General features: G+C 45.3%; 4 protein-coding genes and 1 pseudogene across 7 annotated transcripts; 4 read left to right on the top strand and 1 right to left on the bottom strand.

Moving 5' to 3' along the window:
* Nucleotides 1–14,722: 14,722 nt before the first annotated feature.
* LOC130889963 (40S ribosomal protein SA-like) lies at nt 14,723–15,401 on the top strand (annotated as a pseudogene).
* Nucleotides 15,402–35,410: 20,009 nt separating this feature from the next.
* Nucleotides 35,411–46,320, top strand: LOC130889558 (methanethiol oxidase-like). Its single transcript, XM_057793372.1, has 12 exons — nt 35,411–35,493; nt 38,557–38,613; nt 38,752–38,864; nt 39,084–39,269; nt 39,866–39,986; nt 41,158–41,340; nt 41,586–41,764; nt 44,362–44,440; nt 44,522–44,643; nt 45,384–45,476; nt 45,602–45,720; nt 45,928–46,320. The coding sequence occupies exons 1-12, from the start codon at nt 35,490–35,492 to the stop codon at nt 46,088–46,090; spliced, it is 1,419 nt and encodes a 472-aa protein (XP_057649355.1). The 5' UTR covers nt 35,411–35,489; the 3' UTR covers nt 46,091–46,320.
* Nucleotides 46,321–52,566: 6,246 nt separating this feature from the next.
* Nucleotides 52,567–53,106, top strand: LOC130889962 (lysosomal enzyme trafficking factor-like). Its single transcript, XM_057793867.1, has one exon. The coding sequence runs from the start codon at nt 52,567–52,569 to the stop codon at nt 53,104–53,106; it is 540 nt and encodes a 179-aa protein (XP_057649850.1).
* Nucleotides 53,107–83,695: 30,589 nt separating this feature from the next.
* Nucleotides 83,696–92,501, top strand: Znf687 (zinc finger protein 687). 3 transcript variants are annotated; one of them, XM_057794268.1, is made up of 10 exons: nt 83,708–83,831; nt 85,179–85,274; nt 86,619–88,747; nt 88,889–89,067; nt 89,562–89,738; nt 89,850–90,012; nt 90,171–90,497; nt 90,588–90,700; nt 90,887–91,031; nt 91,142–92,501. In XM_057794268.1, the coding sequence occupies exons 3-10, from the start codon at nt 86,636–86,638 to the stop codon at nt 91,634–91,636; spliced, it is 3,711 nt and encodes a 1,236-aa protein (XP_057650251.1). In that variant the 5' UTR covers nt 83,708–83,831; nt 85,179–85,274; nt 86,619–86,635; the 3' UTR covers nt 91,637–92,501. The 3 variants fall into 3 exon arrangements, with proteins under 3 accessions (XP_057650250.1, XP_057650251.1, XP_057650249.1); XM_057794266.1 differs by lacking the exon at nt 83,708–83,831 and adding an exon at nt 84,003–84,036; XM_057794267.1 differs by lacking the exon at nt 85,179–85,274 and having other exon boundaries at nt 83,696–83,831.
* Pi4kb (phosphatidylinositol 4-kinase beta) lies at nt 92,471–129,861 on the bottom strand. 2 transcript variants are annotated; one of them, XM_057794269.1, is made up of 12 exons: nt 129,485–129,861; nt 116,785–117,721; nt 112,287–112,331; nt 108,302–108,529; nt 107,311–107,538; nt 104,968–105,077; nt 104,203–104,307; nt 103,906–104,029; nt 101,300–101,565; nt 94,667–94,799; nt 94,303–94,423; nt 92,471–93,334 (listed from the first exon to the last, which is right to left on the bottom strand). In XM_057794269.1, exons 2-12 carry the CDS (start codon nt 117,691–117,693, stop codon nt 93,153–93,155), a joined length of 2,451 nt encoding a protein of 816 aa, XP_057650252.1. In that variant the 5' UTR covers nt 117,694–117,721; nt 129,485–129,861; the 3' UTR covers nt 92,471–93,152. The 2 variants fall into 2 exon arrangements, with proteins under 2 accessions (XP_057650252.1, XP_057650253.1); XM_057794270.1 differs by lacking the exon at nt 112,287–112,331.
* Nucleotides 129,862–143,178: the final 13,317 nt, after the last annotated feature.

Below are 143,178 nucleotides of genomic sequence, written 5' to 3'. Positions count from 1 at the left end.
ACCAAGTCACGTGTCAAGGCATAGATAAGGGGGGCTGGAGAGATGGCTCAGTGGTTAAGAGCATTGCCTGCTCTTCCAAAGGTCCTGAGTTCAATTCCCGGCAACCACATGGTGGCTCACAACCATCTGTAAAGAGGTCTGGTGCCCTCTTCTGGCCTGCAGACACGCACACAGACAGAATATTGTATACATAATAAATAAATAAATATTTTTTTAAAAAGGCATAGTTAAGAAATATGGGTTACCTGAGCTATTGGCTGGACATTTATAGTTAATATTTTTTTATTATTATTTTTATTCTTTTTTAATTAAAATTTCCACCTGCTCTTATAGTTAATATTAAGACTCTGTGTTGGTTATTTGGGTACTAGAAGGTGGAAAAGAAAAGTCTGCCTACATATGGCATTTCAGTGTGAGGCCGGAATTTTTCACAAAAGACCCGAGAAAGCTTAAAAAAAGGATCCTAAGCACACAAAAACCGGAATCAGATGCAGTTTCTTGATCACTGCCTTTTCTTGGATATACTCTTGGCTCCTTTAAGAGGCAGCTTGCTGGCTTGGTGTCAGTGGCAAACGCAGGCACAGAATTTTTAAGAGGCCCTGCCACTGAGCACTCAAATGCTGTTTACAAGCATCAGGTGTTGCCCTGCTCAGTAGCAACATGGATCCAGCCACTTCCTCCAGCTGGGGCAGTAAACATGGCTCCCATTGCTCCACCCACCATGGTGCTGGTACCATTCACTAGGCTAAGCTGCACAGGTGGCAGCTGACACACAATTTAAGATTGGCCTCATGTCTTGGGAGGCAGAGGCAGGCGGATCTCTGTGAGTTCGAGACCAGCCTGGTCTACAAGAGCTAGTTCCAGGACAGGCTCCAAAGCCACAGAGAAACCCTGTCTCGAAAAACCAAAAAAAAAAAAAAAAAAAGATTGGCCTCATGTGATCAAAGGACAATACTGATGCTCAGTAAAGACAGATTCTGGGGGGAAAAAAGCAAACAAATCTCTAAATGGGTTACAGTGTGTTTAAAATTATACACAGGTTTAGGAGAGAGAAGAGAAAGAGTATATATAGTCATAGATTAGAAATTACAGTTTTCAAATAATAAAGTCCTTTAATAGGGAATAGTGTAAGATAAAAGAAAAAAGTTATGTCAAGATGGAAAATACAAGGAGCTGTGATGGAGCAAGGTCATTGGTTAATTAATAAAGAAACTGCTTGGCCTGATAGGTTAGAACATAGGTTGGTGGAGTAAACAGAACAGAATGCTAGGAGGAAGTGAGGTAGACGCCATGCCTCTGCTCTCCAGGCCAGATGCGATGAAGCTCCAACCCAGGATGGACATAGGCTAGAATCTTCCTGGTAAGCACACCTCGTGGTGCTACACACATTAATAGAAATGGGCTAAGCAGTGTTTATATGAATACAGTTTGTGTGTTGTTATTTTGGGGCATAAGCTAGCCAGGCGACCTGGAGCTGGGTGGCAGGAACGCAGCCTGCAGCTCCTACTACAGAATGGCCCCCAACGTGGACAACTGCTTCCACACAAAGCCTGAGACAGCTTGGGAAGTAGTTCTAGAACAAAATGACAGCGTTGTGCATGGTTTCTTGGTAGCAGCACTCTCTAGGGGCTACTCTGCTTGCTAGAGGCAAGCAAGTGCACTCATTTAAGAGAGGCTTCCTGACTCAGCTTTAGCTGCAAAGCTTGCAGCTCTCTTAAGAAGTCCTGCCACAAAACAGTTAATCGGTGTTGATGAAAAGCTGAACACATGCTTTTCGGTTTTCAGCCGTAGAAGGAAAAAAGCTGAGCCATTTAAAAATGCCGGCTTTCTGGGCTGTCCTGCCAGGGCAAACTCTGACTCTTTGAGGCAGGAGGTCAGCTACAGAAAGAACATTTGAGTGTTGTAGCTTGTTTGCTGGCAGGGACCTTGAAATGCCATAGAGTTGTGGCAATAAAAATGGCTACAGCCAGTACCTCTGCCATGAGACTGGAAAGCTAAGGAATGGGCTGGATCCAGCTGTCAAAGCCACGGCTTTAATCCTACCCATATTGATCAGTAATTTAAAGGCTTGTGTGGTCAGAAAAAGAGAGAGAGATACAGTAAAGAGAGATTCAAAAACAAAGAAAACCTCCAAATGATTTACAGTGTGTTAGGAGTATATGCAGGCTAAAAGTTAAAGTTCTTAAAGTAAAAAACAAAAAGAAAAAAGAAAGAGAGTAGTTGGGTTGTGGTGGTCCACACCTTTAATCCCAGTGCCTGGGAGGCAGAGACAGACAGATCTCTGTGAGTTCAAGGTGTGGTAGCATACACCTTTAATCCCAGCATTGAGGAGGTTGAGACAGACGGATCTCTGAGAGTTCAAGGACAGCCTGGTCTACAGAGTTATTCCAGGACAAAGATATACAAAGAGCCTGTCTCAAAAAGTAAAAATAAATGAAATAGAGTTAAAATAAAGCTGCACAAAGATGGAAAATACACAGAGAATCTTGATACTGTATGCTATTATGCTCTCTTTGAATTGTTTGAATGGTGAGGAAGGAGCAACAGCTGCTAAAAGATATTTGTTTATAAATACTGCTGAACTAAGCCAAGATAGATATTTTGAAAATACTTTGACTTTAAAATTTGGATCTAAGGACATGATGCTTTGGAAAGGAGTTTCTTCTTTTGTTTTCACAGAGGATGAGACCCTGTGGATTGCTTCTATCCCAATATGGTATGATGGACCACGCCCTCCTGAAGGGTTGCTGTGAACACTTTCAAAAAATTACTTCACTCGACTGCTGACTGAGATGAATCTAGCACACAGGTTATACCATGAGAGACCTGAATAACAGCGCCCCCATTCAGCACAAAGCAGTTTGGAGAGAAATAACTGTGCCCTTATTCCCAAATATTGTTTATAAATGTTCTTTTACATTTAAAGGGGGATATGATATAGATATGAATAATTTGCATTGGTATGGATTTTAAGGTCAATTTTGTTATATGTATATGTATTTATGATCTTGATTAAGGTATTGTGATTGTGTAGTTCATTTAAAAATGTAATGTATATAGGTTGTTAATGGATGGTCATCAATAATAGTCAAGCTTGTAGTCATGTTAGTTAGATTTTCTAGATGTGCATAGATATATTTTAGATAGACATTCTTCATATCTTTCAAAGACTACAGAATATGACATTTAAATGTTTTAATAACTTAGGACTTTTCATGACAATGAGACACTCTGCTCCTGGCAGCACCAATCTACTTCAAGAAAAAAATGGGCATCGAAGAGGGTCCTTATGGAGTTTAATAGGCATTTGGGCAAGAAACTGCTCTTGCCTGGACTGTTGCATAAACTGGACACAGAGAACCCGCAGAGAGAGGACTGCTGAACTTGCCTAAAGGTGAGATGATCTTTCGGGGTTCCTGATTCATAAGAGAGTCTACGAGACATTCTGCAGGACACAGAAGATAGTGACTGAACTGCCTTTGAAATTTCATGCTTCGTGGAAATGTCTGCTGGAAACTATGGGCCTGTAGGCTGAAGATGGATGCCCCAATGGTACAAAAGAACTTTGGGTGACTGTCCAGGCAGCGAGATGTCTCTGTTATTTCTAGAGTTTTGGATTTCTTGTTTGCTTAGGTAATATTATATCCTTCTGGAGTCTTTGATGGAGTTGAAGCATAGATAGTTATAGTTGTTTTCCTTTGTTATGATAAAAGATAAAGTAGATGTAAATATTGTAACTGTAATTCTTGCTTGATAACTGTTTTGTTATATGTAATTTTGCTATGTTAAAGTTAAAGCCTTCCCTTTTTTTTTGTTTAAACAGAAAAAGGGGAAATGATGGAGGAAGGTCATTGGTTAATTAATAAAGAAACTGCTTGGCCTGATAGGTTAGAACATAGGTGGGTGGAGTAAACAGAACAGAATGCTGGGAGGAAGTGAGGCAGACACCATGCTTCTGCTCTCCAGGCCAGATGCGATGAAGCTCCAACCCAGGATGGATGTAGGCTAGAATCTTCCTGGTAAGCACATCTCGTGGTGCTACACACATTAATAGAAATGGGCCAAGCAGTGTTTATATGAATACAGTTTGTGTGTCGTTATTTTGGGGCATAAGCTAGCCAGGCGACTGGGAGCTGGGTGGCAGGAACACAGCCTGCAGTTCCTTCAACAGGGCTGGAGAGATGGCTCAGAGGTTAAGAGCACTGGCTGCTCTTCCAGAGGTCCTGAGTTCAATTCCCAGCACCCACACGGTTGCTCATGATCATCTGTAATGAGATCTGGTGTCCCTTTGTGGTCTGCAGGCAGAACACTTGTATATATAATAAATAAATCTTTAAAAAAAGATGAAAAATGCAGAGTGTGGATCCTGTGTGTTGTTTTGTTGTCTTTACATTGTTAGACTACTGATGAAGGAATGATAGCTGCTAAGAGATGTTGTATTATGAAAGCTGCCAGGTCAAACCGACATGTATGTATTTTAAAAAATATCTTGACTTTGAAATGGAAAATAGAGGATATGTTGTTTTGAGGGAGAGTTTTATGCTTTTATTCCCATAAAAAACTAAAGGCTATGGATTTGTTCAAGGTTTAAGATAGTCAGATTTGATCACGGAAGATCCCTGAAAATCCTGACTACAAACACAAAGAAATAAACCTAGAAGAACTATAAGGCACGTGACATATATTTTACTTGATCAAACATAAAACAAAAAATCATCTTAATTGATTTGTGCAACCACACATTCCATACTTGTAATGTATGTTATCTTTACAAGTTTATGTATTTTCAGAACAAGGGGACCAGACACCAGGTGATCCAGCATCTCAAAATGATGCAGTTACAAGTCTTCTCCACATTCTGCATCCAACACAGCTTCAAGACTACTGGCTGAGATGACCCAGACTCACAGACTACTCCAGTCAAGACTTAATTGTTATAACAATTATCTCAAGGTTCCCCCAAATATACTAGTGCCCTCAGATAACAGGAAGTAGTCTAGAGAATGACACCCACATTTCCAAAATATTGGTTATGGATGGTTATTATCATTTAAGGAGGATTGGTTACAAATTGTTATTGGTCATAGAAAAAGGCTAAACAAAGGAATTAAATTCAAAGATCTCTTTCTGGAAGAAAAAATGTATATAATATAGAAATGATGAGATAAAAGGTTATATTATTGAATCTACTTTAATTCAAGAAACAACTATTAATCTCAAAAATACTTTACATTAGTATGGATTCTGGTTTATTGATAGAAATTTAAAGTTATTTTTACTATACTATATGCATGTTTTTACTCTTGTTTGGGATATTGTGCCTATGTAAGTCATTTCAAAATGTATAATTAAGAAATATAGATTAAGCTGGGTGGTGGTGCACACCTTTAACTTCAGCACTTGGAAGACAGAGCAGGAGGATCCCTGTGAGTTCAAGGGCAGCTTGGTCTACAAAGCAAGTTCCAGGACAGGCTCCAAAGATACATAGAGAAACCCTTTCTCAAAAAACAAACAAACAAAAAAGAAAAAATGAAAAGAAAACAAAAAAACAAAAAAGAAATACAGATTAATAATCATCTATAATGCTCAAACTTACAGTCATCTAAAGTATGTTTTCTAGGTTAAACAGATATATTTAGATGGATAGATGGTCTCCAAACACCTGATGAATATGGTGTTTAATATGTTTAATAACCTAAGCCTTTTCCTGACAATGAGATACATATGCTCCCAATTGCACCAATCTACTTCAGAGAAGACAATGGGCATTGAAGAAATTCTATGTATTTTGGTTTTTTTTTTTTATGTCAAAAGCTAGCCATTTGGCAAAGAAATGTCCTTGCCTCAACTGCTGACAGTATACTGTCCAAATTAGATTAGCAGGAGGCTAAAGAGAGTGACTACCAGACTGCCAAGACAAGGGATGACAGTCTTTCAGAATTCTCTGCTTCTCAAAAATGTATGTCAGATATATTAGGCCTGCAGGCAAAACATGGATTCTCCAGTGTCACAGAAGACCCTAGGGACTTCTGGCTGCCCTGTCATTAGGTAACATTTCACCCTTCTGGGGTCTTTGATGGAGTTGAAGACTAAATAGTCATAAAGTTTTCCTTAGTGATGATAAAAATTAAATTAGATATAAAACTTTGGAGTTACAAAGATAAATAATAGAGTATTTTCTCTAAATTTGCTAAATACAAATGAACTAGATATTGTAACTAATTCTTACATGACAACTGTTTTTTGTTGTATATAATTTTACTATGTTAAAGTTAAAACCTTTTTTAATTAGACAAAAAGGGGGAAATGTGGAATATTCATTTACACTGTGTGAATATATGTCACCATGATTAGTTTAATAAAGAAACTGACTGGCCAATAGCTGGGCAGAATAAGGTAAGGTGAGAGAGCCAACCTGAGAAAGGTAGGAGAAGGGTGGAGTCTGAGAGTTATGAGCAGATGCAGAGAGAAGCAAGATGAGCATGCCATACTGAGAAAAGGTACGAAGTCACATGGCAAGGCATAGATAAGAATAGGAACTAATTTAAAATGTAAGACTTAGCTAGTAACAAGCCTGAGCTATTGACCAAGCAGTTGTAATTAGTATTAAGCCTCTGGGTGGTTACTTGGGAGCAGTTTGTAGGACAGAAACTTCTGTCTATACAGCAGTTCCTCACTATGCTTCCTTTTGGAGCAGTAATGTATATACCATGTCTTGTATATTGGAAGTATGCGATCTCTTCAATTTTAATTTTACAGGGGTTTCAGTTAAGAGATTTTCATGAGTTTTTGAAGAAGCTTTGAACCTTTTTTTCTCCCTGCGACAGGGTTTCTCTGAGTAGCCCTAACTGCCCTGGAACTCACGCTGTAGATCAGGCTGGCCTTGAACTTAGAGATCCACCTGTCTCTGTCTTCTGAGTGCTGAGATTAAAGGTGTGCACCACCACTGCCTGGCTCTTCCTTTTTCAATTTACTCAGTTGCTAGGAACAACTAATCAGCAGTGTCACTTTCCTTATTTCTTCACAAATGTCAAAAGTTTTATTTAGAGTTGCCAAAATGCATTGCCTCTCACAGCTGGTGAATCAGGATTACCAAAAGCATTTGTCTTCACGTTGTAAAATAGTTCACATCATAGGGACTCTTCGGTGTCCACACCACAGGCACTCAGTGTTCACACTACAGGAATTCAGTTCACACCACAGGAGTTTGGTGTTCGCACCACAGGCATTCAGTTCACACCATAGGCCTTCAGGACTCTCTGAGCTTCTAGGAGAGACTTCAGTAACTGTAGGTACAAATTGGGCATCCTATTCCAGATATTTAAAAGATTCATTCTTATATTTCTGTTGTCTAGACACTTGGGCATTTAGTGAATGTTCTTATGGATGGCGGTTCAACATGGGTTTGCCTTAGGTTTGTATAATTCCCCCTGCCCCATGCACGGTGACCTTGTGGGACCAGCTGCTGGGCTCACAATGCCCATTCTGAACCACCTCAGTCTCCAGCCACCAGCTCTTCCCATAGTTCTACCTTACCTGAGGTTAAAGGAGCTTGAGACCTGAGCTAAAATGGTCTTTGTAAACAACAGGATGTTGTGTTCTTGGCTTGCTGGATTTTCAAATTCTTTTCTTTAAAAAAAAAAGATTTACTTTTATCACGCGCGCGTGTGTGTGTGTATGTATGTGCACCTGTATATGCATATGCCATGTGTGCGGATGCCCAGAGAGGCCAGAAGAGGGTGTGTGATCCCCTAGAGCTGCAGTTACAGGCAACTGTGAGCTGCCTGATGGGGGTGCAGACAACCAAACTCTGGTTCTCTGGAAGAGCAGGGAGTGCTCTTAACCTCTGGGCCATCTCTGCAGCCCACTCCCCGACCCCAAGCTTTCTTTCTTTTTAAATTCTATGTGTCTGTTGCCTACAGCATGTCTGTCACCATGTGTGTGCCCATGCACAGAAGAGAGTGTTGCATTCCCTGGGTTGTAGATACAGACAGTGGTTAGTTGTCATATGTGTGCTGAGAAGCAAACCCTCGTCTTCTGGAAGAGCAGCCAGAGCTCTTAAACACTGAGCCATCTCTCCAGTCCTGCCCCAAGCTTTCTCGATAGGAACAATGGCCTTCAGGAAACAGGCATGGTTAAAACATTCCATTCTCCACAGGGCTTTGCTGCCACTCACAGAGCCACTTTAGCACTCTGAAGAGTGGGCACAGGAGGACACAGTTTCCCTATAACCATGGGCCCACCTATCCCCTTCTGAGTCCCTCACCTGCTAAGAAGCCAGAGTCAGTGCCCAGAGGAAAACAATCTGTGTATCCATTCATTCAGTCCCCTGTGTTCTGCCAACATCACAGCTTCAAATGTTCTTGAATCTCAGGAACAGGCTTTGGAAGGGTTGGGCCAACTCCACACTCAACCATGACATCTTTTTCAGATCCAGGTACCTACCTGATTTGTTAACATATTTCCCCCTAATGCCTCCTGAATCAAACAAAGTTGAGATTAGAGATGAGAAGATTCCTGTCCTGAGGCTGGAGAGAAGGCTCAGCCGTTAAGAGCACTTGTTGCTCTTGAAGAGGATGAAAATTTAATTCCAAGGGGCTGGAGAGATGGCTCAGAGGTTAAGAGCACTGGCTACTCTCCCAGAGGTCCTGAGTTCAATTCCCAGCAACCACATGGTGGCTCACAACCACCTGTAATGAGATCTGGCACCCTCTTCTGGTGTGCGGGCATACATGAAGACAGAATATTGTATGCATAATAAATAAATAAATAAATAAATAAATAAATAAATCTTTAAAAAAATTCAATTTCAAGCAACCACAGTGAAAAATATCCCTTTACAATGTGTGAATATATGTCACCCTGCGACCCATCCATCAGGTCCAGTTATTCAAGGACTGAAGAGGTTCTACCAGTATGAATCATGGGCGAGAGAAAAGAAGGAGACCATGCAGAATTCAATTGTCAAGGTCTACGTTTATTAGGGTAATGACTACAGCTTATATAGCCCTTGAATGAGGAACTTGGCTTGGAGTGGGGGGTAGGGGGTAGCAAAGGTCACCAGTCAGCACACCTGGTGTAAGCGGAAACATTCTTTTTGTGGTTTTGTTAACAAACAGTTCTCAAGATAGTTGGGATGTGGGGCTCTCTGCAAACATCCTTAGGACAATGGTCCCTGCTATCATCTTTAGGACAATGGTCCCTGACAACCCTAATTGATTTAATAAAGAAGCTGACTGGTCAATAGTTGAACAGAATACATTTAGCCAGAACAGCCAAACTGAGAATCCTGGGGGAAGAGGGGCGGAGTCTGAGGAGTCTTGAGAGACACAAAGAGAAGCAAGGTGGACGTGCCACACTGAGAAAGATACCAAACCACATGGCAAAGCATAGAGAAGAAATATGGGTTAATTTAAATGTCAACGTTAGGCAGTAACAAGCCTGAGGTATTGACTAAGCATTTATAATTCATACTAAGTCTCTGTGTTGGTTATTTGGGAACTGGTGGGTAGAAAAGAAATATCCACTTACATATGGTGTCTCAATGTGGCTGGGACCCACATAAGACCTAACAAAGCACTTTGTAAAAAAGATTTATTTGTATTTATTATGTATATAGTGTTCTGTCTGCGTGTATGTATGCCTGCAGGCCAGAGGATGCACACACCTATCTGCTACTAGCAAGCAAGTGGAGCCTACCCAAGAAAAGGTAGTTACCAAGAAGCCAAATTTGATTGGTTCTGGTTTTGTGTCCTGAGAGTTTTTTTGTTGTTGTTTTTGTTTGTTTGGTTGTTTTTTTTTTTTTTTTTTTTTTTTTTTTTTTTTTTTTTTTTTTTTTTTTTTTTTGAGACAGGGTTTCTCTGTGTAACAGCCCTGACTGTCCTGGAACCCTCTTTGTAAACCAGGTTGACCTTGAACTGACAAGAGATCCACCTGCCTCTTCCTCCCAAGTGTTGGGTTTAAAGGTGTGTACTACCACTGCCCAGCAAAATATTTTTTTTTTTTTTAAAAAAAAGCTTTGTTAGGGGGCTGGAATGCTGATTCAGAGGTTAAGAGTACTAACTGTTCTTCCAGAGGTCCTGAATTCAATTCAGGGAGGACTGAGGAGAGCGCTCCTTCTCAGGGAGGACTGAGGAGACCGCTCCTTCTCAGGGAGGACTGAGGAGAGCGCTCCTTCTCAGGGAGGACTGAGGAGACCGCTCCTTCTCAGGGAGGACTGAGGAGACCGCTCCTTCTCAGGGAGGACTGAGGAGACCGCTCCTTCTCAGGGAGGACTGAGGAGACCGCTCCTTCTCAGGGAGGACTGAGGAGACCGCTCCTTCTCAGGGAGGAGGACTGAGGAGAGCGCTCCTTCTCAGGGAGGACTGAGGAGAGCGCTCCTTCTCAGGGAGGACTGAGGAGAGCGCTCCTTCTCAGGGAGGACTGAGGAGACCGCTCCTTCTCAGGGAGGACTGAGGAGACCGCTCCTTCTCAGGGAGGACTGAGGAGACTGCTCCTTCTCAGGGAGGAGGACTGAGGAGACCGCTCCTTCTCAGGGAGGACTGAGGAGACCGCTCCTTCTCAGGGAGGACTGAGAAGGGCTGCAGGGCTAACTGCACATTTAACAAAAAAGGAAAAAGGAAACTTCTCTGTAGAGAGAAGGGAAAGAAAGGAAATAAAAAAGGTAATCTTCCCAATAGAGAAGAGGGATGGAAAGGAAATAAAAGAAAATTTCTCCATGGAAAAAGGAGAAATGTTTAATCAAGAAAAAGGATTTTCCTGGTAAAAAAGGGGAAAATATTTAATCACAGTCTAAATATGAAAAGGCCCAGTAAAAGAAAAATAAGAAAAGAAAAAAGCCTATTCCCAGTAAAAATAGAGGGAAAAAAAGAAAAAATCTCTTTCTGATATAAGAAATTTATAATAGCTAAAACTCAGGTCTCTTTGCCTGTGTTATGCCCAAACCTGTGAAGTTCCCCAAAAACCAATAAAGAGACTGAGTCCTGTATGTAAAAGCAAAGAGCCTTTATTTTATCCAAGTTTGCAAACTCAATCTTTCTATGCGTCTAATGTATTAGAATAAATGGAGAGCCCCGAGCTCAGTTAGAGTTGGCTTCTTATAGTAGTAAAGGTGTGGGGGGTGGTGAGGGAAATTACCTGGTGTGAGTGAGAAGGAAACACAGAGCACACAACACACAACAAACCCACTTAGGAGTTTATTAGAAGGAGTGTGCACAGGTCTGGGAAGTCAATGTGCAGAGAGAGAGAGAGGAAGATGGTGCATCCAGCTTTCAAAAGCTGCCTAGTGCATGTGCACAGGGGGTTGATGTGGCCACCCAGACATGGTGTCCACCAAAACCAGGAGATATTTAACTCATCTGACTGTGGGAATATGAGTAAAATCCAGCTGACAGTCAGTTCCTGGAAGGGAGCCCCTGGCCTGGGGGTGGGAAAAGGGAGGCTACCATACTTGGACTTGGAATCTGACTTTTGACAGATTTTACAAGAGGCAGTGATAGCTTTTAAGAACTCTAAGTCCTCAGGGGTGGGTTGGAGGTGAGCCTTGACAAAAAGGAAATAGAGCTTTGTTATTAGGATGAAAGAGCTGATGTAGGTAGAACAGAATTTGTTTGATGGAGGTGGGTCATCTTTCTATCTGTTGTTTCATTGGTTAAGTAATAAAGAAACTGCCTTGGCCCCTTTAATAGGACAGAAAATTAGGTAGGCGGAGTAGACAGAACAGAATGCTGGGAGAAAGAAGCCGAGTCAGTGAGTCGCCATGATTCTCCCACTCCAGACAGACGCAGGTTAAGATCTTTCCTGGTAAGCCAGCTCGTGGTGCTACACAGAATTTTAGAAATGGGTTAGATCAATATGTAAGAGCTAGCCAATAAGAGACTGGAACGAATGGGCCAGGCAGTGTTCAAAAGAATACAGTTTCCATGTAATTATTTGGGGGCATAAGCTAGCCATGCGGGCAGCCGGGTGCCAGGGACACAGCCCACCGCTTATATTACAACATTTGTTGGGTGTCAGGGGGTGTCTGTGAGAATGTGGGCTGTACTGTATGAACCCCCTGAGCTGACTGAGGTAGGTTTGGGCTCTGGAAGGCTGCTGTTCTAGCTGCTTGGTCAGCCCAGGTATTTCCCTTGGAAATAATGGAGCTGTTCGTCTGGTGAGACCAACTGTGAATAATTCCTATAGCTTTGGGGAGATGGGGGAGTCTTTTAACAAGTCCATAATGGATTTAAGTAAAATGCTGCAGATCCCCACGTGGCTACAGCGACAGAAATGCTGCAGGTCTTCAAGCAGCAGCAGTGAGCAGCAGTTCCCGAGATGGTGCAGTTCCCAGGTGGGCCATGAGGGGCAGCAAATCCCATGAGGAGAGTCAGATGGGCAGGTCCAGGGGGCAGTGGCGAGAGACAGAGACATGGATAGGCACGCCATGCAGAGTGAAGTTGGATATTTGTTTAGTGGGTTATGGAAGGGAAGGGGAGAGGGGGTAAGGGGAGAAGGAGGAAGAGCAGAGAGAAACAGAGACAGAGAGAGAGACAGGGAGGGGGTAAGGGGAGAAGTGGGAGAATGGAGCTAGGCAGACTGCTTCTTCTGGGGAGAGACAGAAAAGGGGAGGGACTTAGGCTGGAAGCTGAAGATCAGCTTGCCTGGTGGAGGTGGGGAGGGGTAAAGGGGTAGAGGGAGTGGGCGTGGCTTGTCTCTTATAGAGACAGAGCAGACCATTACAGTGAAAGATTTCTAAGGTTCAGGACCCCTGATTGGCTGACATTTGTCTAGGGGTGTCCAGGTGAATGTGTGCTGGCAGGTGATCCTATCTACAATTCTGTTGGACGGTCTGCTCCTGGGTGGTGTCTGGGTGGTCTCAGTTTGTGGTCTTTCTTGGAACCAGGTGTTACCTCAGGGTGAACTGCTGAGACTCAGGCCTCTGTTGAGCTTGTCCTGGCTGGGTCCTACACTGGCGGGTGACAATGGTTAGAACTTTATTAGGTGCTCTGTTCCTATCAAGCTTAGCGTGGTTGGGTCCCACGCCTGTCAGCTCTTGCAGAGACCGCCAGCACAGAGCGGACCTCACTGCTGCAGCCTGAACAAGCACAGCAAGTCCAGAGCTTAGGATGTTGTAGTCTGTTTGCTTAACTTTGATTTAAATGATTCTTATTTTTTCCCTCCCTCAGAGCAGGAATAACTCAGTATTAAAGGTCCCTTTTTGGGAAATGTCTTTTGTTTTTCCCTAATCATGAGAACTCATTGTTGGTAGTCTCTTCATAAGAGACAGAGGGAGTTTATGAATATTTTGCCTGTGTGCAAGTTGGATCCCCTGGAACTGGGGCCACAAATGGTTATGAATTACCACGTGGTGTAGGCAGATGTTTCTTCCCTGCCTGCCAGTTCCCAAAGAGCAAACATGGAGACTTAATATGAATTAAAAATCATTCGTCAATAGCACATGCTTGTTACTAGCTAAATCGTGCATCTAAACTTACCCACATGTCTTATCTCTGCTTTGCCACGTGGCTTGGTACCTTTTCTCAGTACGGCACGTCCATCTTGCTTCTCTCTGCCCCAGAAATAGGTGCCCTTTTTACAACTGATCTCTTCTAATCTGTACCTCTTGTGGCTGAATTCTCTGTTTATTCAATTTAAAATCCTAAATAACTAAGAGAATCTCCTCTTTGTATTTTTTTCAGGAGAAATTTGCAATCCCCAGCAGGGTAGAATTTTCTGTACCACATAAGTATTTTTTTTCCTAAGGTATCTGTATCAGAAGCAACCAATAAAATATCATCCGCATCATGATATATAATATATTGAAGAAATTATTTACATACTACTTCCAGTGTTGATTTACAAAATATTGGCATAAAGTTGGGCTACCTAACTTTTTTTGTGGGAGAACATTCCAGTGATATCATCTCCTTGGCTGGGCAGAAACTGTAAAAGCAAATTTTTCTCTATCCTGTTCTTGTAAAGGAACAGTAAACAGCAAACCTGCAAATCAGTAACTACACTAGGCCAATCTTTAGGTAATAAAGAAGGTAAAGGAATCCCAGGCCACAAAGATCCCATAGGTTGAATTATCTTATTAATAGCTCTCAAATCAGCCAACATTCTCCATTTTCAGATCTTCTTTATTACAAACACAGGAGAATTCCAAGGCTAGTAGTTTCCTCTCTGTGCTTAGCACCTAACTATTTTGTACCAGTTGCTCAAGCACCCATAATTTTTCTTTAGTTAAAGGCCATTGCTCCAGAAACACAGGCTTCCTACTCACCATTTTAAATCCAGCCTTGATGTGAGGGTCTGTGCGTAGTTCTATTGGAACTTGTTGTGCCATGCTTGGTTGGTATCCCTGGGAGGCCTGCTCTTTTCTGAAAGGGAACAGAGGAGGAGTAGATCTGGGGGAGAGGGGAAGATAGGGGAAGGGACTGGGAGGAGAGGAGGGAGGGAAAACTATGTTCAGAATGTAATATATGAAAGAAGAATAAATAAGTTTAGAGAGAGATGGCTGGCAGTGGTTGCAGGCACCTGTAATCCCAGCACTCAGGACGCAGAGGCAGGTGGATCACTGTGTTCAAGGCCAGTCTGGTCTACAGAGTGAGTTCCAGGACAGCCAGGGCTACACAGAGAAACACTGTCTTGAAAAACCAAAGGGACTTTCCGTGCTGCCCCGGGACGGGTCGTACGGCGTTGTTCTTTGTTCCCGATGTAACTTAAAGGGAAACTTAACACCATGTCCGGAGCCCTTGATGTCCTGCAGATGAAGGAGGAAGATGTCCTCAAATTCCCCGCTGCAGGAACTCACTTAGGTGGCACCAACCTGGACTTTGAGATGGAGCAGTTCATCTACAAAAGGAAAAGCGACGGCATCCACATCATCAATCTGAAGAGGACCTGGGAGAAGCTGCTGCTTGCAGCTCGGGCTGTTGTTGCCGTTGAGAACGTCAGCGTCAGCGTCATCTCCTCCAGGAGCACTGGGCAGCGAGCCCTGCTGAAGTTTGCTGCCATCACTGGAGCCACTCTGATTGCTGGCCGTCACCCCAGCGACCTTCACTAACCAGATCCAGGAAGCCTTCAGGGAGCCACAGCTTCTAGTCGTGACCGATCCCGGCCTGACCACCAGCCTCTCACAGAGGCGTCTTACGTGAGCCTGCCCACCATTGCTCGGTATAACACAGACTCACCTCTGCGCCACGTGGACATAGCCATCCCATGCAACAACAAGGGAGCTCAGTGGGTCTGCTGTGGATGCTGGCCCGGGAAGTACTCCGCATGCGTTGCACTATCTCCCGTGCGCACCCATGGGAGGTTATGCTTGATCTTTACTTCTATAGGAACCCAGAGGAGACTGAGAAGGAAGAGCAGACTGCTGCTGAAAGGCTGTGACCAAGGAGGAGTTTCAGGGCTCCTGAGTTCACTGCTGCTCAGCTAGAGGTGGCTGACTGGTCTGAGGGCGTGCAGGTGCCCTCGGTACCCATCTGGCAGTTCCCTACTGACTGGAGCGCCCAGCCAGCCACTGAGGATTGGTCGGCAGCTCCCGCAGCACAGGCCACCGAGTAGGTTGGAGCCACCACTGTGGATCCTGAGCTCCTCTGCAGACACCCGAGCAAAGGGAAAAAGAGTGGAAGGAAAATAAAGTTCCTACAAGTTGTCAAAAAAAGAAAGAAAGAAAGAAAGAAAGAAAGAAAGAAAGAAAGAAAGAAAGAAAGAAAAAAAGAAAGAAAGAAGAAAGAAAGGAAGGAAGGAAGAAAGGAAGGAAGGAAGGAAGAAAGAAAGAAAGAAAGAAAGAAAGAAGAAAGAAAGAAAAGAAAAAGAAAAACCAAAGGGGGGAGAGAGGAACAGATTATATAATTATTTCAGTGGAAGCAGAAGTAAACTGTAATAACATTTAATAACCATTTATGAGCAGATTATTTAAAAGATTAATGCTGGAGAGGTGGCCCCTTGGCTTAGAGCACTTATTCTTGCAGGGGACTTGAGTTTGGTTCCCAGCACCCACGTGGTGATCACAGCCGTGTGTGACTCCGGCTCAGGAGCTGTGATCTGGCGCCCTCTGCTGGGGGATTTGTACACCCTCGGAAGGTGTATTGCTGAGATTGGTGTAATAAAATGTTGAGCCAAGGAATAGCTAGGAGGGAGGTATAGGCAGGACTTCTAGGCAGAGAGAGGAAAGGAAGGAGGAGATGAATGTAGGCCTGTGAAAGAGGCCACAGAGTCATGGAGAGGAAACAGAAGGCGGAAGGCAGAAGAAGGGTAACGCCATGTGACTGAATGTAGATTAATATAAACGATTACTTCAAGTTATAAGAGCTAGTTGGGTACAAACCTAAGATAAAGGCCAAGCTCTCATAATTAATAAGAAGTCTCCATGTCTTCATTTGGGAGATGGCTGGTGGGACAGAAAAAGACTCATTACTGCCCCCTTCTGGAGCACCAAGGACACAAGGGTTACATAAACATTCATATGGGCAAAATACCCATACACACAAAATAAAAATAAGGTTTAAAAATCATTTTAATTAGTAGAACACATGCTTAGCATGCACAACACTTGGGGTTCAAGCTGAGGAGTCCCCAAAATATGCATAGTTAATATGACTGCTCACAAGGAAAAATCCTAAAAGACGTCATACACACATTAAAACTAAGGGCATAGCTAGGTGTGGTGGCACCCACCTTTAATTCTAGCGCCAGGGAGGCAAAGGAAAATGAATCTCTGTGAATTCCAGTCAACCTGGTTGGTCTAGGACAGCCAGAGTTACATAATAGAGAGACCATGTCTCCAAAAATAAGACAGTGAAATATGGAATACTATTCAGAAAAACATACAATACTGAGGAATAAAATGATTATGAAAAGTAAATACTTAAGCCGGTGTTAAAATAAAAGAAACCACAAATATAGATTAGAAAACATCTTAAAACACTCACACCTATGACCTCTCGAGATAAGGGTTTTTAACCAGGGTTAAAGTACCCGGCATGAATTCACTCCTGTGGCGCAGGCCTCACATCCAATCAAAGAGCGGCTGGTTAACCCAGACCAGCCGCACCACTATCGTGCCTGTGGGTGCATCTGGCCAGGCAGCTTGGTACTGCGGCTATGACATTCACCACTGGACGAGTCCACCCTTGAGTCTTCTCCCCCGGGGGACTGCGCGGTACCTTTTGGCTACAAAAGCTAGCCACTAGGAAAGAAATTTCCAGGCCAGTTCCAACTTGGTTTCTCTATGTCGTACAACCAAAGCGTGACACACTACAGATCCCCCTGCCTCTGCCTCCAGAGCTCTGAGGTCACAAGCATGCACCGCCATACTGTTTGAGTAGTGCTGAGGGTCAAAGCCAGGACTCTGGACCTGCCAGCCAAGGAGTCTGTCACCCGAGCTACACCTTCACCTTGTACCCCACCCATTCTGAAGGGGTCAGAGTACTGAGTATTGAATCAAGTACTCATACATAATTGACTTTACCACTCAGCTAAACTCCTGCCATCCCCCGCACCCTGATACGGGGTCTCACTATGCAGCCCTGGCTGGCCTGGAACTCACTATGTAGAGCAGGCCAGCCTCAAACTCCCAGAGATCTGCTTGCCTCTGCCTGCCAGGCGCCAGGATTGCAGGCGTGTGCCACCACACCTGGGTACCATATTTTAATTAAACTTTGTTCATTGTTGTAACCATAGTTGTGAGAAACAAGACAGCAGCAGGTCCCCTTCTCACACCTCCTCAATAGCAACACCCGCAGAGTTCTAGCACAATACTACAGCCAGGGAGGAGACATCGATACCGCCAATATGAAGAAGAAGATTTTTCTTTTCGTCATCCCCCGCCCTATGCTGGCTTCAAACTCACCATCATCCTCCTGCCTCAAGCTCCCAAGTGCTGGATGACAGTCATGTGCCACCATGTAAACATAGCGAATGTTCTGTACACGGCCAGGCCCTGTGTAACCTTTTACAACTGGCTTTTGTCACTGGGCGTGGTTTTCTGGAGACTCCCTCGGGTTGTCATGGGCACCAAGAGTTCTGTTTACTGCTGAGTAGTACACACGCGGTGCTGTGGATTGCTACAGCTTGTGTAACCGTCCATTAGCTTCAAGGGCATCTGTGTTTGTTTCCTTTCCAGTTTTTTCCTATTCCAGATAAAACTCATAAGCATCTCTGCACAGAATTTTGTGTGCGCTGGTCTCAGTTTTACACGTGATCCCGAGGCTAAGATGGTATTTATGGCTGCCTTTTTGTGTCTTACTCCTTTACTTTGTTAGTCGCCCACATTTATGGTGTCTGTTACATGCCGGGCCCTGTTCTAAGGACTTTACAGACCTCATTTAATTCTCACAATTACTATGGCAGGTATGCGTTACTGTCTTCCCCACAGCGCAGATGTGGGAATCACGATGAGAGAGGCACACAGTCAGCGCGCATGAGTGGTCGGCTTTGAGCCGGGGTTACCACCTCACCGTCTGTTCCACAGCCAGACTACAGTCGGCCCAGGCTCTTTGCTATGGAGGATCCTGGAGGATCTACACTTGTAGATGTTTGTCTCTGCTGCTGTGGCTTCTGTTAACTTTAACTACTGGACACAGTGGTCCAAGGTGCCCTGAGCGTTGCCCTGCACAGTATCCGCTCTCCTCCCTGACCCATTACGTAATGGCAACACCACTTCCTCAGAGTCTTAAGTCCCTTCATTTAGCATCTGTTCCTTTTCTACCTGGTAATCCAATGGCTTAAAGAGCTCACTAAGCCAGGCAGCTGTCCCACTGAGACACTGATACGAAGCCAGTCTTTTTGGAGGGCTGTTCTCGTCTGCTTTCTATTGCTGTGATCAACACCATGGCCAGAAGCAACTTGGGAAGGATCCAGTCAGATCATGGTCCAGCACTGAGGGAAGCCAAGGCCAGAGCTTAAGCAGGGCTGGAGTGTGGAGAGAGGAACTCAAGCAGAGACCATGGGGGATGCTGCTCCCTGACCTGCTCTCCAGACTCACATTCGGCTAACTTATTCCTCCCAGGATAGCTTGCCCAAGGGTGGAGCTGCCCACAGTGATCTGAGCCTTTCCACGTCAATCATTATCAAGAAAATGCCCACAGGCCCATATGATGAAGGCATTTTCTCAGCTGAGGCTCCCTCTTCCCAGATGACTTGACCAAGAAAACTCCCCATGGCAGTCACCAACCAGTAGGCTCCTGAGTCATGGCGCACAAACCAGGCTGTCATCAACGTAATAACAGGAGGCTCCACTCCAGGCTCCCCTCCTCCATCTGAGGGCCTGGCCTCATCAGAGAGATAGAAGGATCATGGTTCAGGCCCTGTGTTCTGTGACAGGCACTCCAGCCTCGGAAGGTTTGCTGTAGCCGGTTTCTACAAGGCCAGCCTCTTCTGAGTCTTGAATCCACCCTATGGATCTTCATAGACTAGTTACAATGTATCCCAGAGCCTAAACGGCTGGGTTTGAAAAATGGTTATCACTATTCACTTACCTGCCATTGCCTTTGGACAACTTAGGAAAGCCTGTCTGTGACTCAAGTCTGTCTCTGAAATGCAGCGTATAGCTCTGACTGTCGCTGTGAGCACAGAAGAGCCACACTTGCAGAGCGCTCTGTGCGCTGGACGTCTGTCCTGACTGGTTTGTTTGTCAACTTGAGACCAGCTAGAGCTGTCTGGGAAGAGGAACCCCAAGTGAGAAAAAGCTTCTACAGGCGATCAGAGCAGCACTTTCTTGATGGATGATTGATGTGGGGGACCCACTGTGGGCGGTGTCACCGCCTTCAGCCCCCAGTGGTCCTGGGTGGTGTAAGAAAGCAGACTGAGCAACCAGCAGTCAGCACTCCTCCATGGCCTCTGCTTCACTTCCTGTCTTCACTTGCCCTGAAGATGGACTGGAACCTGCAAGCCAAATAAACCCTTTCCTCCCCAGGCTGCTTTCGGTAATACGGTTTTACCACAGCAATAGAAAATCAAACTAAGCCAGCATCTGAACGAGAACCTCTCTCGAGTGTGGGCACCATAGTTGCGTGTGAAATACCTCAGATGCCCGCAGGTGGTAGCGGTGGCAGGTGCATGGAGCAAGCAAAGAAACCAAACCCTTGAATTCCTTGTAGAGAGAACACATTTCTGCACCCTCCCTGCTGGAAGAGGGCCAGTGTAAGCAGCCCTTCAGAGGTGGCAAGCTGGTTTGATGGTTTCTGTGTGCCAAGGGGACCTTCAGCCCCGGCCGGGTCTGACTTGGTACGGGGTGGTCCATGCCGTAAAGGGGGTATCTGCGGCGTGGAAGTCTGGGAAGGAAACGAAAGGCATCCTTGAGAGGCTGTGCCTGGCCTGCACATCAGCAGTCACTTCTGGGAGAAGGGCTGATGGGAATAGGCTCCCTAGCCTGGGATTTCCCGGGAGTCCATTTAGAGGCCCTTCCCAGACCCTCTTCCCCGCCCCTCTGATCTTGCCTACCCAGTCTTTGGACCTGGCTGAAGCCTTTGCTCTGCCTGGGGCACCCGCAGGGCCCACAGCCCCGGTGAAGACTCTCAGACCTCAGACTTCCGTTTGCCCCCTGAGGGTTTTCCTTCTCCACTAACTTCCCAGACCATCCCTCAGAGAATGTATCTATTTTATTTTTGTCTATGTGTCTCTGTGTGTGTGCATGCGCCAGAGGAGGACATCAGATTCTCTAGAGCGCGATCACAGGTGAGCTATAAACCACTCAGTAAGGATTCTGGGAGCTGAACCCAGGTCCTCTACGAGAAAGAACAGCAAGTACTCCTAACCCGGAGCCATCCCTCTCGTCCCCTATTTATTTATTTTTTTAGTAAAGGGGCACTTACTCATTATTTGCAATTTAATGAAAAGACCACTGATTTTCTAGGTGTGAAAATACCTTTTAAATTACCTTAAGTTACATTCTGTTTATTGTGTTCCTGTATGTGTATATGTGAGACCTTGTGCAAATCACGCACGCACGTGTATGTGTGTGTGTAGGCCAAGGGTACTAATTCTTTTTTTTTTTTTTTTTTTTGGTTTTTCGAGACAGGGTTTCTCTGTGGCTTTGGAGCCTGTCCTGGAACTAGCTCTTGTAGACCAGGCTGGTCTCGAACTCACAGAGATCCGCCTACCTCTGCCTCCCAAGTGCTGGGATTAAAGGCGTGTGCCACCACCGCCCGGCAAGGGTACTAATTCTTGAAAGTGAATATCTGAATTATAAATTTTATGTACGTGGCTGGCAGAATGATTCTGCAGGTAAAGGCAACACCAAGCTCAGTCCCCAGAACCCACATAGTAGAAGGAGAGAACCCCTCCCAAAAGTTGTCCTGTGACTTCTTCATGCACACCATGAGACACACATGGCCCCCACATGCACACAAAAATAAGTAAAAAAAAAATGTAAATTAAAAAAATTAAATCTGTTTAAAATTAAATGTTTTATAACATTTTTGTTATGGTTAAAGAGCTAAATGTGTATCACCAGCCTTCTGGGCTTTTTGTTGTGTGTGTGTCTTGCGCGCGCGCGCGCGCGCGTGTGTGTGTGTGTGTGTGTGTGTCTGTGGACCACGTGCATGCAGTGTCACTTGGACCCCTGGGACTGGAGTTACAGGTGGTGCTGGGAACTGAACCTGGACCCTCTGGAAAAACAGCCAGTGTCTTAACTGCTGAGCCACCTCGCTGGCCCCGTCATTGGCATCTCAAGCTCAGTGAAGCTAAGCACAGACCCAGGGCTGTGACCACACATAGGTCTCCAGTAAGCAATCTCAAAGGACGCAGGTCTTTAACCCCAGCACTCAGGTGGATGAGTATCTCTGTGAGTTCAAGGCCAGCCTTGTCTACACATTGAGCCCAGGCTAGCCAGAGCTGCACAATGAGACCCTGTCTCAGACGTAAGTGTGTATGGATGGGGAGTGGGGGGGTGGAGAGGGGAAGGGTGGAGTGGGGAGGGGAGGGCTGGTGGTGTGTGGTGAGGAACCTCCCCCTCCTGCCTCCACCAGGTTATGCAACTTTGAGAATCCTTTGGCTCTCTGGGTTAAGCCTTTAATCCCTGGTTTGGGAGGAGGGATGAATCATTGGGGTTTGTTGATACCAGAAGCCCCCAAGTGATTGGCTATTTCTCAAGGGAAGAGCTAGTGCTTGCAGAACAGGGCTAGGACTCTGGACCCTCCAGGTTGCCAGAGCAACTGCCCTGGGCTTGCTGCCTGGGCTGGGTTTGCTAAACACTGGATTTGCTGAGTCACGGCCCAGGCAGCAGATGGGACTGAACTTCCGGAAGCAGCCAGAGAGCTTTTCCCGTGCCACCCAGAGGTCACTGCCTCTGCCCCTCAAGTTCTTGGTGGAACCCTGGCAGCTTTGGACCTCGGGGGCTTCTGCAGGGCAATGTCTGTCCCCTACCCCCATCTGCCTTTCCTGTGGCTTCTCCACCCAGAGCCCTCGCGTGCACTTGTTCCTGGCTGCAAGGACACTGGAGACGCTGACCTCCGCTTCTCTCCAAACACTATTAACAGAAAGGACCGAATGCACGGACCTGCCCTCCAAACGATTTGACTACGCAGACCCCAGAGTCAAAGGCTACAGCGGGACTGGGTGACTTAGCGCCAGTGGTGTAGAGAACAGGTACAAGAGTCTGAAGCCAAACCAGGAATCAAACCCTGGGCTCTGCTATGTGCCCCTTTTCAGCGGTCACTTCCTTATTTGTAAATTGGACCTAATGGCTTTATGGAATTGTTGGCGATTAAGATGGACCACATAAAGAGCTTAGAGAAGTTAGAGTCAGCCTGTCGGTGAGTGGGTGTGGCTCATCCTTCTGTACCACAGGGCTTAGACCAGTGCCTGGGAGGCATTAAATGTTTAACAAATGATAACTGTTATTACTTCCTAAGTTTTGTCTGCTTGTCCAGGTAGGTCTGTGAAGCTGGAATTCCCACGTTGCTCAGCACGGCACTTTTCCTTTTGAAGGGCATTGGTGAAAGCATCTCCATAGGGCTCCCATTAACCCGTTCACCCGTCCTGAAGAGAGTGCCCTTCCCAACTATTCTCACCAATGCTGAAGTTTGTTTTGAAGATTTATTTCTTTTTTAAATTATGTGTGCTTGTGTGTGTCCCTTTGTGGGTGTGTGTAGATGCCCACAGAGGCCGGAGGCATCTGATTTCTGGAACTAGAATTAGAAATAGTTGTGAGCTGCCTGGGGACCAAACTCGGGTCCTCTGGAAGAGCAATTATACGCTCATAACTGCAGAGCCATTTCTCCAGCTCTACTGGGCTTTACTATTAAAAAATTTTGTTCATGTTTAAAAGCATAAATAAAAAGAAAGACCAGATGGGTACCTTTTGGCATGCCCTGCCAAGGTATTCCACTAAGCAAAAGGCCATGTGCAGCCGAGTTAGGGCCACAGTTCATTGGGGGAGGGGAGAGCAAAAAAGAGTGGAAGGCTGTGTCATAGCAGGGAATTGAGAGAGGCAGACGAGGAATAAGAGAAGCAAGGGAGGAGAGAAGAGGCAAGAGAGACAGAGAGGAGAACGAGCTGTGCTCCGGTGGGCACAGCTGCTGGTGAGGGGCACCTGCAGGCAGCAGAGGCAGGCTGCTGCTGTGGCGGAAACTATGGCATCTAATGGGCAACCTCGTTATCATATTCTTTCACTACTTCAGTTCTTAAGTGATATATATATATATATATATATATATATATATATATATATATAAATAATTTGGTGTTTCAAGACAGGGTTTCTCTGTGGCTTTGGAGTCTGTCCTGGAACTAGCTCTGTAGACCAGGCTGGCCTCGAACTCACAGAGATCCACCTGCCAAGTGCTGGGATTAAAGGTGTGCACCACCACTGCCTGGCTATACATATATTTTTGAGAGAGCCGAGCAGACACTGTAACAGTCTGCTCTGTCTTCTGTCAGAGTTCAGGTCTCAGTTTCAGTTTCCTGAGACTGAACAACCTGTTTCTGATAGAACCAGGAACAACGGTCAAGCATCTTCAAGGCCCCTGACATCAGGGAGGAGGGAGATCGCATGTGCCAAGCCCAGAGCATCTCCAATAGGAGCTCAAGGCAATGACCAAATAGGGGCAGACCTTGGGAATTGACCAAACAGGCCCAAAGAGGGAGGAACTCTAGCCCTAGCCAGCCCCTGCCAACCCCAGCCAATTAGAAACGTACTAATATAACTGATGCTTGCTTAACCAATTACGTTTAAGATGACCTAACTGCTTCTGAAATGCCCCTTGGCGGTTCTGAAGAGGAACCTGTGGTGATATTTTGCTTGTGTTCTAACAAATAAAGCTTGCCTGAAGATCAGTTAACCATAGAGGTCTGGTGGTTTATACAGACAGGCAGGAGTGATATGGCCAACCAGAGGGAGGATTATAAGGCAGGAGGAGACAGGAGCTGGCCCTTTTTTCTGTCCGAGGATTTCACAGAGCTAAGAAGTGGCTGTGGCTAGTTCCTTTGTCAATGCCCAATGTGGTGCACGAATTCACAAAAAAAGCTGTTTGATTATGGCTTTGCAGCCACCAGCACAGGCCAGATCTGCATGCAGGGCTCATGTGAGAGTGGCTGCCTTGCTGGCTAGGTCTTCCTCTCTTTTTTTCCTTAAGCCTTTAAGTGAATTTGAAATTTGTTGTTGTTGTTGTTGTTGCAGTCCTCTTTGCAGCAAACTCCACAGGCCCCGAACTCCAGAGGCACCAGGACTCCAAAGGCCAGACTTGCTGGCTCTGCCTTCAGACAGCTCCTGCCACACACTCCCACACAATCCCCTGTGTGTGTTTTTCAGACAGCTGACTCCGTCTCCCCTGTGGGTTGTGGGCTCCCCTGAACCCCCTCCTCAAGCCTTGACACCCACTTGGGCTTCTAGTGTTGCTGCCACTGCCACACACTCTCAGCTCATGGCTGTAAGCTAGCAGCTGCAACTGTCCCCAGCAGCCTGTACACTGCCTGTGTTCTCTGATCAGAGGTGCTACACAGCCTTAGGCTCCACTGTCATGGTCAGCAGATTTGGTGAGACAATTGGGAATTCTTTGTTTTTTTTTTTTTGGTTTTTTTTTTTTTTGGTTTTTTTGAGACAGGGTTTCTCTGTGGTTTTGGAGCCTGTCCTGGAACTAGCTCTGTAGACCAGGCTGGTCTCAAACTCATAGAGATCCGCCTGCCTCTGCCTCCCAAGTGCTGGGATTAAAGGCGTGTGCCACCACCGCAGCGGCCGGGAATTCTTAAAGAAGGGAGTTAGTCTAAAAAGAGGGAGAGAGGGGGACTGGAGAGATGGCTCAGAGGTTAAGAGCACTGACTGCTCTTCCAGAGGTCCTGAGTTCAATTCCCAGCAACCACATGGTGGCTCACAGCCATCTATAATGAGATCTGGTGCCCTCTTCTGGCATACAAGCATACATAGAAGGAATGCTGTATACATAATAAATAAATTAAAAAAAAAAGAAGGAGAGAGGGAGTTTTTTCCCTAAGGTAAAAAAAAAAAAAAAAAAAAAAAAGAGGAAGCACTATTACAATGGAGGGAGCTAGGTCTCTGTATGATAACGTACTGGACAGTTTGGAAATGGAGCAATCAAATGAGAGGATGACTAATTTAGATGGGATTTATGTGATGTCAGTTGTAAACATCAGCATTATCTATCATTTTTGTTTCATCACTAAAATGCTGCTTAATCTGAGTGCTATTATACAAGTTTGGAAAAAAACTTATTTAAGCAAATCATGGAGATATTCATATCTAGGTAGAGGAATTAAAAGGGAGAACCAATCTCAGCACTATATTGTAAAGTTAGAGAGGAATAGCCTAAGGTTTTCAAACAACCAACTTTAATTTATCCAGTAACCTTACAGGAACAACTGCCAAGTGATAGATATCACCAAGGCTGTGTAAGAGCTGACAGGAATCCTGTGGAAATGTTAGATTTCAGGAGATTCAAGAAAGTGACAGTCTCATATGCATGCATTCACCTTATGTGAAGCAGATGTTAAACTCATGGCCAACTAGTAACAGAATTGTCCCACAAGACTGGAGAGACTTGGTTACAGCAGTCTTGGAGCCCGGTCCTCAATTACAATGGAGGACCTGGTGAAAAGATGAGGCTAAGACCACTGAACAACAACGTAGGGCTCGAGGTATGAAAATATCCCAAGACCAACTTCCTGGACAGTGCCTTTATGCCATGCAGCAGCTTTGAATGCTTGGGACAGAATTGAAGTAGGAAAGAAAATTGAGTCATCTGCTAAAGTTGTACAGAGCCCAAAGGAAACCTTCATGGATTTCTTACAAAGACTGACTTCAGCAGTAAATAGAATGATACCAAATTCAGAAGCTAGACAAATAATAATTGAACTTTTGGCTTTTGAAAATGCTAATGCACAATGCAAAAGGGTTATTAGACTGTTAAGGCAAGACCAGTACCCTTGGAGAAATGGATCTGAGGTACAATCAATATTGATTCTCATGACCATGATTGATGCTTGGAGAGGAGAGGTGACTTCCAGAGATTTGTAGAAAAATCAAAATGTCAAGTGTTTCAATTGCAGTAAACAAGGTCACCTAAAAAGGGATTGTAAACAGGACATTCCTAGAAACAATGTTTTTTCTAAGCATAATTCAAACAGAGTGCCCCTGTTTCTGGATTATGCAGGTGTGGCAAGGGCAGGCATTGGGCTAATGAATGCAGATCAACAAGGGACAGCCAAGGTAACCCTTTACCTTTGGGAAACACCTTGATGGGCCTCTCACAGGCTCCCATACCAAATCTGGTTCAGTCGTTTCCTGCCATGGTAGAAGAAACTCATTCCCAGAGCAATTAAAGCACCTAGTGCCTTTGTAAGAAACCATACTGCTCTGGATGATAGTACAGCTATATAAGAGAGAACAAAGAAGTCAGGAAAACTATAAAGCAGTTATTTTGGCAAGTTTCTATAAAGAACAAAGACCAAACTTAAAAATATGAATAAATAACTTTATAATTGAAGGTCTTGTAGACAAAGGTGCAGATGTAACAATAATTTGATCAGAATCTTGGCATCCAAATTTGCCACTTTGGAAGGTAAATGTTCACCTTTTAGGGACTGGAACTTTATCTCAGGTACAGCAGAGCACGAGATGGGTTGAGTTTATAGGGCCAGAGGACAGAGAGGAAAATTAAAGCCATACGTGGCTAATATAGAAATAAATTTATGGGACTGTGATTTAATTACAGCAATAGGACCCTCAGATTAACCCTCCTCCTATCTTAGAAACAAGCCATAAATTAATGTATGCTTCTGGGGAAAATATTAGAAGGCATTATAAAGAACAATCACCGACCATTCAGATTGAAGGGTACAACAGCTGCTGATTTTTCAAAGGCACCGACAGCCCCACCTTTAAAATGATTGACAGACAAGCCTGTATGGGTTGAGCAATGGCCTTTTACCAACAGAGAAATTGAAGGTCTTAAAACGTCTGGTACAGGAGCAGTTAAATGCTCAGCATATTGAAGAATCAACCAGTCCTTGGAATTCTCCTATATTTGTTGTTAAAAGGAAATCTGGAAAATGGAGAATGGTAATAGATCTAAGAGCTGTTAATAAGGTGATTAAGCCAATGGGCTCTCTACAGTCTGGAATTCCTTTGCCTTCTCTATTACCTAAGGGATTACCTCTTTTTTTTTTTTTTAAAGATTTATTTATTTATTATGTATACAACATTCTGCCTCCATGTATGTCTGCACGTCAGAGGAGGGTGCCAGATCTCATTATAGATGGTTGTGAGCCACCATGTGGTTGCTGGGAATTGAACTCAGGACCTCTGGAAGAGCAGCCAGTGTTCTTAACCTCTGAGCCATCTCTCTAGCCCCCAAGGGATGGCCTCTTATAGTTACTGACTTAAAAGATTACCCAAATCTTAGAAACAAACCATAAATTAGTGTATGTTTCTGGGAAAAATATTATAAGTTATTATCAAGAACAGTTAGGAGAACTGAAATTGACATGTAAAATTAAAAAACAAAAAATAATGTATAAATGTTTAAAATTAAAAAAAGAAAGAACAGCCATCAACCTTTCGGGTTGTACAAAAACAGGGCAAAACAGGTGCTGATCTTTCCAAGGCACCAACAGCCCTATCTTTAAAATGGTTAACTGACAAACCTATCTGGGTGGATCAATGGCCACTGACATCAGAAAATTACAAGCATTAGAACAGCTGTTATGGGAGTAGCTAAATGCTCAACATATTGGAGAATTAAATTGGAATTTTCCTATATTTGTCATTAAAAAGAAATCTGTAAAATGGAGAATGATAACAGATCTAAGAGCTATTAGTAAGGTTATTCAGCCAATGGGCTCTTTACAGCCTGGAATTTTCTTACCTTTTCTATTATCTAAAGGATGGTCTATTATAGTGACTGATTTAAAGACTGTCTTTCACTACCCTTTTTCAAGAATAGAATAGAGAAAAAATTGCCTTCACAGTTCCCACTTAAAATAATTCCCAGCCTGTTAAAAGATATCAATGGAAAATTCTTCCACAAGGAATGTTAAACAGCCCTACTTTGTATCAATATTTTGTTCAACAGTCATTGAAAATAATTTGTGATGTTTCCTCAATATATAATTTACCAGTATATGAATGATATCTTACTAGCTGATTCAGATGTGGATACTGATGTGGGAAGTCCTGCTGTATGTGTTGCCTTTATTGGTTAATGAATAAAGAAACTGCTTTGGCCCACAGCAAGGCAGAACAGAGCTAGGCAGGGATAATAAACTGAATGCTGGGAAAAAGAAGGCAGAGTCAGAAGACACCTTGCAGCTACCACCAGAGACAGACACAGGATGGAACTTTGCCAGTAAGCCACAGCCACGGGGTGATACACAGATTAATAGAAATGGGTTAAATTCTATGTAACAGCTAGACAATAAGAAGCTAGACAACTAGTAGGCCAAGCAGTTATTTAATATATTTTTTTGTGATTATTTCAGGACTGAGCAGCCGGAAACAAACAACCGGTCTCCCACTACAAGATACCTTAGAGAAAATATTTGAAGAAGTAAAGCAAAATTTCCATATTGGGGATTATAAATTGCTCCTGAAAAAAATACAAAAGGAGATGATTTTACTTACTTAGGATATATGATAGGTTTACAAAAAATAAACCACAGAAAGTACAAATCAGGAGTGATCAATTAATAAATATGAATGATCAACTCTTAGTGATTTTCAAAAATTGCTGGTTGATACTCACTGGCTACAGCCCATAATTGGACTGAAAACTCAAGAGCTAAGTAATCTATTTCAAACCTTACAAGGTGGTAAGGACTTAAGTAGTCCAAGAAAATTATCAGTTGATGCCAAGAAAGAAATGACTTTGGTAGAAAAGAAATATAGGATGCACATGTGGATTGTTTGATCCAGAGTTTAATTGTATTCTGGTTATTTCACCTTCTCCGCATTCTCCTATAGGAATTATTATGCAGGGAGATGATAATATTCTGGAATGGATATTCTTATGACACAAAAGAGTAAAAAATTAAAGACCTATATAGAAAACTTTTCTGAATTGATTCTGAAAGAAAAATTAAGACTTTGTCACTTAGCAGGAATAGACCCAGCAGAAACTGTGTTACCTTTTACTAATGCTGAAATTGTTTCATTATGGGCAAAAATGAACACCTGCAAAGAGCTTGCATCTTTTTTTGCGGGGGAGGGAGGGAGAGTAGGAACAAAAATCCCAAAGCAAGAGACTTCAGTTTATAAAGAGAACTATTTGGATCTGTCCTCATACTGTATGGGGAATACCAATTTCTGGAGCTCTTAACTCCATATATGATGCAAGCAAATCAGGGAAGGCAGGTTGTAAGTCAGGGAATTTAAGTAAAATGGCTCAAAGCCCTTATGATTCTGTCCAAAAGTCAGGACTATATGCTATTCTATTGATATTGTTAGGTTTTCCAGAATCTCTTAATATAATTACTGACTCTCAATATGCAGAAAGAGTTCTTTTACATATTGAAACTGCTGAACTTATTCCAGATGATAGAGAATTAACTTTGTTATTTATTCAGTTATAAGAAATAATCAGAAATAGAAATCATCCCTTGTATATAATACATATCAGATTCCATATAGGTCTCCCAGGCCCTCTACAAGAAGGTAATGATGAAATTTATCAGCTATTGGTAGTAAATGTGCTAGAAACCTCAGAATTTCATAGGAAATGCCATGTTAATAGCAAGGACTTGAAAAAAGACTTTTCCATCATTCCAGCAATCTAAGAAAAATATAATATGATGTCCTACTTATTATTTGTATAACCAAACGCCACTACCTTCAGGAAGTAACCCAAAGGGTATTAAAAGAAATGAAATTTGTCAAATAGATGTGTTTCATTTTGCAGAGTTTGGAATATTAATATATGTATACCATACCATGGATACATATTCAGGATTTCAATGGGCAACTGCTTTGAGTTTTGAAAAGACTGATTCTGTAATTACACATTTATTAGCTGTTATAGCCATCATGGGAATACCTATACAAATTAAGACTGATAATGCTACAACATATGTCTCTAATAAAATGAAACATTTGTTTGCATATTACAACATAAAGCATATTACAGCTTTATTATACAATTCTACAGGGCAAACAGTTGTATAAAGATCTAATTGCATTTTAAAAGATATGCTAATTAACAGAAAGGGGTAATAAAGACCCCCAGAGATAGATTGCACAATGCTTTATTAACTTTACATTATCAAAGTGCTAACGAGAAAGGAATGACAGCTGTGGAGAGACATTGGATAACAGAAAACTGCTGAATTAACTCAGCCTGTGTACTTTAAAGATGTGTCTACCTCAGAATGGAAACTAGGACATGTGTTACCTTGGGAAAGAGGTTTTGCTTTTGTTTCCACCGGAGAAGAAAAGCTATGGATACCATCAAAATTGATGAAGATTAGATTAGAACAGGAGAGACACCTTGATTAGAAGAGGTAATAGTTCATCAAACAGCATGACTGTTCAATGTAAACCAACTATATGGCTAACAAATGCCCTTTTTTTTTTTTTTTTTTTTTTTTTGGTTTTTCGAGACAGGGTTTCTCTGTGGTTTTGGAGCCTGTCCTGGAACTAGCTCTGTAGACCAGGCTGGTCTCGAACTCACAGAGATCCGCCTGCCTCTGCCTCCCAAGTGCTGGGATTAAAGGCGTGCGCCACCACCGCCCGGCCTAACAAATGCCTTTTATTTGATCAGATATAACCTGCCCAAAAGGAAACTCCTCAAAGTTAGGGTTGGAGCAGGGTTTTGTTTTTGTTTTTCCAGGAGAATAAAGATATCCAACTAAGGAATCTGATGACTACTGGACAAATAAGACATCTGAAGAAAAAGGATAAATTATCCAAAGAAAAATGTTCCAAGAAAAAGAACAAAATGAGCTAATGATATATCACATTTCCAACAGGAAAAAATTTCATACATCTTCCCAAATCTTTGTTTCTGCTATTCTCTACATACATATAAGGCAAATGGTCTTTTGTAGTCCCAGTTCAATTAAAAATTAAAGCTGACTTTGGAGTTACAGTATGATTCTCTCCTCTAAACCCAAGCTTGTTAAAGGAAAATCCAAAATCTCTGTCTCATGTCAGAAGAACTACTTGTTATGTGACAGAAAAAAAAACAAAATTAAGAGACTATTATGTTGCCAGTAATCTTATAATCCCTTGGTTTTTTTGACTCTGAGTTTTTTCTTAAGTTATAAATATTTCTCAAAATTTATAAGATCAATACATATATTAAATATTAAATGTTCTGTCATGACATTAGTGGTCAAATAGAGTACTAATTCTAGAAAAAGGCTTCATCTATCTTCCTGTACATGATTTCGGTTTGAGTCTCTATTGGGTATTATTGTAGGAATTAAGTTTGTGTACTCCAAATATACTTAACAAATTGTGGTCCTTTAACCTCTCTGAGATCTGCTGCATATGACACTTCAAATGTTTTAAGTTTTCTGCTGTGAACCATGACCACGCCTAACAGCAACCTTTGAAGTCTCCAAAAGGATGATGGGTCCCCACAACAACGACTCCACCTGGACTGTGGTAACGCCACTAAGCTGACAAACATCATGCAAAAATCAGCTTCGGAGTACAAACTGCTCAGGACAGTTTCAAGGTGGCTAGCTGAGATGGTTCTGTATCATGCGCTACTCCAGCCAGGACTGCAGATAAACCCTGCACTTTCCCATTACACAGAGACTGGCCACAAATGATACAGACAGCTCTCTCATTCCTTGACCATTATCTCAATTTTCTCAGGGTCCCCTAGAGATGCTGATACCCCTGATACAACAGGAAGCAGTCTAGAGAACACTATACCCACATTCCCAAGAGGTGGGGTGAGTGGTTTTTGGTCATTCAGTGGGCTATGAATACTTTTAGGGGGGTTGGTTACAAGTTATTATTGGTTATCATCAGGAAAAAAGCTGAATAAAGGAGTTTAGATTCAGGGATCTTGTTCTGAAAAGAAAAAGGGGGATATAGAAATGATAGGATAAAAGAGTAGATTATTGAATATGCTTTTAAACTAAAAAGAAACTACTAGCCTTAAATATTTTATATTGGTGTGAATTTTTGTATATTAATACAAATTTAAGGTTATTTTTGTCATACTATATATATGTTCTTACTCTTATTTAAGAGATTTTGTATATTGATACAGATTTGAGGTTATTTTTGTTATAACATGCTGTACATATGTTTCCACTCTTGTTTAAGTTATTGAGTCTCTGCATCTCATTTGACAATGTAATGTAAATTTCTAGTCCTTGAAAGTTATTATTACAAACTATTCTGGATAATAACGAAATGCAGGTTGATAGCCACTTACTACAATCAAACTTATAGTCCTGTTAGGTATGCTTTCGAGGTCAAACAGAGATATATTTTAGATAGACAGGTGGTCTTCAAACACCAGAATTCTATAGAATATGGCATTTTAGATATTTTAATAACATAAGGCTTCTCATAACGATGAGACATGTGTGCTCCTGGCAGCACCAATCTACTTCAGAGAAGGTGATAAGCATCAAAGAAACTCCCTATGGAGTTTGCTTTCTTTGTGGCAAAAGTTATTCACTGGGCAAGAAACTTCCCTTGCCTTGACTGCTGTCAGTATGCTGTCCAAATCGGCTAAGCAGGACACAAAAGAAAGCCACTGCCAAATTTTACCAAGGCAAGAGAGGACAGTCCTACAAAATTCCTGCTTCACAGAAAAGTCTGTCAGATATTCTAGGTCTGTAAGCCAAAGATAAATGCCCCAATGTTACAGAGGAACCTTAGATGACTGTCCAAGAAGCCAGCTGTCTATCATTTCTTAGTTTTAGAAGTTGTTGGCTGTGCACTTCTTGTTTACTCAGGTAATATTATTTCCTTCTTTGGTCTCTGATGGAGTGGAAGACTAGATAGTTATTGTTTTCCATGTTATCAAATTCAGGAAAGAAGCTCACAAAAGAGGTATAAAGTATATATAGTTGAGAGACACAAAAGGATGGTTTTGGGTTGGTGATACAAGTTAGGATAGAAAGTAACTCATCAAGACAGGATAGAGAATGGAGTATTTCCTGTGAACTTGCCAAATACAAATGGACTGGACATTATGAATGTAATTCTTACATGATAATCGTTATTATTGTATATAATTTTACTATGTTAGAATTAAAACTTTCCCTTTTTATTTAGACAAAAAGAATGATCACATCGGACAATAAAGCTTGCTTTGAGTCAGAGGGTGGACCCCAACACAACTTTCCAAGATAAAGGGCAGCCCTAGAAGGGGGTACAGAATCAGACTTCAAAGTTGCATTGAGGAGCCATTGACTTGAGCTCTGGACAGATATCCCTACCCTTTCCCTGTCCCCTTCCCTTCTCACTTATTCCCTGTCTCCTTTACAACATCCTGGCCCGTTCTAACACAGACCCTTTTTCTCTTTAAGGTCTCCCATGGGATATTCACCAGTTTGATTACAAGAGAAGGCTAGTTCAGGCACCCTCTCCACTATGCTGGGGCCATCCTTGTGGATTCCTGGGAGTTTCCCTGGCAACAGCTTTCTCCCTAACCCCAAAATGTCCTCCCATAACATTGAGGAGAAATAGATGGGGAGGTAGAAGGGGAGTAGGGGGAGGGAATGAGAGGAGAGAAGGTAGGGGGAATAGGGGTTGATATGCAAAATAAATGGAAAAAATTCAATAAAAAATACCAAAGGAAACACACACCTCCTCAAAAGAAAACCAGAATGAGACCTGCCAGAAAATGACCCTGCCTGAGTTTAAAGGCAGACACTTTAACTTTCTTCCCACTTCATAAAGGATCTCTCTGTGCAAACAGGTGTTTGGGTGTGGTTTGAGCCTAATCTGGGGTTTAGAAGGAAGCCCCCACACTGCAGGAGTCCTCTTTAGCCATAAAGAGTTCCTCAGCAAGCAGTGGTGGGTGCCTGTCCCTTGCATGTCACAGCCGCAGGCTTAACTACCTGAGCAGACACTTGCACTTCAAGCTAGAGGACCCACCCCACGACAGGCAGTGTCCCAGAGTGTTTTAGGTCACAGGCCAGTTGGGGACAGCAGCATCTGGTGACCTCTTTCTGACCCTGCACCCAGCCCCCAGAGGACCCATCCTCAGACTGGTGGGAGGAAGTCCACTTTCACCTCCTGAGGTTACCAGGGTAATTGGCGGTTATAACAGCCACCGGGCTTTCTCCCGCTGCTAAGCTCAAGGCTCAGGAGCAGTTCTGGGAAAAGTGGAACTTAGGCTCTCCCTCCCACCTGGGCTCTGTTGGGCAGCTGCTGTGGAAAGACATGGGCAAGGGGTCTGGGTGAGAAAGAATGTGCCTTTTGGAGCATGGATGTCTGGACAAAGAGGGAAATCTTAAGAGAAAGCTGGCCTTGGATGTAGAAGTAGAGAGAAACAGGTCCACAGCCCTGGGTACCCCAAAATGTCCACAGACAGGGCCAAACACATAGATGAGCATTTGAAAGCACAGGAACATGTGACCACAGACATATAAACACATCCCTCACATGGTATCTGCTCACGTGGACACATACACAAGCATGTACACATCCAGAGACAGGCACACACCAACTCACACCCACGCAGACACCACCATAAAGGTACATGCATGGGAACCCACAGGAGAATGTTACACAGGCACACAAACTTAATACATACATAGGTACCCACTAACAGCACAGATGTATTTACGTGTACACACACACACACACACAGACACACACACTCACTCACTCACACACCACACACCCTATAACTTGAATGGCCAGGCCACTTGATAGCATCCTGGCCAGCAGCCCTGTATAGTTTACCGTGGACAGCAGCCAGGTCCCTCCCCTTGTCCCACCTCTCCCCCAGTTGGTTACATAAATTCCCTCCCTTTGCCCCTTCCCTGTGCAGTCTGCCTCCAACACCAGCACTGGTCTCTGGCAAGCTCTGCCCATTCCTGGAGAATCCTGCAGGATCAGAGTGTCAGCCAACAGCATGGGTAAGAAAAGGGGCTTCTCAAAGCCGTGGATAGTTCACCCCAAGATTAGAGGGTCCTTCTTCCTCCAGGAAATGACTCAAAACTGGAGAGGGCAGTGAAGAAAGAACTGGACTCTCATCTCTACCCTGCAGGCATGCGCATAAGCAGCTCAAACTCAGGCGTTCATGCTTCTCAGTCCAGTTCAAGTTCTGAGGAAGGAGCAGGGAGGAACTGCAGAAGTGGTCGTCTGGAAATCCTGCCCAGCCTCTGCAGAGACGGGGTGGGGGGCGGGGGCAGCAGACAGGGGTAGGAGTAGGTGGCAGGGGCAGGAGACAGAGACAAGGGCAGGGACAGGGGACAGGGGACAGGAGCAGGGGAGCATCTTTCTAACTGAGAAACTCCAGTGAGAGTTGGGAATCTTGGGAAGAGCCCCAACATCTCTGTGACAATATCTGTCACCCTAGTAAACAGACACTGGGTCTGTCTCTTGCTGGGGAGGCACAGAACAGCCTCACAGCCCAGACCTCTCAAGCTGCTCCATTTCACCAGTGCGTGGGTAGGTCAGGGTGGCCACATGAGCCCACCGAGGACCTGCTTCAGCCCCTCCCAAGACCCACAGCTCTCATCCTTTAGCCTGTGAGCTCCCGCAGTCAGGCTGAGGCTCGGGTTTGTGAGGGAATGCTGAGGTCCCCTGTAGCTGGCCCTTCCCAATGACAGAGAAAACTTCCCTGAGTTCCCCAAACTCAGAATGCCAGAGACCTTGCTGGAGATGCTTAGGACTGGAGGATGCCCTACAAAGAAAGACAACCTAGCAGCCTGGAGCCAAACCCTGGGATAGCAGGGCAAACCTCCTCCATGTCTTTCCTCTTTTAAAGATGTTATTTTATGAGCTTTTGCCTATGTGTATATATGTGCAGCACAGGCGCGTATCGTGACCATGGAGGCCAGGTGGCAGACAGTTGTGAGTGCCCTGTGGGTGCTAAGAACCATATCCTCGTCCTCTGCAAGAACAACAAATGCTCTTAAACCCTAAGCCACCTGTCCAGTCCCCAAACAAGCTCCCCTATTATTGTTGTTGTTGTTGTTTTGTTGGGGTTTTGTTTGTGTTGTGGTTTTTTGAGTGTGGGATTCTTTATGTAGATCAGGCTGACCTTGAACTCAGAGAAATCTTCCTGCCTCTGCCTCAGGAGTGCTGGGCTTCAAATATGCTTTTTATTGATTCTCTTCACCTGCCCCAAACATGGTGGTGGCTCATGCCCATCTCCCAGTACTCAGGGGACTGAGACAGAAGGATCTTGGTGAGTTGGCGGCCGATCTGAGCTACATGGCAAGAATTTCCAGATGACGCCCGGTTTCTGGATTCTACGGTGCTGTCGCTGCCTCCCCACCTCCTGTGCTCTCCAGACGTGGGGCTCCCAGGCAGCAGCAGGCTTTGCTCTGGACTTGACTGCTTTCTGACTGTTTTCTTAGTGTTGATGTTGTGTGTCTGGATGTGTGGCTGGCATCGATGTACACACATGTATGCCATATGCCCAGGAGGCCAGAGAGGGTGCAGACGCCCTGGAGCTGCAGTTACAGTCCTTAGGCACCACGTGGGTGCTGGACTCAAATCTGGGTTCTCTAGGAGCAGCCATTGTCTTAACCGCTGAGCCATCTCTCCAACCCTCGCCTGCCTCTGCTTGAGGCCCTATGTCAGGGCAGGAGGGAGAGCCCAGTTCTTGTGAACTCCATGCCAGGATTTCTTTCCATCTGCATCAGCCCCTTCCCTGTTCCAGACCTCCAAGGTCTGACCCAGGCTCTCAGCCTAGAATCCTGGTAGCCATCTTGTGAATGTGGTGACTGGAGGGTCAGGAGGGCCTCTCCCGCCAGCTGTGGTGTCTACGCAAGTGCCCAAGAACACGCAGCTGGTTATCAGTTTTGACCAAACACTGAGGCTTCTCCCCTCATCTGGATTGGTTGCATAATCCCGGGTGTGGCCAGCAGCAGTTTGGCTCAGAACCTTGGACTGCACACAGGAAGTTCCATCCCCTGGCCTGGATAAATTTGGCAGCATTTGCTGCCGGCCCCATTCCCTGGGAGCTCTTCCTCAAGGACAGACATCAGGAAGACTGCCCATAAAGGTCCCTTGAGGATTTTTTCTATTGTTTTATCGATTTGTCCAGTTGAGCACTGAACCCAAGGCCTTTCAGTGTCAAGCAACCCTCTACCAGTGAGCTGCATCCCCCAGCTGTTGGTCTTCGGATACTTTTGTTTTCTTTAGGATTTATTTTAGATTTAATTATCGCGTATGTCTGGGTGTGGGTGCGTGCTGTTGAATAAAGTTGCACACAGGGGTCAGAGGCATCTGATCTCCCCAGAGCTGACCGTCCAGGTGAATGTGGTGGCCTGGTGGGGACTGAAGCGATCACAGGGGTCAGAGGCATCTGATCTCCCCAGAGCTGACCGTCCGGGTGGATGTGGTGGCCTGGTGGGGACTGAAGCGTTGAGCCACCGCTTCTAGAGCTGCTCTAGTCAGTTTTTCTTGTGTGTTGTTTTGAGAAAGGGTCTCTGTGTATCCCTGGCTGCCCCAAAACTAGGTCGACCAGGCTGGGCTTGAACTCAAAGACATCTGCCTGCCTCTGCCTCCCCAGTGCTGGGGTTAAGGGCATGCACCCCTACTCAGATTTCTGCTGCATATCAAGGCTAGTCTTGAACTCCTCTCCCTCCTGCTTTTGCCCCTATAGATGTGGTCACAACGCCCAGCCAACTGTGCCTCTCATTACCTGCTTTTCACAGATGAAGTTGAAACTGAGTTAGATAATTTGCCCACGTTCCTATGACCAGCCAGGTGGGCTGAGACGGAATGGAAGTCCATGTCATAACTCTTAGGAACACAGCCTCTGTCCAAAGGCTTGCCACCCCTGCGGGAGTGTCTGTCCCAGTCATGTGACTCCACTCTCCCACCACAGCTTCACACCCATCAGCTGGGGGTGGGACTGGAAAGGCCGACATGGTGAGGCTGCCAGGTGTGTGTCACAGCTGGAGAGAGGGAGACTGCAACGCTCCAGAGCAGCTCTAGCTAACACACTCCCATTGTTTCCACAGCCACAAAATGCGGAAAGTGCGGCCCAGGCTACGCTACCCCTCTCGAGGCCATGAAAGGTAACTGTACATCTGCGAGCCAGCATCCTCTGCTGACCCCATGGTAGAGTTGAGGACTTCAGGCCTAGCCTTAGCCCTCTAGTTCACCGGGGCTGCCTCTGCCCAGCTCATTACCATAACCAGCTCTCTACTCCCCAGGACCCCGGGAGGAGATTGTCTATGTGCCCTGTATTTACCGAAACACAGGCATCGAGGCCCCAGATTATTTGGCCACTGTGGATGTTGACCCAAAGTCTCCCCATTATAGTCAGGTGAGGTGAGGTATGGCCGGCTGGATCCCCTAAGACTCCCAGCACAGCTCTGGTTCCCTAACTCCACCCTTCTTTGTCCCCCTTGGAATGAATGGCATTGGAAGCTCTTCACTGCCCAGGGCGCTGAGCTAGAACCCGGCCTGTGCTGGGCTCCAAGCCCAAGGGAGTCTAGAGAGGCCTGGCCTGGGTAAGCAGCACTTCCTGCCCCTCTGCACCCAGGTCATCCACAGGCTGCCCATGCCCTACCTGAAGGATGAGCTGCACCACTCGGGATGGAACACTTGCAGTAGCTGCTTTGGGGACAGCACCAAGGCACGCACCAAGCTCATGCTGCCCAGTCTCATCTCCTCCCGCCTCTATGTGGTGGACGTGGGCTCTGAACCTCGTGCCCCGAAGTTGCACAAGGCAAGTCCTCCGTCCTTGTGCTGGAGACCCTTGCACCTGCTGGCCCACCAGTCTCTGGACCAGCTGCCTCCAGCTCTTATACAGGGTCTGGCTCAGCAGCAGGGAGGGGGAGACCTCAGAAGTTACCTAAGCCTGCTGGGCTGGCACCGTCCAGCAGTGTGGGCTGGATGCCAGAATACGAGGCTTCTTTTTGAGGGGGAGGAGAGACCCGTATTCCCCCACCCAGCCAGGAGCTCATGACTTCCTCAGGCAGGAGCTCCAGGCCTTCCTCTCAACACTGCATTGGACAAGCCCTCTGCACCAGATGCTCACAGCTGGCTGCTGAGGATGCAGAGCCAACACTGGCATGGGAGGGGCTCCGGGTGCTGGGAGTGCCTTCAAGAGAGATGGGGAAGGTTGAAGCTCTGACTGAGGATTTAGTGATGGCTTTCCTGCCTTTCTGTTGCTGCTCTCTGAGTTACCAGATTGAATCCCTGCTGTCCTCCCTCAGGGAGAGGAAAAGAAGACAGGGTTCACAGACAAAGCAGGGAGAATGGGAGGAGGGGGTGGAGACTCCTGGCTCTGTAAAGTCAGACCCCACTCCCCACCTTCTCCAGGTCATTGAACCCAGTGAAATCCACTCCAAGTGCAACGTGGGCAATCTGCACACCAGCCACTGCCTGGCCAGCGGAGAGGTGATGATCAGCACCTTGGGGGACCCCCAGGGCAATGGCAAAGGTACCTGCTGGCACTGTGGACTTGGCAAGAACTCAGCAGATAAGAGGCGTGGGGAACATCCGGCTGTGTAGGAGCAGGTCCAAAGCCCGGGGAGCAATGGAGTGAGGGGCCAGGGAGAACTGGCTGGCTGAGTCCCACCCAGTGTCTGAAACGTCAGCAAGTGACTTCAGTTGTCTCGACTATTCCTACAGGGACGAGGCTCAGCTGGGTCTGCTGGTGCAGGAGATAATTCCAGATACTTTAGGCTGTGACAGAAAGATCACAAGTTCAAGGCCTGCCTGGGAATCTTAGCAAGACCTTGACTCAAAATACAAATAAGAAGCTGGAGACACACCCCAGTGATAGAGCACTTGCCTACCATTGAAGTCTCAGGTTCAACCCCCAGTACAATAACACATGCACACACTTACACTCAACACACAGACACTCACACAAGATGAGCTGTGACTGCCGAGTTTGCTAGAAGGCATAGTCAGGAGTCGGCCATGAAGATATGAACACACACACAGACCTAGAAAGTACATCGTGTAATGTCTGCCTTTGTGAATTCATGAGCAAACTTCACAGCCCTTGGCTTGATGAGTGTGTGTGTGTGTGTGTGTGAACTTTTAGAAACATTTTTCTGAACACAGTGATGTACACCTTTGAACCCAGCACTTGGAATGCAGAGGCAGGAGGATCTCTGTGAGTTTAAGGTCAGCCTGGTCTATAGAGTGAGTTCTACCATGGCTCCACAGAGAAACCCTGTGTCACAAAAGAGAGAAGAGAGAATAGGAGAGGAGGAAGGGAGGGAGAAAAAGTATTGAGCCCATAAGGACAGCTGGCTTCCATGACTGGAGCTCCACCTGTGGCTGCCTGGGATTCTTACCCGCACAAGGAAGCTTAGCCTGTGGAGAGAATACCACGGGAGCTGTGGCAGCCTGGGCAAATGATGCTTAAGAGGCCAAGTCCCAGAGCTCTCTGTTCAGGGGGAGGACATTTCCCCAGAGTTCTAAGAGAAGGAAACGTTGCTAAGAGGGAGAGCACAGAGTAAGGGGCCCTACCTCACACCCGCCATCTCTGAAACAGACACACGGGCATCCGAACTCAAGGACCTGGCCAGCTGGGTGGAAAGACAGCAAAGGCTCACCGTCTCCACCTAAGTCCCCTTCTCCCTTTCTTCCCTGCTCAGGGAGTTTTGTGCTGCTTGATGGGGAGACCTTCGAGGTGAAAGGCACGTGGGAGAAGCCTGGAGGGGCTGCTCCTATGGGTTATGACTTCTGGTACCAACCACGACACAATGTCATGATCAGCACTGAGTGGGCAGCTCCCAACGTCCTCAAAGATGGCTTCAACCCTGCTGATGTGGAGTCTGGTGAGAATAACCTTTCGTCTGGCAGGAGCATTGGCTCACCCACCCCCCACCAGATTTCAGGTCTCTACCCTGCACCAGGACCAACTCCTAACAGGCTAAGTCATGCCAGGTGTGGAGTGCTCACCCGGCTCAAGCGTCCTCGGTGCCCATTTCCAGCTCTCCATCCTAGTCGGTGCCCTGCCTGCACCTGTGGCCTTGTATCCTGACTGAGCCCAGCCTCTGGTCCCTGTCCCCTCCCATCTCAGGGTTGTATGGGAGCCACTTACATGTGTGGGACTGGCAGCGTCGTGAAGTTATCCAGACCCTAAAAATGAAGGATGGGCTCATCCCCCTGGAGGTCCGCTTCCTGCATGACCCGGATGCCGCCCAGGGCTTTGTAGGTTGCGCCCTCAGCTCCACCATCCAGCGCTTCTACAAGAATGAGGTAAGACTGAGACTCTGCGCCCCCCACAAGTGTCTCCTCAGGACCTCCTCCCAAATACTCCGCCACACACACACACACACAAAAGAGTCTCATCTGGACCTCCCCCCAGACAGACACTCCGCCATACACACACACACACACACACACACAAAAGAGTCTCATCTACCTCCTCCCAGACACCCCACCATACACACACACACACACACACACACACACACACACACACACACACACACATGAGTCTCCTCAGGACCTCCTCCCAGGCTTCAGCGTCCACACTTGTTGGTCCCACCAGCCTAAGGCTTCCCAGGAAGAAACGCTGATACGTGGCTGGCCTCTCTTCTCTCTGGGCCAGACTAATTTCCACCTTGCCTAAGTCTGTTTTCTGTTGCTATAACTGAGCAACTGAGGATCCCAGGCAGGACAGCGATAAGAAATAGACAGCTCATAGGTCTGCAGTTAGGCCTTCCAGGGTTGAGGAATGGCTTCTGGTGGTTGGGGACTCTTTACCTCTAGGGACATCACAGGATGAGAAGGCCATGTGACTTTATAAAGGGTTCATTTTCAAGATAGCCATGAATCCTCTCATAGGTGAATCCATCCTCAGTGAACTCTGACTTATTTCAAGGTGGTGGCACAGGTCTTTATCCCCAGCACTTGGGAGACAGAGGCAGAGGCAGAGGGATCTCTGAAGCGGCAGCCAGCCTGGTCTATGTAGCAAGTTCCAGGACAGTCAAGGCCACATAGTGAAACCGTCTCATGAAATAAATAGGGTCCAAAGAGATGGCTCAGCAGTTTAGAGCATTTGCCATTCTTCCAGAAGACCTGAGTTAAATTCCCAGCATCCACGTGGTGGCCCACAACTGCCTGTAACTCCAGTTTCAGGGGACATGAGTTCTTTTCTGGTCTCTGAAGGCACCAGAAACACATGTGGTACACAGACATACATGTAGGCAAAACACTCATATGTATAAAACAAAATAAAAGCTAAATAAAAGCAATAAACAATACTAAAAGGTCCCACCTAGCCATTCAGAATGGCTCACACCTGTAGCTCCAGCACTTGGGATGTGGTGGCAGGAAGATTGCAGGTTCAAGGCCAGCCTCTTCTACACAGTGAGACCTCTGCCTCAAACCAGTCAAGGTCCCAAGATTGCAGGTTCAAGGCCAGCCTCTTCTACACAGTGAGACCTCTGTCTCAAAACCAGTCAAGGTCCCAAGATTGCAGGTTCAAGGCCAGCCTCTTCTACACAGTGAGACCTCTGCCTCAAAACCAGTCAAGGTCCCAAGATTGCAGGTTCAAGGCCAGCCTCTTCTACACAGTGAGACCTCTGCCTCAAAAACCAGTCAAGGTCCCAAGATTGCAGGTTCAAGGCCAGCCTCTTCTACACAGTGAGACCTCTGCCTCAAAAACCAGTCAAGGTCCCAAGATTGCAGGTTCAAGGCCAGCCTCTTCTACACAGTGAGACCTCTGCCTCAAAAACCAGTCAAGGTCCCAAGATTGCAGGTTCAAGGCCAGCCTCTTCTACACAGTGAGACCTCTGCCTCAAAAACCAGTCAAGGTCCCAAGATTGCAGGTTCAAGGCCAGCCTCTTCTACACAGTGAGACCTCTGCCTCAAAAACCAGTCAAGGTCCCAAGATTGCAGGTTCAAGGCCAGCCTCTTCTACACAGTGAGACCTCTGCCTCAAAAACCAGTCAAGGTCCCAAGATTGCAGGTTCAAGGCCAGCCTCTTCTACACAGTGAGACCTCTGCCTCAAAAACCAGTCAAGGTCCCAAGATTGCAGGTTCAAGGCCAGCCTCTTCTACACAGTGAGACCTCTGCCTCAAAAACCAGTCAAGGTCCCAAGATTGCAGGTTCAAGGCCAGCCTCTTCTACACAGTGAGACCTCTGCCTCAAAAACCCAGTCAAGGTCCCAAGATTGCAGGTTCAAGGCCAGCCTCTTCTACACAGTGAGACCTCTGCCTCAAAAACCCAGTCAAGGTCCCAAGATTGCAGGTTCAAGGCCAGCCTCTTCTACACAGTGAGACCTCTGCCTCAAAAACCAGTCAAGGTCCCAAGATTGCAGGTTCAAGGCCAGCCTCTTCTACACAGTGAGACCTCTGCCTCAAAAACCAGTCAAGGTCCCAAGATTGCAGGTTCAAGGCCAGCCTCTTCTACACAGTGAGACCTCTGTCTCAAAAACCCAGTCAAGGTCCCAACTCTTAATTCCTCACAATGGTAACTGCATTTCAGCATGACTTTTGGTGGGGACACTTGAAGCGTAAGTGGCCATATGGATACGTTCATTCAAAACTTAAGGTGGTCCCTGTGGCACACACGTGACCCCAGCACCTGGAAAGTGGAGGCTTGGGGAACAGAAGTTTGAGGCCAGCGTGAACAACATGAAACTGTCTCAAAAAGCAAAACAAAAAAAATGCACATAGTGAGCATCTCTGTGAGCCGCTCTGACGAGCAATGGCAGGGCCATGGTAAAGCAGTTATGCTCCTTGCCTTAGCGGCTTGCAGGGAAGGAGACCCTAGCCACAGGCCCAGTGTCTGCTCCCTCCCTGTCCCCAGTTCTCAGCCCACTTCCTGCCTCCCTTCCCCAATATAGGGAGGCACCTGGTCCGTGGAAAAGGTGATCCAGGTGCCCTCCAAGAAAGTGAAGGGCTGGCTGCTGCCCGAAATGCCAGGTGAGTTCCGGGAGAGGGTGGGGTCAGCAGGTGGGGTCCTGGCCTGGGGAGATTCCTTAAAGCCCTCAACCCACGCCTTAGGTTTGATCACCGACATCCTGCTGTCCCTGGATGACCGCTTCCTCTACTTCAGCAACTGGCTGCACGGGGACATTCGACAGTATGACATCTCCAACCCACAGAAGCCCCGCCTTGCTGGGCAGGTAGGGGCACTGGTGGAGGAAGAGTCTGGGCAAGGTGGAGAGGAGGGGAAGGTTTTCAGGGCTGAAAAGGGAGGAGCAGGAAAAGCAAAAATGTGAGCCAAGGTACTGCCTCAGGACTGTGGAGTCCTGGCTGAGCACAGGGAAAGAGTCTGAAACTAAAGGGGTGCTAGCCGGGTGTGGAGAAGCACACCTTTGAGACAGAGGGAAGTGGATTTGAGTTTGAGGCCAGCCTGGTCTACATAGTGAGTTTCAGGCCAGCCAGAGTTCCATGGTGAGATGCTATCACACACACACACACACACACACACACACACAAATTCTAATCAAGGAGAATAGCTCTTCTGTAATGTCCACACCTTGTGACGAAATACCCCACAGAAACAAAGGAGGAAAGGTTTATCCCAGCTCAGGCTTTGAGCAGGGGCAGAGTCCATGGTAGGCGGGAGGTGTGGCGGCAGAGCAGGAGGCAGCTGGTCACATTACATGTGCGGTCACAGGAGGCAGAGTTGGATGCTGGGACTCAGCTTGTCTTCCCCTTTCCATTTGCTCTGGAATCTGACCCTCTGCTGCTCAGGGTGCATCTTCCCTCCTGATTAAAACTCTGAAATGCCCCGCAGACACACACTCCAGGGCGTGTGTGTCCTCGCTGACTCCCACACCCAGAGAGGTGATAATGGACATCAATCGTCACTGTATCTCTCGCTGTTGTCCCCCTTTGTCCCCTGCACCCCTGAACCCAGATCTTCCTTGGGGGCAGCATTGTTAAAGGAGGCCCTGTGGAGGTGCTGGAGGACCAAGAGTTAAAGTGTCAGCCGGAGCCCCTAGTGGTCAAGGTGAGAACATCGCCCTGGCCTCACTGGCCCCTCAGATCCTTGGGGAAGCTCTGGGATCCAGGCCGTGTGCCAACCCCTTAGTCAGTCTGTGTGTCACTTGGAGTCTGCCCTCTTGTTTCCCCAAGGGAAAACGCATTCCTGGAGGCCCTCAGATGATCCAGCTCAGCTTGGATGGGAAGCGTCTTTACGTCACCTCGTCGCTGTACAGCGCCTGGGACAAGCAGTTTTACCCTGACCTTATCAGGTGAGCAGCAGTGTCCAGGATCACCTCTCCACCAGGCCTCCAGAAGGATCGCGTGGGCTCTGAAGACAACTCAGGAACTCCACCTGTGCCCTACAGATAGACGGCCCATGTGGGCCCTGCCCATCCCAGGAACCCATTTATCCTCACCAAATCTTGGGGTGGGGGTGCTGGTCACTTACCACCTCTCACCCGTTCTTCGTCTTCCAGGGAAGGCTCCGTGATGCTGCAGATTGATGTAGACACTGTAAATGGAGGGCTCAAGTTGAACCCCAACTTTCTGGTGGACTTCGGGAAGGAGCCCCTTGGTCCAGCACTGGCTCATGAGCTTCGGTACCCAGGGGGTGACTGCAGTTCTGACATCTGGATCTGAAGGCTCGCCCCAAAGCCCCTCCTCTATGTTCTGAGCCCTCCCTTGAGGAGCCTGGCCTCACTCTGCTCGCTTGGCCCCTGCTCTCCAAGGCCACATCGAGACTAGTGAGATCTACTGAGTAGCATCTCACGACTGTTGCTTGTTGTCACTGTGCTGTTCCTAAATGAGCTCTTGAAGCCCCAAGAAATAAAATGCTGAGCCTGTCCTCAGAGCACTGTCGTGGAGGAGGAGGGGTCGAGTCCTCCTCAGAGCACTGTCGTGGAGGAGGAGGGGTCAAGCAAGTCCTCCTCACAGCCTGTCATGGAGGAGGGGTCGAGTCCTCAGTCACTGCCAGTTTCTGCATGCAGAAGGCCTGAAGTAGACTCCAGGACGTCATAGTGACCAGTCTGTGCCAGTGATCCCAACATGATGCCCGAGATGTCGAACATCTCCCCCTTTACGGCCATCGAAACCTAAGGATTGCCACAGGGAACCCGAGGGATGGGCATGTCAGTCAATGTTTTAGACTTTTTTGGGCATGTGTGCACATGTGGTGTGTGTATGTGTGCATATCAAGCATATGTGTGGTGTGTGTGTATATATATGTGTGTAGTGTGCATGTTCAAGCACATGAGTGTGGTGTGTATATGTGTGTGTTCAAGCACATGTGTGTGTACATACATGTAAGGCCCAGACTGACCCTGAGTCTCTTCCCTGTTCACTCTTCACCCTATATATGGAGACAGGCTCTCTAGCAGGAGCTGGAGCTTGCTCTTGCAGCGAGGATGACAAGCCAGCTCACTCCAGGGATTCCGTTTCCATTTCCCATGTGTTGGCCTCATAGGCCGAGCCTGCCACCCCCACACACACCAGAACACAGGTCCTCACACACCGGCAAACACCTTACCCTCCAAGCATCTCCCCAGGGCTATGTTCTGTTTTGTATGGTCCTCGGTCTATGCTGTGCTGTATCACCTAACATATGATTTTTCCCATGAAGCTAACAATCTTATGCATCATGCCTTCTTTCCCTATAAAGTCTTTAGACATTTCCCTTGAACAACCCACCCCAGCGCAGCTCTGACTCCCCTTCGCCTCTGAAACCCAGCACTTCCTCTGCAGCACCTCCTCCAGTGAGAGACCCTTACTGTCCCCCGATGCCTGAACTGACCTCATCACCAACCCGTCATTCTGCTCTTGCTTGGACAGATTTCTTACAGAAAAGTGAATCCTCCTGAGGTGGGGGGTCCTAAGGGAGGAATACTCAGGAGTTGTTTTGAATTGAACCTTTAATTCCCAGCACAGTTGAATATCACCATAAAGTATGTCTCGATAGACAAGTTAATCGAGTGTTCATCATGAACCGAGAGTGTCCTGGCTATTGTTCTATTGCTGTCAAGAGACACACGGCCAAGGCCTGCCTACTGCCATGCTTTCCCACCGTGATGGTGACGGCTCCTCTCCCTCTGGAACCATAAGCGCCAAGTAAATTCTCCTTTCTGTACGTTGCCTTGGTTATGGTGTCTTATCACAGCAACAGAACAGTAACTAATACACACTGTCAAGTCCTCTGAGAATCTGTCCTCGGGGGTCACTTGGACTTGAGAGGACCCTCTGCTGCGCTAACCTTCCTTTCCCCAGTTTTTCCATCTATGTGAGGAGAAGCCTGTGCTGCTTGGAAGCACTGAGGAAAATTTCCCTGTCTTGATGGTCCTCTTTGTAGACCGTGCACAGGTTATAGTTCACTGGTGAGGTCTCCATGGCCTCTCAGAACAAGAGAACAGGTGCCTCCTCACAGTTCTAGGACAATTCAGGAGATGCCCCCACAGTCCCCTGGAACTTAGTGGACATTAAAAGAATACCTCTGGTCATATCCATAGAGGCCTCCAACTATGGTTACTGAAGACACAGAAGGTCTTTTCCGCCAGTCTGGTATTTTTAATTACTGTTTATTATTTACATAAAGCTTGAGTAAAAGCCAAATTTACTTTTAAATAAAACTTGATTAGATATACAATTTTGTTCTTTAAGCTAGTCCTTGAATAAAGAGCAGCCAGGAACTCTGTTGATTTCTTTTTCTTTCAAAAACAAGCATTATTTATATCAGAGCAGAATGGAACACAATCATACAGAGAAACACCAGGGAGTATCCCCCTGCTCTCAGCCATGAAGAACAACTCCAGGACAGGGTATAATGGCACACACCTTTGAACCCAGGAGGCAGAGGCAGGTGGATCTCTGTGAGTCTGAGGCCAGCCTGGTCTACAGTAAGTTCCAGGACAGTCAGGGTTACACAGAGAAACCCTGTCTCAAAACAAAACAAACAACAACCAAAAAGCAACTCTACTGATTTAACACAGTTTGCTTTCAGTGTTTTTACCTTTGACCTTAGAAATTTTAATATCTTATACATAAAGCCTTATTTTTTACACACCTTATGTACCATCCTGTTAAACATCTACCCATCTCAATCTTTATGTAAATTTTTCTTTACTAGAATTTTTTCACTTTTTCATACTTTTAACATCATCTTCTACCTAGTGGTTTTCTTTCATTTTTAATAGCACAAGACACAGGAACATTACCAAATCAATTTGCTGATGTTGTGAGAACTTTCTCCTTGGGGTGAGGAGTGGGTATTATCTCTCCCCTCCTCATAAGGTCCAAGTACAAACCAATGCTTGATTTCACCGGAGTTCACCCTGGGGAAGCAGTGAGTTTACGGGACTGATTACAGCCTTTAGGTGAACGGTTACAGACAGGAGTGTGCATGAACGAAAAGCAGTTGCAGACCCCAGGCAATTAGGGAAGAATTGCAGACGCCTCGTTGAACACTCAGGTGAGGGTCCAATGGCCTTCCTCACCCCCTTGTTCTATGAAGGAATGCCAGTAATTAGCAAGCTCAGCTGTTTTGGTTTTTTAAATTTTTATTATTTTTAATTATGTTTGTGTGAGCATGTGGCATGAAGATGCCAGAAGAGGCCAGAAATGTGATATCCCCGGAGTTGGAGTTACAGGTGGTTGTGAGCTGCCTGATGTGGGTGCTGGGAACTGACCCTGGGTCCTCTGGAAGAGCAGTCCTGCTCTTAACCAGAGTCAACACTTCAGCCCCACATGCCGATCTTTTATATGTAGACACAGCTAGCATATGAAGATGGCAGTTGTTTGATGTAGATGATCGTGTAGCACATCCAACCCCAGGCTACTGTGATAAATGACCACTACCCATGTACACGCTGTTAAACTATGGGGCTTTGGACATTCTTAGGCAAAACTTACAGAAAACACAAGACAATCAAAAATTTTTGTGTGTTTCGTACAGTCTAGAAGATTATTGTCCTCCATAGTAGCCATGTTTTTGGTTTTGAATGAACGTAAGAAGCAGTTAAGGGAGAATCATCAACACAATAAAACATCATCAGGGGCTGGAGAGATGGCTCAGAGGTTAAGAGCATTGCCTGCTCTTTCAAAGGTCCTGAGTTCAATTCCCAGCAACCATATGGTGGCTCACAACCATCTGTAGAGGGGTCTGATGCCCTCTTCTGGCCTGCAGACATACACACAGACAGAATATTGTATACATAATAAATAAATAAATAAATATTTAAAAAAAAATAAAGCATCATCAAACTGATACTACATGATCCAAGAGAACTCAACTAAACCATATTAAAGTATGATGCCGGAAAGTTGGTTTGTGTGTGTACAATCAAAACATGTCTGAAACTCTCATATAGTAATTCCTTAAAACTATGGTGCCAGAGTTACTGAGATGTTTTTAAGGTGGAGGGGCCTCTCCGCCTTCTCCTAGTTCTGACAGTGAACAGCCTTTTACTATATTACTATTGGTACTATTATTGATTTGATACCCATAATCTGGAGAACACAGAAAATAATCTTAAAGAACCCAGAGAGAACCAGGCAGTGGTGTTGCATGCCTTTAATCCCAGCACTCAGGAGGCAAAGTTAGGAGGATCTCTGTGAGTTCAAGGCCAGCCTGGTCTACAGAGTGAGTCCCAGAACAGCCAGAGCTACATGGAGAAATCTTGTCGGGGGTGGGGAGTGGGTGGCGGTCGGGGAAAGAATCCAGAGAGGGATGGCGCCGACCTGCTCTTTTCCTTAGCCTGCCTATGCCACTGTAGCTGCAAAGTGAAAGCTAAGACAAGCAAACCCAGAGAAAAGCTGGTGACAAGCACGGAGCAAAGGAGTCTCAGGAAGGGAAGGAATATTCTGCTAGAGAGAAGCAGGCTCAGTGTTATATCCAGATCCACGAGTTCCCCCAAAAAACAACAAGTAGAAGCAAAGAATTTTTCTTTATTTTATACAAGTTAGCAAACTCGGTCTCTCCGCATGTCTAACATATTGGAATAATCGGAGAGCCCCGAACTCAGTTAGAGTTGGGTTTTTATAGTTGTAAATATGGGGGTGAGGGGTTTCTAGGGTTCAGGACCCCTGATTGGCTGACATTTGTCTAAGGTGTCCTGGTGAGTCAGTGCCGGAAGGTGATCCTATCTACAGTGGTTGGAACGTTAGGCATTTCCTTTGGATGGTCTGTTCTTGGGTGGTGCTCAGGTAATCTCAGTTTATGGTTCTTCCTGCAACCAGGTATTGCTTCAGGGTAAACTACTGAGACTCAGGCCCCTATTAAACTCATCGATGGCTGAGTCCTACTCTGGCACATGATAATGGTTGGGTGCTCTGTTTCTATTTAGCTTATCATGGCAGGCATCAACTTCCTGCCTCCAGCTGTGGTAGCTCCCTGCTTCCAGCAGCTTGGCCAGCACCTGGCAATCTCCCCCTTGAGTCCCAGCTGGGGTCTGTGCTTTCTCAAGGCCCTGCCCTCTGCACATTCCCGTGAGCTGTCCAGGTCTAGACCTCCGGTGTCAGCTCCCGCTGGAAGCTGACTGTTGTGGATGTTTGTATACTCTGTGAAGCTGACTGTTGGGGATGTTTGTACCCTCTGTGAAGATGACTGTTGTGGATATTTGTACACTCTGTGAAGATGTGCTGCTATGATTGGTTTAATGAAGAGCGGAATGGCCAATAGCTAGGCCGGAGAGAATCAGTGAGACTTCAGGGGAGAGAGGAATCGGGAAAGATGAGTGGTAAAGATTCAAGCAAGACATTGAGGGAATTAGACATAGAGAATGGAATAAAGGTGAGTAGACATTGGTAAACACAGCTGAGTAATAGCAGGCTAATTTGAGCCGTAGGAGCTAAAGGCCAAGCTTTCATAACTAACAGTGAGTCTCCAGGCTGGGAGTCCCACAAAGGGAAGTTTGACCTCAGCTGACTGTGTTAGAAGCACTAAGTCCCCTCTAGAAACCAGTAAATATATCCATGTTGAACAATGCATCAAATTTTTGATGTGCCTTGAATCTGAGGCAGAAGCAGGTGGATCACTATGGGTTCAAGGCCAGGCTGGTCTACACAGCGAGTTCCAGGCACCAAAATTACAGTGACGTCCTGTCTCGAAGCAAAGTATCAAAAGAAGGGAGTGGGGTGAATGGATCGCTGACCCATGATGAAGAACATTTGCTGGTTTTCCAGAGGACCTGAGTTCAATTCCCAGAACCCGCATGGTGGTTCACAACCATTTGTAACACCGTGAGATTCGATGCCCTTTTCTGGCCTCCCTGGGTACTTCCTTGTATGTGGCACACCGACATATATGCAGGCAAAACACTCATACACATAAAATAAATCAAAAACAATCATGAAAGTCTAGTTCCTCCATGGCTGGGCACAGAAAATGTGTCAACTTTCTTACAAGGCTATAGATTCCATGCTGGTATCTCCCCTAGGTATCCTGTTTCCAGGATCCTATGAGGCATCCAGGAAGGTGAACACCGAAAAAAAGAAAAGGATTGGGATGTACGGTTGAACACCTGTGGATTGGGATGTGTGGGTGAATGCCTGCGGATGGGGTGTGCGGTTGAAGGCCTGTGGATTGGGGTGTGCGGTTGAAGGGCTGTGGATTGGGGTGTGCGGTTGAAGGCCTGTGGATTGGGGTGTGCGGTTGAAGGCCTGTGGATTGGGGTGTGTGGTTGAATGCCTACGGTTGAAGAATTTCCAGGGCTGTGGTGATCCCCTGAGGGTTGAGTAGTACTGGAAAGTTTTGGGAAGTTTAGGGATGCAGCCATCTTGGTTTGGGCAACCACATGGCATGAACCAAGATGGCGATAAAGTCACAGAGCTCTTACTACTCTGTCGATGTCATAGATCAAGATGGTGGCAAACCACATGGTTACTTTGGAGTGCTGTGAGTCAGTTCTATATGAAAACAAGCCTATTCCCATCAGGGAACAGATCCTGTAGGATCCATGCACTTCAAAAATTCAATGTGGAAGTCAATACCTTTATTTTTTTTTTTTCAAACAAACATCCAAGTTAGATTAGGATGGCTATAACAAAAGAAATAACCCCTTTGACTGCAGTGGCATTCGGGACTGCGAAAGGGCAGGCCACTCAGGACAGGAAGGCACCGGGCATGGAGAATGACAAACTTCCGTCAGCGGATGGGATGGACTGGAGTGGGGCTGTATTTGCTGGCAAGTGCAGAAGCGTTTTCCTATGTTTGTGGAATCAATGAGACTTACAGCAGGTTGGCTTTGGAGCACATTCAGCAGCACCCCGAGGAGCCTCGGGAAGGAACCACATGGACACACTCCTTGAAAGCTCGGTTACTCTCCCTGCCCTTTTGGTTGTGGACAGTTATTTTTCTGATACCATACTTACAGATGTTTTTGTTTCTTTATTCTTGTACAGGAGCTGATCCCCAAACAGTGGGCTACTGTATCGTACCCGAAGGCTTGGCAGTTCTCTGCGATCGCCACCAGGCGTTCGTCAAGGCTTCTAATAAGATCAGCAGGCTACAACTGATTGACACCTACAGCAGACACCGACTCCTCCTGATCACAAGGCTGCAGTTTCCTCACAATCTCAGGAAGTTGTGGTGGAACAGAGACTTAAAAAATGTGATCAGAGGACTACTTTATCTGAATAATAATGACTTTTTAAGCCCAAGAAACTACTAAAGAATCATTTTGCTGACTTCAGATTTTGGAAGTGAAATAATGGCTTGTTATTTGCAGTCTTTAGAAACTTGAAAAAGTACCCGAATTTTTATTTCTAGTCTATATGTAACATAGTATGATCCAGAATTTTTTCCGTTAGGGAAAACAATGAATATTTCCATTGTGTTAAGTGTAAAAGGGTCTGGCCATGATCATAAAATTTAAATTTTATATATTCAAAAAAAAAAAAAAGAAAAAAAAGAAATAACTTGGGGCTGGAGAGAGGGCTCAGCGGTTAAGAGCACTGTCTGCTCTTCCAAAGGTCCTGAGTTCAATTCCCAGCAACCACATGGTGGCTCACAACCATCTGTAATGAGATCTGGTGCCCTCTTCTGGCCTGCAGGCATACATGCAGTCAGAATACTGAGAATACTGTACACATAATAAATAAAAAAAATTCTTTAAAAAAAAAGAAAGAAATAACTCTGCAGTAAGGCCAAAAATAACAAAGAAAAAAATCAGAATACCAGGTGATAGTGGTGCATGCCTTTAATCCCATCACTGGGGAGGCAGGGGCAGGTGGATCTCTGTGAGTTCAAGGCCAGCCTGGTCTACAGAGCAAGTTCCAGGATAGCCAGGACTGCATGGAGAAACCCTGTCTCAAAAAATAATTAATCCTGATTTAAAACCTTAATAGCTATCTTGGTTTTCTATTGCTGTGAAGACACCATGACCAATACACCTTAGAAAAGAAAGTTTCCTGGGGTTTACAGTTTCAGAGGGTGAGTCTCTGATCATCATGGTAGGAGCAAGGCAGCAGGCAGGCAGGTGTGGTGCCCGACCAGTAGCTGAGAACTTATACCTGACCCACAAGCACAAAACAGAGAACTAACTAGGAATGAAGGGATTGTGAAATCTCAAACCCCCCCCCCCCACCACCGACACACCTCCTCCAACAAGGCTACTCCTAACCCTTTCCCCAAACAGTTGCACCACTAGGGACCAAATGCTTAAACACATGAGCCTGTGGGACCATTATCATTCAAACCACCACAGCAGCCTGTGGGATGCTTCTACACACAGAAGCTACTGCCAAGGTCTAGGGCAGTACTGAACTGAGCCACAGTAAATGGCTTTCTGTTCTCCCTTCCCCCACACCGGATCCAAAGCCTTCCAGTGTTCTCTGAGGGAACCTGGAGGAGGCGAAAGAGGGAGACTCTTGGGCACACAGCGAATATAGGGGACTAAACACAGGCTTTGGAAGTTTCTTTCGCATTGTTTACGCTCTGAATTTAGGGCAGGAAAAGGTATGCTGAATGGGACGGGAAGACGTTAGGTCAGCCAGGAGAGTGGGCTCCCCTTCCTATCTTGGGAAATTGTTTATTTTCTTTATTTTCCTTGACACTCATTTTGGCCTAATCATTTCCCATCCTGGTCAGAGTTCAATCTCCATCCTTGAGGAGGTTTCTGCACTACAAGACACTCATGCACTCAACCTGCAGAAGGTCTACCACTAAGGAGTGATGCGGGATGTCTTCTGTATGTGTGTTGCTGTTATTGGTTGATGAATAAAGCGGTTTTGGCCAATGGCTTATCAGAGTAAATCCAGGTGGGAAACCAGAACAGAGATATATAGAGAAAGTAGGCGGAGTCAAGGAGACGCCATGTAGCTGCCAAGGAGAAAGATGCCAGAACAGAACGTTACCCAGTAAGCCACAGCCTTGTGGCAATGCATTCCTTAACAGAAATGGGTTAATTTAAGATGTAAGAGTTAGTAAGAAACCTGAGTTAATAGGCCAAGCAGTGTTGTAATTAATATAATTTCAGTGTGATTATTCGGGTCTGGGAAGCCAAGAACGAACAAACAGTCTCCATTTACAAAGGAGTACTTTGTTATCCTCCACAGCAATTTTTAAAAACCTGTTCTATGCACAGAGTTGCATGGCCACCACAGAACTTTCTTTGATCCTTCCCCACACTGCCAAGAAACTCTCTTTCCTGGGATCATTACTGCTCAATCAAGACCTTGGGGGACACCCCAATCAGGCCATGGGACAAGTCTCCCCAAAGAGATGAGATAAAAAATCCCCCCAGATGGATTTGAAAGCCTAGACAAGCCCCTAGTTGTTGGAATATTCTTTTTTTTTTTTTGTTTGTTTTTTTTTTTGTTTTTCGAGACAGGGTTTCTCTGTAGTTTTGGAGCCTGTCCTGGAACTAGCTCTTGTAGACCAGGCTGGTCTCAAACTCACAGAGATCTGCTGCTTCTACCTCCCAAGTGCTGGGATTAAAGGCATGCGCCACCACCGCCCGGCTGGAATATTCTTGTATCACATGCAGAAACACAAACAAGGTGAAAGTAACCTGGCAAGACAATTTCTTTGTGCAAAAAATGTGTGCCATGACCCAAGCCAGGCTGCAGGACACTAGGGAAGAAAGTGAACTTAGTTTTTACTCTGATGCAGGTAGTGACTGTGTCTCACCCCATGGTTGAAGTTTGACCTCACAATCTGACAGGACTGACTGGTTCATAGTTGGGTTAAAGGGGAAGCTGTGATAGCCAAGCCTCAGGATACCCAGAGACTAGACAGACAGGCATGGACACTAGGGACTCACAGGATGAATGAGGTTCTCCGAACACTGCCCCTTGGTGAGCAGCCACCTTTGACAGAAACAAAAAGTTCTCACAAGCCTGACACCCAGACAAATCCCTTTAAACCATAACATTCCACTCCAGGACCTTAAATTCCAATGTGATCTCATAATACATAATGCATGCTTACCTCTAAAACATCCCGGATTTCAATAGTTTTTATAATGTTAAAAATCCAAATTTAGAGTTGGGCATGGAATACCAACACTCAGGAAGCTAAGGTGAGGGGATTTAAAGTCTTTTCTGAGTTCTGAGGTAAAAACAAGTTATATATGTCACATATACAACGGCAAGGAACAAACATTTTCACTCCGAGAGAGGAGGAAGATCGCAATAAAAGATCTGACCAAATAAGAGCAAAGGCAACGGGGAAGACACCAACCCCAAGTCCTACGTCGGTTACCAAGGGCTCCAGGGCCCATGTGGCCTTGTCTGAGCTGCCACAGACTTAGCCCCACCCTCACATTCTGTTACCTGTAGCACACATAGCTGCCCTCTTGGGCAGGCTCCGCTCTGGGTTTGCAGCTTTTCTTGGTTGATCCTGGCACTGCTAACAAAACCTGGGGTTTGTCTTAGTTAGGGTCACTATTGCTGTGATGAAACACCATGGCCAAAGCAACTTGGGGAGGAAAGGGTTAATTTTCCCTACAGTTCCATTTAACAGTTCACCATCCAAAGCAGTGCAGGCAGGAACTGGGAGGCAGGAGCTGATGCAGAGGCCATAGAGGAGGGCTGCTTACGGGCTTGTTCCTTTTCATTCTAGATCTGCATAAGAGTGGCCATTAATAACCAAGCAGTTAATACTAGGCTGTCTTGATATCTCCTCTGCCAATGCTGTTAATCAAAAAACTCTTCAGTTTAGCCTCAGGCAGATTTTTAGGACAAGGACAGAAAGTACTGTTGCAATTTAAAATAAAATGGTCCCACACTAGCCCAGAATGGAGTATAACAAAGACTTATTTATTTAGGGATAGACTCACAGAAAAAGTAGTGATCAGCAGGCCTCTTCATGAGTGGGGAACTGGAACCGAATCCGGCAGCCAAGGGACCCACACATGCTTTTCGTCTGCATTTATAGTACATGAGACCACTCCCAAAGTGGGCCAGTATCTTAAAGCTATTGGCTGAAGGACTTCTCACTCATCTCCCACTTTTGTCTAAATAAGAGAGTTCTAAGCCTAATACAAAACTATATACAATAAGAACAAATATCAAGTATTGTGCAGGGAAAAGAAGAGGCAAAAAATATATAAAAATTAAAATTACAACCAGCATGAACAACATCAAACAAAAAACATACGCTAAATGTTTTAAAAGTTATCCTATCCTAGGAGTCTTATATTAAAAATGGCTTGGCCAAGTCATGAGAGGAAAGTAACTATCTGGTCTTCAACCCCATCAAAGACCCGAGAAGGGAAATAATATTACTTGAGTAAACAGGAATCACAATCAAACAACTTCCCAAAAGTGCAAGAAATGACAGAGACACCTGGCTACCTGGGCAAACACCCAAAGTCTCATTTGCAACGTTGGGGCAACCAATTTTGGCTAAGGCCTAGAGCAACTGACAGACCATTTCCAGAGGCAGGATAATTTCCAAAACCATCTGTCTTAGCAAGGTTTGGCAGTCTTTTTTGCTTGTATCCTGCTTGTCTAGTCTGGAGCCTGTGCAATTTGTCAGTGGTCGAGGCAGGGGCAGTTCTTTGCCCAAAGGCCAGTTTTGCTAAGAATAAAACAAGCTCCAAGTGGAGTGTCTTCAGTACCCAATATTCTCTCAGGAATATATTGATGCTGCCTGGAGTAATCATGTCTCATGTCAACAGAATCTTACATTATTTAAATGCCATATCCTACAGTTTTTTTTTAAGTGGTTGACGATTACCTATCTATGTAGAATACAATCTCTATGCATCTAAAGAACTTGATTAGTCTAACTATAAGTATGACAAATATGGATGACTATTGACCTATAATTCTTAATACCTATATAGTTTAAAGAGTAAGGCTTTATATTAAAATATTGAACAATCTTTAAAAAAATGTACAGCAAATATTGCAAACATATATCTATATCTACATTGTGTGTGTGTGTGTGTGTGTGTGTGTGTGTGTGTTCAGGTAATGAAGTTTTACCCTGCAGAAGATATTGGTACCAAAAGTCAGATTTCTCTTTGCTTGGTGATTCTTTCTGGACAGCTATCTTTTCATCTTTAGGCATCTAGATGCCCAAGGGTCTCTTGACTTTTTGAAGATGGGTACTTTCCTTCAAAGACAAGAACAGAACACTGAGGTTCCCTTACAACCTGTATGATCATCATCTCTGTGGATGAGTTGTCATTTCTCTTTCTCAAGAGGCTTCTCTTTTTCAAAAAAAAATCTTGATTAATTTTGATGGTATCCATAGCTTTTCTTCTCCTGTGGAAACAAGAGCAAAATCCCTTCCCCAACTTAGCACATCTCCTGGTTTCTGTTCTGAGGTCAACACATCCTTGAAATACACTGGCTGATTTAATTCATAAGTTTTTTTTCTATATCTAATGTCTCTGTGATGTCCTTTTTCATTAGCATTAAGAAAATTCAAGGTTAATAAAGCATTATGCCATCTGTTTTGGGGGGTATTTTCCATCCTTTTTTGTTTGTTTAACATGTACTTAATAGATCAATTTGATCTTTAATAGCTACCTGACGTGTAGGATTGTTTGGTATACCTGTAAAATGGTTTATATTATAATAAGCAAAAAACTGTTTCATTTTCTTAGAGACATAAGCTGGACCATTGTTTGTTTTTATTTGTACAGGTATACCCATGATGGCCATAACTTCTAGTAAATGTGTGATTGCCGAATCAGCCTTTTCCAAACTCAAAACAGTTGCCCATTGAAAACCTGAACAGGTGTCAATGGTGTGGTGTATATATAGATAGATATATATTAATTTTCCAAATTGTCCAAAGTGGAACACATCCATCTGCCAGATTTAATTCCTTTGAGTGCCCTTTGGAGGTAGGAGTATTTGATTACATAAAGAACAATTAGGACATCTCCTTACAATCTCCTTAGCTTGTTATCATGTAATTGGAAACTCTTTCTTTAAACCTTTGCTATTGACATGATTTTTTAATGAAATTCTGAGGCCTTCAGCACATTTCAATCAACAATCTATTGGTTTCTGCATTTCCTCATGCTGGAGGACCTGGCAGACCATTGTGGGATAGGATGTGTATTAACATATATGGGACAAAACCCATATTATATCTATAAAACCAGATTATATCTTAAACCTGAATAAATAATGAAGTCAATTCTGTATCATCTGGTATTAATTCAGTGGTTTCAATATGCAAAACACCTTTTTTCTGCATATTGCAAATCAGTAACTATATTGAGAGGTTCTTTAAAATCCCTTAGCACCATGAGAAGAGCATGACTTTTATATAGAATTATAAGGGCTTTGTTCCACCTAACTTAAATCTCCTGCTTTGAAACCTGCCTTTCCTCTTTTATTTGCATCTGAATAGAATGTACAAGCTTCAGTTATTAATGTGTCATGTACACTGTGGGGAAGGATCCAAGTAGCTCTCTTTGTAAGGCTAATGTATCGCTTTGGGGATAGTTTTTATTAATCTCTCCTAAAAATTTAGCACAAGTTCTTTGTCAGGGTTTATTGTCTTGTCACAATTTTTTAATTTCATCACCGGTAGAAAGTACTATTATCTCTGCTTGGTTTATTCCTGGTAGTTGTCGAAGTCTCAATTTTCCTTTTATAATTAATTCATAGACTTTTTCCACATGAGATTTTAAATTTTTACTCAGTTTGTGTGGTAAAAATTATCCATTCTAGGCTAATATCTTCCTTTTGCATTAAAATTTCTGTAGAGTAAATTCTGAAAAGCAATATGACTAGAATGCACCAGAAACATGAGCTGGTTTATGCTCTGTTTCTGAGACTGCAGGAATGTTGATCTGGGTGTTCCATTGTGGCCACAAATCACAACCCCATAGAGTCAGTCACTGCTATATTAGCCCCATATGGCCTCAGCCTTTCTCTCTGTCCTTCTGGCCCTATGCATTCAACCCATCTCGTGCTTTGTTTTACTTGAGGTAGGGTTCCAATTCCTGGGAACTGAACATCTGTCTCCTGAAGAGGCCAATTCTGATGCCAACATTCTGGATAATGACAGTCACATCAGCACCCATGTCCTGTATTCCTTCAATTATAATGTTATTTATCTGTACTCTCAACTTTGGTCTTTGATCATTTTTAGAAGTCTGCCAAAATATATATTTCCTATTTTCTATTTGAATTTTTTATTCATCTTCCATTTTTATTCCATCATCCAGAACAACAGTATGGTTTTTTTTTAAACAATAGGCATTGGATTTTTTAATATTCCTGGGGAGGCATGTCCTCTGCAGGGACTGGGAATAACTGGACCTGGAGGCCTGTGAGAGGGCCCCCCAAGGAGTTTCCCAAAGGTAATGAGTTGCCTTGTTTGTCTTTTGTTTATCTACATTCATTGGTCCAATATCAGCCTTTGCCACATCTTTTTTGTTTTGTTTTGTTTTTTTGAGACAGAGTTTCTCTGTAGCTTTGGTGCCTGTCCTGGAACTAGCTCTTGTAGACTAGGCTGGCCTCAAACTCACAGAGATCCACCTGCCTCTGCCTCTGCCTCCCGAGAGCTGAAATTAAAGGCATTCACCACCACCGTCTGGCTTTTGTTACAACTTCTACATAATCCAGAAGATTGAGACCTTCTATTTTTGTCATTCTGAGAGGAAACATTATTTCTAGAAACACCTTGTCTACAATCCCTTTCCAGATGACCTATACTACCATAATTAAAATATTTGGCATTTTGCTCCCTGGTACCACTTCTGTCTTAGACAGTGTTCTGTTGCTATGAAGAGACACCGTGACCACAGCAACTTTTATAAAAGAAAGCATTTAATTGGGGCTGTCTGACATTTTCAGAGATTTAGTCCATCATCATCATGGTGGGGAGCCTGGTGACACTCAGGTAGACATGAGGACTGAGAGTTCTACATCCAGATCCAAAGGCAGCAGGAACAGACAGACACTGGGCTTGGCTTGAGCATTTGAAACCCCAAAGCCCATTCCCAGTGACCTACTTCCTCCAACAAACATATTTCCTAATCTCTTTCAAGTAACCCCACTCCCTAATGAACAAGAATTCAAATATATGAGCCTATGGGGGCCATTCCTACCCAAACCCCCACAGGTCTCCATTACAACCTAGGCTTCACTTCACAGCTTCAACAAGATCGTTTTAATTCTGTTTGGTTGCTTTGTTTTGTCTTCTACACAGGATTTCTCTGTGTGGCCATAGCTGTCCTAGAGCTCACTCTGCAGACCAGGCTGGCCTTGAACTCCCAGAAATCCACCTGCTTCTGCTAAGCAGGTTCTGGGGTTAAAGGTGTGCACCACCATCTGGCTTGATTTTAAAATTTGTGTTTATTATTGTTTGTACCTATGATATGTGCATATGAGAGTAGATGTGAGAGTGTGTGTGTGTGCATATGTGTGTGTGTGTGTGTATGTGTGTTTGTGCTTCTAAGTGCTGGGTCTCTCCTCTTGTGGTCCCGGGGATTGAACTCAAGTTCTCAGGACTGCATGCTGCTTTTACTCCTGGAGCCGCCTTCACTGGCCCAGCTCAGAACCTCATGGAATGACCTCTAGGGGCGTTCCTGCAGGGAATCCACCATGCCATGCACTGCCTGGCCTGGAGCAGCATTCTGAAACCCTGGTGTAAGGACAATAACCCACAATCTTGTATTTAACATGTGTGACAGAAAAGTACCGCATGGGCAACAGAGTCACGTTCTTCTGGCAATCCTGGCAGCTGAAGACGCGGCCTGTTTTTATCCCAGCTTTAGTGGCCTCTGGGTGCCCAGGTGGGAGGACCTGGGAAGATGTTCCACTATGAAGTTGTTTCGAGTTGGGAACCCTTGCTGTGGTACAGTAGGTTAAGGCTCTTTCCTTTGAAGTGATTTTGCATGTTCATACCCTGGAACCTTCATGCCCTTAACGCTCCACTCCCACTATCCCAGGGCAGAAGGCAAGCTCTCTGTCGTCACGCTAATCTCTTTACCAACTGCCCGGTTGTCCACAACCTCTTTCTGCACTTGGAACTGGCCACACCTCTCCTCACCAGGCCACAAGTGAGCATTTCTCCCGTCTTCCTGCTCTGCTCTCCCCACCCCACGCATAAGCATGGCTAAGAACACCGAGTAGTAACTGTGTCAAACAGTACGCCGTTTTGAAATTTCCTTCATCCAACATTTCGGTCCATTACTTTTGAATCCAGCCTCAGATTTTTAGGACGTGGGCTGGAACACAGCCAGATCCTATGGTAGAGAAAATTAAGAATGGCCTCTAACCTACTTCCTACAGAGGCTTTGTTCCGTCCAAAGTCTCAGGAGCACAGCCTCTACTGCCTGCATTTCGACTGGCATTCTCTCTAGAACTGAACCCCACTAGAAGGGCCCATTAACCCTCGCTTACAGCACTCCGGGGCTTCCCGAGCTCCCAGCTCCAAACTCTTGTACAGTCCTCCACGAAACAGTTCTCCATGGATCATACATACCTACCTACTGTGAGAGCCAAAGTTACATTTTAAGTTTTAATGACTATGCCCAAGAGATCGATGAAGCAAAAATGCTTCCGATCTGCAGCTCCTTGCCCAAGGACAGAAAATTCCTGAAATGCTGGAGGCTGTCGTTTATGGGAGATAACAAGCCACATGTTTTTCACTCCCCTAAATAAGTTTGACCCATCTGCACTGGATGTGCTTGATTACATGAGCGTGGGATGTACGGGGAGCAGGAAATATGTCGTGATGTGTCCTTGCCTCTGATTGAACCTCATGAGAAATGCGGTGAATTATGTTTTTGCCTTCTTAAGCCCTGCAAAATGTGACTTGGGTCATTTCCTGGGAACCCGGGTATGGACCTGACCAGAGCCCATCCACCTGACCAGTGTTTTATTAAAGCTTGCTTCAAATTTAGCTTTAAACTGTGGTAGTGGTCTTATCTCGACCAGTGGGATTAGCAATGCCACGAGGTCAGGAAGCCACAGTAGAGACCCCATTCCCAGTACTAGTTTTCTGTGTTAGCTACTCTCTTGACGCTATAGTGAAATACCTCCAAAGAAGCAATGCCTGTGGCTCAGGGCATGCAGCCCACCTTGGTGGGGAAGGCGTGGGTCCAGAAGGCCGTTGGCTCCTGTCTCAACAGAACGGAAAGCAGAGAAAGGGCAATGGTGACACTCAGTTGGCTTCTTTTTCCCTTTTCATTTGGTCCAGGCCCCCACCCCCATGGCTGAGCTGAGGCTGCACCCCTCAGTTCTCTCTGGAAGCTCCCATGCAGACACAGCCAAAGGACTGCAGCTCTGATGCCCCAGGGGTATCTTATCTAGCTAAGCGGCAGTCAAAGCAAGTGTCACTCTGTGCACGTCCTGCTCAGTAGGACAGACTTGGGGACCTGTCGCAGCAGAGAGGACGGAGACTTAGACACCTGAGGAAAGACCTGCGGATAAAGTGCACGGAGAACTGGAAAAGTCACAGCTCAGTGCCAGACAACCAAGCATTGCAAGCCAGGGCCTGACACACACCTGTATTCCCAGGGCTTGGGAAGCTGAGGCAGGAGGACGATGAGCTCAAAACCCAAGACCACCCGTCCAGGGGTGTGACCATCCACAAAGAGCTAGGTACTCCCAAACCAATCATTAAATCAAGAAAATATCTTACAGAGAGGCCCACAGGAGAGGTAATTCCTCAAGTGCGATAAATCCTCAACTGAGACCCCTCTTCCCAGGTAACCGCTGTTTGGGTCAAGCAGACAAAAATAACCAGAACAGCATGTGTGTGTACATGAGCAGATCCCATGGCTCAGGTACCTCCTCTACGGACCATATGGGTTCTGGGCTTTGAACTCAGTCTATCAGCATTAGCAGGAGCTTTTTACCCAGTAAACCATCTCACCAGCCCAAGGGAATTACTTAGATTAAAAACACATTCACACAATCATTCTGATTATAAAACATTCTCAAAGGACAAAAATCATATAACCAGAGAACAGGTTAATGGTTGCCAGGGTTAAATGTAACATTGGGTATCCGTGGTGATTACTCTTCAGTCTTACAATCTAAGTGGTGGTTATACAAATCTACAAAGTGATAAAATCGCAGAGATCTAAACACCTATACACAAATGACCACGTGTAACGCTGGGGGAATCTGATAAGCTTGGCTGATTGTATCAGAGCCAATTTCCTGGTTATTATATTATACTATGCTTATGTAAGTCATGCCGTTGACTAAAATGGGGTAAAGGGCACACAAAATCTTTTTGCAACTACAATTCTCTCCAAATAAAGACTAATGCAGGTGACAGCTCGGTAGGGCGTCCTCTGCATCCTCTGGAGCACTTTTGAGCATCAAGGGAGAGGGAGGGCTCAGTGGGTAAGGCCACCAAGCATAATGACTGAGTTAGATTCCAGGGCCCATATGGTGAAAGAAGAGCTGACTCCTTGAGTCTCCTCTGACCTTCACATAGTGCTATGACTTGGTGCTTGTGCTCACACTGTTTAAGAGAGAAAGGGTGATAACTATGTCTCTCCTGTGGCAAACGACTGGAGTCCCAGCACTTGGGTGATGTAGGCGGGAGATCAGGAGAATACAGAGTTCTAGGTTAACCTGGGCTGCATAAGACTCTATCTCGGGGTTGGAGAGATGGCTCACAGGTTCCTGAGGTTCTGTGAGTTCAATTCCCAGCAGCCACAGGGTGGCTCACAATCATCTGTAATGAGATCTGGCGCCCTCTTCTGGCCTGCAGATAGAACACAGTATATATAATAAACCTTTTAAAAAGAAACTATCTCAAAATAGAAGAAAAATGTTTTGAAATTACAAAAAGGAGAATAACCAGAGCTTATATGTGTCCCAATAAAGATGCAATAGAAAGCACATGCACACAAAGCTACGTAAAGTATCCTTGCTAGAAAAAGTACGATCAGCTTACAGCACCTCTAGATTTCAACTAGCTCAGGGAAGACACAGGAAGAACAAGTTTTAAAATACTTTGCATTCTATATTCTGCAGTGTCTTTATCTGGTTCTGTAACAAGACCGCACGGGCTCCACAGAAGGAATTTAGTAATTCTTCCACTTTGCAGTCTTGTTTGTTTTGAGGAAAGGCCTCTCTATGCAGCTGTGGCTGTCCTGGAACTCACTATGTAGAACAGGCTGCACCTCAATCTCACAGAGTTCTGCTTGCTTCTGCCTTCCACGTACTAGGACTACAGGCGTGTGTCACCATGCCCGGCTTTCACTTTCTGTCTTATGGAACAAGTTAAGAAGACTTGGTGGGAGGTCCTCCTTGGAAGTCTGATAAAAGTCAGCAGTGAATCGGTCTGATCTTGGGCTTTTCTGCAAGAAAGATTTTATTCTATTTTATTTATTTTAGTTTTTTCTTTACTTTTTTTAAAAAAAGTTTTCTAGGCATATGTATGTACATAGCTATGGCTGTCCAGGAACTCTCTGTAGACCAAACTGGCCTTGAACTCACAAAAATCCACCTGTCTCTGCCTTCCACGTGTTGGTATTAAAGGCATGTGCTACCACCACCTGGCTTGAGCAAAGGCTTTTATAAACAGCTTGATCTCATGTTTGTAGGGTCTGTGTGAGTTTTTTTTGTTTGTTTGTTCGTTTGTGTGTATCTTTAGGGCTTAATCTAGGTAGATGAGTTGAGAAAATTTCCTGAGTTATCCAGCTTTTCAGAGTCCAGTCTTTCACAGTAATTTCTAAGGATGTTCGGAATCATTGGAGGTCACTGTAGCGACATCCTTTGACCTCTAATTTTATTAACTTTTGTCTTCTTTTCTTGTCTGACTAGCTAAGTTGTCTATCTTACTTTTTTTTGAAGAACCTACTCTTTGATTTGTATACTGTTATTTTAATCTCAATTTTATTATTTTCTTCCCTAGTCTGCATTATTTCTTGCTGTCTACTATGTTTAGGGTTAGTTGCTTGCTTTCTGAAAGCCTTGAGGGTTCATCATTACATTACTTCATGTCTCTTGAGTTTTTGGTTTTGTCTTGTTTTGTTTTTCTAGACAGGGTTTGTCCCTGTAGCTCTGGCTGTCCTGGAACTCACTCTGTAGACCAGGTTGGCCTCGAACTCACATAGATCTGCCTGCCTCTGCCTCCCAAGTGCTGGGATTAAAGGTGTGCTCTACCACTGGCTATCTTTCTGATTTCTAATTTGAGGATTTATTGCTATAAACTGTCCTGTTTGGACTGCCATGGCTGCATCCCAGAGCTTCTGGTAAGAGGTGCTTTCATTTTTTTGTCTCTAGAGTAGCATCTATTTGTACTTACAGTCTATTCTTGGAGAAAGGAATTAGGAAAAAAATTTTATTCAAAATAACTCAGCTCCAAAACTAAGTATTTATGAATAATATATTTAACTGAATATTGAAAGAACTCAACAATGAGAACTCCAAGATAATAAAAAAGTAAATCACAGAAGATATTATTTAAAGGGAAAATATTCCATATTCATAAATAGGCAAAATGAATAATGTGATGACATCTATACTGAAAAATCAATATACAGAATGAATATAAAACCTATCAAAATTCCAATGTCATATTCCAAAATTCCAATGTCATATTCCGTAGGTTAGAAGAAAACAATTCAAGAACCATCTGAAACCACAGAAGATCACAAATAGCTAAAGTACTCCTAGGGATAACAACACTGCTGGAGATATAGCAACACCTACTTCAAATTATACCATTCAGCTAGAGTGATAAAGGCAATCTGGTCCTGGAATGAAACAGACGGATGTTGTGGGATTCCCCTCTGTATGCTGTGAATATGTTTTATTACCACTGGTTAATAAAGAAGCTGCTTTGGCCTATGACAGGGCAGAACATAGCTAGGTGGGAAAACTGAACTGAACTCAGGGAGAAAGAAGGCAGAGTCAGGCAGATACCATGCCTAAGGAGAAGGATGCCAGAACCTTACCAGTAAGCCACAGCCTCATGGCGATTAATAGAAATGGGTTAATTTAAGATGTAAGAGCTAGCTAGGAATATGCCTGAGTCATTGGCCAAACAGTGTTGTAATTAATATAGTTTCTGTGTGATTATTCCAGTCTGGGTGGCCAGGAAACAAAAGTGCAGTCTCTGTTTACAGACAGACTAATAAAATGGAATAGAGAACCCACAACTAAAATGGCAAAACTATTCTCACTTAATATTTGACAAAAACAAAAACATAATTTGGAAAAAAAGATTGCCTATTTAACAAATGGAGCTGGCAAAACTGGCCACACCTCTAATCCTAGCACTCAGGAGGCAGAGGCAGGCAGATTTCTTGTGAGTTTGAGGCCAGCCTGGTCTACATAGCAAATTTTAGGACAGCCAGAGCTATGTAGGCAGAACTCTTTTAAAATGACACCAACAGTACAGGAACTAACCCCAAGTATCAACAAATGGAACTACAGGAAAATAAAGTTTCTGTAAAGCAGAGGAAACAATTATCAGAATTAAGAGATGGACAATCAGAATGGAAGAAAATCTTTACCAGCCACAATTCAGAATTTACAAAGAATTGCAAAAATTAATCAACAAGGAAATAAAACTGCCAATCACTAAAGAGCAAATAGTTTCCAAAAGGGAAATGCCAGCACAAATGGCCAGTACCTTAGAGACAAGCGCTCACTCTGTAGCTTTGGCTAGAACTTACTATGAAGACCAAGCTGGTCATGAACTCACAGAGATTCATCTGCCTCAGCCTCACAAGTGCAGGGATTAAAGGTGTGTGCCACCATGCCTGGAAACCAAATAACTATTTTTAAAAGTGTTCAATATCCCTAGCTATCAGGGAAACACAAATTAAACTACTCTGAGATACCAGCTCACCCCAGAGAGGATGGCTGTCATCAAGAAATCTGACAACAAATGCTGGAGAGGCTGTGGACAGAGAGGAACCCTTATTTACTGTTGGTGGGGCTGCAAATTAATACAGCCATTGTGGAAGTCAGTCTGTAGATTCCTCAAAAAATGAAAAATAAAACTATCATATGACCCAGCTATTTCACTCCTGGGCACATACCCAGAGAAGTCTGTGCCTTACCATAGAGATATTGCACATTCATGTTTATTGTTGCTTTATCAGTATAGCAAAGAATCTGAATCAAGCTAGTTGTCAAGAGATGGATAATGAAAATGTGGTATGAATACTACTCCATTCTAAAGAAAAATGAAGTTGGGCTTGAGACATGGCTCAGAGGTTAAGCGTACTGGCTGTTCTTCCAGGGGTCAAGAGTACAGTTCCTAGCAATCACATGGTGGCTCACAACCATCTATAATGAGACCTGGTGCCCTCTTCTGTTGTGCAAGCATACATGCAGGCAGAATATTGTACATAAATAAAGAAATCTTAAAAAAAAAAAAAAGGAAAAATGAAGTTAAAAAATTTTAGGAAACTGGACCCAGACTGCATGATGCTAAGAGAGATCACAATATCAGAAATAAACAGTCTAGCTGGGTGGTGGTGGCACACATCTTTAATCCCAGCACTCAGGAGGCAGAGGCAGGCAGATCTCTGTGAGTTCGAGACCAGCCTGGTCTACAAGAGCTAGTTCCAGGACAGTCTCCAAAACTACAGAGAAACCTTGTCTCGAAAAACCAAATAAATAATATTCTCTCTCATATAAATAATGTTCTCTCTCATACTCAGAATCTAGCTGATGACATGAGTATAGATGTAAAGGAATGTATGTGTGGTTTCAGTATAACATAAAAAAGAACAACAACAACAAAAAAGCCTAAACATCAGGGGATGAGAGGGTCTGAGGGCAGTAATGACCACAAGTTATAAGGGGACATAAAGCTAATTGTTTTTCTAGTTCTGTCATAGATTTTTGGTTTCGGTGGTTGCAGCTGGACCCTAATGTCTTCCACAGGGTAGGGATGAGAAGGTGCAACCCTACCCAACAGAGACACCAGGAGTCTGGTGAAAGTGATAGGGCAGACTCGTTTATTTAACAAAGGGGAAAAACTTACACACCCTCCCAGCACCCAAGTCTTCCAATCAGTGGACATTGCATGGTTGCCCCTTATTGGCGAGGCATGAGCAGGACCTCTGACAGTGTCTGTTGCTAGGCCTTGACACACATTAAAATTATATTCTACATTTCCCCCTCTTTGTCTAAACAAAAGAATGAAAGGTTTTAACTTTAACATTACAAGACTGTACACAATAAGAATGATTATCAAATAAAGGTTATATTTACAATGTAATGAATTCCAGTTCATTTGTGCCTGGCAAATTAAAAGAAATTACTTCATTATCTATCCCATCTTATTGAATCTAAAGTTTCATACCTAATTACTCTCTATCATAACAAAGTAAAACTGCAATTGTCTGTTATCTGTTGTTGCCTTCTGTGTGATCCCCGTTCCCAGGACGGGGGGCGGGGGTGAGGAGACGTGGAGGCAACGGCACAGACTCCAGAAGATTCCAATGTAGAAGCTCTTTATTGTAAAAGGGTCGTGGTTTTGTTTTGTTTTGCTTTTGGTGTTAGGGAAATTAAGATGCCATAGGAATGCCTCTGATTGGCTTCTTCTTGTGCTGGCAATCGGAGTTGGTGTGTTGTGATTGGCTAGGAGCGTGTGTCATTAGTTACTGTGCTTTTGGTCTGCTGACAGGTTTTATTTTGGCCAATTTTGCTTATTTATTGTGAGTTTGCTTTTTTTCTGCCCTGCCTCAACCATCTAGTCTTCAGCTCCAGCAAAGACCCCAGAAGGATAACATTATTTGAGTAAACAAAAGGTACATTGCAAACAACTTCCAAAAAACTCTAGCAATGACAGAGACTGCCAGCACCCTTCTTCAGCCCACAGCCCCATAGCATCTGGCAGACTTTCCAGTGAAGCAGAAAATTTGAAAGACTATCCCACCACCTATATCAGGAACTTGTCAGTCACTTTCTTATCTAAAATATATCTATTTAGCCTAGGAAACATTCCTCACATATCTCCAAATTTGATTGTTATAAATGACTAATTATTGACCTATATTTCTTGATTGTCGTATTTAGTTTGTAATAATAGTCTTCAAAAACTAGAATTTTACCTTACATATTTAAATGAACTGCATAGGTACAATACCTTAAACAAGAGTAGAAACACATATACAATATCTGGTAACAAAACACCCTTAAATTTGTACCAATGTAGAGAAACCCTTTAGACAAGAGTAGAAACATATATACAGCATAATAAAATAACTTTAAACAAAACTAGAAATATATACAGTGTGTTGTAACAAAATTTAACTTAAATTTGTATCAATCCTTACAAATACAAAATATTTGAGATCAATAGTTGTCCCTTAGTTTATAATAGATTCAATAATCTACCTTATTATTTAAAGTAGATTCAACAATCTATCCTTTCATCCTGTATCATTCCTATATACCCCCTCTCTTTTCTTTTTTCTCTCCTTTTTCTTTCTTTCTTTTTTTTTTTTTTTTTTGGATTTTTTCGAGACAGGGTTTCTCCGTAGCTTTTGGTTCCTGTCCTGGAACTAGCTCTTCTAGACCAGGCTGGCCTCGAACTCCCAGAGATCCACCTGCCTCTGCCTCCCGAGTTCTGGGATTAAAGGCGTGCGCCACCACCGCCCGACTTCTCTCTTTTTTCAAAGAGGTCCCTGAATATAATATCACTTGCACAATTTTCTCCCTTGCTGACACCAGTACCAATTAATAAACAGCTCCCATAAATGATGACAAGCATCCATAATCCACCAACTGACCAAATTCCATTCTTCCCAACTTTTAGGAATGTGGGTGTCATCCCCCAAATTACTTTCTGTTGTCTGGGGGCAATGAAACCCTGAAGAAACTGAAATGTAGGCCAATGGCATTATTGTGATCCAGGTAGAATCGTTGTGGGCCCCATCATCCTTTTGGAGACTTCAGAGATTGCTGTTAGGAAAAATTATTATTCACTGTAGAAAACCTAAACATTATTAATATCAAAATGGAAAGTTTAAATTTTAAGATAGTAAAATAAATTTAAGGGGAAAGAGATCTGTGACACCAGTAATCCCTACATTCTAGTTTCCTTCTGTCCCATACCAGGTGGCTCTTCTGTTATGACACAGAGACTCTGAATTGTCTTTTAACAACATGGTTGGGTTTAGAGAAGGAGAGAGCTACACTCCAACTCCAAAGCCAGCTTTAGTTTATAAGTGAGTTGGGACAACAAATCTTTCAAAAGGTAAAGAGATTTTACCCTGTAGAAAGCAATTACACCATCATGCCAGATTGTTCCTTTTCTTGGTAATTTTTTTCCAGACAGTTCTCCCTTCTTCTTTAGATGTCCGTCTGTCCAGAGGTCCTTGATGTCTTCAAGGTGAATTTTTAAAAAATATTTATTTATTTATTATGTATACAATATTCTGTCTGTGTGTATGCCTGCAGGCCAGAAAAGGGCACCAGACCCCATTATAGATGGCTGTGAGTCACCATGTGGTTGCTGGGAATTGAACTCAGGACCTTTGGAAGAGCAGGTAGTGCTCTTAACCTCTGAGCCATCTCTCCAGCCCCCCAAGGTGGATATTTTTATTCTCCTGTAAAGACAAAAACAAAACCCTGCCCCGACCCTAATTGGATGAGCTTTTCCCTTTGACATGTCAAATCACCACCTCGGTTGAAGAGCTATCACTTCTTCTGATCAGGAGGCCTCTCCTGTTCAGGTTGAATCTTTATTAATTTTGATGATATCCATAACAAATATGGGGATATTATGCTTACTTATGGTTGGTTCTATGCGTCCCACGTTCAGCTGTTCTGCCACTAATTCCTTTAGGATTGACAGCTTGGGTTCAGTTATAGCCCACTGTTCCACCCAGATCCTGATTAGAGAGCCAAGTCAATGGAATGGGGCGGGGAGGCTCGATCGTGGTGGACTTCTGAGGGACTGTGGTCCTTAGAATTGGAGTTGTGACTCAAGTGTGTGATTGTGATTTGGCAAACCTGTTTTTCATAGACCTAAAAGTCATTAAAGAAAACCCTATTGTCAATAGGTTTCCTGGTACTGTAGAAAAGACAGAGTGAACGGTTCCCTTGTTGCCATCAGGGTCTTTCCAATGGACTGGACGGATGGTCAGTTTTGAATCTTGTTGGCCTCCTACTCCACTAATGGGGGCCCAGGTCTAAATTTCCAGTGGGGGAAGCAGAGCGCCTTCATTCTGTTAATATGATGTCCACACCTGTGTCCACCAAGCCTCTGACAGCTTGTCCATCAAAATAGACGGTCAGCATTGGGGAGCGTGGAAAAACAGGCAGCAGTCAATAGATTTTTGGACTACCAGAGCCTCCTCTTACTGGCGGGGCTGAGGAGTGCTCTACCTGGAGTTTAAATGGGCAGGTGCTTTGGCAGGCCGTGATCTGCAATCCTTTGCCCAGTGAAATCCCTTATTGCATCTGGGGCATCGGGTCCTAGGTTTTCATGGGGGCAGTCATACTGCAGATGGTCTGGTTTGCCGCATCCCCAGCAAGATCTATCTACTCGGGCCGTTGGGTGTATTGTCGGCATGCTGCCTGCCCACAGGAGGGCATCCAGGGAAGCGGTGAGGGCAGCGATGGGACCGTTACTGGGTCAGGATCTCTGGTGGCCAGTACCCACATGTGAATGTCCCCATTGCAGACTGCTGCAACCTCATTGTGGGAGGAGGCATTAAGCCCTTCCCACACCAACCGTCTAACATTCCCGAGTGGGAGCTGGGTCTGCTCTCCGCTCCCCTGCCTCATTGACAAGTGTGAGAAAGTCAGTAGAAAGCTCCCCTGGTTGCTGATAAGATTGTGAAGTACGCCGAGGAGCCCCGAGGAGTCCCGCAGGATGTCCGACTTACACGCCTTGACGGCCACGTCGGAAACCTCTTGGTAGGACGCTTGATGGCGAATCTGCGCTGACGGACGGGATGAAGAGTTACCTCGTCCAGTGAGCATGGCAAGGGGCACTGGAACATTAAGAGGTCTGTTTGTGCTTGAGCTTCTGCTTGATCATCGTAAGTCAGTTTCCAGCTAAGAAAGGCAGCGGGCAAAGGTGTGGGGATCCAGGGCTGATTAAGGGCATTTTGTCACTGCGCTCCAAGGATACTGCAGCCGAGATGTAGCCTCCTGCGGCAGGAATGGAGCTGACTGGGAAGCTGCCCACGATTATCTTAACTGTGGTCATACTCCCCACAGCAGGTCCGTCGGGGCCTGAACTGTGTGTCTCACCTTTATCGGATGTAGACGTCAGACATGGAAGGGGTAGAAGTGAGGGAGAGGTTACCCATTTTGTAGAGGAAGGCAAAGGTCAACAGTGGTGGGAAACTGTATCCGACCTTGATGTCTTGTAATTAGTGGGGAACTCCAGTGGTTCTTTAGGTCACAGCTGTAGGCCCACATGGTGTCTCTGGACAAGGGATGGCATTTGGGAGTTGAGCCTTGGATCTGCCTCCTGGGGGGTCAGCCCTTATATGGAGACACGGGGCAAACTGAAACAGAAAAAAATGTGCCTTCCTAACCGGATGGGCAGACAAACATGACTGAGAGCACAGAAGATGGAAAGGTCGGGGATCTCAAGCTTACCTGCGAAGGGACCAAGGGGCCTTCGCACTGGCACCCCACCTTATTGGGGTGCTGTCCAGCACTGCGAGTGAGGAGAGGGAGCCGACCAGAACTGTTCCAGGCAAAACCCAAAAAGTTACAGCTGAAATGAAAAAAGGACTCTAACCAGGCGAGCTCAAAACCTATGCTAGATGTCTCTGTTCCAGGCGCCGGATGAAGCTGTGCCCTAAGGTCTTCCCTGGGGGGAGGGGGGTATGGCGGGGGCGGGCGGGGACTTATAAACCCTTCCAGTACCCAAGCATAGCAGCAGGAGGTTGCCCTTCATTGGGTAGGCACGATCAGGACCTCCGACAGTGCCTGTTGCTGGCCCTAACAATCCAACAGGTGGTGGATGAGGGCATAAAAGATACTTGATATTGAAAGAGTGCCAATTCGAGTTCACTGAGTTCTACAGACGAGGTCTGGTTAATTTTGGTACATAGTGTTTTCCTTTATTTGCAAGTTTTTTAAATAATAAACTTCATAAGATTAGAAAAGATAATAAAAACAAGACTGGAAAGAGGGCTCAGCAGTTAAGAACACTGGTTGCTCTTCCTGAGGACCGGGTTCAATTCCCAGCACTCATGTGGCAGCTCACAGCTGTTTGTAACTTCAGTTGTGGGACCAGACACCATCACACAGACACACATGCAGGCAACACACACACACACACACACACACACAACCATTAAGTAATAAAGTAATCAATTAAAGAGAGACCACCATGAAGATGTGTAAGATCCAGTTCTCTGAAGAAGCCACATTCATCCTGTGGACTGCGTGACCCCAGCTGACTAGACCATCACAGCTCTGGAGCATGGGGACTCATGCCTATAAAGCAAACACCCAGAAGACTAAAGCAGGAGGATTGCAGTGAGTTCACGGTGAACATGAAGTTCATAAAGGGTTCAAGGTCAGACTTTGCTAGAGTGAAAAGAAAGGAAAAGACAAACAGAAATCACAGTTGTAAAAAATGTGTCACCAAAATTATCTTGAGCTATAGTAGGTCCTTAGGCCAATTGCCTTCACTTTCTGTCTGACCTAACAATCTCCTGACTAATAAACTTCTCAAAATGTATTCACAGATCTAAGTCCAGCCTCTACCACCCTTAAAGCTAAGAGTGGTGTAAATCACACTGTGAAAACCAAATAGAATCTGCCAGCAAATCCCACAGCACTTCTTTCCCCAGGACTCACAGAGTCTAGCAGTAGAGTTTAAAATGGATCTGGGGGCTCAAGAAAATGGCTGCATGTTCAGTTTGCTTTCTGCTGCTGTGCAGGACACTCTGACCAAAAGCACCTTGGAGAGGAAAAGGGCTTATTTCATCTCACACTTTAGGTAACAGTCTCTCTGATGAAAGCCAGGCCAGGAGCTTGAGGCAGGAGCAGAGCTGGAGCCATGCAGGGCAGGTGCTCACTTGTTGTGAGACTTTCTCTGTCCTGCCAGCTCCCAAGTAATTACACAGAGACTTCTTGTTATTATAAAAGGTCAGTCGATAGCTTAGACTTGTTTCTAACTAGTTTTTATAACTTAAATTAACCCATTTCTCTTAATTTATGTCCTGCAATGTGGCTCATGGCTGGTCACCTCATTTTCTACATGTTATGTTTTCTCCATGTCTCTTTGGGACGCTACCCTTCTTCTCAGCATCCCCTGCATCTGGAAATTCTGCCTAGCTATTGACTGTCCAGATTTTTATTAAACCAATCAGAGTGACACATCTGCACAGTGTACAAAAAAGATTATTCTTCAACATTCCTCCATTTGGTCTAAATAAAAAAGAAAAGGTTTTAACTCTAACATAAAAAACTATATATATATATATATATATATATATATATATATATATATATATTAAGAATAATTATCAGGTAAGAATTACATTCACCATGTTAAGCCCATTTGTATTTGGCATATTCAGAGAAAATACTCTATTATCTATCTTACCTTGATGAATTTAAAGTTTTATACCTAAACCATTTTTAATATAACTTGTATTACCATCCTAAAACTATGTTTTTTTTATCTCAAAACATTTTTCAGGCAAACAATTTAAGCTTTTATGTCTCCCAACCTTCTAAACTTTACATCTTGTGAGGCAAGAGCACCAGAAGCTGAAGGCTAATCTTTTCTGTGTATGAGACCTTGTCCGAGAGCAAACCCAGCCAAATCACTCATAATCAGTAAGAACAATATGGTCCCGGGGGAAGACTTTACAAACACTTTGGAAAAGAGGAGAACCAAATGGTTAATACAATGAGAGTCAGGCATAGTTAATTAATAAAAAATAAAGGAAACAGAAAAACAAAGTTATTCACATAACATTAAAATTTTAGATTTATAGCTGGCAGTGGTGACACACACCTTTAATCCACCACTTGGGAGGCAGAGGCAGCTGGATCTCTGAGTCTGAGGCCAGCCTGGTCTACAAAGTGAGTTCCAGGACAGCCAGGACTACACAGAAAAACTGTGACTCGAAAGAAACAAACAAAAAATTACATTTATTGGTCCACTGGTGTGTGTGCGTGTGTTCTAGTCGCACATGTGATGTCAGAGGTCAACATAAGGGAGTCAGTTCTCCCTCCATTATGTAGGTTCCATGGATCAAACTCACCTTTCTGGCTTGGCCTTGAGCTCCTTTACTTGCTGAGCCATCTCCCTGGCCTTAACATAATTTTCTAATCAAGAACTATAAATAAAGCCAAATGAGATCCCCAAAATATCTACTAGAAGATCTAAGTCCAAGAGTTCTAGTGAAAGTGCCCAGTGTTGGTGTGGTTCCTGGAACTCATACAGGACACTGGTGGAGCGTCCACGGGAGTGCTAGAGCTAGTGCCACGCACTCGCTTTGACCCAGCTACCTACCCAAAGGAAAGGAGTGCCTTTTTCTATCAAAACAGACGTCTCACTTGTTGCTTACTCATAAAATTAAATATCCCACAACAGTAATAAACACGTTATTGTCAAGGAATAGTTAGCTCTCACAAATGGCCAAAGGGGCTAGATACACAAAATCCATACCTTTTATGATTCTTCATATGAAGCTCAAATGGTAAACAGTAGAGAGAGAATAGTAGCAACTACTGCCTGAGGGAGGAAAAGAGACACACACACCCCCGTGCACACACATGCACGCACGGGACGGGATGTCATGTACACATGGCTATCTGTATATTCCTCCTCTTCTTCGTGATGCTGGGTTTCAAACCCTAAGCATGCACTCTACCACAAAACTATAATTCCAACACTGTTTTCTTAAACCACTGAGATAATCCAAACAAACACACAGTGGGGAGGAGGGGGTGGAGCCACAGCTTCCTTACCACACAGCCTTCCCTCTGCCTTCCCTCTTGTTATTATTGTACATTTGTGAACTAGACCCATCCCTCACTTCCGCCCATCTTTATAAAAACAATTCACTTATTTTTATTTTATGTACATTGCTGTTTTGCCTGCGTGTGTGTCTGTGTGAGGGTGTTGGATCCCCTGGAGGTGGGGTTAGAGCTATCTGTCCAACCAGCCCAATCCTTTTTTTCCTTTTTAAAGAACAAGGCACCAGGATCTTTTTTTTTTCTTTTTGAGACAGAGTCTCACTATGTAGACCAGAGTAATTTCAAAAATCACAGAGATCCACCTGCCTCTGCCTCCTGAGTTCTGGGATTAAAGGCACATGCCACTTTCCCAGGGTGTTTTAAAGTATCATCTTCCTGCTGTATAAGACCTTTGCCTGCGCCGGGCGGTGGTGGTGCACGCCTTTAATCCCAGCACTCGGGAGGCAGAGGCAGGTGGATCTCTGGGAGTTCGAGGCCAGCCTGGTCTATAAGAGTTAGTTCCAGGACGGGCAGCAAAGCTACAGAGAAACCCGGTCTCGAAAAACCAAAAAAAAAAAAAAAAAAAAAAAAAAAAAAAAAAAAAAAAAGACCTTTGCCTGTAGTACGCTAATAACATACTTTATCCATTCTACCACTATTATTACATTGGTTTTTGAGACAGAGTCTAAAGCAGCACAGACCGCTTCAAACTTCCTATGTAACTTCCTATGTATAAAGGTATGAGGATGCCTTTAACTTCTGCTCTCCTTGTCTCTCTCTGAAATGCTGGGTTTACATACTGAGCCACCATGCCTGGCTATAGTGTTATAGTTTATAGTGCTCTAGGGCTCAAACCCATGGCTTCATTCTACCTACTAAGTGAGCTATAATCCCAGGCTCAATTTCTTCATCTTAAAAGGCCCTCTCTCCCAGGTATGGTGGTGCAAGTCTGCCTGTAAATTCTGTGTCTGTGAGGCAGAAGCAGGGAGGATCACAAATTCAAGGCCAACTTGGGATTCACAGGGGCAGAGAACTGCCTCGACCCCACCCCTCATCCCCCAACACACCAAACTAGGGGCTGGAGTGATGGCTCAGCAGTTACTGGCTGCTCTTCCAGAGGATCTGGGTCCTAGTCCCAGCACCTGGTGGCTCACAACCATCTGTAACTCCAGTCCCAGGGGATCTGGTGCCCTCTCCTGGTTTCCCATGGCACTGCATGCATGTGTAGCCCAGACACGGAGCACGTGCAGGCGAAATATTTAGCTTATCGTGGCTGGCTCCTACATATACAAAATATTAAAACAATTAAACAAAATAAAACGAAACAAGTTATTTCTGGTGCTTGGGAGACGGCCCAATTGGCAGTGGTTACTGCTCTTCCACAGGACCTGTTTGGTTCCCAGCACCCATCTCACAACTGCCTGTACCTCCAGCCCTGGGGAAGCCAACATTCTCTTCTGGCCCCAGAGGGTACTCTTACACACAGTACAGTGGTAAAGTGCATGCCTAATCTGTGGAGCTGAGCTCAGTCTCCAGCACTGCCAACAGCCCCACCCTCTCCGAAAGCTTCTTCCCTGTTTTCTCCTTTGGAGACCTGTTCTCCCCTTTGAAATGGTTACCTCGTCAATGTTCTCATCGGCTTCCTCCCTCCTCCTCCCTTTAAAAGTGTGTGTGTGTGTGTGTGTGTGTGTGTGTGTAAGCACGCATGTGCCACAGAGCACATGTGGTCACAGAGATTTCTTGGTTCTCTTCTGCCACCTTGTGGGATCACAGGGTCCATCCGAGTCATCTTGACAGCCCTTTCTCCATTTTTTGTTTTGTTTTGAGGGTCTCATGTACATCAGACTGGCTCAGCCTCACAAATACTGGGATTAAGTGGTTACACTACCATGGCCCGGCATCCTATCTACACACACACACACACACACACACCGCCCCAAACCCACAACAGGGTTTCTTTGTGTGTAGCTCTGGCTGTCATGGAACTCACTCTCACTCTGTAGACCAGGCTGGCCTTGAATTCAAAGATCCACCTGCCTGTCTCCCAAGCGCTGGGATCAAAGGCAAGTGTCACCATTGCCCGGCCCCTTCTCCATTCTTTTTTCTTCTTTTTCTATTAACATTTCCCCCTTTATTTTACATAACAACCAGTTTCCCCTCCCTCCTCTCCCGTTCCCTTCCCTCAACTCCCATCTACTGCTCTCTGCATCCACTCCACTCAGAAAGGGGCAGGTCTTCTACGGACTTGTACAAAGCATGACACATCAAGTTTAGATAGGATTGAGCACCTCCCCCGTATAAAGGCTGGGCAAGGTAATTCAGCATGGGGAACAGGTTCCCAAAAGTCACCTAAGCACTAGGGATGGATCCTGATCTCACTGCTAGGAGCCTTATAAACAGACCAAGCCACACAACTGTGGCACACACATGCTGAGGGTCTAGGTCCCTCCTCCATTCTTATGAACTCATACTATGCAAGCTTTTGTCCCTTTTAACGTGCCATGTCTGTTCTCATCAAGATCACTGAAGACCTCAATTTGCTTTACTGCACAGGGTCAACTCTCATCCCACTAATGTGAGTGGTACCTGTCAGTTAGAACAATGACTTTGGTTGTAGAGTTTCAGAACTCTCTTCGTTCCCTCTTGCTCTTTTTGCTCTTCTTCCCCAGTTTCCTGGAAAGCTTGGAGCTCCTCTGATGATCCATGGACTTTACCTTCTTCCAATCTTCACATACACCCAGATCTTCGTCTTCATCTTCTGAGACAAGGTCTCATGGAGACCAGGCTGTCCTGGATCACCTCTGATCCTCCTGCAGCCTCCTTCCATGTGCTGGGAAACTAGGTTACTATATTCAGCTCCCATTTCTTCTTGTGGTGCAGAATTGAAGCTAGGGCCTTACACATGTGTTGCAAATATTTCGGATGTGTGGGTTTATGCGGGATGATGAGATGAAGACTCAGAGACACGTGAGACTGAACTTAGCCTCTGCGGCTGCAGGGGGCTCAGTCGCGGTGAACTGAAGCGCCTTCCAGCATCTTTATTTTTTTCCATTTTTTTTCTATATTTTTCTGCACTTTAGATGGTAGATTTCTATATCTCAAAGCAAACTGATGGAAGTTTCTGACAATACAACGCCAGGTGCAAATACCTGATTCATGAAGTGCCACGTTTTTCCGGGTTTCTTCTAAACCAAGTTTTGCATAGGCTTTGTATCCATGGGAAACTCCCAGTCAAGATTCACATGGGACAACAAAAGGTGTTTGTAAGACAAAGGAAGGCCTAGGGGCTGTGTGGAAACTCCAGAGTCAGGCCAGGTATAGCCCAGCGGGGTTTCACGGCTAGAGGAGCTTGCTTTCTCTCCCTCTGGTGCCAGGCTAGAGAGACATTTTAACACACTTCTCCGGAAAGCTCCACTACTGCTTACATCCCCAGCAATCTGCCTCTGTGTCTCTTTTTAAAAATTTATTATTTTTGAGTGATGTCTGAATGTATGTAGGTGCACTGTGTGTGTGTCTGATGCATGAGGACAGAAGAGGGGGCTGGATCCCTCGGAGCTGGAGTTACAGACAGTTGTGAGTCACCATGTGGGTGCTGGGAACCAAACCTGGGTCCTCTACAAAAGCAGCAAGTGCTCTTAACCACTGAGCCATTTCTCCAGCTTTGTTTTTAAACTTAGAGACAGGGTCTTTTAAAAAAAAAAATATTTATTTATTATGTATAAAAATATTCTGTCTTTGTATATGCCTGCAGGCCAGAAGAAGGCGCCAGACCTCATTACAGATGGTTGTGAGCCACCATGTGGTTGCTGGGAATTGAACTCAGGACCTTTGGAAGGGCAGGCAATGCTCTTAACCGCTGAGCCATCTCTCCAGCCCCCCCCCCCCCACAGGGTCTTACTGGATAGCCCAGGCTAGAATAAACTTGTGATCTTTCTGCTTTAGCCTTTCCAGTGGGCTTACAGATGTAATTTTTTAAAAATATACTTTAGACATATTTATATAGAAAATTTGGCAAAAAATAGTGCCATATATTTGTCTCTTTTTTCTTTCCTTCCTTTTTTTTTCCCCTAAGTTTTTCCAGACAGGGTTTCTCTGTGTAGCCCTGGCCATCCTGAAACTCTCCTTGTAGATCAGATTGGTCAAATTCACAGAGATTCACCCATCTCTGGCAAGCAGGAAAGATCCTTTAAGCAGCCTTCAGATCACTCCTCCTACTGACCCATTTCACATCCCCCCTAAAAACCTTTTATACCTTCCCTCCTGGACTGCTCTTCTGGGACCATTTAGCTACAATCTTACCAGAAAAGTTTTCGCTCATCCACCCTATCTAAAATCACAATCTTCACACACTTCCTGGCTTCCTTCCATGCTTTGAAATCTTGTTTGTGAATTTAAAAATATTCCTGGTTTTGAATTTTTTTAAAAAATGGTTTATTGAGAAAGGATTTCTCTGTTTAGCACTGGCCATCCAGGAACTTGCTCTGTAGACCAGGCTGGATTCGAACTCAAGAGATTCATCTGTCTGTGCTTCTGGGATTAAAGGTGTGTGCCACCACTGCCTGGCTGAAATTTTGCTATTAAATATACTTTAGAGATGTTTGTTTATAGAAAAATTGGGCAAAAAATAGTGCCCACATATTCCCTCTCACCAATTTCCCTTATTATCTTATATATATTTCATATATATATTTCAGATGATAAACTGATCAACCATATTGATGCATTATTATTATAATGAATTATCTATTATATTATGCACATTGGCATTTCGTCTGCATGAATGTGTGTCAAGGTGTCAGATCCCCTAGCACTGGATTTATAGACAGTTGTGAGCTGTCTCGCGGGTGCTGTGAATTGAACCTGGGTCCTCTGGAAGAGCTACTGAGTCATTTCTCCAGTCCCATATATCAATGCATTATTAACTAATTGATTTATATGATTTTTCACAAATGCTGGATGTCATGTGTCTATTATTATAGTGTTTCACCTAGAAGTTTCAGTGCCATAAAGTCCCCTGTGCACTATCTACACTATCCATACTCCTACCTCCACCTCCCAAGTGCTGGATTCTAAACATGAGCCACCATCACAGGTTTATAAAATACAAGCACTTTGTACTTATAAAATACCAACTGAGCCACATCCTCAGCTCTCCAGTAAACTCTCAATTAGTTCTTCAGAGCGAGGAGCGCTGGGAGCTGTGGCCCCTGCAGAGAAGGACGGCAGGTGAGGTGGAGGCTGCATTCTTCCGCTTGTTATTTTATAAATAGCACTTCTGCACGCTAAGCTTTTCATTCTTGCAAAACTAATCTTGGCAGGTGGATGTTATGATTACCATTTTATTCATGAGACAATAGGTTCAGGGAGGTTGAACGACTTGCCTGACGCCATCATGTGGAATGTGGTGGTTCCAAGATTCCCTTCTAGAGCTCGAATTCACACTTTGTCGTTGCAGCCTTAATAGTGAGTGACAAGTGGCTCCTAGGCGGCGCCTGAGATTTCTGGGACCCAAGGGCAGGTAATAGTCTCCTTTTAAAAGCTTTACCAGACTCTGGGCCTGGTGGCGCAGCAGTGTTAACTCCAGTTACTAGGCAGGCAGGACAACCTTGGTGAAAACCCTGTCTTAGAAAGTGAAAGACAGGGTGTGGATTTAGTGTTGGCGCACTTGCCTAGCATATGCAACTCTCTAGGTTCATTTCTCGGTGTCGCTAAAACCAAACAAAACAAAACAATTATTCGACACGTTGCTAAGTTGGTGGGTTGCTTGCCCCGGGTGCCACTCCCAAAACCGCAAAATGTGAAAATAACGCACAATCTTAAAAACATAAACCTCCTTGTTCGGAGCGGCTGCGTTCGCGGTGGGCGGCAGCGGCGCGCAGCCAGGCTGTAGCGTGTGCGCCAGGTGGCACACTGGGCTTGCAGATGGGTCCTGCGAAAGCGTGCAGATGGGTGAGTGTCAAGGCAATTCATCTCCCCAGCAACCCCTCCCTTTGCCCCGCCTCCAGGGGGCGGGGCGTCAGAGCGCGGGAAAGCTCAACCTGAACCGAAACGCCAGCTCGTGCCGGGGGCGGGGAGAAAGAGCGCTCCGAACTGGGAAACAGGGCTGGCCTGCCTCCTCCGCTCGCGGAAGGGGCCTATCAGCAAACTACCTTGAGCTCTCTGGATGTGGCCCAGGCCACGCCAGCACTCCCGACATCACCTCCCCCACTTCCGGTCCGCAGCGCGTCTCCGGTCCCAGGTCCCGGGTTCCGGTTTCTTCTACACTGAATCCCCGCGGCCTGTCCGGCTCTCCCGCAGAGGGAGGAGCTGTGCGTGGTGCGTACGTCCAGAGGCTGACCCACGCGAGGACCGCATCCCTCCGGATGGTAGAGCAGTTTAGACACTGCGGGGATCGCGAGGGAACGGTCACCCCGATGACGTAATGTTTGGGGGTGGCGCCCCGTTTTGTGACCCCTGCCCCGCATCCTTGCGACTGCGGCTTAGCCGGAGGAAACGGCACGAATACTTAAAACACGCAGATTCCACGGAGCCGACGAGATTCCCTCCGGCGCGCGCCGCACGGCTCGAGTTCCTAAGTTTGCATACATGAGGCACAGCGTCCGGCTTCGAGCCACCAATAGCGAGGGGACGGCCACGCTTCGGGGCTCGGCTCCCCTCGCGTCCCAGAGCGGAGACCGAGGCAGGCTTCCTGCTAAGCGACAGCGGCGCGGGCCAATAGCTATCGAGCTACGCAGATGGGGCAGGTGGACTCCGGAGCAGCCAATGAGGAGAGGCTTCTCCACAGGGTCCAGGCCCTTCGTCCAATCACGGCGAGAAGACTATGAGGGGCCAGTTCCGAGCGGGGTACGGAGGGCCAACCCCGTGTGGGGCTGGGTGGGGCTCAGGGCTGAACGACGGGGCCATTGGCCAATGGCGAGTATGAAAGCGGGCAGCCCGGACCAGGAGCGCGGAGGGAGCTGAGGGAGAGGGGAGGCCGAAGCGGAGAGAAGCAGGAAGTAGCGGCGGCCGCGGGGAGGGCGGCGGCGACGGCAGCAGCGGTGGCGGCTGGAACCGGGCGGAGGCCGCGGGGTCTCAGCCCGCACTAGGATCGGAACAAGTAAGCGTGCTCGCCACGAATACCCGCCCTTGGCTCCGCCCCCCGGGGGGGCGGGTAAATGCCCCTGCCCCTCCCCCACTTGGTCAACTACCCCCTTCTCCGCGCCGCCCCCTGGGGCGGCTGCTTGCCTGGCGGGGTCGCCGCCTCGGTGCTCGAGGACCGCTGGTGGGAACTCAAGACTGTTGAAAGCACTGCCCCTAGCCCGGTAACGTGGGAGGGGGGTCCGGGACCCCTAAGTCCTGGCTCTCCTACACCGAGAGGCAGTCGGAGTGCGGCCGGGGGACTGGAGGCTGCGGGATGTCGCGACCTAAAATGGTGTCCGTGCCGGGCGGTGGGGGCGGGGGAATTGGGCCCAGCCAGAGCGGAGCCTGCATCCCGACCGGGTGCGGGTCAGCGTCCGGGCCCCGGCAGGACTCGAGCTGGCGCCCCGAACCCGCTGCGCGCCTTGCAGTCACTCGAGTCTCGAGAGAGCCTTAGGGGATCGGAGGAAAAGGGGGACCAGGTTCGAGTTGGGTCTGACCTGGCTGCAGAGCCTCGAGTCACGCAGGGACCGCCCCCTCATGTGTCTCCACTCCCCTCGTGCCACTCCCCACTGCCGGGGAGTCCTGGCCCCCGATGTGCAGCGCCGCAGATCCTAAAGGGCTTGGCCTGGCCAAGGCCCTGCCTTGAGTTCTTAGCCGGTGAAAGTGAAAGAAGCACCACTCGCCTCAGTTTACCCTCCAGTTTTTTTTATGTACTTCTCGTCCCCTACCCGAAACCCCGGGCTTCCTTCCCACTCCAGTCCCTGGCAGATGGCAGGGACTTAATGCTGCCCAGCTTGGCCGCAACCTAATCGCCCCCGGCCGGGCCCTGGCCCCTTGGCTTTGCTCTGCGCAGCAGGCCTTGGGCAAAGGGCAGTGGAGCCCCCACCCGACGCGGGTCTGGTCACCCTCTTCCTAGTAGGCCCCTTCTTTCTGCTTTTGGGGGACAGAGGGAAAAGGGGGTAAGGAGATGGCAGCTCCAGAGGCCTGGCGGCTGAGTGGAGGATCTTCATCGGCCCTAAGCCTCTCCGCTTGGCCCACTGTCTGCTCCAGGTGGCTATCGGATGACCTCCAAGTCACTTGCACGCCAGAGGGAGGTGGTTGGGAGAGGCCACTTAGCAGGTGTTTTCTTAGTTGGCTTTGTACTCCACCGACCCTCTCTGTTGGGAGCTTGAGTGGGAAGGTAGCCCAGGTCTCCCGACCTGAGAGAGCTGAACTGAAGAGGGACCTAGTGATTCATCTGGGCAGAATTAAGGGCTTTGTTAAACGCTGCGCGGAATTAAGTAAGGGGGTACGGTGCAAGGAGGACTCCCCTTTCTTCCTCTAGTTGGTACCCTTGCCCCCCACCCCCACCTTGGTCCGTGCAATGCCAGCCGCCACCTGCTGGGACTATCTCCAGTTACAGTCTGAAGGCTGGAAAGAGGTGAGAGAATTGGCCCTGGGAAATGGCTTGCATCCTGGGCAGGGAACATATAAGGGGAGCGAATTTATCCTTTCTCCATTTCCTAGAGAAATACTTATGGTAAAGAACCGGTGGAGGATAGCGCTTGGGTCTCCCATAGTCTCCGAGCTGGCCTCCTTGTTGCTTTAGTGACATAAATCTTGTGGGACTTAACCCCCCCCCCCATCCCTATTGGATCTGGTTAAGGTTGGGGGATACTTCCTAGGCTATTGTTGCCCGAGAAGATGGAGTTTGAGTTAGGAGGTAGACTAGGTGAGGCGCTCAGAGTAGCAATGACAGAGGGAAGGAGGAGCTTCCCCATTGTGGCAGCTGTGTGGATCAGCTCATACCCTGGAGTTTTAACCCTGAGAGAGCAAGGTGGAGGAGGGAGGAGGAAAGACACTCTGGGGAAGGTAGGTGAGCAAGCAGCAGGTGTTTGTGACGAGAAAGGACACAGTTGGGGCCTGTGTGACTATGCCTCTCCCTTTCTTTGCCTCTTTCTGTGTCCTTTCCTCCCTTGAATCTGTTTCTCCCTGCTGACCATGCTAGAGCTCCAGGTGCCAGGAGTGGCTCCAGGTCTTTCACAGGTGACTTTAGGTGACCCTTATCTCTGACCCTAGCCCTAGGTGGCCAGGGTATACTCCTTCCAGTGCAGCCAGCTTCTCTTTGACCTCACATGTCCTTAATTTGGCCCAGCTGCAGTAATAAATTGTGTTCTGGACTCGACACTCAAGCATCCAATCTTACGCTTCTAGAAGAACTTTGATAAGTGGGTTACTTGTCCCCTCTTTGAAACAGCAAAGTAAGGCAATGAAGTAACTTGTTGAACCACAGTGATAAAGCTAAAGGAAGAGCAATTTCAGTCTTAGCTTTAATCTCTGCTCCTTTGTGTATTGGTCTTCAGATCTCCATGGACCCCCAGTTCATATTCCATGAAGAATATGAATTGATCCCAAGCTGACACAAGCCCAGAAACCTAGAGCATTTTGTCTGTCGTCCTCCTTAATATTCCTATTGGTGAATTGGTCCTGTGCCTGGCACGGATCTGGTTTCTGTGGAGATGTCTCTGAGACCCATTAACTTCTATTACTCTTTGTATTTCTGAGACTCTCTTTCTGGTTTCCTCTGGGTTTTTATGCCGGCACTACCTGGTGTTTTCCCACTAACCTGACTTTAGTTACCTCCAACAGTTTTCCAGGATTCGTCATTCAGTGTGGTGGAGATTACCAAGTTGGAGGGGATAAATACAGAGTTACTGAGGGAGGGAGGTTCAAGGTCTCTATTTCAGACATCCCAGTTTCTCCTCAATCTTACTCTTTTTATTAGGTCTGGGACCTGTCGCTATGGGGGACATGAAGACACCTGATTTTGATGACCTCCTTGCTGCTTTTGACATCCCTGATATTGATGCAAATGAAGCCATTCACTCTGGGCCAGAAGAAAACGAGGGACCAGGAGGCCAAGGGAAGCCAGAACCTAGTGTAGGAGGTGATTCTGAAGAGAGAGTGGTGGCGGCAGCTACTGTGGATGACCCTAAGAGTCTAGCTGAGGCCTCTGACCATGGCCTTCCACAGCCACCAGATACCTCCACTGTCAGTGTCATTGTCAAAAACACAGTGTGTCCAGAGCAGGCTGAGACCCTGCCTGGGACTTCAGAAGAGACCAAGGCTGGGGATGTAACTAAGGAAGGACCTGTGGGGTCTTGTCTGATGCAGAATGGATTTGGGGGTCCTGAGCCATCCCTCTCAGAAACCCCCCATTCTCCAGCTGCTACCAATGGGAATGCCTGGAAAGAAAAAGCTATGGAAGGCAAAACACCCCTGGACCTCTTTGCTCATTTTGGGTCTGAACCAGGGGACCACCCAGATCCCCGACCTCCTGAATCTTCCCCACCTCGGGATGGTGACATGATCCCACCTCCTTTCTCCACTCCTTTTGTGCTGGCCCCAGAAAATGGCTCAGCGCTGCTGCCTCCTAGTTCTCTCCTGCCAGAAGGGGCCTTGAAACAGGAAAGCTGCAGTCCCCACCATTCCCAGGGCCAAACTACTACAAGAAGCTCAGGTTCCAGCCCTGAGGCAGCAGGCATCCCTGCCAGTGCCTCACCTCCACAGGTGGCTGGAATGTCCTTCAAGCAGTCTCCAGGACACCAGAGCCCTCCTGCTTCCCCTGAAAGGGCGTCTAGCTGTAAACCTCTGAAGGAAGAAGATGAGGGAACAGTGGAAAAGTCTCCTCCAAGAAGTCCCCAGAGCCCCTCTAGTGGAGCTGAGGCTGCAGACGAGGACAGCAATGATTCCCCTACCTCTTCCAGCTCTTCTAGACCCCTCAAGGTGCGGATCAAGACTATTAAAACATCCTGTGGGAATATCACAAGAACTGTAACCCGGGTTCCCTCAGAACCTGAACCCCCTACCCCTTTGACTGAGGGAGCTTTCCTGGCTGAGGCTAGCTTCCTGAAACTGTCTCCTGTAACTCCAGCCCCTGAGGGTCCAAAGGTGGTGAGTGTCCAACTGGGTGACGGCACGAGGCTGAAAGGCACAGTGCTGCCTGTGGCTACCATCCAGAATGCTAGCACTGCCATGTTAATGGCAGCTAGTGTTGCCCGCAAAGCTGTGGTTCTGCCAGGGGGGAATGCCACCAGCCCTAAGACTATGACTAAGAGTGTGTTAGGGCTGGTACCCCAAACTCTGCCCAAGGCTGAGGTGCGGACAGGGCTAGGCCTTGGGGGACAGAAGGTGAATGGTGCCTCAGTGGTGATGGTACAGCCTTCTAAGTCTGCTACGGGGCCAAGCATAGCAGGTGGCTCAGTGATCTCTCGGACCCAGTCCAGCCTGGTAGAGGCCTTCAACAAGATCCTCAACAGCAAGAATCTCCTGCCTGCTTATAGACCGAACCTGAGTCCTCCAGCTGAGGCTGGGCTGGCCCTGCCTCCAACAGGCTACCGCTGCCTTGAGTGTGGGGATGCCTTCTCGCTGGAGAAGAGCCTGGCACGGCACTATGATCGCAGAAGCATGCGTATAGAGGTCACCTGTAACCACTGTGCCCGTCGCCTTGTCTTCTTCAACAAGTGTAGCCTACTCCTGCATGCCCGTGAACACAAGGACAAGGGGCTGGTCATGCAGTGCTCACATTTGGTCATGAGGCCTGTAGCCCTTGACCAGATGGTGGGCCAGCCAGACATCACACCCTTGCTGCCTGTGGCTGTCCCACCTATTCCTGGACCTCTGGCCTTGCCTGTTTTGGGCAAGGGGGAGGGGGCTGTCACCTCCTCAACCATTACTACAGTTGCCACTGAAGCCCCTGTGCTCCCACTCCCGACAGAAGCCCCTACTCCCCCTGCTGCCTCTGTTTACACGTGCTTTCGCTGTCTGGAGTGCAAGGAGCAGTGCCGGGACAAGGCTGGCATGGCAGCCCACTTCCAGCAGCTGGGCCCTCCCGCACTTGGGTCTGCCAGCAATGTGAGTTGTCTATCATTCTCTTGGGGAAGGGACAGCCAGAACTATGGAGGTAAAATCCAAGAAGGTACTAAGAGCTTGCTTAGGCAAAGTAATGGGGTACAGGGCACCCCTCATCAATTAACCTTTTTAACCTCTTGACAGGTGTGCCCATCCTGCCCCATGATGCTCCCCAATCGTTGCAGCTACAGTGCTCACCAGCGCACACATAAGAATCGCCCCCCGCACGTCTGTCCTGAGTGTGGGGGCAACTTTCTTCAAGCCAATTTTCAGACCCATCTTCGAGAGGCCTGCCTGCATTTCTCTCGCCGTGTAGGATACAGGTGCCTCATACTCATCTCCCCATAGGACTTCTTTTTTTTTTTTTTTTTTTTTTTGATTTTTTCGAGACAGGGTTTCTCCGTAGCTTTTGGTTCCTGTCCTGGAACTAGCTCTTGTAGACCAGGCTGGCCTCGAACTCACAGAGATCCGCCTGCCTCTGCCTCCCGAGTGCTGGGATTAAAGGTGTGCGCCACCACCGCCCGGCAGCATCTCCTTCTTACAGCAACCTTTTAGATGGGTTCTCAAGGAGAGCCGTCGTTTTTCCTGTCCCTCGGCTCTGTTGTGTCATACTCTGCCTTCAAGTCATGCACCGTGAGAGCAGTGGAGAGCAGGGCTCCTGCTAGAGCTCCAGCCTGCCTCCTCAGGCCTCTGGGGACAGTTGACCTCCTTTTCTCTGCCTTGCTTATGTCCTTCTGCAGTCCATCTCATCCTCAGCAACAAGTGAGGTGCTGGAGATGCCCCTGCCTCACTGCACTTTCTCCCCTTCCTCTCTAAGGTGCCCCAGCTGTGCAGTGGTGTTTGGGGGTGTGAACTCCATCAAGTCCCACATACAGGCATCACACTGCGAAGTTTTCCACAAGTGCCCCATCTGCCCCATGGCCTTCAAGTCTGCACCCAGCGCCCATGCCCACCTCTACTCTCAGCATCCCAGCTTCCTCACCCAGCAAGCCAAGTAAGACCTGGGGAAGGAGCTTGGAAAGGAGGGGTGGGCGGAGGGTGGGGCGCAGGGCAGGGCTCTGCTGCCCCATCAGGATGTCTTACACTGCCTTTTCTGCTTCCACAGGCTCATCTATAAGTGTGCCATGTGTGACACAGTCTTCACTCACAAACCGCTTCTCTCCTCCCACTTTGACCAGCACTTGTTGCCCCAGCGTGTCAGTGTCTTTAAGTGTCCATCTTGTCCTCTGCTTTTTGCCCAAAAAAGGACCATGCTGGAACATCTCAAGGTACAGGAGGAGCAAAGGGCTAGGGACTGGCTCCGTAGCTAGCTGTGCTGACCTGAACTAGAGCCGCATCTCTGGAAGTGGGGAGTAGGGAGAAGCGAGGACTTTGGCAAAGCCAGGCTTTCCTCCACATAGCCACTCCCCTTGTCTTCCTCTTATAGAATACTCATCAGTCTGGATGCTTGGGGGAGGAGGCAGTTGGGAAAGGGGCTGGAGATGCCCTTCTGACCCCCAAGACTGAGCCTGAGGAGCTGGCTGTGTCTCGGGCAGAGGCAGCCCCTGCTACTGAGGAATCCTCATCTTCTGAAGAGGAACTGCCCAGCTCCCCTGAGCCTCCTCGCCCAACCAAACGACCCCGTCGGGACCTGGGAAGCAAAGGCATCAAAGGTGGGGGTGGTGGGCCTGGGGGCTGGACCTGTGGCCTTTGTCATTCCTGGTTTCCCGAGCGTGATGAGTATGTGACTCACATGAAGAAGGAACATGGCAAGGTGAGTTGGGTTACCTCTGGGAAAGGTAGGCTGGAGGGTAACCTTGGGGTTGACCTGTGTGACTAAAATTTCCCACCCCTTGCTCTTCAGTCAGTGAAAAAGTTCCCCTGTCGTCTGTGCGAGCGCTCTTTCTGCTCTGCCCCCAGCCTGAGGCGCCATGTCAGGGTCAATCATGAGGGAATCAAGAGAGTTTACCCATGCAGGTAACCCTTACTCACCATTCCCTTTTCCTACCTGGTAGATGACCCTTACTCCCAGAGTACCTGTTCACCTGCCTCCTGCTTGAGGGAGCCAAAGGTCAAGGCCTCCGTCTGCTCTGGCAGCCTTCCTTCTCTCAGGAGCTCTGGGTTTTTGCCTCTGGTGCTAGCTGCCCACTTTCCCTCTGCTAGGTACTGCACAGAGGGAAAGCGTACCTTCAGTAGTCGTCTGATCCTGGAGAAGCATGTCCAAGTCCGACATGGCTTGCCCCTTGGGACCCAGTCTCCTCCTAACAGAGGAGGCACCCTGGTGCGAGGCTCTGGTGGCAGAGCTCAGGTAAGGCAAGGTCCTCCTTACGGTATGTTGTGGGAGTGAGAAACTGGTGAGGCCCTGGTCTCAGGAAGCCAGGGTGATGGTGAGGCCCAGTTTCTTCCACTTTTCTCCAGGGCCCTGGACGGAAACGCCGCCAGTCTTCTGACTCATGCAGTGAGGAACCTGACAGTACAACGCCACCAGCCAAGTCCCTGCGGGGTGGCCCTGGGTCAGGAGGCCATGGGCCTCTGCGCTATAGGAGCAGTGGCTCAGCGGAACAGAGTGTTATGGTGGGGCTGAGGGTGGATGGTGGCACACAGCAGTGCCTTGACTGTGGCTTATGCTTTGCTTCCCCAGGCTCCTTGAGCCGCCACCGATTCATTAGCCACAAGAAGAGACGGGCTGGGGGTAAAGCCAGTGCCCTGGGGGTAGGGGATGGGGAAGAAGAGGCTCCGCCATTACGCTCTGACCCAGAGGGTGGAGATTCACCTTTGCCTGCTTCTGGAGGCCCTCTGACTTGTAAGGTCTGTGGCAAGAGCTGTGATAGCCCTCTGAATCTCAAGACCCATTTCCGCACTCATGGCATGGCATTCATCAGGGCCCGGCAGGGGGGCAGTGGGGACAACTAGGTCCCAGGCCTAGGATTGGCCTCTCCTCTTCCCTGGAACTTTGGTTTCACTGCTGCTGTCTCCTCCCTGGGCTGGGAAGTTTAACATGTATTTTGTTTGATTCTTTTCGCCCCTGAGGGAAAGGCTTTTTGAGGATTCTATTAACTTGCACCCCCCTGCTCTTGGGTTTGGTCCCTGGGTCCTACTTAAGTGGACTCCCCTTTCTTCCTTTCTGAAGCCAACACTAATGTTCTGCTGCAGACCCCCAGTGTATAACTGGGTGGGAGGACAGGACCTTGGGAAGCCTGCTAGACAGGCACAGGGGAAACTGAAGGATGTACAGGGTCTAGCTTCCCCCTCCGCTAGATTTCTTCCTCTGTGCTGGGTTCTGCCCTAGTATCCCCTCCTTTAACACTCATTGGCACTAACACCCCGCCCCAATCCCTGCAGTGCCTTCCATTTGTCTTTTCCCCCAGAAATCTAGGGGTGGGGGGGTTGGTGGGGATGAGTCCTGTCAAATGGGGTCCAGGGAGAGGAGAGGACAGGCTCTCAGGAATCCTTTATTCTTGTAGTAATAATACTAACTGGGAGAAATAAGAGGGAGAGAACCAGACTATTAAAACTGCTTGTGGTTTAATCCCCATCCAGGCTTTTCTTTTTATGTGAGTTGGACAATGTGTACTGATAGGAGGGGTGAGTCCAAACTGGGGCAGCCCTTTTCAGGGAAGAGGCGGTATTGACCAAGACAGATGAAAAAAGTGATCTTCATCTTGTGTGTTTGGTGCCTTTTGTATGCTGGATTTAGCCCCTTCCACCAACCCCACCCCCAGAGGTAACTCAGACAAGACACAGATGGTTAACTAAGGATTTATTTCAAACAAAAATTAAAAATAAAAAAAAAAAAAGAGAGAGCTATTTCCCTGGGTGTGAGGAAAGGATCAGGGTAAGAAATTCCCCATGGCTAGGCCAATACCCTCAGTACATTAGAGGGATTATGACAATTCCCTTCCTTAATCTCATGATGGGGAACCTCAGCAAGTGCAGAACCCTACGGCTAGAACCCACCTGCCAGGGGGAATGTGGGCTAGGGGTCAGCCCCTGGGAGGGGACAGAGTTGGGCAGCAGCATGGTCAAACATAGGATTACATCCTAGGTACCAAGAACCCATTCCTTCTCCCATCTTGATGGGACCCAGGGAAAATAAAAGACAGTTTGTAGAAAGAACCTCTGAGACTCCTGAGAGGGAAGAAGGCCCCCCATCCTCTTCATCTTCATCACCTCTGTTCTCTGGAGGGCAGTGAGTCCTGGAATCTGTCAGGTGATAATACTGACAACAGCAGGAGGCGGGGAGCCCCAGCAAGCCTGGACCCCATGGTTGGCTCTCATGGTTACCACATGATCCTTTGTATTTCTTGCCTTCCATTTCCCTTGGGTAGTTGGTTAGGTAGGTAGGGTTTTGTGATTTGGGGCTTTTTAGGCAAGGGTCCTCCTAGGAAGGGTGCCTTCGATCCCACCACTTCTGGGCCTGAGAAGGGTATCACATGATGCCATTGGTGAGGTACTGGAAGCCGTCGTAGAGTTTGGTGGTGATGGACCTCATGCTGCCATCCACCATCTGCTCTACCAGCAGCTGGAGCTGCTCCTCAGTCATGCTCATGTGGAATCTCTCTTTGAGATTGCGAATGGTGCTGGAGCCATGGAAGCAAGGAAGCTGTGAACCTGGGGGGAAAAGCAGTGACAATTAGGAAGGCAGGCTAGTAAGTAGACAGAGGGAACAGAACTACAAGTATAATAAAGTACTCCTTCCCTCCCCGCCACAGGGATTCTGGTGGTATAGAACAATTCTGCTTGTGCAGAGAAAAGCAGTTGGGAGACCCTCAGTCCATTCTCATCCCGTAGGCCTTAGTTCCTCTACGTGGGCAGACCAGGGAAAGGCAAGCCCACAGTATCCCCCATTAAGCATTGGAGATAAGTCTTAGGGCCCAGGGGGAGGCTGGGAAAAATCTCTGGGAATGGGCCCTGCACTTATCTGGTTGCAGGCCTCTGCCTATGCTAGGTCTGACACTCACAGATGACCTGGGCCACCGTCACCACGGGGCCAGACAGAGATGCTCCTGAGCAACGGCGGCAACCTGTGGGTTATGGGCAAGGATGGGGAGGAGACTGGCAGCTTAGGTGGGGTAAATATCTGAAAGGGTTTTTTTGGGGGGGGGAGTAAGAGGGGGCCCAGAGGAATTGGGATAAGGGATCCTATGCAAATGACTGAGGGACTAGGTAAGCAGCAGAGTGAACAGTAAAAGATGAGAAAAGGAAGGTAGCTTGAAGTGGTGGCTGAGGCCAGGGCAGTTACATCAAGTGTGATGGGAGGACAGTGGGTAGAAGCACCAGAATTAGCAGAGAAGGAGACAGAAATGCAGTTGAATGTGCGGAAGACTGGAAATACCAGGAGGCCGAAGATGGGTGTTTTCTCTATGAGGGTACCTAAGAGCTTTCTGCTGTTCCTTTCCTCTTGCATCCCCCTCCCCCGCTCTTCTGCTAGGGTGAAGAAGAGTGTTCTAAAGGGGAAATGGAACCCCCTGAGAAGCCCTCCCCCACCTGAGTCTTGAGGTGGGATCAACTTCCTAAAATTCTAAGTTCCAGGCGACTCAACCTGAGGGCAGTCCAGGCCCTGTCCCCCACAACCGCACCTTGCTGCATGATCTCCACAATCTGCACCACCTTGTCCATATGCTTCCGAGCAGCAATCAGCCCCTGCAGCATGAGCATCTTGTAGTAGTTGAACATGTCTCCGTTGAGGCCGCCCATTACCTGGAAGTGGGATGAGTGCACAGAGGAATCCTGGCGGGTCCTTTCCCATAGGCCTCCCACAACTCCCTTAAGGCAATCATGGTAGATTTCACTATTTTCACAAAAAAGCTCCCAGGAAATACTGCCTCATCCTGACTTACTGCCATTTCTGTTCTGTTCCTTCCTGATTTGGGGGAGCCCATCAGCTCATCCTCACAGGAAGAACACAGTGAGCCCTGGAGGCACCTCTCTTTTTTGACTCACATCCACAAACTCAGTGGTCAGCTTAAAGGCTGATGTCTCGAAGCCCAGGTTTCGGGGTGAGCTGGAAAGGATGAAGCCAAAGTCGATGTGGATGATGTGACCTTCTGCGTCGAGAAGAATGTTCCCATTGTGTCTGAGGAAGGGGAGGAGGAAGAGGCAACAGTAAGTTTGGCTTCGGTGGATCTCAAGCTGCACAATGGCCACACCATATCAGACAGCCATGTTTCTGGTTCCTGTTGCTTACAAGTCTAGGTCAATTTCTCAGGACCTAAAACTAGCAATGAAAAGAAGTCTGAAAACTACAAAGACTGGGGTATAAAATTCAATTATCAGCTTAATAAAAATAGTTTTAAGATTGTCACAGGGCTGAGGATGTAGCTCGGTTAGTGGAGTGTTTGCCTACAGTGTAGGAAGCCCTGGGTTTCTAGCTTTGTGCCCTAACACAGCATAAACGGAATGCAAATAATGGCACTCGCCTATAATTCTAGCACTTGGGAGGTAGAGGCTAGAAGATCTAAATTAATGGTCATTCTCAAATACAAAGAGTTTGAAGCCAGACTGCAATACATGCTAATTTCCCCAAAATTGCACTTCTAGTACTCAAATTTGAGCTAGATTTGGTAGTAAACACGGATGTAAGGGAAGAAGGCCTCTGAGTATCCAATAGCTAGCTGTCTAAATGAGAGGCCCTCATTCATCAATTTACCTGTTTTATTTTTTTAGGTAGAGTCTCACTATGTAGCCCCAGCTGATCTGGTGGTACTTATTATGCAGACCAAATTGGCCTCAAACTCAGAGTCACCTGCCTCTGCTGCCTGAGTGCATGGATTTTAATTTTTAATCATCCCACTGTAGAACAAAAGCCCCATCAGTACAGAACAATTAGAAGCAAGCAGACTGAAGACAATTTATTATTTTGTATTTGTGTGTGTCCATGTTCATGTGGGTCTACATTCATGCACTCATGTGGAGGCTAGAATTCACCTTAAGGCATTGTTCCTAAGAAGCCATCTACAAATTTTTGTTGTTTTTTTGTTTTTTGAGAGACAGGGTCTTACTATGTAGCCCTGCCTGGCTGGTCTGCACTCACTAAATTGGCCTCAAACTTTTCAGAGATCCATCTACCTCGGCCTCTTGAATACTGGGGTTCCTAGAGCAGCTTGCCCAGAGCATCACTTGGTTTCTGCTTGTGCCACCACATCTGGCTTTTTAATGTGGGTTCTGGGGATTGAACTCAGGTCCTCATGATTTTATAGCAATAACTTCATGGACCGAATTACCTCCCCAACTTCCCCTCCCCCTCTTTCTTTTAAAGATATGTTACACTGTAGCTTAGGCTGGCCTGGAACTTAATGTGGCCCAAGTCAGCCTCAAAGTCATGGCAGTACTTCTGCGTTAGCCTCTCAAGTGCTAAGATTATACAAATGAGCCGTCATGTCTGTTTGAGAAGAGAAGTCTATCTACAACAATGTAGGGCAAATCACTTACATACAAACCGTAGGAGAGGTAGACTACAGGCCAGCTGTAGTGGAAGAAAAGTTAAAGGGAGATAAATCCCAGGTCTTGGCGAGTCCCACATTATGGCCAGAAAGAACAATTAACATGCTAAGCATGTGAGACCTGGCCTTTTCAGCACAGCCAGCTTTCTCACTCATGCTCCATCTGAGGGCCACCTTGTCTGAGCCAGGCTGGCTGAAAGAGGAGGGTTGGAAACCCACCTGAATCCTTCCAGCTGTGGAGAAGCACTAACAAAGTAACAGTGCCCACACAATCTAGAGAGCCAGAGCAAACAAATGGGACTCCCACCCCCGCCCAGACTCCCAAAGCCAGTACAGGCACTTTCTCTTTTTCTGTTAACTACCAGAGATAGCTTCTACCTGCAAAGTTGCCTTAAGACTCTCTTTTAAAGGAAGGATTTTGTTTTGTTTTTATTTGTCCTAATTTACTGTTTTCTTGTTTGTCTTGACAGTGACATTTTTGGGGATACATTTTAAAATGTATTCATATTTCACCTTTTAAAACTCAGAACAAACAAATTCCACTTATTGGAAATTCATACTATTAGAAATCCCTGAAGTACACTTAATAAAAGGAGGTAAGTTTCTTGGTTGCACCAGAGCAATGAACATGCTTTTCCCCCACAAGTGACAATTTTGTCAACTTTCCCTCCAAACCTACTAAGATCTTAATGCAAGGGTAACAGAGTAAACATTTTCTAGAAATAAAAGGAAAAAGTGAATTTTAACACTGGATCTGTCCAAGTAATGATATATAAAAATTATTGTTTTGGTCCACCGTTGTTGAGCTAACTTTTCCCTGATACACAGAGAAAACCCACAACAGTGCACAGGTGCCCAAAACTGGTCACCCTTTTGTAGCCTTAGTTTTGAACAAGAAAAACTTTCCATATTCAAGCTGTGAATATGGAATATGTGACATGAAAAACGAGTCCATATGCCTTTGATGTTATTTTTTATTCTAAGACAGTCTCATGTGCCCCAAGCTGGCCTGGAACATATGAGGATGACCTTGAGCTTCTGATATTCCTCCAAGTGTGTGCCAGTATGCCTGGTCTTAAGAGACACTGGAAGCCGGGCGGTGGTGGCGCACGCCTTTAATCCCAGCACTCGGGAGGCAGAGACAGGCGGATCTCTGGGAGTTCGAGGCTAGCCTGGTCTATAAGAACTAGTTCCGGGACAGGCACCAAAGCTACAGAGAAACCCTGTCTCGAAAAACCAAAAAAAAAAAAATTCTAAAAAAGAGACTGGAGACTAAACCCTGGCCTTTGTGCATTCTAGATAAACTTTACCAACTGAGCTACATCCTCTCTATATCCTCGGCCTTCCCCACCCACCCCCCTTTTTAAAAAGCAGCATTGGGGAAGATGGGAGATGAATAGTTAACACTGGCTGCTCTTCCAAAGAACAAAGGTTTGGTTCTCAGCACCCACATGGCAGTTTACTGTAACTCCAATTTTAGGGTATCAGTCACTCTCCTGGCCTTCGTGGACACCAGGCACAAACATGGTGTGCAGGGCTGGAGAGATGGCTCAGAGGTTAAGAGTATTGCCTGCTCTTTCAAAGGTCCTGAGTTCAATTCCCGGCAACCACATGGTGGCTCACAACCATCTGTAATGAGGTCTGGTGCCCTCTTCTGGCCTGCAGACATACACACAGACAGAATATTGTATGCATAATAAATATTTAAAAAAACAAACAAACATGGTGTGCAAACATACATGGAAAATGAAAATGCAGTAGAAAATAAGCTCTGGCAAATTCCATTTAAAAATATGAATGTTCTATGGAGATACTACCCAAATCATAAAAAAAAAAAATAAAATAAAAAATAAAAATAAAAATAAAAATATGAATGGTTTGCTCTCCCTGGGCTTGTTCTGGCGGGCTTGTGTTGATGATAAACCACCTGACTAATGACAGTGCATACTCTAGCATATTCTGCATCCTTGGTCCAATTTGAAGTGACAGGCAACAGTCTTGGCCAACATGGCATACTTCTTTATTTCAGACTTGCTTAAAGCAGGATAGTTGTTAGTGAGGATGACCAATTTTGGTTTGCTTTATGTGACCATGTTGAGTACGTGTTACCTGTTTGGTTTTCGAGACAGGGTTTCTCTGTGTAACAGCTCTAGCTGTCCCGGAACTCCCTTTGTGAACCAGACTGGCCTCAAATTCAGAGATCGGCTTACTTCTGCCTCCCAAGTGCTGGCATTACTGGTGTGCGACACCACCACCTGGGAAATGTGTGTGATTTTATAACAAGTTGAAGCCTAGACCTACAGTTGATCAACACCAATAACTTTCTTTTCTTTGTAGCCACTATCTTGTGAGATGCTTCCCAGAAATTTTAAAAATGCTAGGATAATCTTGCACTTACTGCCTCTACCTCCCAGTGTTAATGGGGATCAAACCCAGAGCATTGTGCATGCTAAGCAAAGCACTCTTCAACCTGAGCTACATCACCAACTCACATCTATTTTTTAGGTTATTAGGAATAATTAATTCATCAGGGGCTGGAGAGATGGTTCGGCAGTAAAAAGCACTGGCTGCTCTTCCAGAGGACCCAGGTTCAATTCCCAGCACCCACATAGTGGCTAAGAACCATCTGTAACTCTATTCCCAAGGGACCTGATGCTATCTAGCTCTGTTGGGCATACTATGCAGGTGGTGCACCGAAATACATGCAAGTAAAAACTCATACATTAATAAAAAAAAAATGGTTATCAGCTCCCTGCTACACCAAAGGGAAAGACTTTCACATCTTCTTAAAGTTTTCTTTTGGTGGTTTTATTTATTATCTATTTTATTATTTTTATGTATCAGTTTCTAAAATGAAATTCCTGAGGTCTAACTAGTGCTAGTTTCTGCTGTAGGAAATCCTACAGTTAGTTACCTGCCCACTTGGGCATGGCCTCATATACTATTTATGCTGATATAAAGCGTGCATCTGCTCTCTATCTCTGGCGGCGGATCCATGGCATCTCTCCAACTCCACCCTTCTTTTTCCCAGCATTCAGTTGAGAACCTTAGGCAGAACTTAGGTAGGTAAGTTCTGCCTTGCTATACAAGTCCAAAGCAGTTCTTTATTCATTAACCAATAAAAGCAACACATAGACCTCCCACACCAAGCTTCCCTGTTCTCACTTATTCAATCTTGTAGCTGAGCCCTGGGCTTCAAAAACCTGGGTTCAAAATCCCAAAGCTCAGGGAGAGTCTAAAACTTGTAATCCAGATCCTACAGCTCTCTCACCCCGAGCCTTTGCTTGCTTGGTAGGCTAGCAGGGTGGAATGACTATAGTCTCCCAAAGCTACTACTGACCCTTATCTTCCTCACGAGGGAGCACTCACTTGGCAAGGTTCTCAGCTGACGTAATGAGGCCATGGTCATATGTGGTATACAGTCACCAAATACATGATGCTAGTTTCTGAGAAGCTGCTCGGCTGACTAATGTCAGTTGGGTGCCATGTTACTGGGAGCCCTGGAAGCATAGGCTATCATTTCTTTTTAAAATTTATTTTTTTAGTATTACTATGTGTGTATATGTCTATGTGTGCATATGCTAAAGCTCCTGCCAGGGTGTGTGTGTGGAGGGCAGATGACAATTCTGGAATTGATTCTAGGGACTGAGCAATAGCTTTAATCCACTGAGCCAACATGCCAGGCCCCAGCCATGGTATTCTCAGGGAGAGGTACAACCAAAAGGAGCATTTAGGCCACAAACCTCAAATCACTTGAAGATACTCTTAAGATTGCAGAGCATAGGTACCATCAATGCTTCACCTATGTGAAGTCAGGCCTCAATAAAATCCTGTGATATTGAGAGAAGTGACAGTTCAGGCAAAACAAAAGATGCTTAAAATTGTGGAAATTGGGGACTGGAGAGAGGACTCACTGTTAAGAGTACATGTACTCCTTCAGAGGATGAGGAGTTACTTTTTAGCACACATGGAGGCCAGTTCCAGAAGAGCCAATGCCCTTGCACTAGGCATACACAGATATACATGCAGGAAAAACACCCGTACACATAAAAGTTTTGGAAATCATGTTGGAATGAGAAGAAAGGAAAGCTTTGACTAGGAATTTCAAGCTTATCTCCATGGTATTCCCCATCCATTTCCTTTCTGTTTTCAGTCACTGACACTACCTTTGTGCCAGGTTCTAGTCTCTTTTGCTTTCTTGCTAAGGACCCTGACCTTCACCCTACAGCATCATATGGCATCTACAGATCAGAACATATCATTCCTATCTTGCAAAATTAAATTCTTTTTTTTTTTTTTTTTTTTTTTTTGGTTTTTCGAGACAGGGTTTCTCTGTGGTTTTGGAGCCTATCCTGGAACTAGCTCTTGTAGACCAGGCTGGTCTCGGACTCACAGAGATCCGCTTGCCTCTGCCTCCCGAGTGCTGGGATTAAAGGCGTGCGCCACCACCGCCCAGCTGCAAAATTAAATTCTTGCTGATTGTGGTGACAAAGGCCTTTAATCCCAACACTCGGGAAGCAGAGGCAGGAAGATCTCTGGGAGTTCAAGACCAGCCTGGTTTACATATCAAGTTCCAGGACAGCTAAGGTCACACAGTAAGACCCTCTCTCAAAAAAAAGAACAAAATTCCCCAAACTCTTTAGTCGCATAAGACAAATGTCACTCCTTGCTACCCAAGGCTTGATCCCAATGAACATTCCTCATCTTGTCTCCACAGCCCTCTGTCCTCGTTCTCCCTTACCCTCCGCTCTACCCACTCAAATCTTCACCCTTGTACCCTTGCGTCCTCTTGTTTCTTTTCTCCTTTCCTCCAGCACTTGTCAGTCTGCCTCTATGGCTTAATGTCACACAAACAAATCTTTCCTAAAATTATGTTTTTTTTTTTTTGTTTTTTTTTTTCGAGACAGGGTTTCTCTGTGGCTTTGGAGCCTGTCCTGGAACTAGCTCTTGTAGACCAGGCTGGTCTCGAACTCACAGAGATCCGCCTGCCTCTGCCTCCTGAGTGCTGGGATTAAAGGCGTGCGCCACCACCGCCCGGCCTAAAATTATGTTTTGCTTCATCAACTGAGGACTATATGTGAAGGGACAGAGAAGACCCTTGTAAAAGATTAGGATGAGGGCACAAGTCACTTACCTGTCCTTGACTTGCAATAGATAGCAGACCAAGCAGTAGCCAGCACAACTTTGCACAAAATTGCGCTGGGCACTGAGGAATGCCTCAGTGGTATAACTGCCATGTTCCTGTAGGAAGTAATCGAGCAAGGAGAGCTGTGACTGTTTCTTCACCTGATGGATGGACACAGCGTTGACTACTGGTTCAATCATGCCACTGTCGGCTGAAATCACAAGAATCTTATATGGCTTGATCCAAAGAGGCACTCGCTCCTGCTCCCAAATCGACTGTGAAGAGACACAAAGGTACCAAGAGTGGTTCATCTTTCTCCAAACTAGAGAATAATAATGTTTTCTTCTCCTCAACCTCGCTCCCTTGATATCTTGGATTGAAGGGCATTAAATAAGCAAGACTCACTGACCTACTAAGAACCAGCAAGTTTTTTATTTGAGATAGGGACTTATGTAGCCCAGGCTAGTCTTGGATTCATGATCTCTGTCTCCACTTTACACATTCTAAGATTACAAGTGTACACTACCACAAATAACAGAACCAGGAAGTTTGAAAAGGAAGTCCAGGGCCTGGCAAAGGGAGGAGACTACACACAGAGGTAGAAAACACAGAACAGGAAATCTCACTGTTGCCTGCTAAATAAGAGTAGGAGCTATTAATATAAGTTTGAATAATAAAAATATGGGATTTAAGGGCAGAGAAAGCATCTCTAGAAAATGAAAATATGGGGCTGGAGACATGACTCAGTGGTTGAGAGCACTGTCTGCTCTCCCAGAGGACCTGGGTTCAATTCCCAGCACCCACATGACAGCTCACACCTGTCTGTAACTCCATTTCCAGGGCTTCTGACACCCTCACACAGACATATATGCAGGCAAAACACCAATGTACATAAAATAAAAATAAATTATAAAAATGAAAATACTAGCCGGGTGGTGGCGGCGCACACCTTTAATCCCAGCACTCGGGAGGCAGAGGCAAGCGGATCTCTGTGAGTTCGAGACCAGCCTGGTCTACAAGAGCTAGTTCCAGGACAGGCTTCAAAGCCACAGAGAAACCCTGTCTTGAAAAACAACAACAACAAAAAAAAAACAAAACAAAAAAAAAATGAAAATACTACTGGATGTGGTGGCATAAGCCTGTGTTCCAAGCATGTGGAAGGCAGAGGCAGGAGGCTCAGGCATTTGAGGTCAACATTGTTTATAAGTGAGAGTCAGAGGTCAGCCTGAGCTACACAAGATCCTGTCTCAAAAGCAAAACAAAATGCACGCACTTAAGCCATGTGTCACATACTATAACCTAGTACTTGGGAAGCTGAGGTAGGAGGTAGGAGGGCGTGGCACAAGGACACACTGACATTTGCTGAGCGTACAGAGGGTATAAAGCAAGTAACACTGGGCTGAGGCTACAGAGATCCTTTCTAAAAACAAAACCAAAAACCAGGACAAAGTTCAGGCCACCTCCACTACTCAAAAAACCTGCAAACAAGTCAGTCAGTGTTGTCACACGCCTTTGATTCCAGCACTCGGGAGTCAGAGGCAGGTGGATCTCTGAGTTTGAGGCCAGCCTGGTCTACAGAGTGAGTTCCAGGACAGCCAGGGCTACACTGAGAAACCCTGTCTGGAAAAAGAAAAACAAAAACACACATAAAACAAAGAAAAACTACAAACAAGTATTGGATAAAGCACTGGATTGAACAGGTAAAGCCTTTTGCAGGTCACCCAGGAGATCCAGTGATCTCAACAGTGTAGCCAGGCACAGTAGTTTATACCTGTGATCCTAGTACTCAAGCTAAGGCATGAGGATTGTCATGAATTCAAGGCCAGCCTGAACTACTTAATGAGTTCCAAGTAAACCTGAACTACAGAGACCCTGTCTCAAAAAGACAAAGCAAAGGCTAGAGAGATGGTTCAGGGGTTAAGAGCACTTCCTACTCTTACACGGGATTTGGGTTCCATTCCTAGCACCCATTTGGCTTCTCACAACTGTAACTCCAATTCCAGGGGGATCTGATACCTGCTCTGGCCTCTATGGACACTATACACATATATGCATATAAAACATCCATACACATAAATAAAAATGAATAGATCTTTAAAAAAAAAGACAAAACAAAACCCAAATACCTCAGCACACAGTAAATCCATCCATCCCAGATAGATCATTTGGGAAGTTCTGATTTTAAAGACAAACCCAAAGCCTGGTGGTGCACACATATAATCCTAGCACTTGGGAGGTGAGGGCAGAAGAATTAAGAGTGCAAGGCTGCCTTTGGCTATAACTGGGTTCGAGGCTAGCTTGAACTACATAAGTCCCTCTGTGAAATCACACTCTCAATCAAAAAAAAGACAAACGTGGCACATTCAGTGGTCAGAAGAGGGCAGATGTAGTTCTAGAAAAAACCAGCAGAGGCCAACATAGAGCTGTTCATCATGTGGCTGTGCTCTGGAGAAAGACAAGCCAGTTTCAGTTTGATCTTCCCATTCAGCCTGGCTAGAAGCAAGTACTCAGCAGAGCTCCCTGAGAAAGCCTGTGTGGTCCTCAAGAGTGCTGGAGTTGCACTGAGCCTTTCCTTTCATTGCCCCTCCCCTTGTGTGTTTGTTTCCTTTCCTCACCTGCAGTTGCTTCAACACCTGGAAAGCCAGCAGCTCCTGCCGAAGGTCATCTCCACACTTGACAATGACTGACAGGAGCCGCCAATTGGGAAGATGACCATACGGGGAGCCTTCTCTGATCCTCCTATGAAGACAGAAGTCACAGGGTGATGCCAGGGTAAGGACTCAGCCGGCAGTAAAGTCTGATGGAGTGTTTAGAGGTGGAAAGGCACTGGAGAGGATGATGTGAGCACCTGAAGATGCCTTGGAGCACTGAGAGGAGTACCAAGACCACCTTCCACCCTCTACCCTCCTCACCGCACTTTCTCCTGCCAGGGCTCTTTGAGGGCAACTGCAGAAGGGTCTTCAGGATCTCGTTTAAAGGCTGTGGGAGTGTGAGCCAGTTGTTCTGAAAGGCGCCGTCTAGTAGGAAGAAAATACACAATTTATTTGGAAGAGTTATCTCAGAGCTGCAATGCCTTTGCCCCTGTTTCCTTGCCACTGTTCCTAGATTCTGGACACACAGATGGGAACCTTGGCACTAGGAAATCCAGAAGAAGCATAACCAATAGCATTATTTTGCTAACCTGGTGGCTTATGATCATGCAAAGAACCTGGGTTTTCTCATTACTCTATCCCAATATTGATTCAGAATGGATGTGACTCCAGAATCTGAACCTTAAACAAGGTATCCTCTCTACCCTCAAAGTGAAGGATACAATTTTGAGATCTCACTTTGATTCTTGGTTTTGGGTTTTCTCATGGTGCTGGGAACTGAACCCAGGGTCTGCACATGCTAGTCAAGGGCAACTTCGAGAGTGATGCTCAAATGCCCATCTGAGGCACTCGTTTCTTTTTGGAACTCTCTTAAAATGTCATTTCTTTTTGTAGTAGCTAAAACAATGCCACTATTGCACCTTCACTGACTCAAGTATAGAGGCCTCAGGACAAGGACAGAATAATGAGACAAAGGAGAAAGACACAGGCTGACAGCTGGTGAGTAGACACAGGAAAGGGATAAAGAGACAAGTGGAGTCTGGAAAAAAAAAGATGAAAATGAGGGATGATGGGATCTGGCCATACCGGATGTCCCCTGCTGCAATGAACACAGGCTCCTTGCTCTCCTGGCTGGTGATGCTGTCCACAGAGAACTGGGAGATGTTGTCACAGCTGTTGGTGTGGACTTCAGGGAGCTGGGAAGAGCAGGTCAGAGATGCTAAACACAGATCTCCCTCTTGCCCCCTGCTCACTTGCCACTACCTGTGGCATGCGGTTCTACCACACCATTCCAGACTGCTCCCAAAGCCACCATGGTTCACACCATTATGGCCTTCTTGAGTTATGGATCCCACAGTGATGTTCTCAAAGTATGAACTACTCCATCAGAATTCATGGAGATGCATAGGAAATGCAGCTTCTCAGACCCCAACAGCAGTCTAAACCGGAACGCTGGGAATAAAATCTAGAAACTGGATTTTAGCAAATTCTCCAGACTACCTCACACTGTCAAGTTTGTATACCACTGCCACAACTTTTGCAGAAATCTGAATCTACAACCTCATACTGAAAGCCCCTATGATTAGGGATGTATTATTCTCTCCTAGATCCTTCCAGACTAGATTTCTTTGACTAGTCTTCAACTTTTTGTTTTGTTTGAGAAAGGGTTTCTCTGTGTGTAACCCTGGCTGTCCTGGTATTTGCTCTGTGAATCAGGCTGGCCTGTAACTCTGATGTAGACTAGGCAAACCTCAAACTCACAGATTTGCCTGTCTCTGCCTCCCAAGTGCTGGGATTAAAGGTGTACACCATAACCACCTAGCTTCTTTCTTTTCTTTTTGAGACAGGAACTCATGTATCTTAAGCCTGGCCTCAAGCTTACTATGTAACTGAGAATGGCCTCAAATTCTGCTCTCCCTGCTTCCACTATAGTGCTGGGACATAGGTGAGCTGCCACATCCAGCTTCATCTCTTCAGTCTAACCTCCCACTCTAACCTCACTTGTTACTGTAACATACCCTGTCAGGCCCCAAGAGGTCTCCTGTCCTCCCTTGTAGCAGAGCAACCTCAGCTCCAGCCAATGTACAGTGCCTTGTGCATCTTCATTTTTCTTCCTAAATGGCTATGTCTAACCTCAGCTTGACTGTAAAAAAGACAGAGATCTGTCTTTGTCACCAAATGTGCTACATAAAATGCTGCCCTGCTTGCCTTCCTATAGCCCCAAACTAAAGCTTGAGTTTCTTCCCATAGCTACCAGGACTGAATAAGTACATAGCTTGTCAGGTTGTACTAACCTCTCCAGCCCCATTTGTCACTGCCTCTTACCTCATACTATATATGCAATGCATACTAGTTTCTTCCAGTTCCTATCATGACCATGCTCCATTTTCTCCTCTAGTCTCTGTACACATTCCTCTATCTGAATGTTCTTTGTTCTGCCATTCCAAACATGCTTCAGGCCTCAGCTGAAACGCTGCTGCCTCCAGGAAATCCTTTGACTCCCACCCCAAGTCTGGAGTAAGTACCAGCTCTGGGTGCTTCCATGATGTCTCGTGCTCCTCACTACAGTGCAGGCAACACCACACTGCAACTACCAGTTGTCTGGTCTGATTCTGTGAGGTCATAAATTCCTTGCAGGTATAAGCTAACTCTTGTTCACTAGTATACAGTACTCAGGTGTGGCACACAGAAAGCCCTCCATAAACTTTTTTTTTTTCAGTTTTTCAAGACTGACCTCAAATTCTCTATGTAGCTGAGGCTGGCCTTGTGGCCTTGAACACCAAATCCTTTCAGAACACTCAACCTTTTAGCTGGGATTATAGCTATGAGACACTACATACAGATATTAAAAGTCTCTCTTTTTAAAATATTGATTTTATGCATGTGAGTGCCTGCATGTGCATCATGGATGTGCAATGTCCACAGAGGCCAGAAGAGGGCAGCAGTTAGACAGCTGTGAGCCACAGCAAAGGTGCTAGGGACTGAACCCCCATTTCTATAAGAGCAGCAGTGCTCTTACTGCTCACACAGATCCCTTGGCTCTGCCCTGAGTGCTGGGATTAAAGGGCTGCACCACCACGGTCCGGCTCCCTTTATATGTTTGACTGAATGCAGGTATGGCTTGTCAGTCTCTGCTGTCCTAAATCAACTTTATATAGTGGGTGTTCCATGAATATTTTATTATATTTCCCTCCTCCCCTAGTCTAGATGTTCCTTTTTACTTCCAATCTGAATTCCTGCTGCAGGAGAACAAGCGTGAGCCTATTCCAACCAGCTTTTCAGTGCTTTTCCTTCTCACACCCTTACTACCTGCAACATTCCTCTGGGCGCTTGCACCATCTGCTAACAGGTGTGTAATTCCAAATGTATTAAAAGCTCCTAGAAAACAGGTGTTGTGCCCCCAGTATTGTCTCCTTGGTGCTCCCTCACCTCCACCTGTAGCTCGCCTATATCATCCACCGACCAGGCTTCGTCATCATTGTCATAATTGGGCACCGTGCTGAAGCTGCCGGCTCGCTGCTCATGAGTGATACCACATTCAGGCAGGTTCTCTACGGATCGTGTGCTCCGAATTCGGTTCTCAGGAATCCGAGCAGGAACACTAGTTGTGTCGAAGTTTTCACATTCAAGAACTTCCACGTAGATCAGGTAGGGAGCCTGGGGGGTGAGGAGGGGAGGACAGCATTTGCCACTACCTCTCATCTAAGTTCCATTGACACAGTTCTTTCTGTCCCAACCCTCAGCAGCAGTCCCTTGTGACTGTGAGCATCATGCACAGGTAGGAACTGTGCTATCACTTGCATAAAACATTGGGGAAAGGGCACGAGGGCTCAAATGCATGTGTGCAGTCGGGAAAAACTGTTCCAACTATCAATGGCAGTTGAAGGTCTATGGGCTTATGCTAAAGTCAGGGCCCAGGGAAGTAGACAGAAAAACTGGATAAAGCAACATGTGTCCCAAGGAGAATCCTAATTTTCAATCCTTCCTCTGAGAGGAGACTCTGAACCATGACCATCATTCCTATAAGTAGACACACAGCTGTTTTCTCTGGTATGAATGGGCATACTTCTTTCCTTTCTGCCCACTTTGATCAAAAAAAAATTCTTATACATATGTCCCTTTACCCACATGATGGTTGTACCTGGATAGCCTGAGGTTAGAGAAAGGCGAGAGAGCTACTTAAGGAGGATAAGGAGTGGGTGGAAGGCATGAGGTGAAGTGAAAACATTAGGGCTGCTCTGGCCTATAAAACCAAAACCCAACAAGTCAGGCAGGAGGGATCTGAGGTTCTGGGCATCACAAGAGCAATGAGGGAGAGTCACCATACACTACAAGGTCTCCAGCACGCAGGTAGGGAACAAAGCCTGAGTAGTCATGGATGGTCGGATGAGGGGAAGGGTCCAGGCCAGAGCCCACTTACCTTGTCCTTGGAATTGAGGACAACAGCTTGTGTATGGGGCACACGGACCACGTGGTGGTCAAAGCCAGCAGTGGGCAGCCAGACTCGAGCAGGGAGTTTGTGGTTCAGCAGAGAGAGCTCTGAGATCAGCCTTTGTGTTTTCTGCTCTTTAGTGGGGAGTGTGGCCAGCCGTTTGCCGATCGCCATCAAGGATTTGATGAATTCTCGTTCAGGGGCCAGCCGGACAGGCTACAGATGGTTGGGATGAAACAGAAGATGGTGAAGAAGACATTGAAAAAAGTAGCCTTATTTGCTCCTGGCCAGGGCCCCGGTATTTAAAGAACCCCAGGAAAGGGGCTACCTTTGGCCATGGTAGGAATTTTCACCCCACTCCAGCTTGAACGGGGGAGAACACATCCCTTCTCTGAAAGCTACTTCCGGGGGACTCAAGATGGCCTGAGCTCAGCTCACTGAGAAAGAATCCTTTTTTTTTCCCCCTTGGACTTGAGTTCCTCAAAGACTGCCCCAAGCCTTTAATACAGGCAAGGGGACAAGGTCTAGAAAGGCCATCCAGGACCTCAGACAGAAGAGCTCATACTTGAAGTGCTTTACTCATCTCAAGAACAGATGGGCCCTCGGGCTGGCTCTGTGCCAAAGGGCTCTGGCCAGGCCTCACAGGACTAGGGAAAGGGGCCTGAATCAGTATTTCCTCTTTCAAAGAAGGAGATGCTCTTCATCCCGAAACTTTTGTTGTTCTCCATGGCGCAAACGCCAACTACCCCTCATTCTCGTAAGGGCTAAGTACACAAGCAGGGATGAGAAGAGAATGTGCAAACTGTATTAATGAGGGCATAATCATTGGGAAAGAAAAGGCGGGTGGAGGGTGGTACTCATAGGTGGACGGAATAAGCAATAGCGCCTGTTCGCCCTTGGTGGCCCTTCTGAAGGCCTGTCTCTAGCAATTCTTCCCTGGGTTCTCTTCGCATGCCTTTCACAGACTTGACCCCCAATTTTAGTTCCCTGTGGTAAGCTTGGTTCCTCATGCCAGGTATTTCAGCAGTTCCCAGAAAGGGCAAGGTAGAGTGGGGAGAAAGATGGAATCAGATAGACATGATGATGAGCTCTACTGGTCTAAGCCTGTCTACCACAGGGACCCTTTCTCAAGACAGCCACAAAGCTTGGCAGAGAGGATCACGACTCTAATCCAAGCACCTTAAGAGTCATGGCAAGGAAGATCACAAGATGGAGGCCAGCTTGGGCTATAACAAAGAATCTGACTCAAACAAACAAAACCCCTTATGCTGGGCATGGTGAGTCACATTCTAGCACTTGGGAGACTGAGGCAGGAGGATTGCCACAAATTTCGGGTCAACCTAGATTAGTGATTACTAGGTCAGTTAGAACTATATACCAAGACCATGAAAAACAGATATTTACTACACAATTCCGTATCTTATCATGTCTCCTCAGCTATATAGAACAATCTCTCTTCTTATTCTTTCTGCTCTTCTGATTGGAATAGTATTTCATTTACCAGACCTTTCTCTACACCCCCAGCCCCTTTTCTTTTTTTGGTTTTTCGAGACAGGGTGTAACAACTGACCTCAAACTCCACCGCTGACTTCTAAGTGCTGGGACTAAAGGTGACCACCACTACCTGGCTTCTCCCCCCGCCCCCCACCTTTTTTTATTCTGAGACAGGGTCTTTCTATGTAGCCCTGTTTGGCCTGGAGCTCAAGCTACACAGGTCAAGCTAGCTAGCCTTTAGCTCATGGAAATCCTCCTGTCTACCTTCTCAGTGCTGGGATTAAAGATGTGTACCACTATACCAAGTCTGCTTATTTTTCTGATTGAGAATTTCTATCCTTACTGCTCATACATACTACATCAAAAAACAAAGAAGAACATCTTTGTTTCTTTTTTTTTTTGAGATTAAGAACAAACTTTATTCAAGACTTTTGTTAATGAAAAAATTTGTTTTGAAAATTTCATATATGAGTATACTGTATTTATATCATTTCCACCCTTCCCATACCCCCCTACTCCCTTTTGAATTCATGATCTATAATAAAAATTATTTTTTAAAAAGTATTCAGAGTTTGGATATACTGGAAGCAGAAAGAGCCACTTTCCACCTTTTCTGTAATAGTGTTACAACACTATAAAAAAGATGAAGCTACTGAGCATGGATTTTTTTTTTCTGAGACAGGGTCTGTGTAGCTTTAGCTGGCCTAGAGCTTGCTATGTAGTCCAGGCTGGTCTCAAAATCACAGAGATCTGCCTGTATTTGCCTCCCAAATGCTGGGATTGAAGGCACATACCACCAAACATAGATAATTTTTTTAAAAAATTATTTTATGCATATGGATGTTCTAGCTACATATCTTTGTACCTATGTGTGTAGTGCCCATGGAGTTTCAGGTGATTGTGCCATCATGTGAGTGTTGGGAATCAAAACCAAGCCCTCTGGAAGAGCAACCAGTAAGCTGTTTTCCCAGGCTTTTTATTTTTATTTTATTTATTTTGTTTTATACATCTTTTACTAAGTCCAACTAGTGCTGTGCATATGCGAAAGTTTTTATGGCTGATCATTTAGAATTGGGAAACCTATCATGGGGTTCATTCCTGGAGAAAACTGATTCTCTCTCCCCCAGCAGCTACTGATGGCTGTGGCATTTCATCTAGGGGTGGGCCTTGGTAAGCGTTCCCCATCCAGAAGCTTCTCCTGAGAACTGGGTAATACTGTGTTCACCTGCACATGTGAGATAAGAGTCAGTATGCAAAGGAACCACATAGCCTCTCCTCCGTGATGGGAGGAGGTGTGTTGGTTTAGAGCCCTGCACAGCAGCAAAGAAGGGAAACTTTAGGGACAGGGTTGAAGGAAAAAAGAAAAGAAAATGGAATTGGACCTCAAGGATCCTAGAAATATCCTAGGGGCCTAACACAGAAAAAAAAAAAAAAAAAAGGGAATGAGGCCCTGGGCTCCACCCCAGAAAGATGGGGGGCGCGGGGCTGAGATCTGAAGACTCATGCCTTTATCCTGATCCCTGAATCCATCCACTCAGTGGCAAAGGGTTACTGTGACAGGACCTTCCACCCCAACCAATTCAGTCATCTCATTAGAAAAGGCAGAATGCTTCTCCATCCTCAAGCCAGTCTTTCAGCTGTAGATCCCTGTTACCTAACCATACTGGATATGACCCCAGGCCTCCAAAAAAGAGGCTCTGCCACATGAGAGGAGATGGGATCATGATTAAAAGGGGATCAGTACAGAAAATGGAAAACAGTGGGTAGACAAAGAATAAAATGTAAAATATATATATATATATATCCAAACTCCCAGAGGGTCCAGCATTTCCTCTCACGTCTTTGCCCAGGAACAAGGTCCAAGACCCTGTAGGACCAGAGGGTCATGGGTTAGTTCAGAGGGATAAGAAAGGAGAACAGGGATTAAGGGACATCCTGGGCAATGGGCTGGGGAAAGGGAAGAACTCAGACCTGGAAGAAATGAAGTTAGAAAGGAAAACCAGTTATGGGAAAGGTAAAACTTTCCCTCAGGCCAGTTTGTTTTTGGAGTTGGCTCGAATAGCACAGAGCCTAACATTTAGAAAACTGAATAAATATTTGATGGGCTGATGACAGAAGTCATGGGGAAAGGGTTCTTGGTGGGAGAAATGGGATCCCGGAGGTTTCTGCCGAGCAGTCCGTGGCTCTAATCCAGGGATAAACTCTACCTGTCCCAGCTGTTTGCTCCAGAGACCTAGGAGTAGCACAACATTCCAGCTGCAGTCTTGGAGCAAAGGATCAGCTGAGCCTGTCTGGGTCTGGGCTCAGGGAACTGGCAGCAAAGCTCAGGGGGAATGCCTCCAGGTCTGGGAAGCCTGGCAGGGAGATGCTAATCTCCTGGAATTAAAGGGGCCTTCACTGGTCATAGACAACATGGGACGGAGAGGAAATGCGGCCACGTTGGGAGCCTGCCACCCAGTCCCAGCCTGGCCCCACTTACGGAACTGAATGAATTATCAACACTCTCGGTGCTGGAGGAGAGCTCCTGGGAAAGGGCCAAAGGGCAAGGGAAGAAGGGGTGAGGTTGGGGGGAGGGAAAGAGACAAAGGCAAAGAATTTAGCTCCAACTTGGATCATAACTGCTTCTTTTGTGCAGCTATATCTTCCTGCTTCAGTGAAAGACAGTCAGCCTGGAAACACTACTTGCCTAGAGTCTAGATATTTGTGGGATGTTGAAAGGTTAGCTCAGACCTTGAGATCAAGAGCTGAAGGCCCAAATACCTTATTTTCTATTTTATCTTCCATTCTTTCCTGAACACACCTTCCTTTTAGATCAGAACCCTAGAGCTGGATCCCTAGTGCAATGACTGCCTGGCCAAGGCTTATTTCTTTCATATAACTCACTCACATGCTTTCAACCAACCCCTTCTCCACCAGGACAGCCACCAACTGCATGACCCTGTACTAGAAAGTTGATGTTCCTCTACCTTCTTGGCTTACCTCTCAGTACATATCTCCTCTTAGTCAGCCTCATGATCACCTTAGGAAGCCTAATCCCAACCTTGAACCTATGACAAAGGGCGCCCCAGATCCATGGACCGGAAACCTGTGGCTGGATGATCATATATGTGTCAGCCTCATACCCGCCCAGCTTCCTGTCAGGTATTGCACATGACACTGAGTACTTTACAGTTTTGAACTGATGTTGGACAATGAGGTCCTAGCTAAAACCACCCGAGAAAGCTAATTAGCAGGGCAGTAGTCATCTGAATCCCAGTCCAAAGTCTAGACCTTAATAATCTAAACATCACCCCAGCTGAATGGAGTGGCATACACCTGTAATTTCAGTACTTGGGAGGCCGAGGCAGAAGGATCAAGAGTTCAAGGTTAGCCCAGGCTACATACTGAGAGTCTTTCTTAGGAAACAAACAAAAAATTGAAAAAATAAACACCTTCCCCCTCCTTTGTTCAGCTGGAATCTGGGAACAAAGTGAGGAGCAGCTCACTCAGTAGTTGTGAAGCAGTACTCATGCCCTGGGCCATCCCGGGTTCTGCCCACTGCTGTCTAGCAGGACAGGCAGCAGGCACAGAATGCATGCATAAAGGCAGGAGGGGAGGGGACTGGACTAAGAGGCAGAGTCTTTAGAGTTCCCAGAGCAAGAAGGCAGTAGGCAGAGTACTTCTCTACGGTCAACATTTCAAGCATCTGCTTAATTCAATTTTATGGCTGAAGTTCTCGATTTAGATACTAGGTTTTGGTTTTCCTTTATGAAACTGGGCAGGAGAGCATTTACAGGGTGTAGCCACTCTTGGAAACACCCTGCTAAGGCTGCAATTCGTCTACTTTGGGAAGAAGTAGGAGGAAGGGTTGAGACAGTGGGGATGGCAGAATGTGTTAGACCATACCGGTTCAATTTCTACACCTAAGCTAGTTGGGAAATAGTAACAGGCAGGAGATTGGCTCTAGCTGATACTCTCCCAGACGGGACCCAGTGGACTCATTAATGTCCACAGCGGACAGGAGGATATCATGATCTGTTCTTCTCCCACTTCCGAGGCCTGAGTCACTTGTACTGAGTCAGCTTCAGGGAGTAAAGCTGAAGCCAAGAGCTGACATCACACCCTTATCAAGCTGGAAGGACTTCCAGTGTGACATGCCGCAGATTTCTCTGTACAAAGGTTACAGTCCTGAAAAGACAAAGCTATCTAATTGGAGTGTCCTTATGTAGGAAGGATGGAACTAGGGGATGGTATCTAACCACTCTGATCCTTGTGCAGCCCCCACCCCCAGCTCTATGCCAAAATATTTATCATTTGGCTACAAATAGAAAGGAAAATTGAGACTGATTAAGAACTGCTTTGAAGGTTGGGCTTGGGTGTGTGTGTAGCAGATAGATGTGAGAAACCAATGCTAGAACTCTCTGTGGGGAGCATGAAGGAATCCTCTGAAGATAACGGAAACTTCTGAGATCTGGCCAGTGAAGAAGAGCTCTGTAGGGAGCTCCAGGCTGAAAGTAGCCCTAGGCGTCTTCCCTGAGGCCCCACCTCACTTCTCTGGAGCTTCTCCACAGTGGGAGAAACATGGGATTAGCCAGTACCCAAAGGGAAACTAATACTGCTATCAGAGAGTGTCAGCCCCACGCAGAAAGACTCCTTCTTAGAAGATCTTGCTTGGCTCATTTTAATAAGATACAGATTGACCTACTGCTTCTGGAAACATTTCAAGACAGACACACACTGACTAGCTCCTCATACTGGGGCTTTGGTATTAGACTTTATGGGTTCTAGTCCAAGAGCAGAATTTTATCCTCCATCCTCTGCTGCCTTTGGGACAGAACTTTGCACACTGTACAAGCAACTAGTTGTTTAGTGGATCAGTGTTTCATGACAAGGAAGGGAGAAATGGAAGACCGCTTCCCTTGGTACCTCAAGCACAAAAGCTTTGATAAACATATCCTCAAAATGTCAAAAGGACTGGCAAAAACCCCTGAGTTTGGCTCCATGCCTATAAACCTAGTGGCATTTATGTTTGTGTTCTGTTTCTCTTTCATGCTCTCAAGTTTCCCAAGGAGCCTCAGTGGATTCAAGTGTCTCACTCTGCCAGCATCAGATAGATAACCCAGGAGGACCCAGGGAAGTGCTACCTTCTTCCATCCCTGGATCCAGTAACCCATGAAGAGCCAGGTGGGGAAGAATGGCAACTGGAAAACCCACCCTAGAGATTTAAACACTCATAGAGTACCTGCCTCTCAGAGCCATCCATAATCCTGCAGCATAGATGTTAGATGCATAGAAGAGGGACCCCAGACCAGCACAGGGTAAGAAAAACCCTAAGGCCTCTGCTTTTCTGGTCCTAAGATGCAGACTAAAAAATAGATACAGGGAAAAGTCAAGCTAGACAAGAGGTACCAATGAATTCCCTCCCAGATGCGCACATTCACTCCGACCAGATCTGATCTTAGAGAAGGCAGTTCTCTCAGATAATCTCAAACCCTTCAGGATCTCAGTTCCACCAAAATCTGGAGGATTCTTCTTGCTCTGCAACAACCTCCCTTCCTAGACCCTCAACTGCTGCGAAACTCAAACAGAAATGAAGACCGTCCACTCTAGTTCCCATGGATGTGGAAGTGTGAACTGTCACATCCTGGGCTCTTCTTCCCCAGTGGCCTCTTACAGCTGGGATCTGGGGAAGTAGATGCTGAGGAATAACCATGGCAGCTCAGCTGAGTGACTATGAGCATGAACTATGGACTGGGTTCCTGGTCTAGCAGTAACTAGTTGAATGACCTTAGTGAAGCCATTTAACTTCTCTGAGCCCTGTTCCTCACTGGTAAAATTACACCAGTTTCAGTTGTGAGGATTCCACATACATTATCTGGCATACTGCCTAGCATATCAGTGATCAATAAACACTGGCACATTTGGCTTCAGTATTATTAAAATATCATAATGAAATACATTGCTAGGGAAAACAGGCTATGAATTTCCTTTGCCAACTGCTTTTCTTTCTCTAACTACCCTGACTTCCCTCTACTTGAAAGAAACTTTACTGTATCAAAACTGTGGGTGGTTTATACCCCACAGAGACAGATGCCAGGACCATAGGCATATGCATTCCAACAGTGTGTATTCTTCATTTTTTTTTCTTTTTTAAAATTCCTTCTTTTCTAGGCTTATCTGGCAGCCAAGATGGGAGCCTGCCAACAGAGATGAAGCCTGGAGCACCAATAGTCTAGCTGGGACACCTGGCCACTGAACTTGGCTATCCACTGGGCATCTTTCCCCACTATCTGTCCAGATATATAGTAGATGGTGGTGCTAAGCTGCCAACCGCTTACCTCCTGTGCTCTGTCAACATTAGATAGCCTGCTGTTGCCAAGCTTCCTTTTCTCAACCTCAGCTCCTCAACCAGCATTACACTTACTTTGCCAAGGTTATGTCTCTCTTCCCTTTTTGTTTATCTCAAATGAAGGCAGGACATTCTGTTGAGGCCCCACTGGTAGAGAATAAACTTTACCCTATGTTAACAAAAAGTAGGGTCTTTGGGGAGCGAGGAAAAGGAATTATGAGGAATGGAGAAGCTGATGGGCTAGTTAGCATCCTTTCCTTTTCCTTCCTTGTGTGGCTGCTGTGATCTCAGGTAGGCCAGGTTCCAACAGGGTGCATCAGGCCTGCATCACAGTTCCTAGTATTTGGTTAATGGAGCGACATCTCAGTTTAGTGGAAGCCAACTCTGGACAACGTCAAGAGTATCAGCCTTGCCATTAGCTAGACGATCTGAGGCAAGTCATTTTATCTCTCTAGTCTCCCAATTGTTCCTCTGTAAAATGAGGCCATTGGAATACATGAATTCCAAGGTCTTTTTCCATTCTAACATTCCATGCTTCTACCAGTGAGATGAAACAGGAGGGAGGACAGAAACAGAGTAACCCCATGTGGACATCCTGTCTCCATGCAACCTTCAAACACTCTGCCCATCAGTCCCTCCCCCAATTTACCTCATCCTCATTTTCCACTTTAGGGTTGCTGGCTGTTCGCTTCAGGTTACTGCTGAGACTTATGCTGGCTGTAGCATCTGACTTAGAGCGCTGGTGAGTCCTTTTAGAGGGAGACAGCCCTGTGTCGGGGGCTGGGCTCAAAGATGGCAGCTCCCTTTTTCGGTGAGCTGGCTTCAGCTCATCTGAGAGGATCAGCTTCCGTAACTTGGTCCCTCGGGAGTGTCGCTGAGTGGAAATGTGCATGTCTGAAGAGTAGGCCCCAAGCAACAGGGCACACTGCAGGGAAAAGTTGATGCTCTGCCGACATCGGTGGACTATGTAGGGTTTAATGGCATCGCCCACATCCTCATCCATGTGAATATACATGTTAAGCAACTGGGGCAAATAGAAGTCCACATCCTCATTGCGAAAGCAGAAGAGGCGGTTGCCAATGTAGGCTTGTACTCCAGGCTCCTTGGAGTTATACAAGTATGAAATGGCCATAGAGATGTCAAATAGTTTTGACTCAAACAGTCTCAGGAGCCAAGACTGTTTGGCTGAGTTGTTCTGTCGTCGTCTTCTTGCTCCTTTGGCTGTGCCAGAGGCCACAGTGGCCCCCATCTCATCATCTTCTTCCCTGATCTGGGCAGGTGGATCATCTAGGCAACGGATCTCATTGTCCACACCATCCCCATTAACCAATTCCAGCGGGGTCCCTTTGCTAGAGACAGCTACACCTCCATGCAAAAGCTTGACTTTTTCCAGCACCTCCTGGCAGGCCTTCTGGGCCACCTCAGGGTCAATCACTGACAGTTCCCCGACCCCCTCTGTGATGACGCTTAGCAATGAGCCCCCGTTATTCCCTGATGGGCTAGGAGTAGACTCAGAAGTTGGCTTCAGGGTAGCAGGCTCCACTACCAGGTCTCCCATGGCTACAGCCAGACTTGGAGCTTCCAAGCTAGAGAAGGAAGGGAGACAAGAACAGAAAGAGACATACACATGCTTGTTAGTAGTGTCTCAGTCAGGGCTTCCCTTTGCCATGAAGCCTGCCCAAGTTCCTCCTCTGTCTTCCTGCACCCTTCAACATCAGAGAAGTCATCTCGACAGAAATCTGTCCTCACCACCTCTACTTCTGACCACTCACACCCTTCATTCCTTCTGTACTTACCTTGGTTCTTTGCTTGGATGTGCGAAATGCTCTTTACATGTCGTGTGGTCTTACAAATTGTTCAGTATGCTGGGGAGCAACTCAGGTCTTATTCTCTTTTCTTTAAGTCCTGTTCTTCCTGTGTCACCTTCAAATGCCTACGGTGACACTTTTCCTTCCTAAACTATTATCTCCTTGTTCATAACATATTTCACACACAAGTTCTCTGCCTCTCTCTTTATTTAGTATCAAAGCCGTTACTGTCTTCTGAGACTATTATACTATAACCCAGACTGGCCTAAAACCTACAGCAATTCTCCTGCCTCAGTCTTCTAAGCACTGGACTTATAGGTACTAGCTACCACTCTTGACTTTGTTTGCAGAAACTTTTCCTTCCCAACACATTAGTGCCAGGGAATAAGAGTCAGCAACTACTACTCTAAGCTTCACATAGTGGAGAGCGTCTCTCAAACAGCCACTGTCAACCTTGCAAAAGCTGTACCATTTTTCTGTGTGTGTGGCTTCCTGATACCATACCCTTGCTCTGTGTTTATAAGCCATAAAAACCTAAACACACCATGTATCTTCTGTTTCAGTTTCTTCAACTGCAAATTGAGAAAAAAAAATTACTTCACATTGATGCTATATAGAAGAAAGACATAAACTTATGTGGATGAAATGATTTAACATAGTTCCTGGCATGAGGTAGTATTCAATAATGCTAGCTAAATTCTAACCCTGTAAAGGGTTAATAAACTATTATTTTTATAAGGGGTATGAACTGCCTTAGTCATTTATGATCTTTAAAAATTTATGGCCACATTTCCCTACCCCTTACTACCTTCCCCACTCTTATGCACTAACTCTAGGAACTGGAAGGGTTGTAAGAAAGCAAAAAGAAATCAGGACTCATGGCTCTATAACTTCTAAAAACCAGGGATCCACGAGAGCTGAAACTCAGACCTCTCTGGATGGGCTTGTAGAAGTGGTCAGAGAACACTGCTGGTGAAAGCCACGGCTTCCAAGAGCAGCCTTCAGAGCATCATCAAACCAGATCAGGAAAGTCAGCAAAAAGCAAGAAGGGGATTTCAGAGTGGTCCAGATCAGAAGAATAAGTCTAGACTATTTTATCAGATGATTATAACTTCAGAATCTGGAATATTGGCCTCTTCCCAAATAAAGAGAGCATCTAATGTACACTTTAGAAAAAGGGAGAGGCTTCTGCAGAGCTAGACAGTAAGTAATTTCTAGCTGGGTATGGTGGCATACACCTTTGATCCCAGCACTCGGGAGGCAGAAGCAGGAGGATCTTTCTGAGTTCAAGGCCAGCCTGGTCTACAGAGGGAGTCCAAATAGCCAGGGCTACAGAGAAACCCCGTCTCCAAGACAACCAAACCAAACTAAAACAAAAAATAATAAATAAATAAAATAAAATAAAGTAAGTGATTTCTAAGTGTTTAGAACATTATTCTTTTTTCTAAGGAGGCTGGGGGTTCTGACACCTTGGATGAATAGAGAAGAGGTGCTCGGTGTATGGTTTTCTGATCACTCTGAAGAACTTTTATTTATTTTTCCCCAGACAGGAGTCTCATGAATTTCAGGCTGGCCTTGAACTCACTATATAGCTAAGGATGATCTTAAACTTCTGATATTTTTGCCTTCATTTCTCAGGTGCTAGCATTAGAGACATGGACCACTATGCCTGGCATGTTAGGCATGCACTCTACCAACTAAGGTACATCTCCAGCTGCAGAAGCCCTACTTTCTAACACCTTCCTTCCATTGATGCTTCTTTTACCTCTCAAGTGTTAAGTGGCAAGGTTACTTTCATTTGCCCAATATCACACAGTCCAGTTCTCTGCCTCCCAGCAGTTAGTACCAAAGCTTTCCAGAAAGACTGATGGGGGTGCTGGAGAGATGGTTCAGTGGTTAAGAGAACCGGCTGCTCTTCCAGAGGTTCTTCAATTCCCAGCAACCATATGGTGGCTCACAACCATCTGTAATGAGATCTGGCGCCCTCTTCTGGCGTGTGGGCATACATGCAGGCAGTTTTTTTTTTTTTTTTTTTTTTTCCCCCGAGACAGGGTTTCTCTGTAGCTTTTGGTTCCTGTCCTGGAACTAGCTCTTGTAGACCAGGCTGGCCTCGAACTCACAGAGATCCGCCTGTCTCTGCCTCCCAAGTGCTGGGATTAAAGGCGTGCGCCACCACCGCCCGGCAGGCAGAATGTTGTATACATAAATAAATAAATCTTTTTTTTTTTTTTTTAAAAAAGGAAAGACTGAAGACTGATGGGAAACTCTTCAACTCTCAGATACCAACAAAAAAGCATACTTTAGTTCATCTTTCTTCCAACTCTGTCAAGCAAGAAAAGTATCCCTGTCAAGGAACATACCTAAACATAATAAAGGCAATATACAGCAAGCCGATAGCCAGCATCAAACTAAATGGAGAGAAACTCATAGCAATCCCACTGAAATCAGGAACGAGACAAGGTTGTCTACTCTCTCCTTATCTATTTAATGCAGTTCTTGAGGTCCTAGCTAGAGAAATAAGCAAAGGGAGATCAAGGGAATACAAATAGGAAAATAAGTCAAACTCTCACTATTTGCTGCTGATATGATAGTTTACATAAGTGACCCCAAAAGTTCTACCAAAGAACTTCTACAACTCATAAACACTTTCTGTAATGTAGCAGGATACAAGATTAACTCAAAAAAAAAATCAGTAGCCCTCCTGTACACAGATGATAAGTAGGCTGAGAAAGAAATCAGAGAAAAATCACCCTTCACAAATAGCATAAAATATCTTAGAGTAACTCTAACCAAACAAGAGAAAGATTTGTATGACAAGAACTTTAAATCTTTGAAGAAAAAAATTGAAGAAGACACCAGAAAGTGGAAAGATCTCCCATGCTCTTGGGTAGGTAGAATTAACATAGTAAAAATGGCAATCTTACCAAAAGCAACCTACAGATTCAATGCAATGTCCATCAAATCCCAGAAATATTCTTCACAGACCTCGAAAGAACAGTACTAAACTTCATATGGAAAAGCAAAAGACCCAGGATGGCCAAAACAATCCTGGGCAATAAAAGAACTTCTGGAGGCATCACAATCCCTGACTTCAAACTCTACTACAGAGCTACAGTACTGAAAACAGCCTGGTATTGGCACAAAAACAGACAGGAGGACCAATGGAACGGAATCGAAGATGCTGGTATTAATCAACACACCTGATTTTTGGCAAAGAAGCAAAAAATATAAAATGGAAAAAAGAAAGCATATTTAACAAATGGTGCTGGCATAACTAGATATCAACATGCAGAAGAATGAAAATAGAGCCATATCTATCACCATGCACAAAACTCAATTCCAAATGGATCAAAGACCTCAACATAAAGCCAGCCACGCTGAACCTCATAGAAGAGAAAGTGGGAAATACACTTGAACTCATTGGCACAGGAGACCACTTCCTAAATATAACCCCAGCAGCACAGACACTGAGAGAAATAATTAATAAATGGGACCTCCTGAAACTGAGAAACTTCTGTAAAGCAAAGGACATGGTCAAACAAAACGCCAGCCTACATAGAATGGGAAAAGATCTTCACCAACCCCTCATCAGAAAGAGGTCTGATCTCCAAAATATTCAAAGAACTCAAGAAATTGGTCATCAAAAGAACAAATAATCTAATAAAAAAATGGAGTACAGACCTAAACAGAGAACTCTCAACAGAGGAATCTAAAATGGCTGAAAGATACTTAAGGAAATGCTCAATGTCCTTAGTCATCAGAGAAATGCAAATTAAAACAACTCTGAGATTCCATCTTACCCCTGTAAGAATGGCCAAGATCAAAAACACTGATGACAACTTATGCCGGGAGAGGTTGGGGGCGGGGGGACACAGACAACACAACACTTCTGCATTGCTGGTGGGAGTGAAAGCTGGTACAACCCCTTTGGATGTCAGTGTGGCGATTTCTCAGAAAATTTGGAAACAACCTTCCTCAAGACCCAGCAATACCACTTTTGGGTACATATCCAAAGGATGCTCAATCGTGCCACAAGGCCATGTGCTCAACTATGTTCATAGCAGCATTGTCTGTCATAGCCAGAACCTAGAAATAACCTAAATATCCCTCGATTGAAGAATGGATAAGGAAAATGTGGTACATTTACACAATGGAGTACTACACAGCAGAAAAAAAATAACAATATCTTGAAATTTACAGGCAAATGGATAGTTAGAAAACATTGTTTTGAGTGAGGTAACCCAGACACAGAAAGACAATTATCACATGTACTCACTCATAAGTCATTTTTAAACATAAAGCAAAGAAAACCAGCCTACAAATCACAATCCCAGAGAACCTAGACAACAATGAGTACTCTAAGAGACATACATGTATCTAATCTACATGGGAAGTAGAAAAAGACAAGATCTACCGGGCGGTGGTGGCGCACGCTGTTAATCCCAGCACTCGGGAGGCAGAGGCAGGCGGATCTCTGTGAGTTCGAAGCCAGCCTGGTCTACAAGAGCTAGTTCCAGGACAGGCACCAAAAGCTACAGAGAAACCCTGTCTCGAAAAACCAAAAAAAAGACAAGATCTGAGTAAATTGGGAGCATGGGGACCTTGGGAGTGGGTTGATGGGGAGGGGAGAGGCAGGGAGGGGAACAGAGAAAAATGTAGAGCTCAATAAAAATCAATTAAAAAAAAGTATTACTGTACTTCCTGATGAAGTCTGGACTTGGTATGAAGCAGAGTTAGGCAGTGCCTCTGAGCAGTAGAACCAGCACGGCTGCCTATGTGGATCTGCCTCTAGTTCAACTGTGGGTTGCACAGGAATAATAAGGCAGCTTGCACCACTCCCTGCCACACCTTTGTAGGACACTCATGATTGGGACCTTCACCTTCTAGGTCTTCTACCTTGATCAGCCCTGTTCAACTAACCCTACCATAGTATCTGTATCCTTGGCTCATCCTTTTGTATTCCAGAGACTTCTAAATCACAAAGCTCCTAAAAGTCTGTTTCTCAAAACCTTAAAGGGGATCTGGTATGGGGTGCAGAACTGTTAATTCCTGAGAGAAGCAGGATGATCAAGAATACAAGGTCATCCTCAATTATACAGCAAGTTCAAGGCCCAGATTACATGGGATAATCTAAAAACAAAGCAATACATTTTAAAGGCGTATTGGGAGTAAAATTTAGAAGCAGAGTGCTTGCCTAACAACATGTACAAAGCCCTGTGTTTGATCCCCAGCACCATAAAAACAAAAGCAAGCACCAGGCTATGGTGGCTCACACCCTTAATCCCAGCACTCCAGAGGTAGGCAGATCTGTGAGCTCAAGGCCATCCTGGTCTACAAAGCAAGTTTCAGGACAGTCAGAGCTGTTACACAGAAAATCCTGTCTCAAAAAACAAAGTAACACAAAACAAAAACAACAAAACAAAAACAATCACCCCCAAACTTCCAAGGGAAATGAAGTTCAGTCATCCTCACACACAAGAGTGTCTTAGCCTTCATAGGAAATTAATTTTCCTGTCCCAATTAATTAGAATTTTGCTTACTACTGGCACCAGGAAGGCAGGGAAAGATACCATTATCCTTTTATCCTGTAGGCAAAAGAAGACAATCTCCCAGGGTTCAGTCCAGGATCCACAGTGAACAGACTTCCCAACCTGCCCAAGAACCGGATGATATCAACAGGTGCAGAAAAGCCGGGCACAGGGCAAGTGACATAGGCTGAGTAATGCAAGCACTTGTAATGCAAGCTTGGTGGCCCAGCTTCCATCCCTTGGTCCCAAGGCAGAAGGAAACAATCAAATTATGAAAGGTTTCTTCTCACCTTCACAAGCATGGTGTGGCATGTGTGTACCTGTGTATGCACACGCAAGCACACACACACGAGATACATAATTTTTTTAAAAAGTAGGGCATGATGGTATATGCCTGTAATCTTAGCATTTGAATAGTAGAGGCAAGAGGATTAAGAGTTCAAGGTCATCTTCAGCTACTTAGTGAGTAGAGCCTAGCATGGGTTACAAGAGACTACTGTCAAAACAAAACTAAAACTAAAATCAAAACATATAAAAACAACAACAACAACAAAAAAAAAAAAACCCAAAACCAAACCAAACCAAAAGAGTAGGGCATATAAGCCCAACTTCTCTTTTATATAAGCATCTCTAACTGGCTATACAAGCATTCCACCAGGCTCTTGGGGACTCAGGGACCACAAGTCAGAGAGAAGGATTATGGGAGAGAATAGGGTTAGATCACATTGGCAATTAAGATAATAGAAACAGGGACTGAAAAGATTATTCAGATAGGAAAATGCTCGCTATGCAAGCACAAGGACCGGAGTTTAATCTTCAGAACCCATGTCAAAAAAGCCTAGCATGGCAGCACACACTGTGATCCCTGGTGCTGGGGAAACAGAGACAAGCAGATCTCTAGGACTTACCAGTCTATTGTACTTAGCCAGTGGCAAGCTAAGGAACTCCTGTCTTTTAGAAAAAGTTGACGGTCAGCATCTGATGAACAACCTGGAGTTGGGTTCTGCCCTCCACATGTATGAACGCAAACACTAATTAACATATATAGGCAGACACACATATACATAAATAACAGAAATAAGAAATTCTCCAAAATCTAATTCAAATATGGTCTTCAACAGTAATTTCTTCATCTTTAAATGCGATGAGAAATAACCCTTGGAAGCACAAATTATTCTAAAGAAAATAAAAGGATTAAAATGCAGTGACTAGAAGAGGAGGAAACAAGCCTTGCATTTGTCACTCTTCCTCCTACAAACCGTGGCGTCCACACAGCTGAGAATCGACACCACGCTGGGAGTCTAAACTCTCCTTAAGACAGACTGGAGGGAAAAAGAAGAGGCCTCCTTGTTTGAGCCTGGCATCTTGACTACCAGGAAAGGAGGATGGGGTTGGGAAAAGATCAGAGACTAAAGTGTTGATAATTGTGCCCCATGAAACCAGGCAAGGCAGGCATGATCTTAAATCAACTTTATAGAATTTAGAGTCACCATGGAAACAAACCTCTGTATGCATGTCTGTGAGGGATTGTCTAGACTAGGTTAACTGAGGTGGGAAAACCCAAAATACTGGAGGCTCCAATCCATGGGGTGGGGGCCCAGACTGAATCAAAAGGAGACAGTAAGGTATGACCATTCATGGCTCTCTCGGTCCTTACTGCAGAAGCAAAGTAACCAGCTGCCTCACTCCTGACACCACGCTCTGCCCACTGCAATGGACTGTAAGCTGAAACACTCTCCTTAAGTTGCTCTTGTCTGGTGTTTTGTAGCAGCAATGAGAAAAACACCTAATATAGCAGAGAAAGTCTGCAAATCAGGGGTGATCCAGGTTATGGTAGTACAGAGCAGTTTCTGCAGAGCAGAGAAGGTGGCCACATGTGTTTCGTGGGCCTAAGCAGTTATGGCTACAGAGGACTCTGGAGGGAATGCTATCTCTTTAACCAGGCTCTCTTCAACTGAGCACCTCAAAAATTCTGTGCAAGTAAAGTTACCTGCACAGAATTTTATGAAAACAGTCTTTATGAAAAGACTTACTAGACTGGACTGGACTTTCAGGAAAGACAGTAGCATCCCAAATCAATGTCATTACCCAATCACCATTATTACTTCTCCAAATCTTTTACCATGTGTGATAAATATGAACTGTTTCACACCAATCCTGATGCTTTAACATGCTCCTGCATTTTCATAGAACGAATTGTTTTATTTTGTTTTGTTTGAGACAGTGTTTCTTCTCTGTGTAACAGCTTTGGCTGTCCTGGAACTTGCTCTTGTAGACCAGGCTGGTCACAGAGATCCACCTGCCTCTGCCTCCTAAGTGCTGGGATTAAAGGTATGTGCCACCAAGCCTGGCACACATATTGATGTCTTAGGAATCATCTGACCTAGGGCTCTTCCAAGCAGGCGGGCCAGCTCACTTTCCTTTCTTTGAAGGATCCTGTGAGATGAGTCACAAGAAGTGGAAACAAAGATAAAGGAGCCAGCATCTCACAGTATAAGGTGCAGCTAGTTTATGGAAAAGGCAGTCAAGGGTGTTGTGCATCAAGGGTCCAGTGCAGTGGTAGAGGATTTACCTAACATGAGCAAGGCTCTGACTTTCAATCCCCAGCAAAACCCAATCCATGTTAATGGAAAAGAAAGGCTCAGATGGAAACAAGAATAGTGTCATAATTACCTAAACAAGTATGAATCCTCTATACGCAAACCCTCTTTTGCAACAAAGGGTCAAGAAACAAGCATTTAAGAGAAGTTACGATAATAAGCTTTGAATAGAACTTTATACTGAGATAATTAAAGAGGCTAGCTCTGATTTGAGGGAGTATAGGTACAGATGAAGGGAAAGGGGCTGTTAGTTTTGATCATGAATTCCTACAATACTATTGAATATTACCAAAGTCTGGAAAGATGGCTCAGTGGTTAAGAGTACTGCCTGCTCTTCCAAAGGTCCTGAGTTCCCAGCAACCACATGGTGGCTCACAACCATCTGTAATGAGATCTGGTGCCCTCTTGAGAAAGAGACCTGGTCTGTTGCCCTCATCAACTCAGACCATGAAACCCAATATGGACAAGTTCAACAGAACCGCCATATACGGGCTGCGCACGCATGCTTCAGCATTGCCAGGGCACACATTTCATTCATTTCAATTTCAAGTACATGTATTTTAACAACAATTTTTAAAAATAAGCTGCTCTTCATAAGGGACTCTCTATCATCCTAGACTGCTTGTTTTGCTGTTTAAGTTCCTTGCTGGGGCTGGAGAGAGGGCTCAGCAGTCATGAGCACTACCTGCTCTTCCACAGGAGCTGGGTTCAATTCCCAGCACCCACCTGGTGGCTCACAAACATCTTTAACCCCAGTTCCAAGGAAACAAACATCCTCTTCTGGTCTTTGCAGGCATAGGCACATCTGGACATACAGGCAGGCAAAATATCCATACACATAAAATAAAACTTTTACTTAAAAAAGAAGTTCCTTTTCATGTCTTAAGGTCTATTACAAATCTTTAAGAACTCAACTCATCTTTCCCCTTTGACCTTAATGGTAAAGGAAGAATGATTTCTACATTTTCCCTGTAGAGACTCTGGACTGAGCAGTCTAGCAAGCTCAAGCTCTACCAGGAACCAAGTGGGCTTGCCCAAGGTCTCAAAGATGGTGGCATCAGGGAAGAGGGCATTCTCAGCTACAGCCTTGGAGGAAGGGCAGTGGTCTCACAGTAGTTAGGTCAATATTGATCAAGCTGAGAACTCTGTGCAAAGCCATGTAGCAGGTATAAGCAGATTCCAGCCAGACAGCCCAAGCCTGCTGCAGGAGCCTGACAAGACTGGCAGATGGCAAAGACAGCAACCTGCACTGCTCCCCTTTCTCTGAACTAGTCCTCCTTGTTCAAGTCTAGCTGTGCTTAGACTAGGCTCCCTTTGTCCCACGCTGATTACTGAAGGGATCCTCCCAAACCTCTTCCCCACACCAAGCATCTCAGTTTGCTATCTTAGTGTAAAGCAGGCGTTCTTACGCAGTGTGGCCCCATATGAGAAGCAAGGACAACTAGGGGTAAGGGTGCATCTAAGGAGGGAAGGTCTCTCATAAACGGATTACTAGATTGTACTCTGAGTAACTTCGGGCCAAATTGGTATAACTATTTTCTTTCTCTCTTTCTTTTTGGTGGTGGGGGACAATTTGAGACAGGGGTTCTCTGTGTAACAGTTCTGGCTGTCCGAGAACTCCATCCATTTGTAGAACAGGCTGACCTTGAACTCAGAGATCCGAATTCTGCCTCCCCAGTGCTGGGATTAAAGATGTTCACCACTACCGCCCCACTTGTGTAACTGAACGCCACTTGTGCGCCTTCCTCACTGTCTCAGGCCGAGAGAGGTGTGGAAGACAAAGCAGCATCTAGTTAGCTGCTGAGTCCAGCATGCTCCCGCTTCCCCAAGAGCTCTTCCGGAAACACATTTTCTGACCGTAGAATCTGGAGTTACGGATCAGGTGGTGGAAGAGAAAAAGGCAGGCCAGGAGTCTCTGTGTCAAACTGACTTTATGCTCACGGTTAGAAACCAGAGAAACCAAAATATCAAGATAGAGGGAAATTCCCAAGATGATAAAATCACTAGCAATAAATTCCTTTTGCCTGAGAACCTGCAGTGTTTTATAAATTAAAAAAGTATAATTCTTCCCCCAGCAGACATCCTGCTACTAGCTTATTACAGCAACACTGCTTACAGAATTAGCCATTTTTCTCACAGGAGCATTCTTAGGTTCAGGGGAGGAAGTTGCACGCTGAACCAAGGGTCCTGATTCTGAATATACCAGCTCTTCACATCATCTCATGTGCCTTTTACCCATCACACAACTTCACCCCTTAGGCCCAAGCGCTTGTGAAACTAGCCAACATTATTCCACCGTGCTTCTGTCTGGCCGGGAGTAGGAGACCCTATCCTGTGACCTAACGAAGTCCCAAATAACCTGAAGCACAATTTTCTCATGACCGCATTCAGTTTCCATGCAGGCCTGCTCATCCCTCCTAGCGGTTGCCTCCGAACAGTCAACGAAATGTAATGCGATGGACCAGGACTTCTTTAAAAGTTGCTCCATCCTTCAGAAACACACATCTGTCCAGAAAAGCCCGAGACAGCCGAGGCTCCCCTCCTCCCAACACATTTTCTTCTCCGTTCAAGGTTTAACAGATCTGAAATAGTGATGTGTGGGAGATAAAGTGTGACAGAGAACACTTAAAGTTACCACAGGGAAGACAACCGAGGGACACAAAGATCGGCAAAATCCTGGAAACAGGGGCTGTGTGTATGTGTGTGTGAAAAGTTGGAAATCACTAATCCGAAGGGGTGTTCACAGCAGACCTTTCTCCTTCAGGGACAGTCAAGGTATCGTCAGGCACCCCAGACAAGGGTTAAGCACTAAGGTCAAAGTAGATGGGATCTTGGGCATGATAACAACGGTCTGAGATCCTTTAAGAAGGAAACAGGCACTTCTTGGAAGCCAGGAGCTGGAGGAGTGGGTTACGGTGAGGTAATGGAATCAGAGAAGAGGAGAGGGATACGATCTTTAGCCGAGGGAAATGGGAACTCTGTGCTGAGGTTGCACAGACTTACGGAGGAGTTGGGCGAAACAGAAAAAGGGATAAAGGCGGAGTCCATGGGAAAGGTTAGGGAGCAGAAACACAAACGGCGAAGAAGGGCAAACAAGGATGGACATTGTAGAAGGGGTCTAATGTGGAAAAGGTTCACGGCTTAGAGGGACAGAGGCAACAGGGGTAGTAAGTGTGTGGTGGGGGAGTGGAATCCACGGGGCAGAGGGAGGGGCTAAACAGAAGAGGAAACCAGAAAGCAGAGAAAACGACCCCGGGCCCGAGGGAAAAGGGTGAAGGACCTCAGGGTGCAGCTCCCACCGGGAAGGCAGTTTTGTAGTCGAACCCAGGTCGCGGCAGGCAGTGCGGGACAGGGTGGCAGACGGATCCCCCCCCCCCCAGGCAAAGGCGACTCATGCGGGAGGAGCCGCTTACCTCCGGGGGACCCTCGCGGAGGGGGTGCAGGCGGTCGGGGTCGGACTGCCGACACCGCCGCCTCAGCAGCAGCGGCCGCTCCCGGGTTCCATTGGCCGCCCGTGCTTCCCTGACAGCGGCCGCCGCGGCTGCACCAGGCCCCGGCTGCGGGGCTGCCCGCGGCGCCGCCTGAAGGGGCCTTCACGCTGCCTCAAGTTGGCCCGGACCTCACACGCAGGACACGAAATAACAATTCCTCTGCGGGCTTCGATGTCAGAGTCTCCTGGGCCAGAACCCTTCTTCCCGGGATTTGCCTTCCTGCTTCCCGGGCTGTCAGGACACTACCGATCCCATAGTAATCGGAGAGCGGTGAGCTGCCCGAGTCACGCCTGTTCAGAAATAAAAAGGGGGCGGGGAAGAGCTATTTGGAAGCTGGGGAAGGGGCGGGGGAGCAGGGAGGAGCTTACGGTGGAAGGCGGGCCCTGTGCTTGAGGGCGGACCTAAGAGGCAGGCTTTACTAAGGAAGCCGAGAGGGAAATACTGAAGGCTGGATTCACGGCGGGATGGGGATGTACTGAAGTTTTACGTACTTCCACAAGTACACCAACATGCAAATTATATGCAAATAATTCCTTTGCATAAGCCACTGAGTTACTGTAATTGCCGTCAGTGGTTTTTTTCCTCCTCCTTATCCTACAGGATTCCCTTCGTAAATCAGCCGGTGGGTCCCATGCTGGATGAGAAAGAGAAGGGACCAGAGAGGAGGACAGTTACCCTCACTTTCCTTTTCCTACTCATCTTTAAGGACGATGCCAAGAGTATGCCCCCGTAGCTTCAGGAATGGCGCAGTCCAACCGCCTCAATCTTTCACCGTTAGCAGCACTACTCTGGGCCAAGGTTCTGCTTCCGAGGTCACCCCCAGCTTGGGTAGCCTTTGGTCTCCAGCGTCCAGCTGCCTAGACCTCAAACAGAGGCTGGACAAGCCCGGTTAGGAGAGGTGAGTGAAACGACAGAAGCTTAGAGAACATGCTACTTTTTCCAAACCAAACAAAACCATTTGAGACTAAGCAGACATAAGCAGGCCCTGGAGACAGGCTTCTGGTGTTGGGTTTGTGATATTTGTGGTTACATTATTGAAAGTCCTCCCCTTCCTCCGAAAAACTGCCCCAGTGCCTTTCTAGGACTTTTCTTAGTATCTAAGGCCCCTTGTAGGGGAAGGATCTTAATATCCTGCTGGAAGCTGGTTGAACTAGATCTTGGATGCCATCTTCATTGTACTTACGAGCTGATTTGAGATCATTCAGTTTTCTTTTTCTTTCTTTCCCTTTCCCCTTTTCTTTCTTTACCCCCCCCAACACCTTTTCCCTTTTTAGAGACAGTCTATTTTTCCCAGGCTGCTATTATATCCACATGTCCCCATTCTAGACTAAACTTCAGCTTCTGTGTAATAATGACAATATTTTTATAACAATATAGTAACAACAATACATGATGTAATAACATTTTCCAAGGTTGGGAGATTGGAGAATATGAAGAAAGTACTACATGTTTGTTACTAGAACATTAATACAAGTGATGAATGCCCCAGCTTCAGTATTTAATTGGGAGGCAGAGCAAGAGCTATAGCTTGAGCGGGCTGAAAAGATGGCTCATGGTTTAGACGGCTTGTTACTCTTCAGAGGACCAACCCGGGCTCAATTCTCAACACCCACAGGGTGGCTCACAACCATCCGTAACCCCACTTCTGATCCCTGTGGGCACCAGATACATACATACATACATGGAGGCAAAGCATTCATACAGATAAAATTAGGGCTGTAGCTTGAAATGCCTGCTCAACCTGCAGCAGGTACAAAATTGGAACAAATGAAGTTGTTACTTGCTGTAGACCAAGGGAAGAACCTTGTTAAACTGGCACAAAGGCCTGGCCGCATAGGGCATGGCAGAACTTAGGAGAGATATTAGATAGTATCCAGTGGGATTAAAAAGGAAAGAATATTCTGAGCGTAAAAAATTATGTGCTGAACAATAGAGATGGGAATTTTTTCAGGTCACGAGAACAGGACAAACAGGTAAAGGAGGCTAAAGGGGGAGCAGGTGCCAGAGACACTTTACCGTTGTCACCGCGGTGGGTCAGGACCCACAGTGCTCAGCGAGCTTCCAATCATCAGCTCAAGAGGTTGGTGAGCCTGTGGTAGCCTAGAGTTTAAACTGTTACACATTCCTTAAAGACTAGGATTCCATGGGGCCGCAAAACTAGTCTTTATTTTATTTAGTTTTTGGAGGCATAGCCCTGGCTATCCTGGAACTATGTAGATCAGGCTGGCCCCAGTCCTTGGCTGCCTACCTGCTTGGATTAAAGGATGTGCCATCATGCTGGGCTAAAACTAGTCTTTAAATATTGTACAAAGAGACGTGACAGGCCGGACATATTAAAATAAACAATACAAAATAAGGATGAAACTAGTCTTTAAATATTGTACAAAGAAACATGACAAGCTGGACATATTAAAACAAACAATACAAAATGGGGATGAAAGCCCCTTTTGGTTTTTGTTGTTTTTCAAGACAGAATTTCTGTGTATCTCTAGCTGTCCTGGAACTCGATTTGTAGACCAGGCTGGCCGCAAACTCATAGATATCCACCTGCCTCTGCCTCCTGTATGCTGGGATTAAAGGTGTGCACCATCACTGCCTGGCTGAAAGCCCTTTTAATAGTAGGGTTTGTGTTCATTTGTGTTTGCTTTCTGAAATGGGGTCTCACTATAGCCCAGGTTAGTCTTTAACTATGTAACCCAGGTTGACTCTAAACTTGCACCAACTCAGCCTTCCAAATAAATGCTAGTATTATAGGCCTGAGCCAGTACTTTTGGCAGGAAACAATGACTACCAACAATTTTGCTACCAACAATGACTGAGGGTGATCCCCGACCTATATAGTGGAAGGGACAGCACCGACTCCTGCAAACTGTTCTCGGACCTCCGTACGCACTCCGTAGCAGATGTGCATGCGTGCACGCGCGTGCGCACACACACACGCATAAATGTAAAAAGAGGTAGCACTTTTTATAGCTATAGTCAGTGGTAAATTAACCAAATGAGGCCATTCCTTAATGTACTTAATCACATAGAATTAAGTCATGAGTAGAAAGTATACTTACTTCACGTTTTCTGTTTAGCTCTAAGGCTCAGAGGTGTGAATGCTTTTGCATGTATAGCTTTGTCTTTCTGCTTTTATCTGGAGAGTTTGGGGTTTTTATTTTGTTTACTCTGGGCTACACCACATTCCAGCCTTGTTTCTACCTATATTTTTACATTTTAATTTATTTATATGGTACTGGAGATTGAATCTAAAACCTCTTGCATGCTAAGCAAGTGCTCTGCCACTGGGCTGTCTCCCTTTTTGAGCTAGGTTTTCAATAAGTTGCCCAGGCAGGCACTGAACCTGCAACCGCATTTCAGCCACCCAAGCAGCTAGGATTTCAGTCTTAGTCCTGTCAGGTCTGCGCCCATGGCCGTGACCCTCCACGCCCTTTAACACAGCTCCTCATGCGGTGGTGACCCCGGCTATCAAGTTATTTTTGTTGCTACTTCATCACTGTAATTTTGCTACTGTTATGAATCGAGTGTACTTATTTTTGGAGACAGAAGTTTGCCTAAGAGGTCATGACCCACAGGCTGAGAAGTGCTGTCCTAAAGGAAGGGAAGGATTTATCTTTGCATTCTAAGAATCCATAGGAAAAAGTTGTATTTGTTGCTACAGCATCAAGTTGAATGTAGAAGCAGATATGAGATTTAGTGGGGCATAAAGAAGATTTGTAAAATTGTAAGACAATGTGACTTATTTCACTGACGTTTTATTTGGGAATATCTATTTTTCAAAAGTGAATAAATTTAAAATATTTTAAATCCATAGGTTTGACTAAATTAAATTTTTATATTTCCTTTTTCCTTTATTTTTTAAGCCTTAGTCATATTTTGTTTTGTTTGGGGAAATAAACAAACAAAACAGGATTTAAGTTGGGTATGATGACTTCCCAGCAGAGGCTTTGTGAGTTCAAAACTAGCCTGGTCTACATAGTGAGTTCTAGGATAGGCAGAGTTACATAAAGAGACCCTGTCTCAACAAAACAGGATCTCCCTGTATAACCTAGCCTGGCCTTCTACCCCCATCTCCTGAATGCTGGGATCACAGGCAGCTTTCTTAGTTTCCCATCAGTCTCTGTGTAATCATAAAACCATGAAAAGCATAGCACATTACATTCAAATCTCATTTTAAAATAGCAAAACCATGAGAAGTGTATCCAACATTGAAGTATAATATTTGCACTATTCTCTAAATTCCTCACCAATGAACCTCTTTTTATGTGTATGTGCATGTGTTTGCTGGTGTGCAAGTATGTGTGCACACACACAGAGCTTGTGGAGGCTAGAGGAGAACTTCTGGTGCCGTTCCCTCAGATGCCATACACTTTGGGCTTGTTATTTTTTTGAGAGATTTCAGGGACCCTCTGATCTTTGCCTCCCCAGTGCTGGGTTATAAGCAACACTACTGCACCTGGATTTTTATCCTTTCTTTTTATAAGATTTATTTATTTATTTATTTATTTATTTATTTATCATGCACACAGTGTTCTGCCTGCATGTCTGCCTGCACACCAGAAGAGGACACCAGATCTCATTACAGATGCTTGTGCGTCATCATGTGGGTGCTGGGAATTGAACTCTTAACCTCTGAGCCATCTCTCACCTAGCTTTTTAAATGGAGATTCTGGAGCTGGAGAGATGGCTCAGTGGCTAAGAGCACTCATTGTTCTTAGAAAGGACCCAAGTTCAATTCCCATTATCCACATAGTGGCACAGAACCATTCTAGCGCCAGAGAATCTGATGCCGTTTTCTGGGACCAGCACAGACATGGTACATATAAGTATGTTGTGGGAGGTCCTTCCGCTCCTCCAGCCAGTAGCCGCTGAGATACCAGCCCATTGGGGCGTGGTCTCTTTCCCTTTAAAAAAGCGGCTACTTCCCTCCTCACGCTCTCTTTACTTCCTGCTCCGGTTTGGCGACTAGACTTCTTCCTGATTGCGCAGAGGGCTGTTGTCTGGGATGGTGATCTGTAAGTTTTTTTCCCTTTAAATAAATACCACCCTATTAATCATAATTCCAAACTGGTGTGGGATTGTTTATGACTTACGCCTTCATCTGGCACCCAACGTTTGGTTTTAGGACACTGCCCCCCTCCGCTCGGCTGCCTGCCGCCAGTTCGGCCGTGGCCTGTGCCTTGTGCATGTAGCCAGCAGTTTAACATAAATCATCATGCAGTGGCTTTTCTTGCTGCAGTTCTTTATATTTTCCCTTTAGACACCTCAGATTGACTTCAAGTCCCCATGCAGCCTATTGTTTGTCTCCCTACGTGGAGTTAAACTCCACAGGCCCGCGTAGTCTCTGCCCACGTGGTTTGCTCTTTTCTGAGTGGCTTTCAAATCTCCCTTGCAAGTGCAGCTCTTAAGTGGCGCGAACCAGAGCACGCGCAGTTGCCGGTTGCTGAAAGCTGCAAGCCCTCAGGGTGACTCTGTCACGTGGAGGCATAAGTGGCTTCCAGGTTGCTCTTCTCTACCCCTGGATTCTGGGTTTCTGGTTCCGTTTATGGAATTGATTTAATTACATTTACTTTGTTGAGAAACTCGCATTTTCCAGTTTTTAACATCTACTAAGGCAGACACTGAAACAGGACCCCATTTTCATCACGACTCGGCAACAGCGCCACCTGCTGGATAATAGGTAATATGGCAGTTTTCATTTCTAACACAAATTTTACTGCTTTGTTTTTACTAATACAATGGATTAGTAAATTTGTATTTACTAATACAATGGATTATGTCATACAAGGTTTATATGATTATGGGGATACCTTAATTTGCTTGTTACTAGGTTTCAGTTTTCTTTTCCATATTCTATCATTAAGGAAGAATATGGCACTCCTAAGAACGATAGAATCTTTACGAACTAATAATGAACAACTAATTGACCAGGATTAAAATTATTGAAAATCAGAGGTTATCTGAACAAGTGGATACTATGACAGACAAAATTGACTCCATATCCAAGGGTACTAGAAAGTTACCTGAAAGGGTTCAGGCTGTTGAATTTGATGTTCAGACTTTATCACAAAGTTTTGATAAGGTAACAGACAGAATGTACCTCCAAGATGGGAATCTACGTGATATACAAGAAAAGTTTAAGGAGGACATGTTATCTTTGAAGGAAAAAATTAAAGCTTTGGAATCACAGGTGCAGAATGGGGACCAAAAAATTGATACCTCAGTGAAATCACTGGAAACATATACAAGTCAGGAGATTCAGGATTTAAGAGAGACAATGATAAAAAGATTTGAAAAGATTGGAGAAATTATTGGAGCTGGTGAACAGAGTAAGGAGGCACAAGGACAGGATACAATGCCTCTACCAGCTATTAGAACTGGCTTACCCAGGGTTTTAGCGACAGACCCTATACTTAATTCTGACAAAGTGTCAACTTCTAAAGGCTCAAAGGGAGTCAGAGAAGCTAGATGGACGCCAATAGCAATGAATGATCTAAAAGAAATTAAGCAAGCTATTGTTAATTTTGGCTTGCACTCTGCATATGTAAAGGAAATGATAAGGACTTGGGCTTCTAATGCTAAAGCTACCGCCCATGATTTCCATCAGTTAGTGTCTGCAGTTTTAGATAATGGACCTTCCTTGATGTTTGGAATTTATTTCAGAGAAGAATCCAAACTTATGGAACAGCAAGGAAGAGCAAAAGGCGTGGAGGTTTCCCAAGATCAAATTCTTGGTGCAGGAGAATATGCTGATTCACAGGTCCAAGCTCTTTATGACAATGAAGTACTGTGTCTATGTCACCAAGCAGCTTTAAATGTTTGGAATAGGATACAAGATCCAGCAAAAAGGGTTGAATCATACACCAGAATTAGGCAGGTACAGAGAGAACCCTTTATTGACTTTTTGCAAAGATTAACTAAGGCTCTGGACATAGGGGTAACAGACCCAGAAGCTAGAAGAATACTTCTTGAAACTCTAGCTTTTGAGAATGCAAACATAGAATGCAAAAAGATAATTGGGCCTTTAAAGTCTAGATCAGCACCTATGGATGAATGGATTCAGCATACGATGAATGTTGAGACGTTTAGCTATAATGATGAATCTTGGGTAGGAGAAGCGATTTCTAAAGCAATGAGGAGACATCAAACTGCCAGGTGTTTTAATTGTGGTAAATTAGGACATCTGAAAAGGGATTGCAGGCACAGAATTTCTAGGAATAATATCTCTTCTGGGAATGACAAAAATAGGAGACCTCGGCCTTCAGGTATATGTAGGAGATGTGGTAAAGGCTGGCATTGGTCCAACGAATGCAGGTCAACAACAGACAGACAGGGCAACCCGATATCATCAGGAAACTCCTTGAGGGGCCTCTCACAGGCCCCCAAGCCAACAGTGGCCCATTCATTCCCAGTCACAGTGGAGAACATGCCTCACCAAGAAAATTAAAAGCTCCAATTTCTGCTGTAAAAAGTAATACTGGTCTAAATGATGAATTAAGCGTGGATGATGAGTCAAAAAACCCAGTAGGACAGAGTAAACATATATTTTGGCAGACTTCTATTAATGATCAAAGACCAAAGCTAAGAGTCTGTATAAATGGCACTTTTATTGAAGGCTTATTAGACACAGGTGCGGATGTAAGTATCATTACTCCAGAATCTTGGCATCCGAATTGGCCTCTTCAAGAGGTAGATGTTCAGTTCCTGGGAATTGGAACCCTATCTCGTGTAAAACAAAGTACAAGATGGGTTGAATGCATAGGGCCTGAAGGGTAAATAGGAAGACTAAGGCCATATATTGCCAATATTGCAATAAATTTATGGGGCCGTGACCTGCTACAGCAATGGAATACCCAGATTAACATTCCTGTAGTTCCAGGAACTCATAATTCTGGGAAGGATATGATGAGGTATTATGGGAAAAGGTCACCAGCCATTCAGGCTGTACAAAAACATACAGCAAATACCAAACCTTTAGAGGTACCAACAGCCCTACCTTTAAAATGGATAACTGAGAAGCCAATATGGATCAAACAGTGGCCTCTAGCTGAAGATAAATTACAGGCATTGGAACAGCTGGTGCAAGAGCAACTAGATGCTCATCATATTGAAGAATCAACCATCCCTTGAAATTCTCCTGTGTTTGTTGTAAAAAAGAAATCCGGTAAATGGAGAATGGTGACAGATTTAAGAGCTGTCAACAAGGTAATTCAGCCTATGGGCCCACTACAATCTGGAATTCCTTTGCCTTCTCTATTACCAAAAGGATGGCCTCTTATAGTTATTGATTTGAAAGATTGTTTTTTCACTATACCATTACAAGAAAAGGATAGAGAAAAATTTGCCTTCACAGTGCCTACTTATAATAATTCTCAGCCTAATAGGAGATAGCAATGGACTGTCCTCCCACAGGGTATGCTCAATAGTCCTACATTGTGCCAATATTTTGTAAGTAAGCCAATGGAAATAATTCGTAAACAATTCCCCAAGTCCATAATTTATCATTACATGGATGACATCTTGTTATCTGATTCAAATAAAGATACTTTAGAAAGGATGTTTGAAGAAGTAAAGAAAGTCTTGCCTAGGTGGGGATTACAAATTGCCCCTGAAAAGATTCAAAGAGGAAATTCTATTAATTACTTAGGTTACAGAATAGGGTTAGAGAAAATTAAAACGCAAAAGGCACAAATTAGGAGAGACCAATTAAAGACTCTTAATGACTTCCAAAGATTGTTAGGAGACATTTCCAGTCTACGACCAGCTGGTGGGATAACACCAGATCTAATAGTTCATTCAAACAAAACCTTAGATGGTGATAAAGATTTGAATAATCCAAGAAAACTGACAGCTGAAGCAGAAAAGGAACTGACAATGGTTGAGGAAAAATTACAGGAGGCACATGTGGATAGGGTGAACCCAAATCTTAGCTGCATCCTAGTCATATTGCCTTCCAGAATTTCTCCTACAGGGATTCTAATGCAGAGGGAAGATATTATTTTAGAGTGGATATTTATACCTAATAAACCAAGTAAAAAATTAAAAACTTATGTGGAAAAAGTCTCTGAATTAATTATAAAAGGTAAGCTGAGACTTCATCAACTAGCAGGTATAGACCCAGCAGAAATTATAGTGCCTTTTACTACTGAAGAAATAAAAAAAGTTATGGGAAGACAATGAACCGTGGCAAAGAGCTTGTGCTAATTTTTTGGGAGAAATTAATAGCAACTATCCCAAAAGTGGTAGACTTAACCTCATAAAGAGAACTTCTTGGATTCTTCCTAGAATTGTACGTGATGCTCCAATAACTGGAGCCCGTATGTTCTATACTGATGCAAATAAATCAGGGAAAGCAGGTTACAAGTCAGATGAATTGAGTAAGGTGGAACAAAGCCCTTATAATTCTGTCCAGAAGGCAGAATTATATGCCATTCTTTTTTTTTAATATTTATTTATTATGTATACAATAGTCTGTCTGTGTGTATGTCTGCAGGCCAGAAGAGGGCACCAGACCCCATTACAGATGGTTGTGAGCCACCATATGGTTGCTGGGAATTGAACTCAGGACCTTTGGAAGAGCAGGCAATGCTTTTAACCTCTGAGTCATCTCTCCAGCCCTTATATGCCATTCTTATGGTGCTAAGGGATTTTAAAGAACCTCTTAATATAGTTACAGATTCACAATATGCAGAAAGAGTTATCTTGCATATTGAAACCGCTGAATTTATACCAGATGACACAGAGTTGACTTCATTGTTTATCCAGGTACAAGACATAATCAGGAACAGGCTTTGTCCGATGTACATAACACACATCCGGTCCCATACATGTCTGCCTGGTCCTCTAGCACAAGGTAATGCTGAGATTGATCAATTATTAATTGGAAGCGTGTTGCAGGCCTCAGAATTTCATAAAAAGCATCATGTCAATAGTAAAGGCCTAAAGAAAGAATTTTCCATTACATGGCAACAAGCTAAGGACATTATAAAGAGATGTCCTACTTGTTCTTTCTATAATCAAACACTGTTGCCTGCAGGGAGTTACCCAAAGGGTACTAAGAGAAATGAAATCTGGCAGATGGATGTGTTCCACTTTATGGAATTTGGTAAATTAAAATATGTACACCACACCACAGACACATATTCAGGTTTTCAATGGGCTACTGCCCTGAGCTCAGAAAAGGCTGATTCAGTAATCACACATTTATTGGAAGTTATGGCCATCATGGGTATACCTGCACAAATAAAGACAGATAATTGTCCAGCATATGTATCTAAGAAAATGAAATGCTTTTTTGATTATAATATAAAACACATTACAGGTATACCACATAATCCCACAGGTCAGGCAGTTATAGAAAGATCAAATCGTATTATAAAGGATATGCTGAACAAACAGAAAGGGGCCGAAAATACCCCCAGAAATAGATTACATAATGCTTTATTGACCTTGAATTTTCTTAACGCTAATGAGAAAGGAACGACAGCAGCAGAAAGACATTGGATAATGGAAAAGACTGCTGAACTAAATCAACCAATTTATTTCAAAGATGTGCTGACCTCTCAATGGAAGCCAGGAGATGTGCTACGTTGGGGAAGGGGTTTTGCTCTTGTTTCCACAGGAGAAGAAAAATTGTGGATACCATCAAAATTAATAAAGGTTCGATTTGAAGAGGAGAAACCTCTTGGAAAGGAGAAATGACAACTCATCCACAATGATGATATTCATACAGGTGGTAAGAAAAACATATAGAATGGGAGCAGGGTTCTGTTCTTATCTCCACAGGAAAACACTCATCTTTGAAAAATTCAAGGGACCCTGGATGTTTGGATACTGACAGATGGAAAAATACTTGCCCAATAGGAACTATCAAGAAAACTGAATAGGTTGTGTAAGTAAAATATACTAAACCATATTTCTAAATTTATAGAGCTGGTTTTGAAGTTGGACTCTGGCTCAGTCCCTCTCCAATTCCAAGCCTGTTGGTAAGAGAATCCAGAGTTTCTGGAGTTTCTGTCTCATGTCAAGAGCCATGATATGGGACAGAAAGAAATATGAGTTTAGAAAACATCTTTGCTTTTCTTCATATCTATCATACTTTTCATTGAATATATCTGTCATGCCTTTCATTGAATATATATATATATATATGTCTATATATGTCTATATGATTAATGTTTAAGTTTTTCACAATGAACAATGAGTTTTTCCTGAAGTGACATTTGAAGTTTCCAGGAAGAAGATGGGGCCCCATAACAACTCCACCTGGTTGATATGATGTCATGATACTGATAGTGCTACTACAAGACCTGTTTTGGGTACCAGCTGCACAAGACAGTTCCAACTTGGTTAGCTGAAACGGTGCACATCTTATACAACATTCTGGCCAGACCTGCACAAAATACTCAGAGACTATTTGCAATTTTAAAAGACATTGATCTTGAAATTTAACCATCATTTTACTTTTACAGGATCCCCCAGAAAGAACATCACCCCCATGACAGCTGGAAGTAACTCTAGAGGACGACGTCCCCTCTCCCAGTAAAGTTTGCCCTTGGGTTTAGGGACATCATTTAGGGGTTGATTATAATTGGTATACGGTTGAGGGTTGGGGAAGGAATTTTATAAGCTCAGGGATCATTTGAGAAAAAAAAATGGGATGATGGGATAATAGATTGGTACTTGTTGGTACTTGTGAGTTACTGTTTTGAGACAAATATATTGGTATCGATTCTTATATATTGATACAAAGTGAAATTATATTGACTATTATATGCATGCATGTTTCTACCTCTGTTTAAAAACATTTTTTATGTATTGACATATATTGTATTGATATATATTGTATATATTTACCATATTACAGTGTACATTTCTACCTCTGATTAAGATAGTTACATATTGTTTGTGTATTGATATATATTTACCATATGCAATGTATATTTGTACATTGTTTATATTTGGAGGTCATTGTCCTCATTTGTTTCACAGTCGTTTATTGTCTTAGTCTTTAAGTTAGACAGGTATTGAGAATTATATAGATCAATAGTATTCTAAGTTTGTCATTTATGATTAGACTAATCGGGTTCTTTAGATACATAGAGATTATACTCAGTATAGATAGATAATCTTCAACCTCTTCAAAGAGCTGTAGAAAATGGTCTTTAATCTAACTCAGAGTTTTGGGTAGTGAGACACAATTGCTCCTGGCAACACCGCTCTATTCCCGAGAGAATGTTGAGCACCAAAGACACTCCACCTGGAGCCTTTCTTCTTGGCTGAACTGGCCTTTGGGCAAAGAAATGCCCATACCTCAACCACTGACAGAAATACAGAGTATCTGTGAATGGAAAAAACAGGACTGTCATATCCTGCCAAGACAGGGTAAGATAGTTTTGACAAGTTTCTTGCCTTTGAAAATGGTATGTCAGTTATGTTAGGCCTTAGCCAAAGTTGGTTGCTTCAACGCTGCAAACGTGATCTTGGGTGATTGTCCAAGTAGCTAGTTGTCTCTGTGATTTGTTGCATGTTTTGGAAGTTGTTTGATTGCACTTCCTAATTACTCAGGTAACATTATTTCCCTTCTCAGATCTTCGATGGGGTTGAAGACTATATAAATGTAGTTACTTTCCACTCATGACTTGGCCAAGCTATTTATTATACAAGACCTAAGCTAGTTAGAATAGGATATTTATACTTATTGTATATAATTTCATAGTAGGTTTAGAACTCTCTTACTTAAACAAAAGGGGGAGGTGTTGCGGAGGTCCTTCCGCTCCTCCAGCCAATAGCCACTGAGATACCAGCCCATTGGGGCGTGGTCTCTCTCCCTTTAAAAAAGCGGCTACTTCCCTCCTTGCGCTCTCTTTACTTCTTGCTCCGTTTTCAGCGACTAGACTTCTTCCTGATTGCGCAAAGGGCTGTTGTCTGGGACGGTGATCTGTAAGTTTTTTCCCCTTTAAATAAATACCACCCTATTAATCATAATTCCAAACTGGTGTGGGATTGTTTATGACTTACGCCTTCATAAGTACATGCAGGCAAAACACACATACACATTTAAAAATAATCTCATTTAAGACGCCAATGCATTTTATACTGTGATCACTGAAAAATAAATGAGCATATGTAATATGAACTAAGAGTTTCATGAACTAGGATCTGTGTGCAGCACTCTCACACTTTGGGGCTTATTTTATTTCCCTTTTAGAAGCAATGTTTGGCATTCTTCTGAATAGATTTCATAGTTCACTAATGGGTTGCAATATAGAATTTCAAAAACTAGACAATAAATGTTCAGAATCATGTGGTGGAGCTAGACAGATGGCCCAGCAGTTGAGAGCACAGGCTATTCTTTCAAAGAACCTCAGCTCAGCTCCCAGCATTGGCAGCTCACGAGTTTCCATAACCCCAGCTCCAGGGGATTCGATGCCTTCTGACCTCTACAGGCAGCAGTATGCACACTGTGCACAGACTTACAGAGGCACAACATCCATAGACACAAAACAATATAAACAAAACAAAAACCACCGTATAGTGAGGATCTGGGGACAGCTCAGTGGTTGAGAGTGTTTGCTGTTCTTATGAAGGACCAGAGTTCAGTTCTTAGCACT

Source organism: Chionomys nivalis, chromosome 18 (assembly GCF_950005125.1).
Source record: "Chionomys nivalis chromosome 18, mChiNiv1.1, whole genome shotgun sequence".
Classification (NCBI taxonomy): domain Eukaryota; kingdom Metazoa; phylum Chordata; class Mammalia; order Rodentia; family Cricetidae; genus Chionomys; species Chionomys nivalis.
Note: the sequence above shows the minus strand (reverse complement) of the source record. Positions and strands in the feature narration are given on the sequence as shown.

What these genes read in the sequence shown, in the direction of transcription:
- LOC130889558 (XM_057793372.1), top strand. An exon ending in CCCTCTCGAGGCCATGAAAG is followed by an intron (nt 38,614 to 38,751) that starts GTAACTGTACAT and finishes TCTACTCCCCAG; the next exon opens with GACCCCGGGAGGAGATTGTC. An exon ending in AGCGCTTCTACAAGAATGAG is followed by an intron (nt 41,765 to 44,361) that starts GTAAGACTGAGA and finishes TCCCCAATATAG; the next exon opens with GGAGGCACCTGGTCCGTGGA.
- LOC130889962 (XM_057793867.1), top strand. Translation starts at nt 52,567, where the DNA reads ATGACAAACTTCCGTCAGCGGATGGGATGGACTGGAGTGGGGCTGTAT.
- Znf687 (XM_057794267.1), top strand. Translation starts at nt 86,636, where the DNA reads ATGGGGGACATGAAGACACCTGATTTTGATGACCTCCTTGCTGCTTTT. An exon ending in CCATGCTGGAACATCTCAAG is followed by an intron (nt 90,013 to 90,170) that starts GTACAGGAGGAG and finishes TTCCTCTTATAG; the next exon opens with AATACTCATCAGTCTGGATG. An exon ending in TGAAGAAGGAACATGGCAAG is followed by an intron (nt 90,498 to 90,587) that starts GTGAGTTGGGTT and finishes CTTGCTCTTCAG; the next exon opens with TCAGTGAAAAAGTTCCCCTG.
- Pi4kb (XM_057794269.1), bottom strand. Translation starts at nt 117,693, where the DNA reads ATGGGAGACCTGGTAGTGGAGCCTGCTACCCTGAAGCCAACTTCTGAG. An exon ending in TCCTCAATTCCAAGGACAAG is followed by an intron (nt 107,539 to 108,301) that starts GTAAGTGGGCTC and finishes CTCACCCCCCAG; the next exon opens with GCTCCCTACCTGATCTACGT. An exon ending in AGGTGTTGAAGCAACTGCAG is followed by an intron (nt 101,566 to 103,905) that starts GTGAGGAAAGGA and finishes GTCTCTTCACAG; the next exon opens with TCGATTTGGGAGCAGGAGCG.